Source organism: Balaenoptera musculus, chromosome 13, assembly GCF_009873245.2.
Source record: "Balaenoptera musculus isolate JJ_BM4_2016_0621 chromosome 13, mBalMus1.pri.v3, whole genome shotgun sequence".
NCBI lineage: Eukaryota > Metazoa > Chordata > Mammalia > Artiodactyla > Balaenopteridae > Balaenoptera > Balaenoptera musculus.
Window position 1 is genome coordinate 81,308,543 of NC_045797.1, and position 118,410 is coordinate 81,426,952.

General features: G+C 44.6%; 1 protein-coding gene and 1 long non-coding RNA gene across 3 annotated transcripts; one reads left to right on the forward strand and one right to left on the reverse strand.

Moving 5' to 3' along the window:
- Positions 1 to 40,791: 40,791 nt before the first annotated feature.
- On the reverse strand, positions 40,792 to 66,826 carry TRIB2 (tribbles pseudokinase 2). The gene is made up of 3 exons (XM_036873531.1): positions 65,185 to 66,826; positions 60,037 to 60,329; positions 40,792 to 43,211 (listed from the first exon to the last, which is right to left on the reverse strand). Exons 1-3 carry the CDS (start codon positions 65,452 to 65,454, stop codon positions 42,743 to 42,745), a joined length of 1,032 nt encoding a protein of 343 aa, XP_036729426.1. The 5' UTR covers positions 65,455 to 66,826; the 3' UTR covers positions 40,792 to 42,742.
- Positions 66,827 to 67,549: 723 nt separating this feature from the next.
- Positions 67,550 to 97,948, forward strand: LOC118905633. 2 transcript variants are annotated; one of them, XR_005022297.1, is made up of 5 exons: positions 67,550 to 67,692; positions 91,697 to 91,928; positions 94,845 to 95,215; positions 95,568 to 95,670; positions 96,569 to 97,948. It is a non-coding gene; the product is annotated as an uncharacterized LOC118905633 (long non-coding RNA). The 2 variants fall into 2 exon arrangements; XR_005022296.1 differs by having other exon boundaries at positions 91,745 to 91,928.
- Positions 97,949 to 118,410: the final 20,462 nt, after the last annotated feature.

Consider the following 118,410-nt stretch of genomic DNA (forward strand, 5'->3'; position numbering starts at 1 on the left):
TTACTGTAGCTTTGTAGTATGGTCTGAAGTCAGGGAGTCTGATTCCTCCAGCTCCGTTTTTTTCCCTCAAGACTGCTTTGCTATTTGGGGTCTTTTGTGTTTCCATACAAATTTTAAGATTTTTTTGCTCTAGTCCTGTAAAAAATACCATTGGTAATTTGATAGGGATAGTATTGAATCTGTAGATTGTTTTGGGTAGTATAGTCATTTTCACAATATTGATTCTTCCAATCCAAGAACATGGTATATCTCTCCACTGTTTGTATCATCTTTAATTTCTTTCATCAGTGTCTTATAGTTTTCTGCATACAGGTCTTTTGTCTCCCTAGTTAGGTTTATTCCTAGGTATTTTATTCTTTTTGTTGCAATGATCAATGGGCGTGTTTCCTTAATTTCTCTTTAACATTTTTCATCATTATTGTATAGGAATGCGGGAGATTTCTGTGCATAAATTTTGTATCCTGCGACTTTACCAGATTCATTGATTAGCTCTAGTACTTTTCTGGTGGCATCGTTAGGATTCTCTATGTATAGTATCATGGCATCTGCAAACAGTGACAATTTTACTTCTTCTTTTCCAATTTGTATTCTTTTTATTTCTTTTTCTTCTCTGATTGCTGTGGCTAGGACTTCCAAAACTATGTTGAATAAGAGTGGCGAAAGTGGACATCCTTGTCTTGTTCCTGATCATAGAGGAAATGCTTTCAGTTTTTCACCATTGAGAATGATGTTTGCTGTGGGTTTGTCGTATATGGCCTTTATTATGTTGAGGTAGGTTCCCTCTATGCCCACTTTCTGGAGAGTTTTTATCATAAATGGGTGTTGAATTTTGTCAAAAGCTCTTTCTGCATCTATTGAGATGATCATATGGTTTTTATTCCTCAGTTTGTTAATATGGTGTATCACATTGATTGATTTGCATATATTGAAGAATCCTTGCATTCCTGGGATAAATCCCACTTGATCATGGTGTATGATCCTTTTAATGTGTTGTTGAATTCTGTTTGCTAGTATTTTGTTGAGGATTTTTGCATCTATATTCATGAGTGATATTGGTCTGTAATTTTTTTGTGTGTGTAGTATCTTTGTCTGGTTTTGGTGTCAGGGTGATGGTGGCCTTGTAGAATGAGTTTGGGAGTGTCCCTTCCTCTGCAGTTTTTTGGAAGAGTTTGAAAAAGATGGGTGTTAGCCCTTCTCTAAATGTTTGATAGAATTCGCCTGTGAAGCCATCTGGTCCTGGACTTTTGTTTGTTGGAAGATTTTTAACCACAGTTTCAATTTCATTGTGATAGGTCTATTCATATTTTCTATTTCTTCCTGGTTCAGTCTTGGAAGGTTATATCTTTCTAAGAATTTGTCCATTTCTTCCAGGTTGTCCATTTTATTCGCATAGAGTTGCTTGTAGTAGTCTATAAGGATGCTTTGTATTTCTGCAGTGTCTGTTGTAACTTCTCCTTTTTCATTTCTAATTTTATTGATTTGAATCCTCTCCCTCTTTTTCTTGATGAGTCTGGCTAATGGTTTATCAATTTTGTTTATCTTCTCAAAGAACCAGTTTTTAGCTTTATTGATCTTTGCTATTGTTTTCTTTGTTTCTATTTCATTTATTTCTGCTCTGATCTTTATGAGTTCTTTCCTTCTACTAACTCTGGGTTTTGTTTGTTCTTCTTTCTCTAGTTCCTTTAGGTGTCAGGTTAGATTGTTTATCTGAGATTTTTCTTGTTTCTTGAGGGAAGATTGCATTGCTATAAACTTCCCTCTTAGAACCTCTTTTGCTGCATCCCACAGATTTTGGATCATCGTGTTTTCGTTGTCATTTGTCTCTAGGTATTTTTTGATTTCCTCTTTGATTTCTTCAGTGATCTCTTGGTTATTTAGTAATGTACTGTTTAGCCTCCATGTTTTTGTGTTTTTTATGTTTCTTTCCCTGTAATTGATTTCTAATCTCATAGCATTGTGGTCAGAAAAGATGCTTGATATGATTTCAATTTTCTTAAATTTACTGAGGCTTGATTTTGACCCAAGATGTGATCTATCCTGGAGAATGTTCCATGTGCACTTCAAAAAAAAGTGTAATCTGCTGTTTTTGGACGGAATGTCCTATAAATATCAATTAACTCTATCTGGTCTATTGTGTTATTTAAAGCTTGAGTTTCCTTATTAATTTTCTGTTGGATGATCTGTCCATTGTTGTAAGTGAGGTGTTAAAGTCCCCCACTATTATTGTGTTACTGTCTATTTCTTCTTCTATAGCTGCTAGCAGTTGCCTTATGTATTGAGGTGCTCCTATGTTGGGTGCATATATATTTAAAATTGTTATATCTTCTTCTTGGATTGATCCCTTGAGCATTATGTCATGTCCTTCCTTGTCTCTTGTAACATTCTTTATTTTAAAGCCTATTTTATCTGATATGAGTATTGCTACTCCAGCTTTCTTTTGATTTCCATTTGCTTGGAATATCTTTTTCCATCCCCTCACTTTCAGTCGGTATGTGTCCCTAGGTCTGAAGTGGATCTCTTGTAGACAGCATATATATGGGTCTTCTTTTTGTATCCATTCAGCGAGCCTGTGTCTTTTGCTTGGAGTGTTTAATCCATTCACATTTAAGATAATTATTGATATGTATGTTCCTATTACCATTTTCTTAATTGTTTTAGGTTTGTTTTTGTAGGTCCTTTTCTTCTCTTGTGTTTCCCACTTAGAGAAGTTCCTTTAGCATTTGTTGTAGAACTGGTTTGGTGGTGCTGAATTCTCTTAGCTTTTACTTGCCTGTAAAGCTTTTGATTTTTCTGTCGAATCTGAATGGGATCCTTGCTGGGTAGAGTAATCTTGGTTGTAGGTTTTTCCCTTTCATCACTTTAAATATATCATGCCACTCCCTTCTGGCTTGTAGAGTTTCTGCTCAGAAATCAGCTGTTAACCTTATGGGAGTTCCCTTGTATGTTCTTTGGCATTTCTCTCTTGTTGCTTTCAATAATTTTTCTTTGTCTTTAATTATTGTCAATTTGATTTCTATGTGTCTCAGCATGTTTCTCCTTGGGTTTATCCTGCCTGGGACTCTCTGCACTTCCTGGACTTGGGTGGCTATTTCCTTTCCCATGTTACGGAAGTTTTTGACTATAATCTCTTCAAATATTTTCTTTGATCCTTTCTCTCTCTCTTCTCCTTCTGGGACCCCTATAACGTGAATGTTGTTGCGTTTAATGTTGTCCCAGAGGTCTCTTAGGCTGTCTTCATTTCTTTTCATTCTTTTTTTTTTATTCTGTTCCACGGCAGTGAATTCCACCATACTGTCTTCTAGGTCACTTATCCGTTCTTCTGCCTCAGTTATTCTGCTATTGATTCCTTCTAGTGTATTTTTCATTTCAATTATTGTATTGTTCATCTCTGTTTGTTTGTTCTTTAATTCTTCTAGGTCTTTGTTAAACATTTCTTGCATCTTCTTGATCTTTGCCTCCATTCTTTTTCTGAGGTCCTAGATCATCTTTACTATCATTATTCTGAATTCTTTTTCTGGAAGGTTTCCTATCTCCACTTCATTAAATTGTTTTTCTGGAGTTTTATCGTGTTCCTTCATCTGGTACATAGCCCTCTGCCTTTTCATCTTGTCTATCTTTCTATGAATGTGTTTTTTGTTCCACAGTCTGCAGGATTGTAGTTCTTCTTGCTTCTGCTGTCTGCCCTCTGGTGGATGAGGCTATCTAAGAGTTTTGTGCAAGCTTCCTGATGGGAGGGACTGGTGGTGGGTAGGGCTGGGTGTTGCTCTGGTGGGCAGAGCTCAGTAAAACTTTAATATACTTGTCTGCTGATGGGTGGGGCTGGGTTCCCTCCCTGTTGGTTGTTTGGCCTGAGGTGACCCAACACTGGAGCCTACCCGGTCCTTTGGTGGGGCTAATGGTGTACCCTGGGAGGGCTCATGCCAAGGAGTACTTCCCAGAACTTCTGCTGCCAGTGTTCTTGTCCTCACGGTGAGCCACAGCCACCCCCCGCCTCTGCAGGAGACCCTCAACACCAGCAGGTAGGTCTGGTTCAGTCTCCTATGGGGTCACTGCTCCTTCCCCTGGGTCCCATTGCACACACTACTTTGCTTGTGCCCTCCAAGAGTGAAGTCTCTGTTTCCCCCAGTCCTGTCAGTCCTACAATCAAATCCCGCTAGCCTTCAAAGTCTGATTCTCTAGGAATTCCTCCTCCCATTGCCGGACCCCCAGGTTGGGAAGCGTGATGTGGGGCTCAGAACCTTCACTCCAGTGGATGGACTTCTGTGGTATAAGTGTTCTTCAGTTTGTGTGTCACCCACCCAGCAGTTATGGGATTTGATTTTATTGTGATTGCGCCCCTCCTACCATCTCATTGTGGCTTCTCCTTTGTCTTTGGATGTGGGGTATCTTTTTGGTGAGTTCCAGTGTCTTCTTGTTGATGATTGTTCAGCAGTTCATTGTGAATCTGGTGTTCTTGCAAGAGGGAGTGAGCGCATGTCCTTCTACTCTGCCATCTTGAACCAATCTCTCTATAGTTCTTATATCCTTAGGAATTAAGAAAAAGAAAATGTTCTCTACAATGTTCACTTCTTTAGTAATCCTCAGAAGAAACATAAAATGTGACCTATACTTCCTTAGCCAAAACTTAATATAAAATCTGCCACCCTGAGCTGAGTGGTCCTTATGCTAACTCTTGGAAAGGAATAAAAGATATGATTTTTGTCCATGATTACAAACTTTGAAATTCTATCCACAGACCACTTGGAGGGCTCGTATACCAAAAATTAAGAGTCCTTGGGCTTCCCTGGTGGCGCAGTGGTTGAGAATCTGCCTGCCAATGCAGGGGATACGGGTTCGAGCCCTGGTCTGGGAAGATCCCACATGCTGCGGAGCAACTGGGCCCGTGAGCCACAACTGCTGAGCCTGTGCGTCTGGAGCCTGTGCTCCCCAACAGGAGAGCCCGCGATAGTGAGAGGCCCGCGCACCGCGATGAAGAGTGGCCCCCGCTCGCCGCAACTAGAGAAAGCCCTCGCACAGAAACGAAGACCCAACACAGCCAAAAATAAATAAATTATTAATTAATTAAAAAAAAAAAAGAGTCCTTGGTCTATCCCAGCAATTTCCAGAGGCTCCTGCAGCCAGCATCTCTGGTAAGCTCCCTCTAGATGTCTGTGTGGGTACCAGATGGTCCTGGGTGCCTGGGGACCCTCTCTTTGGAGATCACTGTAACATCTCTTCACTATAGGTGGAAATCTCCATGTTTCAAGGCACGGATCAACTGAGCCTTCCTTGGGGAAGCCTTCCCAGACCACGGATCCCATGAATGTGTTTTCTCACATCATGGATCTAAAGCCTCTGCCCAGAGTTTTGTTACTCTCCCAGAAACTAGAGTCATTTGTGTTAGATGTTTACTGTTGTTCTACTCATTGCTCAAAAGTGTTTGCCTTGCCTTGCTACTATATTTTATCAACCTAAACAGCAGATATCAGTTATCATTATCACCTCAACAAAATCACTTTGCATTTTAAAAAGCTTAGAAGAGATCTCATTTGCTTCTTGTAACAAGTCTCTGTGGGTAGATACAGCACAACCATAATCTTTATCTTACATATGAGGAAAAGCCAGGTGGCTTTCCGAAGGAAGGAACTTGTAAGTGGCCATATAGAAATGGAATCCCCTTTCTCCTGTCTGTCGTCACGTCAGCATTCCCTCCAACATCACAGAGTTTGGCCATAACAGCAGGTTAGTGAATGCCAGTGGTTGATTCTTTTAAGACTTCTCTTCCTCGTAAACCTCATAAGCTGCAGTTGAAAAGATCACACTCTGTTTCTAAAAATGTTGCAAGGCCGACCCTGGGTGTCCAGTTAAGAATTGCCAAAAGTAAACAAGCAAAGCACGTAATCACTAACAAAGCATCTGGAGCCATTTCATACAACATCCTCATGTTAAAGAGGAAGAAACAGAATCCAAGAAAAGGAAATGAGCATCACCAAAGGGCAAGAGAGGACCTAGGTCACCAGTGTCCCACTGAGATTTTAGGTTTATTTGTTCCAGTAACTAGCATTACCTTCACAAATGTAATTCATTTTGAAAGATATAATCAACAGGGATATTCATGAGTGTCTACTATATACAAAGTACTTTCCTAGACAGTCTTGCAAATGAAAAAAATTATTAAACACAGTCTTGAATTTCCTCCGTAATATTCTTCTTGTATAAAAATATCCATATATATATTTTAAATCTAAGACTTGATAAAGCTACATTCAAGTGTGGGTCTATATATCTGCATATGTAGAAAAACATTTAGGCATACTTATTCATATGAATAATCAGAGGTAGCTACATCACACAAATATATACACACAATAACTGTGATATATAGCATTACACATTTATACATACAGACATTTACATGCATACTTGCATATGAATTAGACTTTCTATACTCTATATAGAAAGTTAATCAGAACTATGTATGCATACTGCAAGATTTTATGTAATATATGTCAAATATACACATAAGTATACGTTTCGAATATGTTCAGATGCATGTATATATACAGAGGTGTGCAAATATGCATGCATATACATCTACAAAGCAGAAAGACAAATACATGATTTAAATATACACTTATATGTTAAATACATAAAGTGTATGCATGCATACATATACACTATACTTAGACAATAATATGTGTGCGTAAATCTACATATAGATCTGCATGAAATATTTGAAAATTCAGTACTTGTTCATTTGGTTTCCTTCTTTGTATCCTTGACACCCTTCATTCCACCCTACTTCATCAATAAACCCTCCAAGATGGGACTATTTATTAAAATTCCTGCACACACCCTCATTCTTTAAACCTCACTCCCTGTTTGTGTGCTGGCCGTGTTCCAGAGTAGAAGGCCAATAACCAAGGGTTCAGATAGACCCAGGAATTGGGACAAACAGGATAAAGTTTGGGCTGGAAAGAATTCTAGAAACAGCTCATAAAAATGTCCCGCTGAGCTCTGGCAGAGCTTGTGGACCCGGAGCTCACATGGCTTGAGGCTGTGTTTCCTCAAATGAGGTATCTCCATTCAGCCTACAGGGCTTTTCAGCCAACCCAACATGTGTGACTGTAAAAAAAAAAAAAAAAAAAAGGCTTCTTTTACCCATGGCGTGAAGGAGCAGTTAAGAAAAATCTGAATTGCAAAAATTGCATGAGGAATCATGAAATTAAAAATTGTTTCTTTATTAAAGTCATTTCCTCAAAAAATAAATAACACTCGAAGCACATGGATGGTTTTTTTTAGGTATCTGTTTATTTGACAAATAACTCGTCTCCACCTGTTGTGACTGTGCTGGACACTGGAAACAGGGAGATGAAAGCTGTCCCCAAGGAACTCATGGTGTGGCGAGGACTTGGAGCGAGGAAAATGCAGCCCGGCGTCGGTGCTAAACCAGGTGGCATGCTCAGGAAGGGGCCCCCTCGAGAAGTGAAGGATGAGTAGGAGTTAGACAAGAAAGAAAGCAGGAAGGACACCCCAGACCAAAGGAACAGCATGTGCAGAAACACAGAGACAAGGAGAGTGAGGCAATATTGCAGGAAAACAAACCACTTAAGACTAGAGGAAGGAAGCCGGGGAGGAGAGTGGACTTGTTAGGAGACAGGATCAGAGAGAGGACAGGGCAGGATGGGGAGCGCTCCAGAGGACTAAACAGAGGACTTTGTGTGGATCCTAAACTCAGTTAGGTGCCATTGCAATGTTTCTGTGAGCTTCCAGGGCTCCGTCAGTAATCCTAAGACACAGTGACCATAGCAAAGTGTACACGTCATTGTCTTCCATTCCTCATTAGGTATCAGTTAGAGTAAGAATAAATTTGATGCGAATTTTATTATGCATCTTTCAACCGAAGTGTATGTATTACTTAAACCAAGGCAGAGACAATATTAGGGTTCTAGCTTATTTACTAAAAATAGAAGCAACGTACAAAAATCCTCAAAATTCTACATCGGTGGCACACTGGTATAGTGGAAAGATTGCAGCTTTTTGGTAAAATGATTGCATGAAGAGCCCAAGGAATGGTCTCTCGATATTCAAATAATACCTTCACAAGTATGATATTAGAGCTCCTCCTATCTACAGAGAGAATCTATTTTTCTATGCCTGAATAGTCTACCGGATTCAACACAATGTGCTGCTTTGTGTCAGCCAGTAGGACGAGGGGATGGGGCAGTAAGATAATTCAGTACCCAGGACAACATGCTCACGTTCTTGCCCCCGGACCCCTACCACACCCAGAAAACAAGCCCAGCCTGACTCCCTGAAGGCTGAGAGACCACATGGTAGAGGGCGTGGTCTCCCCAGTGGAGACCATGCAAAATAGGCCTGCCCCAGCTAACCCAGCCACCGACCCATGACCCAGGAATGAGCCCAGCCCCAGGCAGCAGAGCCTGGTCCAAATCAGCAGAACTTCCCACCTTACCCATAGACTAGGGAGCAAAATTAATTGTTGCTCGTTGTTGGTCACTGAGTCTTTGTGGTTGGTTGTCATGCATTGTCATTGTGGCACTAGATAATTAATGCAGGTCTGGAGTCCAAAAACCTGATCTAAGCCCTGGCAACTTCACTTGTGAGCTCCACTTGTGAGAAAGTCACTGCATCTTTCTGAGCCCCAATGTTACTCTCTATAAAATGGGACTAACCACACCAAGAGCAGAATTTTGTGAGGATCTGAGTGACATGTAAAGCGCCGCTATTTAATAAGCACTCAGTAACTGAAGCTTTAATTATTGTTTCCTCTGCATCCATGGCAGTCCTCATCCAATGGTTCTGACAGCACAGACCTTTAAAAGACATGCTCTCTATTGAGGCCGGCACACCAGAGTTATGAGATGAAAGTGGTTCGGGGGCTCTGAGCACCTCTTCTTTAAGCCCAACTTGTGAAACCACCATCTAATTTAAAAGAGGCTCCTGAGGACAACAGAAGTCTCCACAAACAGAGTGACCAGAGCGCTGGGAGCCCACTGCTCCATCTAAGTGGTGAGATCTTTCTCTCCCAGGCTGGGCCTGCCCTCCATGCTGCACGCCCAGAGCTCAGCAACGGGAGCAAGTGCAGAGTCCCACTCAGACCACCCAGAAGCCTTAGCTGATGCACTCGGCTGCCTAATTACAACATGAACTGATGGGAATGCGATGTTCCCGCAGCCCGCGCTTGCCGCTGCCCTGACTTTGGCTCTCTGGGTCACTCCATGGGGGAAGCAAAGCCTTTGATCTACAAAGCCCACGTCCACTTTGATCCTGGTCACCTTCGGGGTCAATCTTTCAGCAGCTGGCCCTTCCCACCATGTCAGTCACCTGTGCCCTGAGACAGACGTTTAATATTTCCAGATGGAGAGAGACTTGGAGAGATGCTGGAAGCTTCTGTGGTGAAGCCAAAAATGCAATTCAGAAGAGATCTGAGATGCTCTCTGCACTTTGTTTTGTCCTTTGGATTCCTCTTAGCCATAGGAAAGGAAGGATGCAAAGGCTCTGATGTCCTACCAGGCACTGGGCATTGTTACACTCATTATCATAACCAACTTGGAATCCAAGTTGAACCGCAACACTTGCTATCTAGGCAACTGCAGGGAAGTTTCTACACTTTTCAAATCTCAGTTTTCCCATCTAAGGAATAACAACAATCTCTTCGATAATAATGTATGTAAAATGCCTGACACTTAAATACTACTGAACATCAGTCTCATACCAACTGCACAATTGAGATACCGCCTGCCATCATTAGAGGGGGAAAAAACAGATACTCAAGGACCCAAGGTGAGTTAAGAGGTAGACATGAGAATTGAGCCCAGGTCTTCCAGGCTCCAAATACCCCATAGTCATTCTGCTGCACTGTCTACTGTGAGTTGAACTCACTCATCCATGGGTTGCTTGGCTCTCCTAGACTCTTCCTCTCTTTGGCTCAGTTGGTGAGGCCAGTTGGTGAGTGTGACAAGGGCAAAAGATGAACTGCCCGAAGGAACATAGTAGCCATGTTATATAACGGTGATCCCCTATGAAGTTCACCCATACACTGTTTTATGTGAGTTAATTTCCCAAATCATTCATTTATTTATTCTTTAGTTTTTAAAATGCAGCTTTTCCATTTTGGATGGCAATATTTCTAAAATGATTGATATACGACTATTTCTTCTTGAGAAAAATTACTGACTACAAGTTTAAACTTTTCTAGATGATGCAGTGTCATTATTATTACTATCTATCAGACTATTGTGACTATCAATTAGAAAGCTGTCTAATAAAATGATTCTGGCCACTCACTGTCTCCCCATTCACCCATCGGGCTCTCAGCTCTCGCCAGTGTTTGGCTCTTGTAGCCTTCCCCTGCTTCTATCTGCTAGCGCAGTGATTCTCAACATCAGTGTAACTATAATTATCTGGGAAGTTTGCTAGCCATACAGATATCAGGACCCCACCTGAGAGATGCTTTAGGTCTGGGGAGAGGCTCAGAACCTCCCATTTTTAACAGGCTCCCCAAGGATACGCTGATGCAGGTGGTCTGAGAATCACACTGAAAAAAAATATTAGGCTGTGGGCTGAAAACCAAGTTACTCAATCATTAATCTATTTAACACATTTTTTTTCCAGACTAGACACGAGGTTCAAGACATGGAGGTGAAATACGCTGACCTCTCTTCCATGGAAGGCTCACAGTCTAGTGAGCTAACAACCCTCACAAACAGTCATCAAGGCCGGGCCAAGGGAAGTAAGAAGTTTGCACTTGAAAGGGCTCTTAACCCATCAAAGGTGGCTTTGTTATGGCACAAACCACACAGCCCAGGTTTGAAAAGGTGAATTCCTGTTCCTGGAGTAGGAAGGTTATTCTAGACAGAGGGAACAGAATGTGCAAAGCCAGGGGTAAAAAGGGAACCTGAAGACTGGAAGGAAATGCAGGTATCAGGATATCGAGGGCCTATGAGATGAGACCAGGCTAGAACTGAACAAGAACTAGTCCTACAATTGTGGGCTCCGAGAGGAAGGTGGGAGTGTATCCTGAAGGTGAGCGGAAGTAAGGGATGCTTTCTTCAGGACACTGGCAGGATTAAAGCTCAGTTTTAGGAAAATGAAGTGTCTCAGGGTCTTCAGGCTCCTTCACCTGGCTCTGTGTCCCTGAATTCTGAGTCCCTTACTGGCACAGAACCACGTACATAGAGCATTTTTTTTTCTTTTTTTCTTTTTTTTTAAAGTTTAATTTTTTAAAATTTATTTATGGCTGTGTTGGGTCTTCGTTTCTGTGCGAGGGCTTTCTGTAGTTGCGGCAAGTTGGGTCCACTCTTCATCGCGGTGCGCGGGCCTCTCACTATCGCGGCCTCTCTTGTTGCGGAGCACAGGCTCCAGGCGCGCAGGCTCAGCAATTGTGGCTCACGGGCCCAGTTGCTCCGCGGCATGTGGGATCTTCCCAGACCAGGGCTCGAACCCGTGTCCCCTGCACTGGCAGGCAGACTCTCAACCACTGTGCCACCAGGGAAGCCCCATAGAGCATTTTTTAAAAATCAATTATTTATGTATTTATTTTTGGCTGATTTGTGTCTTCGTTGCTGCACACGGGCTTTCTCTAGTTGCGGTGAGCAGGGGCTGCTCTTCATTGTGGTGCACTGGCTTCTCATTGCGGTGGCTTTTCTTGTTGCGGAGCATGGGCTCTAGGCACACAGTCTCAGTAGTTGCGGCATGTGCGCCCTAGAGCGCATAGAGCATTTTTGACCCAAGCAGAAGTATGGTCAGGCCCATGAACTTATGGATTTAGAGTAGTCAATCAATCACATCAATGCTACCAAATAGAGCCCTTTTCTATTACAGTTTGCCAGTCATTGTCTTAAATACGTGCTAGTGTGTGTATGTGCGTGCATGAGTGTGTGTGTATAAATATACTAGGAGTGTCTCCAAAGTGTCTCCTGTGCGCTTGTTTTCTCCAGGAAATGTAGGACATCGACCCACATTACTCCTCGGAATGTCCTCCCAGGCCCCAGTTCCCATTGTCCCACAGAGTCAAGGTCACCATGACCCACACTTCCATTTGAGTAGAATTATCTATAAAATACTTCCTAGAACAGAGTTTGACACCAAATGCCAGCAAGCAGCAGACAGGGTCACATGACCAGCACTTGCCTGGCCACGTGACTGAAGCTTTCCACCCATGGATTCTGTCACCCCACGGCCTTTCAGCAGGCTTGCTTCCAGACAGGGGCTCCCCAAGGCCCAGCTGCATCCAGTGTCTTCACTGCTGCTCTCTTCTGCCACTCCATCCCCTGAGCCTGAGTTTTCTGAGCCTTCCTGGAAAACTCAGAGAACGCCAAATTGCCGGGACACCAACAACCTGGGCGCCTCAACGCCTGTCACTCATCGGCCCTTTTCCCCTCCAACGACTTACTACTCCTCCTCCTTCTCTTGCCGCAACCATGAATACTAGTATTAAATCATTAATGATCATCATTATTTATTGGGCAATGTCTGTGATGCAAGAGAAAAAGCACTCTGTGTGTTTCTCTTTTCCTCACACCCACAATACTGCAGACACCAGATGTGTGCGTCTTTTCCCACACCAAGAAGCTCTCTGAGAGGGTATCCTACATTCAAGTCAAATCCGACTCTGATGGGATCTAGTGCAGACGCCAGAGGAGAAGGGTTCCATCCCACAAGACTGCCTCCCATTTCAGACACCAACCCCAAGTAGTAGGTCCTCAGGTTACCCACAACTTCTGTCTGACTTGGCTACAAATTGGAGGTTCTTACACCCCCTGCTTGAATTTGATCATTTGTTAGAACAGCTCACGGAACTCAGGGAAAAACTGACTTACATTTACTGGTTTATTATATAATAAAGGAATGATAAAGGATACAGATGAACAGCTAGATAAAGAGGTCCGTAAGGCAAGGTCTGGAAGAATTCTGAGCACAGGGGCATCTGTTCTCATAGAATTGGGGTCCACCACCCTCCCAGCTTATGGGTATAGTCACCAACCTGCACACTTTGGAAGCTCTCCAAACTCTGCACTATGGGCATTTTTGTAGAGGCTTCATTACCTAGGCGTGATCAATTATTCACTCCATTTCCAGCCCCTCTCAACTCTCCAGAAAATGGGGGGTGAGGCTAAAAGTTCCAAGCTTCTAATCATGGCTTGGTGTTCAGCCCCTTATCCAGGAGCCTACTAAGAGTCACCTTTTTAGAACAAAAGACTTTCCTATTAACCCAGGAAAGTCCAAGGCGTTTAGGAGCTTTGGGTCAGAGTCTCCTATCATTCAGGAAATTGCAAAGGTCTTAGGAGCTCTGTGTCAGGAACTGGAGCCAAGACTAAAATGTTAGCACAAAAGATTCTTCTACCATCCTTACTTATAAGGGTTTAGAACCTCTGTGTCAGGAACCTGGGGCAGAGACCAATATAAATGTATTTCTTATTACTTCACTATGTGGGCATCATTTCAATACATGATCATTTAAATCTCAAGGCACCCTGCAAGAAAGCATATTATCCTCATTTTACAGAAGTGAAAACTGAGGCAGAAAGATGCAATTACTTGTTCAAAAATCACTCAGGTAGCCTGTAGTATAGCTGGAATTCAAATGCAAGGTTGATCACTGGCACCCATTGTACCACTGTCCCATCTCATTCAGCCTTTTTGCCAAAAGAATATTTGCACTTTTACTTTCTGTACCCCACATATTGATCTTGGAGTTTCCAATCTTTGGACTCATAGCGCTAGATGTTATTCTATCTCTAGGATAACAATTACTACCTCAGTACTTCTCAGGGACCTATAGACACTTCAACAAATATACACATTTCTGAACCCAGAGACATGTGAACCCGTTTTAGTCCCACATGTACCATACACATCATTTGTGTAATGACAAAGACAAAAACATAGCAACAATGGAAAGGATGTAGAAATGTCAAGTTCGGTTTTTGAAGTTGAAATGTTTATTAGTACCATTTGGGAACTGGCTGTTAAATATGACCATGGAGAAAGGAAAAATCCCTCTTGTCTTTCCGCCCTTCAAAGTCCCTCTGTATTGCAGCTGTGAAATGTCAAGGAGGGGGGCAGGGTTGAGAGTGCTGTACAGAAGACATTTCAAAGACGGAATCTAGTGCAGGAATGAGGCAGTGTGGTCCCAGCGGGTGATGCTGAGTTTTTCCTCCTAATTGAATCCTCCTGTTTGTCATGTTGAGCCTCTCAGCGTTGCTTTTGGACCCTCCACCAACCCACCAAGAATGCAGAAAAACATCTATAGTTCTTGATAAAATACATATTGAGGGAGATTCTTCCAGTGTTAAAGACGCTCACATTTTATCATTAAAGACTCTCTAGAAGCAGCTTTCAAATGAGCAGCCCCAGGCTCAGAAATGGTGGAGCAGAGAGGTTGTCCTGGGGGTAATTTTAAGCCAGATATTCTACCCGTTCTCTGGTGGTAAATTGCTGAAAATCACTCCACTATTCCAGGATTGTTCATGGCACATTTCACATCATCTGAAGAACCCATAACTTATTAGAATGTCAGTTGGGCTTACTTATGCTTCTTTTTAAAATACAAACTAGGAAACAGGGGAGGCTTTCATTCACCAACACTTGAACGCAGATTTATTTAGTCAGTGCGCTTCCATCCCACACCTGGCTCTGAGCAATCAGTTCAAACAATAGAGTTTAGTGAACAAGGGCTGGGTGGAGGGAGGGAGGAAGGGGAGAGGAAAAGGAGCTAAGAGCTCAGAAAGAGAAAAGTTTCCAGAGAAGAAAGGGACCCAGCCGTCTTAGAAGGTTAAGTGTTTCTGTGTCAGAAGGTAAACCCCCTAGTGTAGGAAAGGTGAGATGAGAACCCAGGAGTGGAGTCCATTGGTGGAATTGATATGCCGGACTTTTCTATTCTGGAGGCTAGGTACATACCAAGAGAAGCGGGCAGTGTGGCCTAAAGGAGTCAAACCAGGGCAGACATGGAATTAAGGACACAGAGACATGAGTAGTCCTCCATTCAAATCTAAACTCCGAGCTCTTGATTTGGGGACCAAGAAAGCTAAATTTTAATACTTGCTGGATCTTATAATAGAAATGTGATATTGAGCAAAAAATAACAACCTTGTACCTCAGTATTCTCATCTGTAAAATTGGAATAATATGATCTGCTTTGAGGATTAGGTGGTTATTCTAAGGTCACAGTGCAAGATGGTGGCAAAGGTGGAATTAGAAGTGTGGTCTCCTCGTTCCTGGTTTTTTGTATATTCTGCGTGTGTGTGTGGTGTGTCTACATCTGTGTGCACAGTTGTGTGATACCACCTTCAGACAACTCTCCTGTATGAAACAACAGCTTCACACAACAGGATGATGCGTGAGTTTTGTTCTCTGAATCTCCATTCCGGCCTACATACCTGAAGCATGTAAAGATGAACTTTCTTATCATGGAACACGCTTTTCTAATTCTTGAGGCTGTGGCCAGATGGTATGAACAGCTGAATCTCCTTAGAGAAATTGTTAAGAAAAGACAAGAAATAGAAGAATACAAAAATAAATGTCTAACTTTCAGTAGAGGAAATCAAAATTATGCTCTCAGAAGAGAGTAAAAACTATGCATTAAGAAGACAAATTATTGGAGTTCAACTTGATGGGGAAAAGTATTCAGAGAAGGCATAAGGGGCAATGCCTGAGTTACCAGAGGGAGTGACAAGCAAAACTGCAGGTGAAGGAAATGCACAAAAAGCTGGCACTCTAGGGGGACTTCCCTGGCAGTCCAGTGGTTAGGACTCTGCACTTCCAATGCAGGGGTCGCGGGTTCAAACCCTGGTCAAGGAACTAAGATTCCACATGCTGTGTGGCGTGGCCAGAAAAAAAAAAGCTGGCACTACAGCTAACACTGGCTATTGAGATAACCCTCACCTCTTAGAGCAGGGGTCCCAAACCCCCGGGCCACAGGCTGGTGGCCTGTTAGGAACCAGGCTGCAAAGCAGGCGGTGAGAAGCAGGCTAGCGATTGAAGCTTCATACTGCCGCTCCCCATCGCTCCCCACTGCTGGGCGTTACCGCCTGAACCATCCCCCCACTCCCCGTCCATGGAACAATTGTCTTCTAAGAAACCGGTCCCTGGTGCCAAAAAAAGTTGGGGACCGCTGTTAGAGAATGAATGAACATCATGGGGCCTCCTTGGTTCCTCATTATCACTATTTCCTCCTGAATATATTTGCCACATAGAATCTTCTTTTGCTTTTTAAAATCAATGATTGGTTTCTAGCAATGCCTATGCTTCGGTGTCCCTAATGGATTGGAAATATGAAGAAAGAAGTGAAATTAAATGCTTGAAGGGCATGAGAGTAAACATTGCCCAGCACCTGCTGAATGCCAGGTAACACACCGGGAAGCAACCAGAACATCTCAAATCCTTGTTCTACAAGTAGCACCTCCATTATACAGGTGGGAAGACTGAGGTTCTGAAAGGTTAAGTTGGTTGCTCAAGATGAAGGGACGAAGTAGAATTTACATCCGGGGCTGTATGATGCCAGAGCTCAGGATTCATTTATTTCAAAACAAGATGGTTGAATCGTTTTTAAAAAAATTGACAAAGATGATTCTGAAGGAACTTTGCTCAGGGCTCTGCTACCTTCCTTCTCAAAACTGTCTCTACTTCTCCATTCCTTTACTTTGCTTAGTCTCTTTGGGCTCCTTACAGCTGTGGGAAGTCTGCCTGAAGGGCGCAGTTCCAGCATCCTCCTCCCACATTACCTCCATGGTTGCTGAGAAGTTCAAATGCACAGACAAGCCCTCAGGCAGTACAAGAGGCCAAATCCATCAGCCAACAGTGTCCTCCAACAGCCCATTCCTCCAGCACAGCACTGGCACGGGAACAAGTGCTAATTACTCCACCTCCAGCATCCTTTAGAAACAGCAGGGACTGTGCTGAAAACCAGCCAGGGCAGCCTGATCTGCTCCACAGCTACAGAAGCTCCGGCTCAGAGGAAGTCGTGGGGGGCAGGGGGCAGATGCCTGTGCATGGGGGGCAGCAGGAACTGCAGCCTGGAAACGTGTCCTCAAGGAGCATGTCCATCTCCCTGGTCCTCCTTTCCTTCTCTACTCTCTTCTCTTCTTCTTTCTCTTTCTATTCTTTTTCTCTTTTCTCTTCCCCCTTTCCTCCCCTTGGCATCTTTTATGTACACCCTCCTTATATCCTTCTGTAAAGTTCTCTTTCTCCCTCCTTCGGTCCTCTATTCTCCTCCTTCCTCCCTCCTTCTTCTCCCTCCCTCCTTCCCTCCCTTCCTTCCTCTCCCTCCCTCCTTCCCTCCCTTCCTTCCTTCCTCCCTCCTTCCACTCCTCTCTCCCTCTCTTCCGTCCTTCCTTCCTTCCTCCCTTCCTCTTCCTTTTCTACTTTTTTGCTTGCTTTCTTGCCTCCTGAGGCCCTACAACTAGAGTGTTCAGCACAACACATTATATAGTTTTACAAAAAATAAAATAAGGCCTAATTATGTATATATATTTTTTATATCCTGAAGATCTTGGTTTCTTAGGAAGCCATGTCCTGCTCTCATGATTCGGAAAAGATACAGGTCTCTCAAGCTCAGAATTAGGGGGAATCTCAGAGACATCTAGTTCAATCTCAGTGGATGCAGGAGTCACGTGGGCAACATACTCAACAGGCGTTCTCCAAATAGTGGTCAGGACCTCTGATCCGGTAGAAAAGCATGGAGGAGGGGAGGGCCAGGCAGCTCAGCCCAGTGCCCAGGTCATCCTGGAAGAGTGGTGACTCTACTGAAAGCAAACCATCTCTAAGATGGACAACACTTTGTTGAAAAATGACTTGGGTCCCTAGGGAAAGCTGAGATATGAAATCATCATGGTCAAGTGAGCTGTGCACATTGAGTGGTCCTGGTTTTCTGTAGGGTGTCATGCATGGTACTTGACCAAGGTATGCCTGTGGAAGAGTGTCACTGAGGAGGCCCCTGCACAGCCCTCATCTTAGAGAAACAGAGAAAAGGAAAAGTATGCATCAGTTAGTCCAGAACTAGGACTGGAATCCAAGTCCCTTGATGATAATTACTATCTTAGTCCCCTGCACTCAGCTATCTCCCTACAAAAAAGCCAGCTGGTCTAGCTGGGAGATTTGGCCATAGGCCTACCATAAAGACACATTTTGGCAACTCTCCTCCTCTGCCACCTCGCACATCCTGTCTCCTCCTCCTTCTTCTCCATCTCTACCTGACCTCCACTCACTTACTTAGTCCCCCCCTTATCCTAGCTGATGGCTCAGATCTACCAGTGACATACGGTAGCCTTCCTGGTCTAGTGGCCAGATCCTTGTCCTGGAGAAGAAGAAGGAATACCACGCTAGAACAAAAAGACAAGAGGCATCCCCTGTCAGCACCAGCATTGAATTCCAGAGCCAACACTCCAGGGCTCCAGCTGCCCTTGCATGACATGATGAGACCTTGGACACTGCTTTTGAGAACTCTCAGTGATATAGGAGGAGGCATTGGTCTATAAAGACTACATCTCTAGACGTATAGGCCTGGATGGGAGTTAGAGATCCTCTACCCCCAACCCTTTATGAAATGGAAAACCAAAGCCCAGAGAGGGAAAATACTTGCCAAAAGTCACATATCATTTAATGATGAATCTGAACTAAAAACAAAACCCGCCTCTCATTCTGGTCTCAGAGCACCCACCATCGTGGGAGACACATAAGTGTATTCAGTAAATACTGGTTTCCTTTATTCGTTTTCCCCCTCCCCCCCGCCTTGTTCCCTCCTTTCCTTCTTTCTCATCGGATTAAAGTAATTTATAAGCACTTAGTGCTTCTTTTCCTGGCATTTTTTCCAAATTTGGTTAGATTTATAGATCTATAATTTTCTCTTTTCATTTATGTCTATAAATGCACTCAGAGGGGTTCTGAGATCCTTTCTCTGGCCCTCTTTTCTTCCCACCCCAGACGGGGTGGGGGGCGAACCTAAACAATAACTTCCTAGTGTTTCTTCAAATCCTGACAGGCTCCCCAGGGCTCCCCGCAGGCTGGAAGGAGCATGGTGAAGACAGGCGCACTCCGGGTCCTGCTCCAACTTCCGTGCTGCTGGCTGGCCTTGCCTAGATGTGCTCCTGAGAAAGAACAGGATGGGCAGAGAAAGAGCGGGGAAGTTGGGGTAGCAGGAAGGGCAGTTCCCCATCCTCAGTGTCTCAGTCGGGCTTTGTGAATACAAAATGTGCAGTTGGATTTGCCAGAGACAAAAGAGTAACATTTGCCTACAAATTCCAGAGCATTGAAGCTGTATAAAACCTCAGTGCTGGACCAAGGAGAGCAACTGTCTTCTTGTCTCCCTCTGGAGATGACTTTCAGGGGCTCTTTTCCTCTGGGGATTTGGGGGACGGGGAGCAGGAAGGAGATGGCAAGTGGGGGGCGTAGGGTGTGAAACCCAGAGCCTTGAGGTCAGAGAGACCCAATTCCCACCCTACTCTGTCACCCGTCAGCTGAGTGACTCTAGTCAACCGGCTTTAGTGCCCCAGGTCCACTACTCACAGCTGGGTGACCTTGGGTAAGTTACTTAACCTTGGCGAATCTCCTCACATATGTAATGAACATGATGACACCCACTTGGCAGAATTGTGATAAAGATTAGAAATGATTAGCACAGAGTATGGAGTAATTGTAGCTGCCCTGATTATTATTCTGATCACTATGGAGGAGAAAGGGAGGGGCATTTCAAATATCCCTTCACTTACATGGGACTCCTCTCGGTAGAATACTCTTGCATGCAGCTCAGCAATGGCAGGGTGAGCCCTTAGTTTCAGCATCAGAACTTGCTGTATCCAAGTTGTGTGTCTGGAGGGAAGCACCCAGAATGCTCACCAGATGGGTGTTGTATAAATAGCATCCTGGCCACACCGTTGTTACTGCCCAAATTTCCTTACCAAGAACTAGGTTGTGCCTGCACTTCTTGGTGCCCTCGCCTCTCCCTCTGGCTGGTGTGGCCCCTGATCACCCTTGGACATGTCCCGATCTGGGGGTCCAGGGACCCCATGAGTGGTGGGGAACTCCCTGGCTGCGGCCTCCTCGGCCATCTATTCAGTCAAAAGAGAGCAGCACCAGAGATCTGGCAACAACTGGAGCCCCATCCAAGCTTCCAGGCGCATCTCCATCTGGCAGAGCGTCTTCTGTCTGGGATGCGACCACCCACGCCATCACTTCCCATCCAACAGTCAGGCTCACGGTGATTCAGCTCCTGCTTCAGTTCTGCAGGATCCACTCTGCTCTGAGGGCTGGATGGCCTGTCTGATGAGTGAGCAGGAAATGTAGGCCGTGCTGCACCCCCACGCGAGGCTCTGGGAGAGCCTACACACATCCGAGATGTCAGGGAAACTTCTCTCCTGCCATTATTTTTAGCCTTATTAGCTTTGCATTATCTTTGAGAGACAAAGCACGGAGAGGCGTAGAAAGAGGGAGTCATCTTGGCTCCTTGTTCTGATTTTGTCACTAGCAACTGTTTGACCTCGATTCCTTTTTACCTCTCTGAGACTCAGTTTCCTCACTGGTACAGTGAAACACAGATCTCCCTCAGCTTATGATGGGGTTACTTCCTGTCCTGATAACTCTATCATAAATTGAAACTATTGTAAGTCAGAAACGCATTTCAGGGTTTCCCTGGTGGCGCAGTGGTTGAGAATCTGCCTGCTAATGCAGGGGACACGGGTTCGAGCCCTGGTCTGGGAAGATCCCACATGCCACGGACCAACTAGGCCCATGAGCCATAACTACTGAGCCTGCGCGTCTGGAGCCTGTGCTCCACACCAAGAGAGGCCATGATAGTGAGAGGCCCGCGCACCGTGATGAAGAGTGGCCCCCACTTGCCACAACTGGAGAAAGTCCTCACACAGAAACGAAGACCCAACACAGCCAAAATAAATAAATAAATAAATAAATAAATAATTAAAGGTGCTAATAATTAAATAAAAACAAAAAAACGCATTTCATACACCTGACCTAGCAAAGAACATCATAGCTTAGCCTAGCCTGCCTTAAATGTGCTCAAGCACTTACATTTGCCAGCAGTGGGGCAAAGTCCTCTAATACAAAGTCTATTTTATAATACAGTGTTGAATATCTCCTGTACCTTATTGACTACTGTACTAAACATGAAAAACGGAATGGTTGTCTGGGTCCAGATGGTTGGAAGTGTATCGGTTGTTGACCCTCGTGATGGCGCGGTGACCGGGCGCCGAGGCTCCCTGCTGCTGCCCAGCGTCATGAGAGCGTGTCGGAGCACATGGTGCTAGCCTGGGAAAGGTCAAAATTCAAAAACAGCTTCTACTGAATGCGTATCACTTTTGCACCACGTAAAACTGAAAAATAATAAGTCGAACCATCGTTAGTCAGGGACTATCTCTAATACTGTGAGCCCATCTTACCATAGAGGGTTAGAGCCAGCCTCCAAAGAGGTGATAATGCAGATGAAAGAGCACTGTCAACTGTAAGCCAACATCTAATTACTGTAAACTTACTAACCCCCCAGTGAAAAGATACTTTCTTTTTTACCCTACAACTGTTCCTTTTAGGACTTCACCTGCTTATGTGTAAGAGGCAGGCGTTGGTACAAGGTCTTGGGAGGTTGGGAGAAGAGAGAAGGCTGAAGGTCTCAGAGTAAATGGGGAACACATTCTAAATTTTTGGAGCTTGTTAGACTAAATCCCTTCTTTCTCAGCTTTCCTGCTTCCTACTCTCCCAGGATTTTTCTTTGAGGAGACTCTGAGAGTGGCTCCTTTGCCAGACACTGATGCCAGAGATACAATTAGGTGAAATCTCCAGGGATCCAAGAGAGTATAAGGGGAGACAGCAGCAAAAAAAGAAATTAGAATATGGTGTGTGGAGCTGTAACAGAACAAGTGCCAGATTCAGGGAACCCACGAAGGGCGTGAGCTAATCAGATTTAAATGAGGGACCTCCTGGCAGCCTTCTGAGAGAAGTAATCTCACCTTTATTCTACAGATGGGGAAACTGATACTCAGGAAGGCTGAATGCCCTGCCTTAGGTCAAAAATCAATAAGTGGCGTAGCCTGGGTTCAACCCAATTGTGTTTGATTCCAAAGATCATTCTTTGTTTTCATTACACCATTTAGAGCAACTTTGGCTGCACTGGAAAAGTATGATGCCATTAAAAATTTTATTTTTCTTGTATCAAGATTCTTGGAGTAAGGACGTAATGATCTTCATAACCCTCTAATTCACCATCAAAGGCCTTTTATTCTAGGACCTCCTCCCCAGACTAAATCTCTATCTTCTGACATTAAGGCTCTGTTACTGAGATGGTTTTCCTGATGCTAAGCCCTTCTCTTTCCTCTTCATATGTTCTAATGACTCTATCCGGTTAGTATCTCCAGGATGCAAGGCAAATTCTTAAGCCCCTTTTAGAACCTATCACTCTCTTTCCACTCTACCTAACCCTCCCCAACTTTCTCCCAAGTTCACCCAAGCAAACTTGAGCTCTGCTCTTATTCACTGAGGTACCAGTAGCTACGGGTGCAGGGAGCAAAAAGAACACAGCCTTTGGAGTCACAAGATCTGGGCTCAGCTCCCAACTCTGCCATGAATAGTCTGTGAACTTCAGGAAGGTCACTGAGGCCTTTGAGCCTCTGTTTCTTTGTCTCTGAAATGAGAACATTGACATTGACCCCACAGGCTTGATGGAAGCTTAAGTGATGTGATTTATTACTGAGAGCCTAGGGAAGGGAAATGCATTTGACTGTTCTCAACGTGGAGGGCAATCTGCAGATAGGCTTCTGATACAGAATTAGCTCCTTTTTTATATTGATACCCCCCAGCTTTATTGAGACATAATTGACATGTAACACGGTATAAGTTTAAGGTGTCCAACGAGATGATTTGATATACGTATATATTGCAAAGTGATTACCACAATAAGGTTAGTTGACACTTCCATCACTCACACAGTTACCATTTATGAGTGTGTAGTGAAAAACTTTAAGTCATTGCTACATTGAAGTATGCAACACAGCACTGTTAACTATAATCCCCACACTGTACATTAGATCCATACAAACTTCCAGTTGTAAGCTCTTTTACTTTAAAAAAAGGACCATTCAAATGCCTTCAAATGCCTTCTCTTCGGAAATGATCATCTTTCAGGCAGATGCTCATCGTCCCTTAAACTCTGAAAGTGTAAATCAATTCAATCTCAGACCCGTCTGCTTGCAATCAATGTATCATTTCTCTCCTCCTCCTCCTTTTTCCTGTACAATGTGTTTCTCTTTTCTAATGAAGCTTCCCTCCTGATATTAGCTGTTCAGAGCCCAAGAATACAACACTTGGAACGAGATTCTGTGAATACGTGCTGGGAAATGTGGGCCCAATGTCAAGAATGAGCGCCTCCAGCTCAGTCTAGACTGTAGACTGAGGCTCCAAGGGGAAGCGGTGGTAGAGATCCTGCCTGAGTCATTAAGCACTTGGGCCGGGACCCAGGCTTGGAGCAAGCAGCTCGTGCGTTGTCGGCGGTGCTCTCCAGCTGGCAGAGCCCGCCGTGAGATGACTGTACCAAGGCCGGCTTCTGTCTCCCGTTTCTTTGAAGTTTTCACTTGTGTGACATTGCAGGGAGCTGTGTTTTTTTCTCTGTGTAGCTCCCCTGGAAGATTTAGACAAGAGAGGGGGAAGCCATTCCTTGCCAGATGCTTCACCTCACCTGCCTAGTCTTTCAGATCTAAGTTTACAGGGAAACTTAGCAAAGAAGGAGCACACGCCTCCACGCTCCTGCTAGAAGTGGGATACCTGTGGAGTTCACTGAACCCATCCTGGCTCCATTGTGTGTCTTGGGGAGAAAGCCTGTGTCATTTCTTTTCAACACGAGGGTGGTAGGTCAGGAAGACAGGCTTAGTTACGGTGTCTGCCACCTTAGCCTAGAGACCAGACTTCCCTGAGGAAATACATAATGTTGCATCTAATTGAATCCAAGATGCCATTAGGTAAGCCCTTCTAAGAAAGAAAAAAAAAAAAAAATACTGCCAATTAGACTGACACACTATTGACAACGAAATACATTCTGCAATCAGAGATGTTAAAGTGTTAAAAAGGAAAAAAAGTGTCTTAGAACAAATGAAGTGTAGCACCTATCTCAAAAGGGTTCCTGGGAAGATTAATTAAGATCATGCATCTGCAAGTGTTTTGAAAACTGTCAGGTACCATAGATACACTGTTATATTTAACAGAGGCAGCCCGCTGCCATGGAGAAAGCCTGGGCTTTGAGGTCAGCCAGCCTGATTCAAATTCCAGCGATACCACTTCCTGGCTGTGTAATCTCTGACAATTTCTCTTACCTTTGTGGGTCTCAGTTTTCTTCTGCATAGAAATGGAAATAGTGATTCCGGCTCCGCTTCTCCTACAAGTGTAACATCACCCGTGTATACAGGACATGTTTATACTGAATTTTTTTTATTTATCTGAAATTCAAATTTAACTGGGTATCCCGTACTTTTATTTGCTAAATCTGGCAACCCTAGGGAAACTACAGGGATCAACAAATGTAAGGTGTAGGGCACTCTGGGTCAGAGGAATAAGACATGTGAATTTTCAAAGGGTCATATTAAAGGTGAATGAATGATGATCTGAGGCTAGGGATTCTCACAAGGTTCTCGTGGGGGGCTAGAGACAGCATCGGGAGGGTGGGTCTGAGAGACTGTGTGTGTGATGGGTGGCAGGGTGTCTGGGAGACAGCAGAGGCAAATAGACACTGTCTCTGAAGGCTGAAGGCTTGGGTGGAAAGAGCATACTGATGGTGCTCAGACGGTATCTTATGAAAAGCCAGGAACAAGTCACCTAAATGTCAAAAAAAGAAATGAAGTTGACTGATTAATAGCTGCAGGCAGAGAACCCAAGAGCTGCATTGAGTAAGAACATGTTCCAATGTTTTTCAATAAATGAAGGAAAAGCTGTAAATTATTCATTTGTTATTTTTGTAAGATTTTCAAATCTATGATTTTTTTTTTTCCTGTTTTGTCTCCAGTTTTTGCATCCACAAAACTGTTCCTCCTCCTTCGTAAGTAACTTCTTTTTGCAAATGGAGTCTCAAACCACACCAAAATTACAAATGTAAGGTTTGTTTCTCCCCTCTCGGGTCCCACTGGAGAGAATCCCAGGTCAGCCCTGGGCTTAATACTACTCCCTTGTTACGAGGAGAAGGCAGAGTTTGTGTGGTATTTGGTTTGTTTTGACTTTAGAAGTTGCTAAATTCAGGTCTTTGATATTTGACCATGTTTCTGAGCTATGGAAATAGACTTGGAGTTCAGTCAGTAAGAAATGAATGGCATTTGTGTTTTCTCAGAACACACGCAGACCTGTGAATTAGGTAGACTGGGGTTATGACTCCTGGTTTACCAGCCAGGAGACTGAGTCCCAGGGCTGTAAAGCAGTAGCCCAGGCTCTTGCACTGGGTTGATGAGAGCTGAACGCGGGCCCTGGTCCCCTCCTTCTCCACTAGCTGTCTTGTCACTTCAGTTAAACCATAGGTGTCTCCATTGCCTCATCTAGGAAACACAAGGAATATCGATTATTTGCAGGAGTATTTGTGAGGATCATATGAAATAATACGTATGAAAGTGTATTGTAAACCGCAAAATGGTATATCAGTATTAGCAATTCTTATATATTTAGTTTATTGGCAGAACTGGAAGAATCTCAGTCTCAGTCTTCTTAGATGGAATCTTCATTTCTATTTTCATTCCTACACACCCTCACGTAGGTAAGAAGAACCAATTTTCCAATGTTAATTCTCTCTCTTATAATAGGAATCTCCAGCCCTTTCTCTGGAGGCAGGAAAAACTAACCTTGACTTTGGGATGCCCTCTTACAAGGCAGGGTCAGTGGAACAAGTCTCTGGTAACTGACAGAGGCTAGTGTATGTCATAAAGAGAAGCAACAGAGATAAAGAGCTTCAAGGAAACTTTGAATTTTTCATTGTTTTCTGTATATTGTGGAGGAGGGTTGCTCATAAACAGAAAACTATTTTTTGTTTGTTTTTTTGTCTGAGAAAGTCTTTATTTCTCCTTCACTTTTTTTTTAATCACTGTTATTATTTTTTTTTAATTGGGGTATAGTTTTTTTACGTTGTGTTAGTTTCTACTGTACAGCAAAGTGGAGTTCCCTGTGCTATACAACAGGTTCTTATTAGTTATCTATTTTATGCATACTAGTGTATATATGTCAATCCCAATCTCCCAGTTCATCCCACACCTCCCCCGCTTTCCCCCCTTGGTGTCCATACGTTTGTTCTCTACATCTGCATCTCTATGGGAAAACTATTAAGAGCAAGAAATATTCAAAATCTTTCTCAGCAAAATATAAGTTTTGTTCAGAAACACAAGAGTGTTTTGGCAATATGAGAGTTTTCTGCCAATTAACAGGACCAATTTCCAAAAGCTACATGTGGAAAACAATATTGGCACTTAATAATCAAACAGGCATAGTTTTCTAGAATCTGTATTATTAAAAATATGATCTAGATATGGACATTTAGAGCCAGAAGAAATCTTAGTAATCACATAAACCTATTCTTGTATTTTGCAGATTTTGAAAATGAAGTCTAAATAAGAAGGGATTTTCACAGAGCCACACAGCAAATAAGGACAGAGCCAGAAACAGAATCTAGATTTCCTGGCTCTCAGGATCATTAATCTTTATGTGCACCAAGCTCTTTTTGCCTTTTTGTAGACTTTGCATGCATTCTCCTACCTGGAAAATAGAGAGATTGCTCCTTATTTTCATCACTTGTCCATATAACAATAATGCAATATTAATGCACCCAGCATTACCACTGTCGATGTCAAAATTTTCCAGAAGTGTGACTCCTTTGCAGTGCCTTTCTCAATGAAACTGTACTAATTTACAATGATTCTCATGGTTCTCATCTTCTTATTGAGACAGAAAGGAAATAATTCCCTCTGAAGAGATGATTATAGCTGGTCCTTTCTATAGCTCTAAATGGATCATTTGGTCCTGAGCAGGGCCATTCTTCCTCAACACTCTCCGGCTCTCTTAGTAGCATGGTGCTCTCATTTGAATGACATCTTCAAAAGATGCTGGCTGTATGTATTTTTCATACATAAGCTTAAAAAAGAACCATCCAGGATTGTAGAGATTGGGTAGAAGGATTATTTGCTGGCTTGAAAAAATTTTTTAAATTAAAAAAATAAATTACATGAATGTCTTATAGACTAAAGTGTCTGTGAAAAACTAAACTCAGATCTCAGTGTTAGGAAAAAGTTTGTTAGCCCCTGGCAACTAGATTCTAATATTAAACAATGAGAATTATGCACCCACTCTTCCTTTTTTTTGGAAGGAAACTAGAAACTCAAAGCTAAGATTTCTTCTTAATGTGTATGTCTTCTCCTAGCTAGGGCATCTAGAAATAGTGTTACGATCACCCCCTTTTACCTTTTACCTTGAGCTCAAGAGTTTGAGTTTGATCTTTCTTGTGCATACTTTAATTTCAGTTGCCTAGAATCATCTTTGCAATTAGTCAATATTAAAGAAAATACAATAAGTAGAATAAAGCAATAGGTTATCAAAGAATATATCTGTATCAACTTAAGAAAGGAAGGATATAATAGACTATGCTACCTTAGCCTTGGTCTTCCCACCTGCACATTCTCATCCGTTCTTTCTATAAATTAATCTGTCATTCTCTTTGATGCTGGTGGAACTGTCAATCATAGTTCCCAACCCTCTCCTCCGGGGTTGGCACCTGAGCATCTGTTGAGCAGCAAGTGTATCCTTATGCCCTTGGCTCCACTGATTTGTTGGACCCAAACAGAACCAATAATATTCTTCCTTGAGATGACTATGTGGATATAAAGAGAGGAAATGTTTCTTTCTGCTGGAAGGTTACAGATCGGGGGCTTCCAACAGCCATATCATCTGCTATTTGGAGGTAACTTATGACTAATAAAGCCAAGCAGAGATAAGCAGTGGAAAGATGGAAAGAAAGAAAGAAGAAGAGAGAGCAAAATCTGATGTTCTTATTCAAGTTCTTAGATCTGAACTGATCTGAAGCCAAACAAGAGGGGGCTAGCCCTTCCAATGTTTGAGCTTCCAGACCTGGCTGAACCTCAAATTTGATGTATCCAAAGATTTCCAATACATTCCATTGTTTCTGTTCTCGAGATACTCTGAGTTGAGTTTTTGCACTGGCAGCTGAAGATTTTCTGAATAAGAGAAGGAGGCAGCATGAATCAGCTTAGTGGATGAATCAAAGGAATCCTGTCTTCAAGTGAAATCTTACACGAAGTCCCAGTGTAGAAAGAGACAGATGGCATCTCTATAGTTGATGCGGGGATGGGGAGGAGGAGAGTGTGTGATCCTCTGTGCAGCCTCAATTAAACCTTGAGCCATCTCTGTGGCACCTGAGTGCTCCAAGTAACCAATTTTAAAACTACCTGTGTAGTACAGACTCCAGAGCTCACTAGATTATAAAGTCAGTGACGACGGGGATGGGATCTGTATTACTCTCTTCCACATCTCCGCGTTTAGCGCAATAAATGGGGAGTAAGTACACAAATATTTTCCATGTAGAATATTTTTTACATAGAATGAATGATGTAATTATTTTCTATTTGTGCCTCCTTAACTAACTGCTATAATCCTCTTCTTTTTTTTAACAGAAGAAAAAAAACAAGTTTTAATTTCATATTTATGGAGGTCTCATAGATATGAGACCTAAGAAGCGACCAAAGCAGGCAACTTTCATACCTTTTAGACAAAGAGACAATGCATTTATGAGAATTGAGAATCTAAGCAGTTTGTTTATAGAGCTTTCTTGACCCTGAATTCCCTACCTCTGGCCATGAGGATGTTTCTCTACTTCTTAATGCAGGGAGGGTACCTTTCACATGGGAGATTTATATAATCCCCTTCCTAAATATGAATTTCTTCCAGAGCTGCTGAGAGGTTTAATTGGAACACAATATGTAGAGTATTTAACATGATTCTTCTTCCACCGATTCCCTCCAAGACTCTTTAAAAGTCTGTTGCATTTAGTAGAATACATGCCAGACGTGGAATCAGGAGCCCTGTATTTTAGGTCCATTACGATGTGATTTCATGCAAACCCTTCTCCCTTTGGGGCCTTCATTTTCCCATCAGTCAAATGAGAGGGCTGAGCTAGCTGAGCCTCAACTCTGTTCCAAGTCTCCCATTCCACGGCTGAGTGTAGGGGAGGATATTGATGACTCACTTAGCAGAATAAACAAGCTCTCACAATGTGCAGTCTGCTAAAGTAATGAGCAATGTGCGGAACTCTTTCTAAACAGAAAAAAATTTTCACACCAGACAGAGTCCAAAACCTCTGAGGGTTAAATGAGGGGAACTATAATACTAAGCAGATGAATCCTCTAAAATAATATTGCAACACCTCCTGGCATTCCCACCCCTGTTTCCATAGGATGTCTCCCGAGTGATTTAGCTGCCATGCCTCAGGACACCTGAGGTCACCTCCAGCCCTGACCCTGCCCCACCCAGACCAGCCCATCCTCTGCACTGAGCTGCAGAGAGGAACACGTGGGCTCCCTTCCAGAGGTGTCCCAGGGAGCCCATGGGTGGACTCATTCACGGTCAGTTGGTTATCACACTTCCTTTCTCTCTCTAAGCAAAGGTTGATCCCGAGGTTCCTAGGGTTCACAGGAAGCAAATTAAGATAGACTGAAACTGGCCGTCTGATAATAAGAAGGCATTATTGCATCTTTCACGTGTACTATCCCTGTGACTATCATGGTAGACGTATGAAGTAGGTAATATCATCCCCAAATTACAGATGAAGAAACTGAAACACAGAAGAGTTAAGAAACTTGCCTAGTATTACTCTGCTTCAAAGAGGTGGAACCAGAATTTGGACCCAGAATTTCTTACTCCTTTTCTGTGTTTCAACCCCTACTATGTCTAGTAGGGGTTTTCCTTTAGTAAAACAAAGCTATGTTTTCCTTTAGTAAATGTGAGAAAATAAGCTTTTTGAAAAACAGGATGAAACTGTTTTCTCCAACTGGTACAGTAGTGACAGTGTAAACTGTGAGTATTGGTGAAAGCAGGTCATTTATTGGGTGAGACCTGGGATCCAGAAGGAAAAAGGCCCACGTGCATGAAGTTCTGTTTAACTCTCTAAGCAGATGGCCTGGGATGGGATTGCTGTAAACACTCCTGCATTGATTCAGCCTCATCTGGGCCGTCCTCCTGGGTTCTTCGACAACATGAGCATCGCAAAACTAGAAGCGGAGGCCCAGTTTTCAGCAAAGCCAGTGGCAAGAGTCATTCATAACCCCGTCTGGCAGAAATGTTAATCCTAGGAAATCAATCAAAGCTAGCATCTAGAGGCTTCTTTCCCGAGTCTTCCTAGACGGCCTCAGTCCCCATGGAACTCCCTCCTTTTATTATATCAATAGGCTGTGCCACCATTTCAATGTCCAGCACACGCTCCTTGGGACTTTTAGGGAATGGAAACGTAACTAGGCAAAATCTGTATCTATGTCTGTGACAAAACTGATCCAGAAAACATTGCTTACATCACTGTATGCTCTTTCTAACATGTGCGAAAAAATGTTTTTCAGAGTTTGATGGCAGGAAAAGTGTGTTTTTGCTAATTAATACATTTTATTTACTCAGACATGGTGCATTTCATAACCAGTTGTGCTTAGCTTTGGACAGTAGCAGTCAGAAATATATCAGAGTATATTTCTATATGTCTATATACAGTATATATATATATGCATATATATTTTTTTTTTTTTTTGGCTGCATTTGGTCTTCGTTGCTGCACAGGCTTTCTCTAGTTGCGGCGAGCGGGGGCTGCTCTTCGTCCCAGTGCACGGGCTTCTCATTGCAGTGGCTTCTCTTGTTGCGGAGCACGGGCTCTAGGCCCGCAGGCTTCAGTAGTTGTGGCATGTGGGCTCAGTAGTTGTGGCTCACGGGCTTAGATGCTCATGGCATGTGGGATCTTCCCGGACCAGGGCTCGAACCTGTGCCCCCTGCATTAGCAGGCGGATTCTTAACCACTGCGCCACCAGGGAAGCCCCAATATATGCATATATTATAGTATATCCTGATGGGCCTTCTGATGACTCTACCTTTTTTGCCTCACATATTCCTACTCATCCTTCAGGACTCAGACTGACCATATTCTTCCTCAGTGAATCCTTCTTTACCTCCTCCTGAGTCTGGATTAAGTGGCCTTACAACTCCTCAACTTTACCTCTATCCCAGCGGCGCTCATGGGGCATTGCAATGGCCCAGTCTTGTCAGCTACTCCATTATGCCCTGAGCCCCTTCTGGGTGGGAATTATCTGTCCTTCAAGTCTGTGTTTCCTGTACAAACAGGATGCAGAATAAGTTATCAGGAATATTTGCCGATTTAACATCTGATTGAATAAATACACCAAGGAAGGAAGGGAGGGAGAGAGAGAAAGGATAAGAGGGATTGGGAAAAGGAGATAAAAGGACAGACTAAATTGACATTCAGTGTTAAAGATGAACACCCTAGGTTTTTACTAAAAAAAGTTAAAAAGTTATTTACTTTTTCCTCCTTTATCCTTTTGTTCTTTGGTTTCTATCCTTAAAGTGTATATAATTATTTCATCAAGAAAGAAGTGAAGTGGCATAAGTAAGTTTATAACTATGTATAAGATCTCTGTGGAATGACCTAGCTGTAATAATACCAGTACAACTGACAACTTTGCAAACCCCGGAACTCCTCACAGCACCGGAATCACATACATGTGAACTGTTGGTGCATCTGTACGGTGGGAAGTAAGTGGGCCACAGGGAAACTGAGTCAGAAGCCTTCATGGATCTGAACTGCCGAAGTCTTTCTTATATGAGAGATGTAACTTCCAGGCCCTTCTTCCTGGGAAAGGCATTTGTAAGCCCGTGGGAATGTTGATGCCTTTGAGAGGGTCCCTCAGGACAATTCGTAACAAAGCAGCTCAAAGTAAAGGCAAGGCCGCCCGGCGCGTCAGCCTGGCCCTCCCCCTGCCCTTGGTGTCTGCAGTTCCCACCCCGACTCCCACCAGGCTAGCTCTGTCCACAGGGCCTTGTCGGAATCAGCAACACAGCTGTCAATATTCCGATTTTATAAATCACACTTGGGCTCGGAGTCTAAATGATCTGGCCAAATTCTCATATTGGAAGAGTAGCAGCGTTGGAATTTGAGCCACGATTTTCTCCTTTATCATTTGTCACACTGCCTTTTAATTGCCCAGGGCCACTGAAATCTTTATGGGAGTCAATGGTAGGGGTCATTGAGTCCAGTGGTCTGCCCTGGTGATCTGGTCCGTGAAGTCTCCCCCGGGGAACGTCAGAATCACATTTGGACTAGATGATATACGTGTGGCTTAAAAAAAAGCACATTTAATAACATAGTAAGTTTATATTTAGAAAATGAGAGATATGCCTTCTAAAAATATATACTAACAACAGAAAATAAAGTTTGACAAAATCAGCCTCCTCATCATGAGAATAAGCTGAAGATAAACACTTGGGGACAATATCAGAAAATCCAGCTCCATGGGTGGGGTGCAGAAATCACCAAACTTACCCCAAAAAAGCACAGACCGTCCTTTAAAAGGTTTATCTACCAGGAGCAGCCTCATATGTACATTGAACTTCCCGAGGCCATTTCTCTAAGCATCTTCATAGATTTCATACTGAAACTGGTGAACATTGTCAAAATAATATAAAAGAATTTAACTCACATTGAGATGGCTTCTAAATTACTCTTCAGAATACCATCCCTGGCACAATGATACCAAGCTGCATCGCCTTTGTGAAGATCCAGCAGTCTGTTAAACCTCTTATTCATTCTTTCTGCAAATATTTGTTGATAGCCAGTCACTTCCCAGATTCTATATGAAGGTTCAAGAATACCTGTAATAAAGAAGTGTTTAATAATATGGTACAATATTTAATAGCATGTAATAATACGTAATAAAGAAGCAGTACCTGCTCAGGAGACCTGTATTCTAGATTTCAGTCCCTTAAATGTCATAAAGAGTTTAAACATTCAATCAGATAGTGTCTGTAGGACTTTGCCCACCACCCCAGCTGCCAGCCGGATTCAATATATTAAAAAACTACAAAGCCTCCTATGCAATAAAGAAAATGGTTGGTAATTTGTAGAAAGGATGATTTCTTGAGCTCACCAGTTGTTTCTTCCTGGTCTCCTCCCTTACTATCCTTCCTGCCTTGATATAATCACCTTGGCTGTGAGATTCACACCAGACTCCTGTGCTCTGAATCACCGTGTGAGACACGTCTCTCTAGTTTAGCCATGAGGACATCTCTGGGCCATCTTCATTCATTCAACACACATTTGATGAATATTGACTCTGTGCTTGGACCCATGTGGGCCACTGGGAGTATAGAGACACATTAGACAGAACCCTGCCCTCGAGGAGACCACAGTCCAGATGTGGAGCAGGGCCCATGGGCAGGGTGGCCGCTCAAGCATGCACAGCTTTCTGGAAGAGGTGACCCCAGAGCCGTGTCTTGAAGGATGACGTTGTGAGAACAGCTATGATGTTTCTATCCCTCCCTGACCTTCAGTGTCCTTCCTCACCCATAGAAATGAGGAGCCAAACTAGATGATTCTTAAGTTTCTTTGCCAACCAAGTAGCAATATGTAAAGATAGAACCCGTATGCTGGAAGGTATGTAAAAGACTTAAGATGAGGGTTATTTTTTACAATTAATAAGGAGCTTATATTTTAAACATGCCTTTAAGGCATTACATTTTCAGAGCCAGTGGGATTCCCAGTTTTCTGATCATTAAGAAGAAATAAATTCTGACTTCCTAGTGAAATACACATCCTCCCTGGAACATCCCACCCATAGGACGGAGAAATAATGGGTTACCTCTTTAGTCCAGGTTTCCTCCTCTGGGAAGGAAGTGGAGATCTATGTGGCCTGGCAGGTTCTGAAGCTCCAGATCCCTTTCCACCCTGGCTTTGGAGGCAGAGGCTTGGGGCTCTAGAGGAATCTAGAAAGGTGGCCTGGGAGGATTTCCTGGGGTGGTGGGGGGTGCCTGGAAAGGGTGCCAGAGGAGATCCACCCACCTCATGAGTATTGCTGATACTCATCTTCTCACCCCCAGCACTACTGCTCCCATGGTGCCCTGGGAAGCAGAGGTGGGAGATGAAGAGCTTTGCTCTATGAGGCCAGCTTTGGGACACTGATTAACATCCTTGCCCAGGAAAGACAGTGGCATTGCACTGCAGTTCAAAGGGACAATGGAAAGTTGAGAGCAGTTAACAAACCATTTAAAACTGAGTGTGAAGACCAGAGGGCCTCTTTGGTAGCGTACAAAGAAGGTCTTATTTGGTTTAGTGGGAGAACAGAAAATGCTCAAACTCAGGGTGTAATACTTAGTGTAGAGCTTCAAAGGCAATTGAATATGCAGCCAAGACAGCTCTGTTATACCAAGGTCAAGGCCCTGGTTGGGAAAATCTGGATCCCTGATATATTTTAGTGGATTCCCCCAAAGATTTTGGCTCCCCAGAATCCTGATGTCTCACAGTCTGAGAGCAAGCTCTCCTGTTAAAAGCCAGCACCCCTCCTGTGTGGGAGACACTGCACGACAAGAGTCCCCTTTCAGATACCAAGTCAATAATTTGTGTTAGGTAGCTGCATGACCCAGCTACATAACCCATATAAGTATGTACTATAATGATTTCCTAGACATTTCAAGGACCTTTGGTCACATGGCAGGATTAACAGAGAAATCCAGAAACCCAAAATATCATCATGGCTCCACATAGCATCTGATAAGGGAGAAATGGTACTACATTCCAAAATAGCTCCAATAATCAGCCAGCTTGTATTGGTGGGAATGTGTATTTGCAGTCCTGGATTTTAAAGATTCTTGGTCAAGGGGATTAGAACCTGAAAGTACATCGGGAGACCATATTGACTTGGGAACACTCTCCTTGGGTATAAGGTTTACTATCTGTTGTTGGCAGAATAGTGACCCCCCAAGCCCAAGATGTCCAAGTCCTAATCCCTAGAATTTGTGAATATGTCAGTTTACATGGCAAAAGGGCATTAAGCCTGCAGATGGAATTAGAATGGTTAATCAGGCGACCTTGAAATATGGTGATAATCGTGGATTATCCAAATGGGTTCAGTGTAATTACGGAGGTCCTTAAAAGTAGAAGAGGGAGACAAGGAAGGGTCAGAGAAAGGGCTGTGATCATGGAAGCAGAGAAACCATGTGATGCTGGCCGAGGGGAGCTACTACCTGAGGAGTGCAGTTGGGCTCTAAAAGTTGGAAAAGGCAAAGAAATGGATTCTCCCCAGACTCCAGAGAAGAAAGGAACACTGCTGGTTTGGTTTTAATCTAGTGAGACCTGTGTTTGACATCTTACCCACAGAACTATGAGATAATAAATTTGTATTATTTTAGGCCTCTAAATTTATGATAATTTGTTACAGTAGCAATAGAAAACTCTGACACCACTCCAGCAAGAATCCGGGGGATGACACACACATGCTGTTAGGGGGCTTCCCAGAAAACTGGAGAAAGCAATGGCCAAAAATGAGCCAAGCTAAATGCCTGAATCAGTAGGGAAACAGCAGAGAAAGGGATTAAAGCCGCAGGGAAGACAACACGCTGGAACAGATGTATTATGTGAGGCCAGGAGACCCACCAGAGGATTATGTTTCATGACGGCTCAAAGGCCACCAAGGCCATCAGGAACGTGCTGGTGAGAGACATCACTCAGTTCAGTGGTGGCTCTTTTCAGAGGTCACAACTAAGGAAGAGGGGCTGTCATGGAGATGGCTTGCAGGTAGCAATGGGTGTGATGATACCCCAAAGCAATAAAGGTAATGTGTGGACAGCTAATGGCCAAAAATCAAAAGGCCACAATTACCATGATGTCTGCAGTGCATTAAAAAGGAAATAAGAATGATGATCACAAGATGAATGGCAATAAAATGACTCTAATAAAGTGTTATATGCTTTGTCCAGTTGCAGACAAAGTAAGGAAACTGGAAGTAAGTTTTCAGACTCAAGCCTATTGGCATTTAAGGGAGCTGGTTTCTCAGGAGAAAGGGCCCTGCAGCCGCGAAACAAGTGTATACTATACAGGCAGACCTTGTTTCTTTGCTCTTTGCTTTCTTATGCTTCACAGATACTGTTTTTTTATAAACTGAATTTTTGTGGCAGCCCTGGGTCAAGCAAGTCTATCAGAGCATTTGCTCACTTCATATCTCTGTGTCACATTTTGGTAATTCTCAAAATATTTCAATTTTTAAAAATTATTATTATATGTGTTATGGTGACTTGTGATCAGTGATCTTTGATATTACTACTACAACTCACTGAAGGCTCAGATGATCCTTAGCATATTTTAGGAATAAAGTCTTTTTTAATTAAGGTGTATACATTGTTTTTTTGACATAATGCTATTGCACACAATAGACTACAGTATAGTGTAAACATAACTTTTATATGCACTGGGAAACCAAAAAATGTGTGTGACTCAGTTTTTTTGGTGACATTTGCTTAACTGCAGTGGTCTGGAATGGAACCCATGTTATCTCCAAGAAATGCATATAATGATTCCCCTGTCCTTTCCTAAAGGGAACTAGAGCCATTTACTTGGGTGGCTATTGCTGAGGAAACAGCAATATCTAGACATTTCAAAGACCTTTGGACACAGGGTAGGATTGACCCTGATACCCAGAAATCCAAAGTGTCGTGATGGTTCCATATTAGAGTGGAGAAATGGGGGAGATAATTAGAGCCCGTGACCAACTCATATTGAGTCCACGGGGTCTGCAGACATACCCATCATTTCCCCATCCACCAAATGTATAATTGAGTTTGACATACTTAGAACATATAATAACACCCACTTCGGGTTTTTTTTTAACTTAATTTATTTTTTTTATACAGCAGGTTCTTATTAGTCATCAATTTTATACACATCAGTGCATATATGTCAATCCCAATCTCCCAGTTCATCCCACCACCACCACCACCCCCTGCCACTTTGCCCCCTTGGTGTTCATATGCTTGTTCTCTACATCCGTGTCTCTACTTCTGCCTTGCAAACCAGTTCATCTGTACCAGTTTTCTAGATTCCACATATATGCGTTAATGTACGATATTTGTTTTTCTCTTTCTGACTTACTTCACTCTGTATGACAGTCTCTAGGTCCATCCACGTCTCTGCAAATGACCCAGTTTCATTCCTTTTTATGGCTGAGTAATATTCCATTGTATGTATGTACCACTTCTTCTTTATCCATTCATCTGTAGATGGGCATTTAGGTTGCTTCCATGACCTGGCTAATGTAAATAGTGCTGAAATGAACATTGGGGTGCATGTGCCTTTTTGAATTATGGTTTTCTCAGGGTATATGCCCAATAGTGGGATTGCTGGGTCACATGGTAGTTCTATTTTTAGTTTTTTAAGGAACCTCCATACTGTCCTCCATAGTGGCTGTATCAATTTACATTCCCACCAACAGTGCAAGAGGGTTCCTTTTTTTCCACACCCTCTCCAGCATTTGTTGTTTGTAGATTTTCTTATGATGCCCATTCTAACTGGTGTGAGGTGATACCGCATAGTAGTTTTGGTTTTCATTTCTCTAATAATTAGTGATGTTGAGCAGCTTTTCATGTGCTATGCAGTAGGTCCTTGTTGTTTATCTATTTTATGCATAGTAATGTGTATCTGTTAATCCAACCTCTTACTTTATCCCTTCCCCCCACCCCCACCCCCAAAGTTTCTCTTTGAGGAAGGAAAGATATTCCTTCCCAAGGCTTCTGTCCACATCCAGTTGAATTGTGATTAAGTTCAGGAAAAGGTGAAAACTTCATTTAGCCTCAATGATACTCTCAACTCCTCTCTAGTCCCTTACCTCTGGGAGCTGCAAGAAAACATTCTCAAATGGGTGAGACAGGGGAGGGGGGGCATTGGTCACAGCTCCCAAATTTTAATATTCAGGTCTCTGAGCTGAAAGGCATCAGGATTTCCTCTGACAGCATTGAGTGGCTTTGGAGATTGTGAAACCACGGTTCAAACAGAAGATTCGACGTTAGCTGGATGCCATCCTTCAATTAATATCTTAGAGGCTCACTTTACTCATTTGTAAAACTTCTTGCCTACCTTGAAAGGCTTATCAATAGACTGAATAGGAGGTGTGGGCTCCTATTTCCTCCTTCCCCTCATCTCTCATTTCAAAGTTTGGTTTCCTGTAGTATACACACACCCAGGGACTCAAATGCACAGAAATAACACAGACACAGCAGGGATTGTCCATGGGCTCAGCAAGGGGCTCCATCTCCAAAGTTGAGTTACCTGGCCTTTATCTGTTGTTACTGGACAATTATCTGGCTTGTATAAATGGGATCATCTAAAGGCATAGATAATGAATAAGAAAACTTTGGCTTAGACATTTGATATGTTGATATATATATAATTCATAATTATTTCTGATGATCATCTGATACCCATTAAATATTGTTCACTGGGTTAGTCACAGAGGACAATGGACTGAGTCAGGGAAAAATGCCGCTGGGAAGGACCTAAGATCAAAGTGAGAGGAGATGGGTGAATAACAAATCCCCTGAGGTTTGTAAGGCACGACCCACCGACAGAGCTCGTGCACACCTTGGTCCTCCAGTTCAGGGTCCATTACTTAGTCTTGGGGTAGCCTCTGGTAATGCCCTTGACTTCTCTGGACCTTGGTTGCTTTATCAAAGCTGCTTTGTCAACTCTTAATCAGGAGTTAGACTTGATCAATAATTTTCAAGCATATCTAGCGGCCGAACCTTTATCTTCCTCCTTATATGTCTACATTTGAATTACACACGTGTAAAACTGTAAAAGAGGAGCTGCTTTGGCTGTGGCAGGGGAGAGGTCTCAGTGGGTCCCTGTTACCTCTCCTTGATGGCACTTGATAAATTCTCAACTCCAGGGCCATTCCCCAGTTGTAAGAGCTCTGCCCTATTATGCCCTCAGCTGCTATTACCAACACTCACCATGTCCGCCTGGCTCAGGACTAAGCCCTTGACACGCCCTACCTCATCTCAGTTAATCCTCACAACACCCTTGGTCCTAATAAAAATGTGATGATTTGCCTGGTCACAGCTAATATGAGGGTGACGATTCAGAGCACGAGTCCTCTACCTTCCCAGCCCCCGCCTTCACTCCCAGGGGCCCAGACCCCTGGCCCTGCCCCAGGACCGGATTAAGTAGCAACGGGGTGAAGTACCTATCCCCAAAGGCATGATCAAATCAAAGATTTCTGCTGGCTAAGCCTTGAGACATTAAGAAAAAGGGAGCTTGCTGATTCTGGGTCCCCACCAAGGTGCAAGCTTTCATATAGAAGCTGGAAGTGTGTGTGCCAGCAACTCCCTCCCCGCAGTAACCACACATGGGAAGGTTTGACAGAACACAATTCAAACAGGCACTCATTAGGCAGCAGGCCCACTTCTGCTTAATCACAGGCAGTGAAAGAGCAAAGAAATTGGATCAGCCTATCTGTGCCCTAGCAAAAGCCACTACTGGCGGGTTTCCGTCCTTGCAAAGGATGTTTTCTAATGATGCACCCCTTAGAAGGGTTGGAAGGAAATTTAGCAGTATATAGAGCCCCCAGCACAAATTAAACATCAATGAACAGTTGTTTACTGAACGCCCCCCATGAGCCAGGCATGGGGTCAGGTGCTGCTGGGGATATAGAGGTGATGTCACTGGATGATAAGCATTCTGTGAATTTAGAAGATGGGTGCAGTTGATTAGAAATCCTCCGCTTCAGCCATGTCCGCCCAAATGCCACAAACCCACTTCTTTGCAAGGACTTTGATGAGTACCATCCACAGCTTGGCACTGAGGGACGTTCACTTGGGCAAGTCTTAGATTCTTTGCTCTCACAGTTCCCTCAGCTTAGAGGACTGCTGTTTCTCTTCCTTCATTACCCAAAGCCATTTCTTTCCGGATTGATTCAGCGGCCACCCCTTCCAGGATACCACCTGACCGATTTAGACAGGTGGGGCACTCATCTATGGGCTGCCATGAACCTGTGTTTACCCACCACTGTCTTTGTCTGTTTCCATGTCTGTTTCCCCAACCTGCATTGAAATGACAGAGGAGGCACGTACCTAACGTTTCAGGATTGAATTGACCCTCTCTGGGCTGGAGGTACGTCTCTTAAATGAGGTGTACGGTAGATGGGATTGCTGACAGAGCCCACTTAGCTCTGATACTCCCTGGATCTCTGACTGAGAGAAGGGATGCTGGGTGGACATTTGTTTCTGGGAGCTGGGTGGGCTCCACCTTGGAGATTTCCAATCAGGTTTGCAGCAGATGCTCTCTGGGGAATCATGTGGAATCCTGCATTGTGTCCCAGGTAAGCCTTGCTACTGCAGAGCTATTATTACACTCGCCCTGAGAAACTCTGGGCTTTAAAATCTTAGAAAGAGTAACCGGCTTGGGATTCAATGGACCTGGGGTTCATTCTTCACTCACCTAAAGGTGGTTTCACATCGGGCAAGTTATACAACTTTCTGGGCTGATTTCCTAATCTGTAATAGGAACATAATTCACACCTCTGAAAGTGTGAATTCAGTGAGATATTACATCTAATTTGGCCAGCATATGCCCAAACATGACAGAAGGTAGTTTTGCTTTGTATAAATAGTAATAGTGGTTCCCTCGTAAAAAAGTGGCGACCTAAGAGAACGGATGAGTTCCTGGCTGGTGTGAGGTGGCCTCAGACCCCAAGTAGCAGAAAATCATCATTTGCCAGACCCCAGGAGTTTAGTTAAATACGCACAATTTTATTGATTGAAGAGATTAGGACAAAAACATGAAACCAAATACAGGACAAAGCACCAGAGGCCATAGATTCCCACCATGCATGTCACCAATCTTTCCTCCCACAGGGGACTTAAAAAATAAGGGAGAGGGAAGAAAAATAGGTCCTTCTTGACTCAGCCCCATCTTCAGAATGTAAAAAACCCTCTCTCCTTTTTATCTTCCATTACCAAAATAGAATCAAGAGCAAATCCATGGCCTCCTTGTCTCCCAACAATGAACGGATAAGCCGCCCTCCTGGGAACGTGAGGCTGGGATCCTGCTAAGTAGGAATAAAGCATCCAAGGTCTGAACATACATGCCACATACTATAATGAAGCACAGATTCAAGTAACATTTACATACTAGAGTCCACGTGTCACCTACCCAAAAACATGACCATTTCACAAAACGTATACAGGCAGTAAAATCCAAACAACTGAGGTACTGGAAACACAAATATTGATGCCAAAAGAGTTCTGTATCATACAGCAATAGAAAAGCCATAAAAAAAAATTTTTTTGCCACTCGAAATCAATAAAGCTATCTAGAAAAGCCAAATAAAAGGTTATTTCAGGGACAGAAATACTCAGAGAAAAAAATATATATAATGTTAACTACAGCATGTAACATGTTACCCAGTTAACCCGTAATTGAAGTACTGGCTTAATACATCACAATGTGACATTTTCCTTAATAAATAGAAGAGTTCTTGAAAATACAAAGGTGCGTATGGGGATAGAGAGCTTGTTTTATTTATATCATCCTAGCTTTCAGCTTATTTTCCTTCCCGCTTGTCTCGACTGAGGTTTTTTGTCCTAACCAGAGGGCCTTCCAAGCCAAAAAAGATCATACTCCGTAAAGAAAACTCAATAGCTGCCCTGTATTTTATACGTGTGGGACAACCTGCTTCGTTTCACTAGTTGCCGATAAAACAAAGACAAAATGTTGAGTTGAGATCAGAGTGTTACAAAAGCTTCAGACTCCGAGAGCATCCAGGATGTCACACTAACACTATCAATCATCTCAGCAAAGAGGCATGCCTGTAAAGCAGCCCTCGTCATTCACCGAAGAAAAAAAAAAAAGGAGTTGAATTTCTCTTTTCCTTTCGTCTTCCTTTCTTTTAAACTATGATAGCCGTAAGGCATCTGGAAGTTTGACTTCTAATAGCTTCCTGCCATAAACCAATTGACACAAAACAGAATAGTGGGTTAAAGGAGAGATTTTTTTTTTTCCCCCTTCAGGGAGCAAAGTATTAACATGTCATTTCCTGATCAGGATGTTCAATAGTTTATTTAGAAGAAATGAGTTGAAGAACGCAATTAAGAGACACAAAATGGATTTTTATTTTCTTTTAGTTTTAGCACCCAGGTTTCATGTCAGTCTGTGTGCACCGAATTTTTTTTAAATGAACCCCGTGAATTATCAGATAGGTGGTTGGCTTGTTTTAAAAAGGAAAAGAAAAAACAAAAAACAACCCTTGGCCAATGGTACCTTCCCTGAATCATGACAAGAAGTTAAATGCTAACAGTGCGATGCCAAGATGTATGTTTGAGGCAGAGAGTTTTGATTCTATCAGGATCTGCAACTATTTTGGAACAAATGGAAAGTGGGGTAGGCGGAAGCAGCCTAACTGACAGGGGTAGTCTCCGGGGGCTCCGTTAGGCAAGAGAAGCTCCAGGGGCTCCCGCCCATCCGACAGGGCCCCAGAGCCTGCCCCCATCCCGCATCTCTGGTCCCCATGCTACATGTTCAGTCAGCTCCTTGACGGTTTTCCTTCTTTGAACCAAGAAGCCTGTGAGTGTCAGTGTCTTTCTTGCTACCAAACCAGGCGATACGTGTTCCCTGGAAGAAGTCCTCTCCACTGCCCTCTCTTGCTCCTGGTACCTGCTAAGTCCACTGTGGGGCGTGAGCTCAGTTAAAGAAAGGGTCCAAGTTCTCTTCCATGTTGACATCCGGCACCAGCTGATCAGACACTTCCTTAGCACCATATCCTGAATTCGAGACGCTAAAATCTGTAGAAAACCAAGGATGGTCCAGAATTTCCTGCGAGGTCAGCCGCTCTGAGGGCTCCCGCCGCAGGATGCTTCGGATGAGGCACTTGGCCTTGGGCGACAGAGTCTCTGGAATGTTGAACTGGCCACGCCGGATCTTGCTGAAGAGGGAACTGGGCTCAATGTCATGGAAAGGGTACCGCCCGACCAACATGGTGTACAGCATCACTCCCAGGCTCCACACATCAGCTGCTTTGCCCGAGTAGCTGCCACTGGTGTTCAAGATCTCTGGGCTGACGTACGCCGGGCAGCCGTGCTTGTCGGAGACGGAGTCATCATCTCCCCGCAGAACGTAGGCATCTTCCAGGCTTTCCAGCTTGACCCGAGTCCTGCAAGAAAGGAAGGAAAACATGAGCTCATAAGGGTGCTCTGAGACCCACGGATCCCATCATTACACCTAATGTTTCCCATGACTCTTCATTCATTCATTGGCCCGGCCAAACATTACCTACTGAGCACCTTCTAGGTGCCAGACCCTATTCCGGGGCTGGGGACCCAGGAGGCAAAGACTTTGCATGAAACTTATGATCTACTGGGGGAGTGTAACCTTCAGCAAGTAAGCAAAGCACAAACAGCACTATTATCGCCCCATCTCAGTGACGAGGAAGCAAAAGATTAAGTCATCCTCTCAAAGTCACACCTGGGTCCTGATGGGGAGACACCACATTTGAACTCAGATCCAGCCAGCTGGGAAGCTCACAGAAGCTCTGTCCACAACTTCTGGCAAACTTGTGGCGAACACGATACAACACAGGAGCAGGACTTTTCACTCAACAGCATTTTGGCTTCGCAACAGCCCTTTACTTAGACGTAAAGGATTTTATTACCCCATTTTACAGAAAAGAACATGGAAGCTCAGAGAGTGTGAGTAACTTGCCCAGAGCCTTCTAGTTGGGAAATAGAGAAAACTTGACCTCACATATTCCTAAGTCAACCTTGATGCTCCTTGCACTATACCAAGCTGCCTCTCTTAGGACACAGGCAGAGCCAGGGAACATTCAATCACGAGTGCATCCCATTACCTAGTCCTTCCAAAGCCAACATCCTCATCTTCTTTCCAAGATTTCCTGCTGAAGTTACCTCCTGTCCTGCCCATCACACTCCTAGGGTCTGGTCCTTGACCTGGTACATATGTGACTCAGGTTACCTAGATAGTCCACTTGCGCCAGCACATATGTGATTCTGTCTCTCATGGGTACATGGGTGTGTGTGTGAATCTTTCCCCCACCAGTTAAGGACCACTGAGCTCGCTGATGGATGCAGGACTCTCCTGGGTACGATGGGGAAGAACAGAGGTGGAGAAATCCTGCATTAAACTCTGAGTCCCTGGAACCTACCACTCACCTTTATGCAGAAGGGCTTGATATCATCACCAAGTACAAAATAAGTATGTGTTTAGTGCCCCCAAGCACCTAGCCTCGCATCCCTTCCTTAGCCCAGGGGCCTCCCAAGAATCCCTGTGTCCCTGCCCTGCTGTTCTCTGAGTGGAAAGTTAGGCATTATTAACTTTTCAGGGCTTAAAACTGACACCCTCCTCTCACTCTCCTGGCCAGAACACCTCCACTGCCAAGTCCCCATAGTTCTCAGGCCCTGTAAACTCAGTTAATCCCATTCCATCACACTGATGATGGCCTGCCACGAAGGGGACATGGGATGGGGAAGAGGGGCTAGAGTTAGGGGTTGGGACCACATGGATAGTGCCAACGAGGTCCTACAAGGTCAGTATCATTCCTATCAGTTGGTTCCTTCATCTCAAAAGGGCCCATCAAAGCATCTACCCTGCTGCCCTGAGGAGTCAGGAGGCTCAAATGAGCAGAGAATAGGAAACTGCTTGGAGAAACCACAATAAGGCTTTATTCCTAAATCAGAGCCCGAGACTCAGGTCCATCCACTGCTACTTCTCTTTCTTTCTCCAACTGCAGGTCTTAGCCTTTCCAGGCAGTCACCACAGCTCCCCTAAGAGCCACTGAAGGGAGGTGAGGCTCAAGTTATTCCAAGGAGAACTGCTGGGCGCTCTCTAGAGCAAAAGGTCTGATGAAACCCTGGGCTGATTCTAAGATCCTATATTTGGATTACAAGAGTTTCCAAGACCAAAGGGTGACTAATTCCTCGTCCTAATTTCCATCAATGAGCAAGAAATAGTTGTGGTCACTGGAAAAGGTGCTGGGCTAGGAGGTAGGAGAGCAGATTCCAGGCCAGACCACATCTCTTATCTGCTATGTGGCTGTGGGTGAGTCACTAAACCTCTCTGTTCTCAGCCTTAAAGCAGAGTACTGAACAAGGCAGTTTTATTTTTTTAATTTTTTTTATTGTGGTACAATATACATAAGATACAATTTACCATTTTAACCATTTTTTAAGTGTACAGTTCAGTAGCATTAAGTACATGCACACAGTTGTGCATCCATCTGACAAGACAGTCTTAAAGTCTCTGCCAGTTTTAACATTCTGGCTTCTGTCATATATAGCAACACATCTTCTTTATATGCTCACCCATATTCTATTATAATCTGTAGTGCACATGCTCTTCTCCTCCCCCTTTAGTAATGATCTGTAAAAATAGGAAGGGCCTAGATGTGCTAATCTGGAATTGAGCGGATTAAAAACAAATCTCTTCTTCCTTTTCCTTTTTCTAATCTAAGGTGGCAGGTGGGGCTGACTCACACCAGCCTCACCAGATGTTCAGAAATTGGAGGTGAGTCGGTGAAACCCACGGGGCAGAGGGGAAGGGCCGCAAACCACAGGCCCCAGTGGGTTCTCTCTACAGCTTCCCCCGCCCCCCCTCACCAGCAGCAGCTCCTGCCCAGCTTCGGGACCGGCCAGGCTCCTCACCTCCAGGTTCACCGTGTTGGCAGCAGAGCAGCTATGGGAAGAATTACTGCAGTGCAAATAACAATAATAAGCCCTCTCATCTGTGTGACGAGGGGCTATCGCCCGGTGGATGAGACTTGGAACCAGGGGATTCGGTTTGGAGCCGGGTGTCTCTGCCGAAACCCTCCGCCGCTGTCTCAGCTCGTCCAAGCGGGGGCGACCATCTTCACCCACACGGCCCCCTCCCTTGCAGACCCTACAGCGTTCCTCACATACGCCGACCAAGCCCAGTCCTTCCTGGGGCCTCTGCACACGATGCTCCCCTCCCCACCCCACCCAGGCCCCTGCCCGGAATGTTCTTCCAGATACATGCACCGCTCAGCGTTTTCAGGTCTCTGGTCAAATAAATGCACTTGATTAAAGAGACCCTGACCCTTCTGCCTGACCCTTCTATACAAAGTAGCGCCCCATCCCACAATCCCGCATCCTCCTCATCACCACCGGGAATACTACGCATTTACACGTCCACGGTTCTGCACTGATACTCTGTATTACGACGCCAGTGGTCGCTTCAGGGTCATCACCTCATTCCCCACCTCCAGGGGCTCCTGGGCAGGTGGCTAAGGTCACCTTGAACGTGGAGAAAACCACCTGTGTTCCCTGCGGTATCTCCAGCCCCTAGACTAGTAGCCGGCACACAGTAGACACTCAATCCCTCGATCCAAGAGTAAAAGGGACAGTCACGCTGCTGACCCCCAGGAGCGTCCGGGAGCCCACCTTGAAAGGGACAACGGCCCCTGCTCTGAGTAAAGGAATTACACCTTCCCAGGACTAAGCGGAGGCCAGGTAAAGGCTCTAGGGGGGCGGGCTTTGTAAATTACAGCGCCTCAGGTGCGTGTCAGGGTGAGGGCAGGAGGGAGGTGTGGCGTCCAGGACCTTTCGGGGGACGGGCTTCCCCACCTCAAGCTCTTCGTGCTAAGCCGATTCCGAAGCCCTTTTTTCATTCTTATCTCCTTCTGGGTCACACCCCTAGATTCCGACTTTCTCCTGCACCCCGTTAACCCCGCCCCCTCCCTCCCGTGGGCAGCAGGGACCCCACTTTCATCCTCACCGCTCTTCCGGAACCCTCCTCCAGATCATGGACAAGGGCCTTCGAAAGCGGTTAAGGTCTCCCTCTTGTCAATTAACCCCCTCCCCGAGTTCACCTCTCTCCTCCCCCGACTCAACACGAGGACTCAGGAGCTATGCAAATACCTAAGGAATCTGAGGGCGGTAAAAAAATAAATTAATCAAAAAGCACTCCATGCGCCGCTGACTTCCGCTGCCCCTAAGCTGATCCGGCCGCCGCTGCCTCCTCCTCCCTCCAGAGGCCGAGCCTCCGGCGGGAGCATCCGGATCTGTGGTCACACGGCGTTCGGTGCGGCCGGTAGCGACACCGCCACACAGAAGCCGGGCCAGTTCCGAGTCTTGAGGTCAGAGGCCCGGGTTCAAATTCTGCCTCTGACAATTAGTAAGTGCCAAATATCAAACACCGTCTCTGCATTTAAGCATGAGTGGGTATCTACATATATTTTAGGATGTATACAATCAGCTTCCAAGGCAAGAATTATTATCCCTTTACGGGGACACCGAGTCTAATACTCAGAGAGGATAGGTCAGCCCATTTGTGGGGAAGACTAGTTAGCGGCTGAGCGCTCGCCTTTCTCCGGGGGCGGGAGCGGAGGCCAGACCCGCGCCACCGCAGCTCCGGGCGGAGGAACGCAACCCGGGCTGGCCGGGCTGCGAAGCCGCCCCATCACGAAGCGCAGCACGCATGCGCCCCAGGGTCGGGGAGCCCGCTTCTTCTGCGCAGGCGTGCAGGCATCCCCCGGGGGTGGGCTGAGAGAAGCCTAGAAGAGGACGGGGAGGAAATGCGGCACTCCAGGCATTCTTCTGACCTTGCCTCTCTGGGAACATCCTGAACTTGTTTACATCACTCCCAGGCAAGGGTCGAGGCAAGGAGTCTGGATTGCGTCTTTAAACAAGGACCTTCCGGGGTGCCCATAGGTCGCGGGCCCGAGCCGGGCTGGAGTTCCAGCTCCGGTCCCCACGGACGTGCCACACAACTGCAGGGCCCTTCAGAAGGTCTCTGGGGCTCAGCTTACCCCCGGGGATGGGGGGGCATCGTCCTCTCCTCTCAGGAGTGTTGCAGGGAGTGCCCGGCGGAGCGCCTGCACCCGCCAGAGTGGGAGGAAATGAATGCAGTCTTCCAGCTTCTGAGGGCTCCTGATGAGTCTGGGGATTAGGAATTTCCAGGCAGAGAAACCGATTTTCATAAAAATCAACGGGAGCATCGGATGGCCCTAGTCATTCAAATAAACTACTCACGGGAGACACAGACAGGACAAGTCACACCCATCGCCTCGGTTTTCGTGAAGATTAAATGAAACAATGCAAGTACAGCATCTATCAAGGAGCGTAGCATAGTAAATCGGCAAAAAGTGGTGGAAACTCTTAACTAACCTTCTTATTACGATAAGGAACCCACCTTCAGCCCCAAAGCCTAGAGGGGAAGACAGATGAACAAGCCTCAGGCAGATTGAAATGGACGTGAATTCTGTGCCCCGGTACCTTCCTGGGCCCTTTGCACTCATTTTTTTTTTTCTTCCCCTTGCCTAGAATGTTCTTCCCCCAAATATGTGCCCAGCTCACTCCTGCTCACATTATTCAGTACTAAGGTAATCAGGATGGGCTTCATGGAGGTGGTGAGACCAGAGACAGTACATGAAGAATAGAGACTCCTGAAAGTGACAAGGGAGGATGGTGGAGATTTGTGTGGCCAAAGAGCTGTAAATGACAGTGGTTATCTCCTGCCGCTTCTTGGAGGAGAGAGCCCTGAGCCCTGAGCCCCAGGCAGGGCTGATTTGGCCTGCAAGCTGCATCCCTGTGTGCGTTCCGCAACCTGTCCCTGGCACAGGCGGGGAACAGCCTGCTTTGCTTTCAACCTCTGAATGAACAAGGCTTACACGGGGGCAGCCTGTGTCCCAGGTGCAGGCCCAGCCCGGTGCCAGGCCTCCTGTCCTCGGATCCTGAGCCAGCTGAGGAAGCCAGAACCAGCAGGATACAGGTCCACTCCCCACCCGCACAGAGCATCCGCACCCGCCTTGAAAGCCCCGACCTGACGTCCTACCCACTCTCAGCAGAGGCTTGAGTGGCTCCCTGTGGGTCACGAAATCGACCTCAGCCTCAGTTTCCCTTCTGTAAAATGAGAACCAATGGTACATGGCCTGAAAAGAGCTCTTCTAGCTTCAGATTTCCCGATTTTAGCTTTCCTTTAACTCTTAAGCTATAGGAACTGCAACCCTTCCTATATAACATCCTGATGTTGATATAATAATTGTAGTAACAACAACAGGAAACCACGAATTAAACATCTATAAAATGCTGGGATTTTTTTTCAGTCTACATATCTTATTTCTCATAACAAAACTGAAAGGCAAATATTATATGTGCCACTTCCTAAAAAATAAGGAAACTGAGGCACAGAGAATGAAATGTTTTAGGTCATACATAGAGTAACTGAAAAAACTGAGCTCTAATCCACGTCAGGAGGATTCTAATGCCAGTGTCCTCTCCAAAAGACATGCTGGCACCAACATCACAGATTTACTTGGTGTCCAAGGCAGAGAAACTTCTCAAGGGAGACCCTGGGTTTATGGAGACAAATATGGCCCCGGGTTTATTCAGCACCAGAGCACCTACAAAACCATCACATACATGATCTAAGTGCTATAGTTTATGAGGTGGATGGTGGTAGCTGGACCTGCCCGTTTACTAGATGAAGAAACTGAGGTACAGAAAGCAGATGTGACTTGTCCAAGGCCACCTGGAAAGTGAGTGACAGAGCCTGGATTTCCATGTTCAATGCTCCATCCAAAATAGAAAAAAGGTATACACAAGCAAATCATCTTTTGCTTTTAAACCTCAAACCCCACCCAGGGCTCTCAGCAGGAAGAGATCAGGACGGGGTGGGCCAGGGCGGGGCCAGGCTGGGAGTTCAGCCAGACCAAGTGGGCTTGGCCTGGGCAGGAAGTCCGGAAGTCACTGAAGGCCGTTGCGTGGGGTGGGTCCAAGCAGGCAAAGGGTCGAGGGAGAAAGGTCAGCCGCAGTCAGCCACAGCCGCGACTGCAAAGCCACCCTTGGCTGCCGGTCCAGTTGTCAAGCAAGGGTCCCAGCTGGGGCTACTGCTGGGGGGCTCAAGGAAGGCCTCTGAGCACCATGGGCTGCATTATGCTAGCCTGGCAGCCACCAGTGGGACTCCCCAGGTCGCTAGACTGCCCAATAAATCATTACTCCTTTGAGCCTCTGTGTCTTGTGTGTATAGATTCTTCCAGCAGTCACCTCTGAGAGCCACCGATGCGCCAGCTCCCGTAGATTCAGTGAACAGACCTAGCACTTAGATCAAGCTGCTCACAAATTAGCAGGAGAGCAGCAGGTAAGCCAGTAAGGGAAGCACTCGGGGGCGGGGGGGGGGGGAGAAGTCTAAGGGGAGGGGGACCTAGGGAGGGCTGGTAAGTTCTAGAAGGCAGTATATCCTCTGACTGCCCTACAACACCACCCCACAATCTGGGACGTGGTGGTTCCTGCACCGCTTTGATTCAGAGAAATCTGCAGCTTGGAAAGATGAAGTCAGTTGCTGGGAAACAGCACAGTTGGGAGGAGAAACCCAAGCGGACTCAAGCACCCAGGTGTTTCCACGGCACCGGCCGCCCAGCCAGGATGTAAAAGCCTGTGTAGCTGGCGTGCAGACGCACGTTCGTGTCTAACTCGTGAGGGCCGTGGTGGGATTGGGGAAGCCATACCCCCCCCCCTCCCCATGCAGCCTGCCTGCCGTCGTCATAGGAACAGACAGGAAATCCAAGGGAGGCGACGGCAGCTCGGACTCCTCATCGATACTCCATCCACCTCTCGCTCCCCTGCATTGAGACCTGGGTCCCCGAGGGTCCCCCGACCCCAGATCAGTCGATTCAGCCTCTCAGGAAAGCTTCCCAGGCAATCATCCCTGCTCCATGCTGGACAGCGCGGCCCCAAGGGGCCACCAGCCCAGATTCTTCCAGGAAGAGGCAGGCACATCCTGAGGTGCTGTTTCGCTTGATGTGGGACCCAGAACATTCCTATCCATGCCCCACTGGTGGGGTGAGGGCAGGGCTCAGGCCAGTCCCTCCAAGTCCGCCACCCCCAGCGGCGCTGTGAGCAGCTGGTCCACACACTGGGCCGGACGGGGACGCTTCCCTTGGCAGCGTCCTAAACTGGGGCTTCCCCAGGTGGCCTGAGCAGAGACGGAACAAGTTCAGGGAGTCAGAAAACCGGGTTCTGCTCTTGGTCGTGTCACTAACGCGTTATAGGACTTTGGGGAAGGACCTTCCCTTCCTGATTTCTTTATCTGCAAAGATAAAAGGGTTGGATTTAAATCCCCCTCCCCCCCCATCCCACTGCCTGAGTCCTGGTTCAGCCTCAGCATCCTGAAGTGGATGTCCATCCACAGCCCATCCTTCACACACACTTCTGGAATCACAACGTGACCCCGTCCCAGCCCTGTCTAGAAAACAACTTCAATGGCTCCTCCTGAATTTCAGATCAAGTTCAAGGTCCCAGGCATGAAGCCAAGGCCCTAGACCTCTTCAGCCTCATCTCTACCCCCACCCCGCCCCAGAGTACCCTTCCCCAGTAGTCCCTCCCCACCTACTGCTGGCACTTTGGGGACCCCTCTCCTTCCCTCCTACATCACTCCGAACAACCCTGTGAAGGAGCCCATCTCCTCCCTGACGTAATCCTTCTCTACACCCCACTCCATTGTTGGAATATCCTCTTCCTGCTCCCAGATAGCTCTCTAAAGCACACCCTTCCTCTCTAACATGGTGTTAAAAATAACCATTGCACTGTGTCTTCCATTAGGTGAGGATTCTGGTATTGAGTCTTGTATCCCCAATACCTAGCACGGCAAGTAGTGCATAACAGGTGCTTAATAAACGTTTGCAAGATAGTGTGATTCTCGCGTCTGTGAGATGTCCCCAGCTCTAACCTGCTGTCTAGAGCTCAAGGCATCTTGGCGTGACTGCTTAAGAACTGCAATGTCTAGAATCCAAAGAAATTTCAAATAGACTGGATTCTGTCCATGGTTTAGAGAAATTCCCAAGAGGGCTGGATAAAGGACGTTTAAATTTTGTTTCCATCCACTGTCTTCTTCCATCAGTATATTTAGGGGATTTTTCTTATAATATTTATGCGTCCAGGGTATATGGGGCTATTCATACCCCCATTGAGTCAAATGTCATACATTCACTCAGCACTTGTAATGCTAAGTCCTGTGCTAGGCATGAGGATCCAAATGATAAATGGATCCCAGCTTACAGTTCTGCAGAGGAAACCAAACCCACTCCGTAAAGTGGAACAACAGGACATATTAGGACTGCCCGTGGGGTTAGTTAACTGGTGGCCGAGTCTATGTCTGCCAGGACTGCTCAGAGAAAACCGAGTCCTGAGCTTCACTTAGACACCCGCCGGCCAGGTCCTCGTGGTGTTCACTTGTTGCCTAATTGCATACGAAAATTCCTTGTACGAGTTGAACACAAGGGTAGTATTTTACGTGGCATCTATTTCTGCAGCTAACGTGGCATTTGAGGACGTAACCTTGGGAGCCAGGTCTCCTGGGTACAACCCCCAGGTCTGTGCTGACTGGCTGTACGACCCTGAGCCTCAATTTCCTCATCTGTAAAATGGTGATAACCATAGCAGGAACTCACTTATTGGGTTTAAATGGCTTGACTTAAATATAGTAATTAATTCAGATGAAATTCATTTAAGTGTTGTAGTTAGAACAGGGCCTGGTACATGGTGGACCCTAGATATTATTTCACTAAAATGTAAGTCCTGTGAGAGCGGGGCTTCTGTCTCATTCGGCATTGCAGTATCTCCAGCACCTAGAATAGTGCCAGGCACATACCACGTGCTCCATAAATATCTGTTGAACAGATAAATGAATCTCTAGGTTGCTGGGGTATGAGGGTCACAGCCATAGAGGATGACGGACAGCAGTCACGACAGGTATCTTTTTAAGTCCCTGCAGTGTACCAGGCTCTGTGCTGGATACTCTAAATTTATTATCTCCAACCCATGTCAGAGAAGGCAGGCCAAGGTCAAACGGTCAAGTGGAGGAATCAAAAATCTCACCGCTGTGCCCTCTGCTGCATTTGCCTGAGGGGTCCCAGTCAAGCCCATGAGCTAATTTATTAAGCCCCAGTAGTAAAGAGCCCAGCCAGAAATCCTGCTGGGATTTCCTACTATTTAGTCTATTTCTAAGCACAGAATCTTGAGGAAGCCCTCCCCTCTAATTGTGACCTGAAGCCCTTCATAAATAAAATGACACCCACCACAGACATGGATAATGGTATCTTAGATAAATGTCACTTTTGCATAAATCATTAAATCAAAATGGGAATGATTTGTTACTTGATGTGGAACTCTGTAAATAGTTTTCTTGAAAAAAGGTGTCTACGTGGGAGATTCCTAAGTTTTAGTCATTCTGGGCTCCCAATGACCGACATGACCATTAGATCAATACATTCCCTGCCCCTCTCACTCTGTCATTAGAATCCCATCTGAGCGGCTCCTACTCAGTAAAAGGCATTTTCATTCATTCAGTGCCCACCATGTTCCGGAACAGTGCGCACGAGACAGCCTCTGACCCCAAGGAGCTCCCAGGCCAGCAGGAGATGAGGACAGTCTGGAGATGCACACAGACAATAACAACAGAGCGGGAGACACGCTATGACAGAGGTAAGTGTGGGCGCTACCGGAGGGTGTCACTGACACATCCTGAGAAAAAGGATCTGGGGAGAGGAGCTTTCCCTAAGGATGGGCCTGATGCACATCAAAGTGGTCAACATGAAGAAGAGAATTCCAGGAGCTCTGTCTCCTTCAAAGCAAAAAGGCAAGGTGTTTCCCTAAAATCCAGTGAGCCTACAACTTAACATAAATCACTATTAATGAAAGAAAGCAGAGTCTGGTCTCCAGGGCTGCAATGCCTGCCCTCTGTACTTTGTTAGATACTGAGCCCCAAGAGAGGCGAGAAAAACCTGAAAGATCTAAAGGGAGGACTAATATAGATACTAACACCTGGGAAAGAGAGCACTGACCTCGGTTGGTGTGGGAGGGAAGAGGCCTTCACCCCACAGGGAGGTGCAGGTCCTCTGGTGCCTGGGCAGAGAGGGCTTTTGTTCTACCGAAAACCCCAGGCTGCTGGGTTCCCACAAAGAGTCCCCTCTGGCAGAAGCAGGCACTGATCGGCTTCCACAAAGCAGAGGAAATGAGACCCATGACGTCAAGAGATAACGATCTTCAAACCAAAGAAGAAACATGTACAGAAGCCGTCTTCTCCTTCACATGGGGTATTTCTGGGCAAAGAAACGGCAACACTGAACTGTGGCTGGGGGCAGGGAGCTGGGGTGAGGGGTGGCAAGGGGGAGGAGAAATCCAGCTGGCAAACGGGGATTGCTGTAGGCACAATCCCTGCCCCTGCCACTTTCTTCAGGTGGCCCCGCTGCAGCCCCAGGAGGCACCAGCTTAAAGGGCTCTTTACGTCTTGAGTCAGCAGACTGGCCCCGTGTCACCCAGAGGGCCAGACACCAAGTGCAGAAGAGGCTAAGGACCGCAGCGGGATCTCGTGCTTATGGCCAAGAATGAGGTTCGCTGCCGTTAATTCACGTAATTTCAGGAGCAAAGTCCTCTCGTTATGATGAGGCAACGGGGCAGAAGAGGTTAAGTAACTTGTCAAAGTTAAGGTTATGAATAAGTGCAAGAGGAGAGATTGGAATCCAGACAGCAACTTACTTTGCACGGGCATAACTGGCCTTGTCCCTTAGAGGCTGGGATTGAACCATGGGGCCTCAAGGAGCAGGCTGACCGAGCGGACCCCATCTAATCCCGGAGCAGGGCGAGAGGGGCTGGAGGACCCAGGCACACCCTCTGGGAATCTGAGCACAGCTCTTTCTCAGATTCAGGGCCCCAACCAACAGGGGGCCCCTCCTACTCACACAGACCATCTCGGATTTTACGACAGGAACTGGGGATGCAAAGGGTGTGTCCAGGGCGAGTTCATCAGGATAGGGGTTTAACTTCCTCCAAACACAAACAAAATGACTGAGGCTCTGCCCTGCAGAAACATCTCGGCGTGGAGGAGAGGCAGCAGCGCAGGGGCAGAAGCACAGTGGCCGGTCCAGGCCTGTTGGGGCAGGATCCCTCCTTCCCTGCCTGTGCTTCTGTCCGCCTTGCCTTCGGTACGTCTCGTCAACCTTCTAGCCCTTCTGAGCATCCGGTTCCACACCACCTGTACCTGACCTGTCAGGCGCCCTCATAATACGGATCCAGTGATTATAATTAAACAAAAGAAACAGGAGGATGTGGCTTCAGTCTGAACCCTTCCATCACAAGGGCTCCACCTTCACGGAAATGGTTACTGCGTGCTCCTTTCTCTGGGAACTGCTCCCCCATAACGGTACCATTTTATCAATGACTCTAGGAGCAGCTGTTGATTAGTAAGTGCCTGCCCTGCCCTGTGAGTCACAGAATCATCTCATTGAACTCTCACAACCACCCTACAGAGATGCAATTATTATTTCTGCTTTGAGGAAAGAAAGTGCAGCTCAGAAGCATGAAATGACTTAATCAGGTAGCTAATAAGTGGTAGAGCCAGAATTTGAATCTAGCTCAAATAAAACAGAATAAAAATAAAAATAAACAAATAAAACAGGAGCAGAAGAATCTGAGGTGCTGCTGATTCAACACAGAGGCAGAAGGCACCCTAGCATCAGGGTTAATAGAACATTGGGTGTCATTTGTATGATGATGTCTGCAAAGCCACTTGTGGGAAACTGGACTTGCGGTGATGACAGTGCCATTAAGAATGTTCCCATGGATGGCCATGGACTCAAGAGTTATAGATGGTCCAGAATGGCAAATCTGTGCATAAGAAGTCAGCCCAGAGGCAGGTCTCTTTCTGAACCACGTGGGGCAGAGCCAGTTTCACTAGGTAATTCTTTCATCTTCTATCACTTTCAAGATCATAAAGGAACAAGAAGCACATCCTTGAGAGAGAGAAGACTGATGCAAAAGAGTGCAAAAATCGGCTTCCCTGGTGGCGCAGTGGTTAAGAATCCGCCTGCCAATGCAGGGGACATGGGTTCGAGCCCTGGTCCAGGAAGATCCCACATGCCGCGGAGCAACTAAGCCTGTGCACCACAACTACTGAGCCTGAGCTCTAGAGCCCACGAGCTACAACTACTGAGCCCTTGAGCCACAACTACTGAGCCCTCAAACCACACTACTGAGCCCGCGTGCCACACTACTGAAGCCTGTGCGCCTAGAGCCTGTGCTCTGCAACAAGAGAAGCCACCGCAATGAGAAGCCCGTGCACCGCAACGAAGAGTAGCCCCCGCTCGCCGCAACTAGAGAAAGCCCACACGCAGCAACGAAGACCCAACGTGGCCAAAAATAAATAAATAAATTAATTAATTAATTAAAAAAAAAAGAGAGAGTGCAAAAGAGGTGTCTGGTGATTTGAAGCTTAATAAAGCAGTGCTTCCTAAGGTCTCTTCTATGCCCCGCTCCCCCCATCATAGGACCAATGCATTAAGGATCAGAAAACAGACACAGACGCCGTCATCTAACTTTTCAAAAGTCTTTCAAATTCAACCCATTGTTTCTAACTCTTCGATGCTGTCAAGAGAGGAAGAAGCTTGAGTCCTATTGAAATACCTATGGATTAGGTCCTATTGATTAGGACCAAAAGCGAAGGCTGCCAGCAGCATGGCCCCAAAGAGATCCCAGGGCCCCTGACTCCTGTTCTTCTCAGGAAATACAGGCGAGGTTGCCACACAGCCACCGTGCAGACCAACAAAGAGACTCTACCGTGAAACTCGGTGGCCCCTGGGAACTAGAATATGCTGAGTGACAAGACCCATCTCACAGTCCCAAGTCGAGAGGTTAAAAACCAAACAAGATGAATGAAGGCCACTAAGCATTATTCATCTTTTACAAAAAGTTGATGGTTGGGGGAAAATTAAAAAGGTCCTATCAGCTACTGATGAAAACGTTTAGAATGTCCTCGAAAAGGAAAGCAGCAACCTTCTCAGAGCTGCCCAGACAGAGATACATGTCGTGTTCGGCACAGCAAGTTCACTGGGACCTCAGCATGGTTCGGGGCAGAAAAAGAGCTCTGGAAGGAAATGATAGGATTTCTAGGCTAGCTCCATCATCGGACTGGTTGTGAGACCTTGAGCAAGGTCAGCTAGCTCCTGTGCGGCCCAGTTGCCTCGCCTGTGGCGTGGGGAGCTCTCCTTCCCCCCGATGGTCCTTCGGGAGGCTGGGCGTGGGGAGCTCTCCTTCCCCCCGATGGTCCTTCGGGAGGCTGGGCTGCTCGGGCTCAGGTGCTCAGACATGCTGGAAACAGATGAAGACCAGCTTCCTGCCTGTCCCTTAGGTTGTCTTTTTCAGAAGGAAAATGCTCTTTGGAGTTAAAAAGGATTGAGTTTTGACACGCCTGCTCCAGTGGTGTCCTGGTTTCACATTCACATGAGATGCCTCTTTCTAGTTCTTTCGAGAAAGGGTCTGCTCTTCTGCATAAGTCAAACATAACTCCAGACCGAGCATCAGAGCCCCACAGTTCTCGTGTTGGAAGCGTCTTACGCGTGGGTATTTCTTCCCCAGCCCCTGAGACATCAAAGACTCTGGCTTTGCCACAGTGCACTGATCAGCAGTCTTACACATCTTCCCGCAAAGGACAAGCAGGCCTGGGGGAGAATCCCTGCACCAGCAAACGTGAGGTCGGACTCAGCCCTTATCTGCTTCCAGACAGCTGTGGGCTCTGGGGTGAGCGCCCTCACCTCTGGGGCTCTGCTTCCTGGTGGCAAAACAAAAGGGCTGAAGCGTGGAACCTCTAGCATCTCCTTTTGCTCCCATATCCTGTGACCTGGGAACAACCAGCCTACTCTGACTCACTTCACAAATCTGTGTCTACCACGGCTGTGCTAAGCCTGGACGGGCCACCCACCTCATGTCCTTGCTGATGCCTGAAATTCCTCTCTAAAGAGACAGAATCAAAGATGGATGTTTAAAAATGCAGATCCCCACGAGAGAGAGCATTGATTGTCCTGACTCCTGGTGGCGGCCAAATGAATTTCTTGAGAGCTGACTTAACAGAGATGATATGTCCTTATTTCTGCTCTTTCAGGTTCGTAACTTTGGGACTTCGCCATGCTACACTTCAGAGCCCTCATCTACCCAGTGGACATGCTAATACTCACCTCTCCAATTTGCAGAGAGAATTAAGTGTGTGAAATGATAACCTTATGGTAGGAGCTTATAGAGGTCACCAAATATTAACTCTTATTTTTGTAGTTAGAGTTATTAGATCTTCAAGGATGGTGGAACACTGAAGGGCCAAGAGGATACCTCTCTGTCAGTATTCTGGGTCAGATGTGTATTTATCTTTCCATATGAGAATATTCAAAGCAGCACATGCCTGAGTGTTGGAACTCGGGAAGACCTTAGAGCCAGTAGAACTGAGCCAGGACAATAAAAGGATGAGGAACTTGAGGCCAAGGGGAAGGGACCAATATAAGGTCACAGAGTGGAGTAAAGGCAAAAAAAGGATAAGAACCTGGGTCTCCAAGCCTCCAAGGGCAGACACACCTGAGCTGAAAGAAAAGTAACCATCACCCCACACTCTAGACCTTCCAGTAGCGCCCCCGGCCTTCTTTAGTTTGTTAATAAAGGTAAATGCCATCCACTGTCAGAGACCGGGATATTGGCCACCACGGATTCCTATGATACTCCTTTATGGGTAAAAATATGGAACAATAATCAGCTTCTGTGGGTCCAGGAAATCCAGGGGCCCTCTGCACTTTGTATACTCAGCTGGATTATAAAAGTTCATGAAATTATTCCATTTGGGTTAAGTAACCACAGGCCCTTTGACCTGTGCTAATCCCCAAATTCTTCCCAGACATTTACTGCCCGATTAGCTCAAACCATGAAGATGGAAAAACCAAAGCACACACCACGAGGTCTCTCTCATTTGGATGCCATGAGACTTCTATAAGCCATCGCCTAATAAACCACTGGCCACTGGGATCGATGGCCAACTAAATGGAAGATGGAAAGGTTTGATAGTAAATCTGTTCCAGACAGATAAAAAGGTAGCCCCGAAATGTTCGCTGAGTGAATGAATGAATGATGTGCACTAGCCTTGTATTCAGATGGTCCTTAATAGCTTTGTGACAATGGAACCTTCACTTCACTAAACACTTTGCTCACGGGAGCTGAGGATGCCCAAGGCAGTCACGAGAATTCCATGACATCATGTATGCAGAGCCCCTGGAACAATCCTTGGAATAGTCAGCAATGGGCATAAATCAGCTGCTTCCACTCCTCTAAAAAAGCACATTATTAAAAAGAAAAAAAAAGTAACTTGAAAGAGTTTTTACAATCAAAGTCAGCTGGAGGAGAAAGCAGGGCCCCAGTGGGATCTGCTAAACAGAATGTAATGAGTTAATGGAAGAACCATGAATGAAGCCCAGATGCCTAGCATCCCGTCCGGTCGTCTCCTAAAATAACCGAGACCTTCACATTGCCAGGCATGTGCACAGGCAGGTTCCTCACCTGGAACATTGGTCCTTCCCACATTGCCTACAACATATTCATCTTTCAAGTCTTGGCTCCAAAATCACCTCTCCTATGAAAACTTTCTTGACTCTCCAATTCCTAGTTAGAACTGACATCCCAGCCCCCAGTTCCCATCTGACCCAGTACATACGTGTATGTAGGGTCTGTAACATTTCCTTTATAGGTCACTGACTAGCTAATGCAACTTGATAGTCACGGTACTGAGACTTGTAATTCATACTGAGGAACAGACTTAGGAAATATCTATTGAACGAGTGATGCATGAATGACAAACAACTGATGCCAGGCATGGAGCTTTCCGAAGGCAAGCTTTTCAAAATCTTGCCTTATTCACACTGAAAATGCCACACGGGCTGGCAGCCACCTTCAGAGTTCGAGACACCAAGACAAAAATAACTACTGGGTCACAGAATAATCTGGCACTTGTGAGCATCTGATAACATCTCTTAGAGGAGCGGCAATTTGCTTTCCAAGGGCACTTCAAACACTGCGATATCCACCTCCCTTTGTCCTTCCACGCTCCCTCCTCCTCACCTGGACGGCAGGCAGCAAAAAACCATGTCCACTCCAACCTCTCTGAGCAGCCTGTTATAGTACACGGGCCTGGACAGGAACGAGACTCACCTTTCTTCGTCCTTAAAGATAAACTTCCGCAGCTTGAGGTCCCGCAGCACCAGCCCCCCGTCGTGGCAGTGGGCCACCGCTGAGGCGATCTGGTAGAAAAGCCTGGCCGCCTCCTCCTCCTTCAGCTTCTTGCAGGTGCGAACGAAGGAATGCATGTCCCCATAGCTGCGCTCAAAGAACACATAAGCTTTCGTCTCCCCCAGGATAATTTCGGTGATTTGGTTGATGTTGCTGTGGGCAGACAGGCAAAAGCAGGGGGCCAGGGACTCCTGGTAGCAGCTGATATCAAACACCTAGGGCAGGATGAACAACAAGACCAAGAGTCAGAGTACAACCAAATCCTGTACAACCGAGTCACAGAATGTGGCTGCCTCCCATAGACATGGGCCAAACTTGGACCCAGACCACACTGGCCTTGCCTCCTACCAGCTGTGTGGCATTGAATAACTCGCTTGACCTCTCTGAGCCTCCGAGTCCTCATGCGCAAAAGGGCAAGTGATTGACTCACCGTGTCCGGGAGGATTATATGAGAAAACGAAGGTCAGAATGCTTAGCAAGATGTAATACAACACACAAATTGTGTATCACAATTTGTGTATTGTATTACACAAATTGTATACACAATTACACAAAACAAATCACAAATAAGTTTTATGATTTTTTTCTCTCTGTCCTAATCCCCTCTGTTTATAGAAAGATTAAGGCAAAATTTGAAAGTGACCCATCCCAAGCTGCACAGATAACACCTTATTTACCTTCAAAAAAAAAGTACACCAACACTATACAGCTACAGCAACTGTATACAACATATTCTGTGCTGCATAATTGGGTTGTATAGCAGTATACAACATAATAGCAATTAATAGATTAAATGCGTAGACTGAAGGTTACCTAATTCAATACCTTCATTTCACAGATGTGGAAATTGAGGCTCAGATAACAAGTCAAATCAAGCCCCCAGTGGCAGAGCTAGGAAAGGACACAGTCCTTCTTATTAAGAAAGCAGACACGCTCCTTTCTCTCTTCCCTCCACAGATATCCAGCTCAATGAATCAGTTATGCAATAATTTTCTATGAATCAGAATGAGCCTGTGAAATGCCACCTCATTGTGGGGTTATTTAGAAAGAAAATCCATCCTCAGTACCTTTTGGAGACAGATCCAAGAGGAATTAACACTACAGAGATTTTTCTGAGGTTACAAGAAAACGCCTTCATTCATTTCAAGAGCTCCACTAAATCAGGGATACAAATCTCTGGGTTTGGAATGTGGCTTTCCTACCCGCCTGGGAATGTAAGTATGATGAGTCTATCTGGCGCGGCAGAAGTGAGGGGCAGGCTCGCGGGTTCCTTGCTGGGAAGCCTGGGAGGCCAGGATTGCTCTAACAATACACTGAACGTTATCGGTTCACCATCACTTAGCTTCTTAAATTTCTTTTCCATTAGTTACAACATACTCTCCTTGATCATCATTTTGCAGCGTGTGTGGGAAACGCTGGCCTAGAAATCATCAAATTTGAGACTCTAATCCTGGCTTGGCCACCAATAACCTGCACGAGGTGGATAATGCACTCAGAATCGCTGGGCCTCCCTCCTCTTCAGAAACCGAAGACATTGATTTAGAACATGGTTGACCTTTTTTGGGTCCAGATCCCACCTGAGAATCTGATAAAAGCTCTGTCCCCTCTTAGCTGACAATGACCACTCAAAAGCATGTACAATACTGGATTTGTCTTAAGGGGATTCACAGGCTTTCCAAAACCCAGCCAGGGACACAGGCTGCTACTTAAGAATCCATGAGTTAAGTCTCTCTTAGCTGCAAAAAACAAAACCCAAAAATCTGTGAGTCAAACCGGCCTCCTAAGAACCCCGGGAGGGCTGGTGCGAACCCCGGCGAGAAAGCAAAGTAACATTGTGAATGAACCATAATAAGGCATCTCAGGAAAGTGGCACAGCTGCTGCCACTATAACCTAGAATTTAAGAATGAATATTTCAGTGTCTCCAGAGACCACAAATCACACCCTGATACTGTCAAATGATGACCTGCGCGCGGTGACCTCAGAGGTCCGTTCAATTAGGAATCTGAAATGCTTAAGTCAACTTTAACACCAAGACTGCAGGCAGCAGAAACCCAGGAAAGCCTCAAAAATTTCCCAGAGTAATAAAGGTTTTGCAGTGGCTAATGTAAACACTGCGTTATATAAGGAGGATGCAGGGATCTGAAGCGCCAGGCTATGTCGCCAGTACTCATGGAGTTATGATTATTTATAACATACTTCCTGCTTCGAGCTGCATTTTTAAAAAATAAAAGGTGATTTTTTTTTTTTGCTCAGTACCTTTAGTCTATGATCCTGTCCTGCTGCTGAAAAACTGGATGGACATTAAAATTTAAAAAAAAAAAAAATCAAATTCATGGCAGCTTCAAAATGCAGCCATACCCTTTGTAGAACAGACTAAATTAAATTCCAAGATGGTGGACAGAGTATCAAAAATAAAGCAAGTACTTATGTTTTCCCAAATGGGTAGGAACCAAACTTTTATTAGTAGTTATAACAGGCATTTATGAGCTTGGATTGGTATTTAAACCATCACCTTCAAGTGCAAAATCAAACCATAAGCCTGGCTGCCAGCTTCTTTTAAATGTTTAATTTGTAGCCTTAGTTATATAATGTGACAGTTCAGATAAGGCAGAGATTAGGCCATCATTCATAGCCTTTGCAAAAAAAAAAAAAAAGTGCCCATTTTGTCAAGATAGTAATTATGTCAATCTGCACGGTAGCTACAAGCATTTCCATGAAAACAGTAAGCTAAGAACCCCCTGAAGTCCCCTTCCTTCGTCTGCCTAGCTTAAAGTAGGCACAGGGAGACAATAAACAGGCATGATTATTTTGGTTAAATGACCCTCCAGTCTCTCTCTCCCAAATTACGTCCTACAGAATCCTATAGAGTTCTCTGTAAGTGGCATTTTACATTGGATCTGTTTTTGCAAAGACTTTTTTCTTGGGTCAACACAGAGCTAGGAGACACGAACTCTATATTCTAAGATGTCAAAAGGAACTGGAATTCAGCGTGTAGATTTCACTGAGCCTTGCAGTAAGCCAAGAGTCCACAGCGCATACGTGAGGGTAGTTCATAGAAGCAGCCTTATAAAACCACTTGGAGCTTCCCAGGATATATACAACTATGCTTGCATAAGAAGTCACCCACATCACCTCTGGTAAAAAGGCAGGCAAACAGAAGCTGCTGTGTCTTAAAGGGATGACCTCTGTCAAGCAGAACAATGGTACTGCACTTAAATCCACTGGCAGCCGCACAGTAATTGGTGAGGGGCTGATTCAGTCTTTGCAAGAACTGAACCAGCCGATTAAGTACAGTTTCAGGCCAGAGAGCAAGTCTACGAATGACACTCTAAGGTCAGCCCAAAGTGAAATATGTCTTGAAAAATCTGAAGGGAGAAAGAAACAGCAGGGGCCAGAGTCACCTCTGCCTTTAAACAAAGAAATAGCGGGCAAGATGCTTCTGCAGAATTTGGCGGCAGAGTCCCTTGACTTAAACGCGTCTCCAGCCTTTGAAAAATATTAAAATGCTCTACCGAAGTTTAGCAAAAGGAGTGAAAACACTCGCTGCTGGGTGATTGTGCATATTTCATATGAGAGTGGCAGCTCTGTGGATTTCATTCATTTCAAAGGATGACTACCCCATTGTACAACGCTGTAGGTCTTCTGAGAATTCAGTCCAGCTCTGAATAGCCTACTGAATTTTGGTTAACTGGGAATAGCTGCTCTGAGTCTCAATAGCTTGGAGAAGGTGCAAAATACCAAATGCTCAGTACAAGCAGAGAGCAATGTTTAAAGAGTCTCTGATTTTCCCCTGAGGTCTGAACTGAACAATTGCAAAACAGACTGGAGACCCTTCACAAAACCCATGTTTCACAATGAAATACTCCAGTCCCCTATGAAAGAAAGCAAGTTCACAAAGCCTGTGGTTGATGGTAAAAGTGTGATGCATTATTTGTAGCACAGCTGTGCCGAGTGCCCATTTCAAAGACATCAGGGGTCCCCACTCCTTACCTCCCTCCCCCCAAAAAACAACAGTGAGCAAATCTAAAATTAAGCGACAGTGAATTCTTGATCTATGTCCAATTCCTGGGTAGCCTGCTCTACCATCTTCATTTTTTGTTTGTTTGTTTGTTTGCAACTAGTCTCCTGCTCGTCCCCTTGTCTGGAGCCCTGTGGGCGCACACAAAGACACACAGGCACACTCAACACAGACACCAACCAGTTCAGGGTCAAAGACGAAAAGGAAAGGAAAGTGCCCATCTCTGCATTAGCACTGTGAATCCCCGAGGCTCCAAATGCTGGCCTCTCAACCATATAGGCAACGGTGTGTGCTGGGGGGGTGGAGTAGCGGGGTCGAGGGGGGCTCCGGCTCGGAGAGCTGGAGACGAGAAGGAACGGAGACAAGAGGAAAAGACCCAAAGGATTCACAATTTCCTGCACCCAAGGGTGCGCTGGCGGCTTTGATTTCCACCCCCAGCCCTCCTTTCAAGGCTCCTGGCAGAAGCAAGCTCTTTGTGAACTCCTTCCCCGCGCTGGGCCCCTGGGCTCAGCCAGAGGGGACACCTTTGTGTGTCTCTTTGAAGGGGCACCTACGGAACAAAGGTTCAACACCTGCACGCTGCTGAGAACAATGGCTGCGAAAGGAACCAAGTCATCAGCGCCTTAAAATTAGCGGGGGATTCCCTCCTCGGTGTTGGAAGGGGAGGGGGCTGGACCCAGGGAGCAATCCCCGGGCAGCGGGACCCGGCGTCGCGCGGAGGAGCTCCACGAGCCTTTGGGAGCACGCGTGGCCGTGGCCCCCGCGCAGTCCCGCCGCCCTCCCCGCCGCGGGCTCTCCCCAAAACGCCCCCGCCGCAGCCCGCCGCATTGCCCGCAACGCTCTAAAAACTTCGCAACTAGTCGAACAGGAACAAATAAATACATAACCCCATTTAACGAGACCACGGATAATTATCCCGCGAATCTCCCTCCCCCCACCCCGGACTGCAGGGCTCGGCAACCTTTCGCGCCCCCCGGCCCCCTCCAAAAGGCCGGGGGGATCTTTTTAAAAGACAAAAAAAAAAAGCAAAAGCAAACCCCGGGCTCTTTACCTTGCACACCAGCTCCTCTCCACTGTGCAGATGCACGGCACGAAAAACGTGGTCTCCCTCCAGAGGTTCCAACAATAAGTATTTCCCGATGCAAGAAACGCAATGCGACAAGTTCGGAGTCTCAGGCGGGCTCGGGGAGCCGAGGTTCGGGCTGAAACTCTGGCTGGGTTCGGCGGACCTTATAGACGACAACTCTTCGAAATCCTGGGTTTTGTTCCGCGATCTCCCATATCTTGCTATTGTGATGGGGGTAGACCTGTGTATGTTCATGAGTGTGGGGATCGCACTCGACAAACAAAAAAACCCGCTGGAGAGACGAGTCGCTGGCGAGTGCGTCTGCAGGCGCCTCGGTGCCACGGATTTTAAAAGGGAACGAGAGGGGAGGGGACGGGAAGGGGGCTACGTGGAGAAAGAGTTAGAAGCCCCCAAATGGGCGCCGCCGGGCACCTTGTCTGCTCCGAGCCCGGCTCCCGGGGGTCCTCGGTCGGCAGCAACTCGGGTCCTTTTGTTACCCCAAAGCCGCCAGCGATTTGCAGAATCTTCGCACTTTTAGTTTCTCTCTCTCTTTCTCTTCTTCCAGCGTGGATCTAGACGAGTAACCAGATTGCTAAGGTGGGGAGCTGCAGCGCCGGGTCTCCCGAAGCGATCCCCACGCAGGCTTCCGAACCGCAGACGGGGCGGAGGAGCCCGGCTGTAGTTTGTGCAATCTTCGGGGAGCGCACGGCCGCTGCTTGGTCTCAGCGCGTTAGAAACCAAACAAAAAGAAAAAGGAAATAAGCACGGGTACCGGCTCGCGCCGCACCGCAGACAGAATCCGCGCTGCACCCCCTTTTTTGGTGGAAAGGGTGGGGGGCGTGGAAGGGGGGGGGTGCCGGAGAGGGTAGTTACCTACGTTTTAACTGTAGATGGCGTCTGAGGCTTTTCCAAGACCGCAAGAGCTCTCCAAAATTTAAACAAACAGACAAAAAAAATAGCAAGGGAGCATTTAACTTAGAGCGGTCAGCGCTGCCAACAAAAGATTGCAAAAGCTGGGCACAGAGTTGTGGTCCGGGCACAGGTACCGCGGCAAAGCCCAGGGCTTGGCCCGCCGGGCGGAGGTCAGCACCGGCTCATGCTGTCGCCGCTCCCTCGCGCTCCAGATCGTCCTCCGAATAAAGCGAGAAGTGCGGGCAGGGACAAGGGTAGATCAGTGGTCTCCGAGCACGAGCTTCCGGGGGTCCTCCTGGCCCTGGAAGGGGATGCACCCCCAGCCCAGTCAACCCGCGCTGTTCCTTTCTCGTTCGGTAACTGGATCTCGCCTTGGAATAATTTGCAACCACTCCGTCTCCCCCTACCCTCAACCCAAATTGCCTGGCGGGGTTTGTTTTGTAGAAAATTGACGGCTTTTCTTCTTCTTTTATTTGTTCTTCCCCCAACCGGAGGTAAGAGGAATGTGTACTTAAAATTGAAGGGGACGGCCGACGGTGCCCGAGGCCAATCCCCGAGCTCAGCACGCCCGCATCTCTCGGCGAGGCGGTATTAATAGTTACTTACGTGGCCGGGGATCTCGGAGCGAGCGGGGCTGTGTGTGCGCGTGTGTGCGCGCGCGCGCCTCGCTCGCGCTCAGTCTCCCCATTCAATGTCACCGACACATTTCTACGGCGCCTCCGCCCCCCCCCAGCGGCACCGGCGACTGGCTCAGCCCAGAGCGGGCCCCGCCCCGTCCCCGCCCGGGCCGCCCTCATTGAGCCGGGGGCCCATCAATCAGCCTCGCCGCTGCCAGTCCCCGGGCGGCTTCCCGCGCCCGCGGCCGGCTGCCACTGCCATTGCAGCTCCCGGCCCCGGGTGCGGGCGCTTGCCTCCCAGTTGGATGACTCGGCCCGGGCGAGATAAACGAAGTGCATTATCCAACTGCGGCCCGGGGCTGGGGAGGTAGAGCACCGGACCGGGGAGGGAGGGTCCCGGCGCCTCCACAGGCTGACTACGCGCGCGGCTGGGCAGGAGTCGCCCGGTCACAAGTACCCAAGCAGCTCCAGCAGTGGCTAGTGGACTTTCTAACCCGTTCATCTTCCTGGCGCTTCTCCCCAGAAAGCAGGGCATCCTCTGAGCATCCGGACACCGCTGCTCAGATGTAGCTTTTCTCCGTGGAGAATATGCTTGCATCAGTGGTGCCGCACGGAGTTTCAAAAATTAGTTTCGTTATCTTTTTCCAACACTCTTCTCCCCATTTAAAAAGAAATCGATTGCTTACTTTTCGTTGGTGTCACCCTCCAAACCCCGCCCACCCCCCCACCAAGGCTTTGAGTATTTTCTGCAGAAGACCAGCTTGAAGGCACCTTTTAACTCAGACCAAAGGTAATCACTAATTCTTCCTCTCCCAAGACAGTGCCCAGAGGGCCTTGGCCCAGTGAAGCAATGCCCTCAATGCCCTACGCACACCTCCTGCGAGGCTCCAGGCCGCTAGCCAGAGTGGCGCCCCCTGCCCCGACGCACACGTGGACCAAAAAGGCATTCAACACTGAGAATCAGGTGAGGGCTGCCTTTTCACTCCAGCTATTCTCAACTTCTGCAGGAGGTGCCAGCCCTCTGGCTTAGGCAGACACACGTCAGGAAAGGGGCTTGAACTCAGGCAGAGGCTGGGACCTCCAGGCCTTAACCTAATGTATCCTGGTAAATCAAGCAATCTGGTCGGGGTGGGGAGGGGGGGGGGACAAACTTAAAAAATAAATAAATAAATAAAAGCCAAGGGGCTGGGAAAGGGGCGTTTACAAGACTCTTGGAGCCCTCTGAGCTTTTACATACATGTATGCATATTTTCTAGTGGGGGAGGAAAAGGGGACTATATCATGTATTGCCCACAGTAGGACACTTTTGAGCAAAAAAGAGAGCTCTGTATAATTATGCCCCCTGGAGCATATTTATAATTTATAATTATGCACAAACAAGTTACTCTGGTGATAAGCAGTTCCTGGGAGGTTGGCCAGAGAGGACACAGACTGTACGACAGGCCACCACAGGGCCGCAGGGTTTGAAAAGGTCAAGGAGTGGTCCCATGCCTCCTGGCAGGTGTCACCAAGCTACTCCTCACGAACCAGGACCCAGTCCCTGACCCTAGGGGGACTCATCTGTTCCCCCAGGCCATCACCATGAGTGGTGAACAGTATCCTTTCACCCAGTCTGGTCCCATGAAGACACCTGTGCTGGTCCCTGTCTCAGGAACAGACCTCTGTTTCTCTGCCGAGGGGTCAGAAAGAAAGGCACCAGCCTCCTCTGTTCAGTGGCCACCAACAGCGCTTTATAACTAGGGGTTTAGGAGACCCTGTTCCAGCCCTGTCTGGGCCTCTGATTTTTGAATGAAAATTGAGTCAAGACATTTTTTTTTTTCCTCCCTGGGTCCTCTTTTTTAAACTGTAAAATGAGAAGCCTAACACCCGCCCTGCTCAGCTCATGTGATTGCTTTAGAATTATATTTTTCAATTCCAGGAAATCTATGAAGGTTTACCATAAGCTGGGCCTGCGCTGGGTGTTAAGGATCCAAGTATGAGTAAGCTTTGGTCTCTGACACCCAGGAGCTCCTAGTCCGGCTTCAGACAGACATATGGAAATACATCATTTCATTGTGTAACAATGTGGCAATTAGATATCAAAGCATCCAGGAAGTGTAGAGGAAGGAACCACTTTTCCCGGGCTTCAGGGAATTTTCCAGAAAATGTGATTTTTTTCACATTTTTTTCAAGTATTTATTGAAACCTACTGTGTACCAGACACTGAGAAAAGAGATACAATGATTTAAAAAATGTACTTCCTGTACATAAATAACATAAATAAGAGATTGTCATTGGCATTTCAGGCAGAGAGAAAGAATGTGCAGAAGCAAAGGAGTGGGATGTTCTGAAATTTCTAGTAACTCCCCATGGCTCTGGTATTGGCAGCTTGGTGGCAGTGGCCAGGCACGTGGCAGGCAAAGTGAGTTGGGATTAGAATGGGGAGGGGCTGATAGACCAGCCAGGATAGAAGAGATGTAGAGTCTAGGCTACCATTAAACGGGGCAAGTAGCATGGTTGGTTGGGGTTCTAGAACGATCACGCTGGAGGTCACATGGAGTAAATATCAGTGCGCTTCCAAGGAAAGAGAAAGCACTGTCACCTGGAGAGACTGAGGAAATAACTGATAGTGATGGGTAAACGATGCTGTAAACGATTGATAGTATTGATACATTCATTACTTCTGATGAAATTATACAGTGGCCACAGTCCTGCCCATTCTTGAAGGCCAAATTCATGACCTTTGGAAATGACTGTAGTGCAGGATAAATTACGTAATTTATACCAAGTGCCTTAAACCTTTTTACCTAGATTGATAGTAATTCTTGTCAGATTGAAAAAAAAAAAACATGTAGTAGGAAGATCCGTGTGGGACTCTTCATTCATTCACTTTTTAGCTATATGACCTTAGATGAATTTAGAATACCTTAATTATAAAATAGAATGGTAATCTGAAATTTACCTAATGTGAAAATTATGGAAGATGTATATAAGGCAACTAGCACAAGGTCTTGCATGTAACATAAATAAATATTATTATTATTATGGAAATATGTCCACAGAAAGCAATCCAACTTTTAATAATAATAATAATAGACAAAATGCTTAAAGTATCAATAAAATGTAAAGGAGTTGTTAAATATACAGTCGTAGGTATGGTTAAATACAATTATGTAGCTATGATAAAAGGTGATGTGCCAATTAAAATAAGGATTATATAATTACAGGGAAATATTCACCAGTCCACTCTGTAGAATAGTCAGATCCAGTTGCCATAGGTCACTAATCTGTTCTGCATGCTTTCCAGAACATTCTCTGTCTTGAAATGTACTTAACTGCTCCTTAATTCACGTCATCACTCATTAGTTCATTTATTTAGCAAACGTACGGTAGTTTCCTGCTAAGTATGAAGCCCTAAGCTAAGTACTGTGTTCCTTGATCAAATAAGTGGTTTCTGAGAACAACTCCTAAGACTACCGTGTCACTTGAAGGCTGACATATACCACGGGTGATGACATTCATGTTTCTTAAACAACTCTCACAGCAAGCCATACCTAGGCTCAAAAATCTGTGACAAACTTCCACGACGAACTGTAGAGAATGCTGCCATGTGCTGATGTGCAGGCTGTGGACTGCACAAGTGCAGAACATTCCATTCCCCATTGAAGTCTTTGTGAATGGCACCCCTGGGGTTGTGCAAAACACAATCTTCTTGACCATACCTGGAAACTTGGGTATAGACACGGGGCTGGAACTCAAGAACTTCCCAACAACTTCATCTCCCACTTCTCTTGGTTACATGCCCACCAGCCACTCACACCATTTTGTGGACTCCAGTTTCCCACCTCTATGCCTATGACTTGAGTCATACCCTACTTGATGGTTGGTGCCTCTGTGTTTCCCTGGAATTACTCCTTTCCAAGGAGTTCCCTCTATGTTGCTCTAATCATGTTCCCTAGTTCTCTTATTTGGCTTTATGGCTGCCTGAGGTTTTAAATGGTATGTTCAAGATCAGGGAGGCATGGGTGTGCTTGGTCAATAACAAGGAGGTTGGTGGTGTTAATGCATGAGTTGCAATCTAGATATTCCTGATGATAGACTCTACAGATCTCTTAGTATCAGAATCAGTAAAAGTCGCCACGAAGATAAGTGCCCCTAATTATTCCTCCATGTTAACTCTAGGAAGAGTTTCTGTCATTCCTTTGTGTAAGGAGGAAGGGAGAGATCCAGGGAAGAGGGTACACAGCTTCCCTGCTACAGCTGTCAGAGATGCATTTGGCCAAGTTCACTATGACACTGGGGTTTGGAGACAGTCATGATGGAGAGGTACCTTTCCAGTGGTGATGAGGCCTGTGGCTTACTTCCGAGCTTCATGACATAAATTGCTCCATTACTGTGAGAGTCTTCTCTATTCCTAACTTTAATAATAATTATACTTTAATTATGCCTTTTGAGTGCTAGACTAGCCACTTTCTCTCTGGTTCTTATACAACCCATCAACATAGATATTAGTACCCCCACTTTACAGATGAAGAAACCAGGACCCAGAGAAACTCTTTAACTTTTTCCATGGTTGCCCATTACTCAGTGGCTATGCTGGTCACGTGTGTGTGTGTGTGTGTGTGTGTGTGTGTGCTGGGGAAGAAGGGGGCAGGGGAATGAATAAGGTTTACTACATCACATTGCCTGTCATCATGCTTTTTTAGATGTCTAAACCTTTGGCTTAAATGGCCCACTTATAATCCTTCCATAATAGTGATTTCTTTTCTCAATTTTTTCCAAACAGCTTGTGTTTGAAAAATAGCTGCTTATGTCCAAGGTGAATCCTAGCAGTACCTATTAAAAGGTGACTTTGTGATGGTTTGTTTTACCATGGCTAGGTAAGGGGTCTGTTTTTCTCTTTGGATAGATGGTCCACTAGGAAAAGTCCAGTGTATAAATACAGAAGAAATTGCCATTTTGGAACCCTTTTTTTCCTCAGGCCCTAGGAGAATTTTTTGTTGTTGTTGTTGCTTTTAAATTAGAGGATGCTGGGAAACCCAGCATATGGGAATTTTCTGGGTATCGCAAATTGTCTACCGTCCTGTTATGTATTGCTGAGCAGCTAATAAACAAAAGTGAAAACAGGTAAAACGATCCAGCTGGTCCAGGAAGTGCTGCAAATTTACATTTATCTAGAGTGTTAGGTTACTGTAAAAACAGATTCAGTCAGAAGGGTGTTCTGGAAAATCTAGTGTGTGTTTCCATACCTTGCACACAGACAGACCTCGAGGGAGCTGAGCGCCCACCTCTGTTTCATGAGCTTTAGGGCTCTGAGTGGCACTTCAATCCCCTGCCCATCGTGGAGTGGCGGTAACGATACTTTCCTTACCAAGGGAATAGGCTGAATCAAATGATCATTTACGTCCCTCTTCAGCTTTTAAAAGCCAACCTTCAGTTTGGGAAAATCAAGCTGGTCACCAGTAGACCAGTGTCTGAACAAGGACACATTGAGTTGATCTGGGCCCCAACTTGGCCAATTAGCAACATGGCCTTGGACGGCCCTGATTGCTCAGATTAAGGTCTATTAAGAATTAATATGTGCCACAGCCTTGACAGTTTACAAAGCACTCCTATGAATTTTGTGCCATTTAATCTTCACGATAGCTCCATAAAGGAGGTTCATTACTGGCCTCGGTAGAAGAAACTGTGTCTCAAGGAATTTAAGTCACTAGCTTGTGAGCACGAACCCAGTACTTCTGATAGCAAATCCTGCGTTCATTTTACGACACAGCTCTCCTTCCTGCCACTGCCTTCCCCCTCTGCCTTGTCCTTGCATCCCTCTTTCTCCTCTCTCTCTTCTCTTTCCTTCTGTGTCAAAATTGTTTTAAATTTAAAACAAAATTTTGAGGTCCTACATTGGGGCTCCTTGCATAGAATTTCATTTGATGGTTTCATTGGATAATTGCAAACCAGGAAAGCGTATCTAAACAAAAAGGCATTATCTATAGAATAGTGGTTTCCACCTTGTGAGCCCTGGATCCCCAGGTGGGCTTAGAGTAGAGCGTGTGCAGCATGGAGACTCAGCGCTATACAGGGCAATCTACTCAGTAGACCACAGATGGAATGAATGGTATGTCTCACCCATATCTGTGCAATTCACATCCAAATATGCATGAGTGCTTTGGGGGTTAATAAAATATAAAACTGTAAGCAAACAACTAATTTCATAGTATTGCTCCCCATTTAGGCAATTAAAAAATATATCTAGGTATAATTGCTATCCCTTGGGACCACATGAAATTTTATATTATTCAAATTGTGTCCCAGAACTCAGAAAGGTTGAGGCTTGTTCTTCACTGGATGGATAGCTCCTAGCAATGAAGCCAACACTTTAGAAAATGGGTCCTTCTGTATGTGTGGACCTGGGGGATGGTGTATGATCCTGGGGGTGTAAACTGGAGGAAGGTTGAAGAAATAATGTCCTCTGTTCTAAATATGGGGTGTGCATCAAGCCTCAGGTTTCATTGTCTTCATTTGCATAATAAGAGAGCTTGCTAACAACTATGACTTTTAGGGTATTTTGCTACAGGGAAGTAATCCTCTTTCTAAATCACACAGTTGCTCAGTGACCACAGCGCTTGACCCCTGACAGACTCTGCAACGCATCTAGAAAAGAGTTAGGTACAAAAGTCAACCAGTCGTCATTCAAGAGATCAGGAAGCTGTTACTGAGCCCTTATTCTGAAGTTCAGTAGCTCTCTGACCTTATGGCAATTACAGAATATCCCTAAACCTTAGCTTCTGCTTCTTGAAAATGGCACCATCATAACACGGACCTTGCAGGGCGCCATGAGGACTGTGGGCAGGTGGGTGAAGCTCTTTTGAGGGCCTGGAAGTAGTGTGGGTTGGCCCTGACTACAGGGCTCCTGTACAAAGTACAGTCAGCCCTCCTTAACTGCGGGTTCCACATCCATGGATTCAGTCAACTGCGGATCAAAAATATTTGAGAAAAATAATTCCAGAAAGTTCCAATAAGCAAAACATGAATTTGCCTGCATCAGCAACTATTTCCACAGCATTTACGTTGTGTTAGGTATTATAAGTAATCGAGAGATGATTTAAAGTATACGGGAAGATGTGCATAGGTTATATGCAAATTTTAAAAATTTATATAAGGGACATGAGCATCTGTGGATTTTGGCTTCTGAGGGGGAGTGGGGGAGGGGTCCTGGAGCCAATCCCCTACGGATACTGAGGACAACTGGGAGACAAGGTCACTGTCAGACCATGGGGGAATATGACTGCTGAGTTAAAATACTAGGACTTCATGCCACTGACCAGATGTTCCCCTGTCCTCCGGATGAAAGATCCTTATTAGCCAGAAATCACATGGTGTAGTAGAAAGAGGCACTAGACCAAGAGCTGAGTTAGTTAAATTTTCTTCTTCTTTTATATGCTTGTATTAGTTATCTGTTGCTGCATAACAAATTGCCCCCCAAAGCTTCAGCTTCCAAGGTCACTCATTTAGGTATTGGCAGGTTTCAAGTCCTTGAACGTTGTTGGACTGAGGATCTCATTTCCTCCCTGGCTGTTGACTGGAAACCACCCTCAGTTCTGAGTCACATGAGCCTCTCCAAATGGCAGCTGACAGCATGGCATCTTGCTTGATTAGAGCAAATACCCCAGAAGAGCCAGAGAGAAGTCAAAGTCTTTTATAGCCTAATCCCAAAAGTGACATCCCACATCATTTTGCCATAGTCTGCTTGTCAGAAGCAAGCCACCAAGGCCATCGCAAACGCAACAGGAGAGGATTACACAAGGTGTGAATACCAGGGACCGTGGGGAGCCTTTTCAGAAGTTGCCTGCCTTGGCATTCTCTAGGGTGATACATCAGAATCTTGGGGTGAAGATGATTATGTTTAACAGGAAGGGGTGGAAGCTAACAGCTGCTGACCTACACTGAGGGAATTTGTACACTTCTGATATTCTTCAAGAATTCTTCCCTCTGGCATGGTGGCTCCATGGCTGGGCAATGGGCTATCTCAGCCTCTCTACCCCCTGCCATCTTGATCTACCTTGAGATGCCCAAGCATTTCCCTGGAATCTAGGAATGGGCAGAGAATGCCCCAATCTAGAGACTTGGAGGCCCTGGAGACCTAGCGCCATGTTTTAATTTCCCTCTGTACCCTCAGTGCTAGGACAGTGATGGATGCGTGGTGGTTGCTCTCACGGTTTTCTGGGTAAATCAACTTCTTAGAAGCCTGGTGTTGTAGAATGAGCCTGGATGCGGGAGTGCAGCAGAGAGACCTGGGACTGACCCACATCTGCCTGGGCCTCTGCACTTCCGTGCCCACGCAGGACCCTCAGTCTGTGCTTGAATGAAAAGGGGCTGCGTCCTGTCATCCAGTCTTCAAATGCTTCTTGGATGTTTCTAAATGATTACTTTTTAAGTCCACATTTCACAACTAAAATGATTCCATTGTGTTCTGAAAATCTCCTTAATTGAATGTTCTCTTTGTCAACCCAATAAACTGCTAGTTTTGCAATAAGATTCCCCTGGCACATTTCCTGGGAGATTTAGTGTGAGAAATTCACTCACACAACTAGAAATATAGTAATAAATGCCTGTCAGTTAGCTCAGTTCTGTTGATGGATCCCTTTCTGTGTGTCAAGCACCATACTAGGTTCTGGGCAGAGCACAGTGGACCGTATAGGAACTCACAGTATAATGAAAGACGCCTCTCGTGCCCTACCCTATTTCCTCATCTGAGATTTTTTTCTTTTTTTTTTCCTTTTCCTATCACATTTTTGCTTGAGCCATAAATCACCAAGATTGTCTTACACACATGAAGTGACCAGAGTCGAGGGATAAATGTGCCAGGTTAAAGATGGCCACAGAGTTTTGACACTCCTCCCATTAAGAGGCGGGGTCCCGTGCCCTGACCTTGAATATAAGCTCGTGTGAGATTGTTTGGACCAATAAAAAATGGTGGATATGATGCATGGCCAGTTCTAGGTCTTGCCTTCGGGAAGACTGGAAGCTTCTTCCTTAGTCTCTTGGAGGCCTGAGCCTCCAAATAAATCCAATCAACTACCCTCCTGGAGAAACCTCACAGAAAGGCCCAAAAGATGACATGGAGAGGGAGAGGGGACCATTGGAGCCAAGCCTTCTGGCCAAACCTTGACAAAGCTCCAGGCAGGAGAATGAAAGCCATCTTGATCCTCCCAGACCAGACCAGCCCCCAACAGAATACCACCGAGTTGCCAGCTGCCCAAATACCTGCTGCACAAAATCACCGTATAATACCATGGTGGTTGTTTTCCACCATTAAGTATCAGGTCAGTTTTTCACTCAGTAATAGAAAACTGGAGCAAGGTAGTATAGTCACCTTTCTGGGTCTGCTAGGCAGTTCCTCTAGGAAGTCTTACCCAGAGGAATAAAAAGAATTCCTATCGTAAGATGATACTTAATAAACACAGGTTGAATGACTCCCAAGCCCTCCTTTTTCTGATGCGTCTGGCTTAGAGAATATCCTCTTTCCTGACGGGCATGGCATCATTGGACCATGACTATATACTGAATTCTGATTAATCTACTGTAATTATATGAGGTGAACATGACTGTCTCAATAGATCAGGAGCTCCCTGAGGGAAAGGGCCACATCTTCTCCCTTCTCCTCTGTTCTGTACTTGTCACACTGCTGGGTACACATGCATGCTGAGAAAATGCAATTCCATTCAGAAAACAATGGATTAGGCTGGTTCCTGTCTCCTAATTCTCAGAAGGTCAGCACTTTACAGCAATTTCCCATGAAGATGGGCCCAAGAGTTGCCATGGATATGGGAAGAGTATTATCATACCTTGAGGACTCACCCAGAAATCCCTTTCTTGATTTTCAAAAACCACCAACGCTCTAATAATTATAAAAAATATTTCTTAATAACTATAAATGTGGCCTTATTCCCAGCACTCTGTGCAACGCATTATATTCTCCAGTAATTGAGACTCAGGCTCTCGACTGTCTGGAATACCTTTCTCATTTCCATAAATTTTGGCAAGATTCACGTTGAGCAACAGCTTTTTCAGGAATTCTCAGGTTGAGCTAAGAGTCTCCACTGTGCGAAGCTCTATCTTAGCCAAGCCATATTTCATTGAAATGATCCCTGCATATTCCTATTTTCAGCTGGTTAGTTCATTGAAAGTATAGATTACATCTTACCTGTGGTTGTATATAGAAGACTTTTTTTTTTTTTTTTTTTTTTGCTGCTCTTTCTGATTACGTTTATTTTTATTGGAGTAGAGTTGATTTACAATGTTGTGTTAGTTTCAGGTGTACAGCAAAGTGATTCACTTTTATATATATACATATATACACACACACACATATATATATATTCTTATTCTTTTCCCTTATAGGTTATTACAAAATATTGAATATAGTTCTCTGTGCTATACAGTAGGTCCCTGTTGGTTATCTATTTTAGCACATAGAGGGCTTCAACAGTGCCTGCACATTATAAATGACTGACGTAGGCCTTGCCTACTGTCTTCCAGTTTATCAAAGGTGTTCATTATTATCCTTGTATAATTGTGGCTCAGAAAGGAAAGTGACTTTCTGAAGATCACCTAACCACAGGGGCCCCCCACAGAGGCTTGCTAAGATTCCTCCCCATATCCTGAGACTGTAGGACTTCTCCCTGGTGGGAGGGAGAGAGCTCCAGCCTTATCCTCCCCATGGATACACATCTTTTGTTTTCTGCGTCTGGGAAATGCCCCAGGAGTCCCTGCTGTGTTACCCCGGGAGACTGTTGCTCAATCCAGCAGCTGTTCTGGAGGAAAAGAAAAAGCAGAGGTTCTGAATGTATCATATACACAATGCAATATTGAATAGAAGATGGCTAAGAAGCCAGAATGCCTTGACTGTGCAGGCTTCTTCCAGTGAGGTCTAGCTCTTCATTTCCAGTGGGCGTCGCAGGAAGTACTAGTGTAAAAAATAAAACATATATATTACTAATACGGTGGCTATATAAAACAATACTTGGCCAAGAGAGTTAAGATATGATTCAGTCTTTGTTCATCAAGTTGCTAAATATTATTCAGAGAATGGAGTCACCATATGGTATAACTGAGTTTCCTTGGGAGGCTGGGTGAAATATCGTGTTGGATATAGAATGTGGAAATGTGCGTGTCTCCGGTGGTTTGAGTCTGAATCGAGCTGCAGACAGCTAATTCCATTAAGTCCTCATGCAAAGACTCCAATGCACACGGCACATGGAAAAGGCATAGCCCGGCACGGATCACTCTAGGAGGTCGATTTCTCTTCCCAAACTGATGAAGAGTGGGCAAGCCACACAGCTAGACCCAGATGCAATCTTGAAAGAAAAATGTGTGTGGGCAAGTGCAGTACCAGCTGGGAAAGTCTAAGTGGCTGAAACCTATGACTCAGAAATCTTAAATTGCCTTGAAATTAATGAAGCTCTGTGGGGATGACTCAGTTCATTCATGTCCTTAGCTTGCAGGCTTAAACGCTGGCAGAAGCGGACAGTGTCCAAAGCCTGGAAGATCAGACCCCACAAAGGAAACACGTCTCAGGCTGGGAGGTGGTCTGGGGTGCATGTCACAGGAGCAGGGGCTGGAGAGGCAGGTGAGCTGGTATTTCTTCTTCCCGTGGAGACGAAGCAACCTCATTCAAGTGCCATGCTCTCTGGACCTGATTTCTGTCCCTGTAAAACGAAAAGGAGAGATCTGATGATTTTTTCCAATGTTGTCAACTTCGGTATTCTGATTAACTAGGGTCCCAGTAAGAAACAGCATTTGCCCCAGATGGTTCAAATGAGGAGATTTTAACACAGGGACTATTTATAGATGTCTGTGCCAGGTTAAGAGAACAAATAAGAAAGAGTAAGGCACCCAGAGACCAGTAAAGGCAGGAAGCCATTGTCACTCCCACGGCCAAAAGAATGAAAGGAAAACAGTGTTACTGGAGCCCAGTGAGAGTTGGAACTCTGGAGAAACCCACCCAGGACTCTGGAGGAGGGCACCCAGTGGGAACCATAGTCCCTCCCACACACACCATGATGACACAAAGAGGGAGCAGAAAAGAAATAACTTAAACTGCATCTTATCCCCTCCCCCCTCCAGTTTCCCACTGGTGCCTCTCGTTGGCAAACCCAACTGGATGCCATCAGGCAAGGGAAGCCAGATCAAGCAGGCCACAGGGCCTGGAACAGTGTGGAGAAGGCTAGAGAATGCATCTAGAGTGGGCGAAAACACAAAAGCCAGCACATAATCTATGACTTTATACATGTGACTATGCTCCTACATTAGGGAAAAGGGCAGAACACATCTTTTTTTTTTTTTTTTTCTGGAGAGATTGAAGAATAATTCTCAAGTAACAGAGTTCCTGAGGGCAGGGACCAGGTTTTGCTGATTTCTTTAACCCATCAGAATCTATCACAATGCCTGGCACCTAGGATATAATCAGCAAATAGTTGGTGGATTAAAGGCTGATCACAAATCCACATTTATAAACATCTACAGGTGTCCAAGGCATGATGCTCTGTTAATATCTGTTGAATGAATAATGAATGTGTAGGTTCAAAACAAATTACATAATCTTTCGGATAATAGGTTCTGCAAAGCTCAGGCAAACCCTTGGTATTTTTGTTCTCGTAGTTGTTTCTTTCTTTTTTTTTTTTTTTTCCGCCCACGCCGTGTGGCTTGTGTGATCTTAGTTCCCCGAGCAGAGATTGAACTCTGGCCCTCAGCAGTGAAAGCAAAGTGTCCTAACCACTGGCATTCCCGTAGTTGTTTCTAATGTGATTGATGGTTATCATTGCACAAGCTGTATAAATGTCCTGGACTAGGAAAATGGTCCCTACATTGTGAGACCCAATGATATATTAAATGCATAAGCAAGAGGGGCTTAAAAGAGACATCTCCTGCTTTCCTCAGTGCTGAGATTCCCAGCAGGAGTGCTTACAAAAGTAGAATGTTTAGCATATTTCAATACACGTGGCATCACCTCCTGACATGTACCTGTTCTAACAGAGGGATGCTCTTTAACAGGCCATGGATGGACATCCAGCTGTACCATTACTCAGCTCTCTGACTTGAGACAAAAACTTGACCCAGTGAACCTCAGTTCCGGTTTAATGCTGCCTCCCAGGATCAGTGTAAGAACTGAATGAGAGGATGGGTGTCAAGTTCCTGGTAGAAAGCCCGGCATGGAATCGATGTTCCCTTGCTCTCAGCTCCATCTTTGTAGTGAAGGCATTGATTTCCTTAGAGTTGACATAAGGTGTAAGCCCAGCAATGAGAAAAGATGTTTTCTGCATTGCTATCTAAATCATCTTTAACAGAGAGTCACTTCTTTCATTATGGGGACAATCCTATGCATAAGAGAAGCGTAAGACATATTACAAGTTACAGAACACATCTAAATGACTATCCCTTACTGTTCATATTTAGGAAGTGATGTTCACATGTGTCATCTTAGGATATAGAGGGTCATCACAGGTACGTGTTGGCAATTCTTCTCTTTAGTGTTCACCTAGCTCATGTGCTGATCCTGCTCTCCCACACTTCTGTGATGGTCAAATCCAGTTCCTTCTAAAGAGGCTGAAATAACAGATGCTTTTTTTCTTAAGCCTTCTTTGTATCTAAGCAGGGTCATGAGATAAAATCATGACTAATGGAACGAAGGGCATTTTTTGTTAGAATATTTCTTTTGGTCCTCAGTTCCTGAAACTGAGTAATAAATGTGAAATGGATGTCTTTTGTCATGTGTAACCAGCCTCTTTCAATTACACCTGAGTTTATGATAATGAGGTGACTTTTGGAAAGTCCCTAAGGATGGGGGCTGGTTGCCAGGGGAACCAACCTTGATTAGAGGATTGGAAATTCCAACCCCACCCTCTAACCTCCAGGGAGGGGAGGGTGCCTGGAGATTGATTTCAATCACCAATGGCCAATGATTGCATCAGTCATGTCTATGTAATGAAGCCACCGTAAGAACCCAAAAGGACGGTTTCAGAGAGCTTCCAGGTTGAACCAGGAGGCACCCATGTACCTGGAAATTGAAGTACCCTGAACTTTATGAAGACAGAAGCTCCTGTGCTCAAGACCCTTTTGGACCCCACCCTACGTATCTCTTCACCTGGCTGTTTATTTGTTTATTAGTATCCTTTAATATCATTTGTAATAAAATGGTAATCTAGTAAGTAGACTGGTTTCCTGAGTTCTGTGAGTCACTAACAAGTTAATCGAACCCTAAGAGAGGGTTGTGGGAGCCTCCAGTTTATAGACTATTGGTCAGAAGCACAAGTAACAACCTGGACTTGCAATTGGCGTCTGAAGTGTGTGTGTGGGGGGGTGTAGTCTTGTGGGATGGAGCCCTTAACCTGTGGGGTCTGACACTATCTCCAGTATCTCCAGGTAGAAAGTGTCAGAATTAAGTTAAATAATATGACATCCAGGTGTCACAGAATTGTTTGATGTGTGGGTTTTCCAAACCACACATTGGAAGTGAGTAGTGTTGGAGTGGAGTAGTGTGAGAGTGAAGGAAACATACACCTGGAATGTTGTTTTTATACAAGAGAACTGGAGAGACATTGCCCAGAGGCCTGTGAAATTGAGCTGTGAAATAACCAAATTCCTGTCTTAAGCATTTGCATCCTTAGAGATTCATTTACAAGCACTTGTACAAAACACTGTTCATGCCTTGTTTTGTCATGTATTCTGTTACATGCAGGCAAAAGCATTCTAACAGAGAAGTTCTCTTTAGATTTGTTCTGGGAGAATAACCGAGTCCCTGTGTTCCTATCTCTTTTCTCCAGTGGCTAATTAAAAGCCTAGAGGTCAGAATCACGTTACACATTCTTGATTCCTCCATCCTCTTACTTATTGATCCATTCAATCAATCATTCATTATTTATTCAATCAATTCAGTATGTACTTATTCAATCTGTACCTATTCTTTATTCCAGTGGTTGACTTCTGTTGGCCTTTAGAACCTTGTTCCAGCATCATGACCTTGAGAAAATCTTCCTGACATCCCTACATTCAGCTAAATTCTCTTCCTCTGTGCATTCTAGCAGTCAGTCATTATATCCTTTTTGGCATCTATCGTATTATATTGAAATAATTTGTTTGTATATCTGTCCAACTAGAATATATGTTTTCTAATAAATGCAGGGACTAGTCAATAGTCTTCCTTCCTTCCTTCTTTCCATCTTTCCTTCCTTCCTCTCTCTCTCCCTCTCTTCCTTCTTTCCTTCCTTTTTTTCTTTCTTCCTTTTCTACTCCTGCTCCTTCTCTCCCTCCCTTTCTTCCTTCCTTCTTTTGTTTTTCTTTCTTTTTTCCTTTTCTCCTCCTCCTCCTCCTCCATCTCCTCTTTCTCCCTTTTTCCTCTTTTGTTCCTCTTCTATATGCTCAAGGTATGGTATAGTAAAGTTCTTGGCCATCAATGAATATTTCAAAATTCTTTATAGACAAGAATTAAACTGGGTACCTTGGGAAATACAGAAGCATAACATACTTGGTAATTAAGGGCAGAGATTGTGCTAATTGACTGCAATCCTAGTGCATGACCCAGAGAATGTGCTCAGTAAATGTTTGGTGAGTGAAAGAATTAGACTCAAAGAGAATCAATTTTATTGAAATGACAAAACTGACAAAAGAATCATTTTGGATATGAGTCAATGCTGCCTTGTGTAGCATTAGGTAATAGTGATGTTTCATAAATATGTATTAAATAAATAACATATACCTTTAATGAGTCCAGAATTTAAAATTTAAAATGTTGTATGTTGTGAAATATGACACTGTCCTGATGGCTAATGTCTCTGCCTCATTTTGGGCATAGTTTATTCTTTCTCTGATGATTTGAATTATTAGCTTCATCATATGCTAAGTACTCATAGATAAAATAGGTTGTTTTCTTCAATCTTTATTTTATTACCTTGCACCTTACAACAGTGTCTCACTGTTTTATTCACTGTGTGTGAATGTGTGATGTGAGTGCCCCACTTTTGTCTTCCTTTTATTCCCAATGTTCTTCAATAATTCTTAGATATTTAAGGATCCAGATAAACTTTGGCTTCAAATGTTAAGCTCCATAAACATCTCAAAATGATTCCTTAAGGTTGAGATAGTATTAAATTTAGAGACTATGATATGCAATACGGCAGAGTGAATAAAAGCACAGTTTTGGAATCAATTGCCCAGAACAAAAAGAATGGCTTCACAACTTTCTAACCTGCAGTGTTTGACAAGTCAGTGAATCAGTTTCTTCATTGGTAAAATAAGAATAATAATACTATCTATACTTAGGTTTGTCAACTAGACAAAATAAGAAAATGCATATTAAATATTTAGCCCAGTGTCTGGCACATAGAAAGTATTAACAGAGGTTAATTAGATATTTAATTTCCCAGCATTGTTCTAAAACTTCCCGTACCTCTATCCACAGCTGATGATGAAGGATAACACTCTACCCCAAGGGAACCAGTTCATGGGAAGGGTTGAGTCATCCAGATTTTCTGTGTTTTTATGAGGCCCTGAAACTACTTACCCAATGATGGTGGAGCTGTAGCTATGCAGTTGTGTCTGGGAAACTAGGGGCTGCCTGCAGTGGCAGGTCCTGGAGGAAATCAATTGAGCCAAACAGGAGATGAAGAAAAGCAGAAATAAGAAATTCAAGGTGACCTTGGTGGGGAGAGAAGACAGCCTTAGTTTCCATCTCAGTTCCTATGAAGTCTGGCAGGATGATGTTACTTGTACATCTAGGTTGGACAGGTGATCCTTACAGTAAATTTTCTTTTTAATTGACCAAGTTTGCACAATTTCATGTTCCTTTCAACTTCAACAGTCTTGGGCAGAGAAGGAATCTAATGGTTATGCTGTTTTTCCTATTAGATTGTATTCAGGATCAAATGAAGCCATGTAAAACTTGAAAAAGGAGAATGTGGCTCTTTTTCAGTTTTTCTATTTGATATATAAATCTAGGGACAATTGTAACATTGTTCTATCCTCCTCGCAGGTGACTTTGTAAATCCAATGAAATGACATATAGAGAAGTGTCATCTAAAATGAAAAGGATCACAGCCATGTGAGTATGGTGATTGCACTGCTCCCATGTGTCAAAGTTGTATCTGGAAAGTCATGTCCTGAGAATTGCATGAATGACTGCTATTGGATATTTGATCTTCAAATTGCCTTCATTTTAGCTTCAAGTCCTTGGGAGTATCTATGACCTTTGGAACATGTGTGTTTTGTACTAAGAAATAGATCTTAGCATGCAAAGACCCATATGTGGCAACTCATGCATTGTCACGTTAAATTGACCTCAGCATTCTCGTCTGAGTTATTTTCAAAAGGTATTAACCCTGAAGCATTAAGGGTTAAACCTCCAATAAAGATAGAAATGACTAATAGAAGGATACAGCAGAGAAGCACACTCTTGCACCACACATGATTCATGGTTTATAGAAAACACTTTGTAACAGGTTTGTTTGCTATGAGCCATCAGATTCACTTTGAACGATGAAAAAACCTTGGTCTTTGTGCCAGAAGCTAATCATAACTTTCTCTAAAACTCTTGGTGACCACTTCACTCTGACTTTCTATGGCTGCATTCTGTAATGCAGCAAAGACCCTGAAACCACGTTTCCCCTAGACCAATGTAATGTAATTAAGATCAGGCATGACACATGAGTTGTGACTTGAGCTATGGTTTTAACGCTTTCCACTTAGCTGGTAGCTAGCACATAGGTAATGATATGGCCTTAAAGTAAGTTTCTTAAAAACATTTTTTGGCTTGTGACAACAAAAGAGTATCTTGTTTTTAACTCACATTGTTGACATTTCTCACTACTTAATAGAGATTCTTCTAAGTAAATGTGAATCCGGATGTTTAAAGACATTTAAAAGAATGCAAGTAGTACCTCATGAGAACATCAAAGCATCATCACAAACTACCATTAAAACTATTTACACAGAACTTTCTTAACCCAAATCGTGGACTTTGAAGAGTTGCAGATTAAGGGCAAATTTCAGTATGGGGGAGCTGGGGTGAGACAAAAAGTCCAAAAAAAAAAAAAAGAGAGAGAGAGAGAAATTAGAAGCTGTTAGGAGCAGACCTCTGCTTCCTTGTCCAGGAGCATCTGTCATTTGGCGTTACTGGGCCCAGGATGACTGGACACCCAAACTCTGTTCTGTTTATTTCTGTGCAATTCAAATGGGAATTTTGAAGCACTCGTCAATTGCTATTGCTTAGAATGAAAAATAATATTGCACTGGAAGGGAACTCGAAATAGGAGTTACGTTCAAGTTTACTGTTCAACCCAGGGTGTATTTTGAGGCCAAAATCATTGAAATTTGATATTCTTTAAAAATTTATCTATTGGCTGACAAACTAATTTTATAACATTGATGGTCTATAATATAGTTCTATTCAAAACTATTTTCAAAAATAAAATTCTTTTTAAACTAAAAATAACACACCCCTGAAAACCAATATTTGTCCATGTACATTAAAGCAAATGTCAAAACATCTTTATATGGATTATCTGAAACAAAAAATAGTCTAAGCTGAATAAAAAGCTTTAGAGTATATTCCTACATTTAAACGGTTTTTAAGCTATTTATGTCTCCAAAATTATGTCAATATTTTCCTGAATTCTGTCAATAGTCTTAGTGCTTTAATTTTAATGAATTGTCTCCAATCCACCTCAAAGTTTCATTGTAAAATTCAAGAAATTTGAAATTTGACACTTTGAACTGACTCATTTATCTAGACCCTGTTTTTAATTGTGAAAACACGCTCTATGGATGCTGAAGTATTTGGTAGGACCAGACAAATTCTGTTTTTGAAGGATATCCTTAAACATTTCCTTCATACTCAAGAGTATAAGTATTTCACTCCAAATATTGTCCCAGGCCCTATTCTTACCTCATTCGAGTACCTTTCTTCCTCCAATGTATTGTTAGACAAGACTCTTCAAATAAGTTATTTCTCTTCACAATTATTTAGAATATTCTGTCAAACATATTAAGGAATTTCAGAACTCAAGCCTGTACATCATTTACACCTTCATACTTGTTCATTTCTACTGTTACTTCTCTTGGAATAAAGTTTAATGTCTTCTTATTTGTAAGCTTTGTTTTTTTATTTGTTTTTGTTTTTGTTTTTTGACAACAGTCACTAAGATTTATTGAGCCTGGCAGTTTCCATCAATGACCTTGTTGAATCCTCAAAGCAGCTCTGTGAGGGCGGCGGTACTGATATCCCCCCCATTTTACACATGTGTAAACCGAGGCCGTGGCCTCTCCTGCCTTACTCCTGGATCCGTGGGTACTTCTCACCTCTGTACGTGTTTTCCTTTCATCAAGCAGGGACAATAAATGGCACCTACGTCCTCCGGGGCCTGTAGTGACATTAGCAGACATGACTGCTGTCACCATCACAGCTCTTTAAACTAACAGAGCCTAAGCTTTGTTTTATTAATTGGAATTTGTTAAAAGTTTCAAAAGCTGCAGGAGTTATTTTGTTGTTTATTTTGGGGGTGTGTGTGTCCCATTTGGTTTTGAACAGAATATAACCAAAATTTAGAGGCCTGTTTACAAAAAGTGTAATGGCATCGCAGAGCACTTAGGCTCACTTACAGAGTAGTTCTGCAAAAATCAATCGTTTGTAAAATCTGATTAAAGAAAGGGAATAAAGACTGTCGACACACGTATGCTGATTTTTTTTTTTAATATTCAACATTTGTTTTGTTAACAGTTTTGTAGTTTAGTTACTTGGGATGTTTATTTGCATGTGTGTATTTATGTTTATATTTTGACTACTACAGCTTTTATTTTGTTTGGTAGATTACCGCAGCTCGTCTGAATGGCTTTTGTTTTTAAATTATCGAGGTATAATTGCCATACAATGTTATATTCGTTTCAGGGGTAAATGGCATTGTTAATTATGCTTGCCTCACAACCAATTCCAGTTCTGTTCCACAGGTTTTTAAATTTTATTTTTATATTACATTGTGAAAACAAATTTTTTTAATCTTTAATGTGGAACTTTTTTTTTTATATACAGCAGGTTCTTATTAGTTATCCATTTTATACGTATTAGTGCATACATGTCAATCCCAATCTCCCAATTCATCCCAGCGCCACCCCTACCCCCCCACTGCTTTCCCCCCTTGGTGTCCATACGTTTGTTCTCTGCATCTGTGTCTCTATTTCTGCCCTGCAAACCGGTTCATCTGTACCATTTAATGTGGAACTTTTAAACTGAATTTGCAGTAACATTTAAATAGCTCTACTCTGATTTCATGAATTTAAAGAAGATTCATTATTGAAATAATCTGACTTTCCATGTGAAGCATCTTTTCTATGTAAAACAGGAATCATTTAACTCTTTGTGAACTTCTTTCAATAGAGCTAACGTGTTAAAAATCATAGTTTCACATTTGGTGTGTGAGCGAGAAAACTCAGAAGCCAACAAGAGCCAACTTAATTTGAACTGTGATTTGATCTAAATTCAAAGTCATGCTCTGTAAAATAATTACAAACACACCTTCTGCCACTTTGTGTGTTGAATCATGGTTGTCAGGCCACTGTCTTCTTAAAATAATTTTGAAGTGGATACTGGTGCTTCTTCAGTACAATTGGTCTTTTCGTTTTTGTGTGGTTAGTGAGATCACAGCAGCCTCCATGGTGGAAGATAAATGTTTACTAGCATTTTGTGACATGTCATAATTAACTTTCTTCAGAAACAGAGATTTCTACTTTATATTTCATTAACCATGCACGTGCACTATTTTGAGTTTTCTGATGCCAATATTACTATCAAATAAAATCATTAAAAATAGTTGTCAGTTTAAATTAAGTAATGAATGATACCCTCTTCTCTTTCAACTCTGTAAAGCAGGATTCTCAGGCTATTTCCTGCACATACTTCATACATATCTAACCTATATTTCACTAGTTTCCTCTATAGCCCTCTGAGTTGGCCTAGGAGCACTGTGAAGCTTGCAAGCTTCACCGTGGCCCTGGCACAGCTGTGTGGTCCACCAGGTGATGGGCAGCAGCTTCAGGTCTTTCTCTCACTGCCACTCAAGGATGGAAGGAGTTAGCTGTCCTTAGCTCCTAGTGTCTGAGCACGCTTTGTCTTATTTGCAAGTCCCCTTCATGTTGTCGTTGAAAGAGAGGTTAGTTACCTTCTGTCTGGAAAGGGTCAAGAAAAGAGAGGCGTGGTGTTTTTTCTGCCATCCTTCAGATTTAATCATATGTTACCGCGGGTCTCTTTTGAGTACATTCAATGCCAGTAGATAGATCACGGCTGAGGCTTCAAGTGCAAAGTGAAGGTCTCCCAAACCCATCTGAGCTCATTTCAGTTCAATGAATAAATACAATACTGTGTTTAAAAGGAGGAAAGAGTGAAGAAAGAGAGAAGGAAGGAAGGAAGGAAGGAAGGAAAAGAAAGAAAGGGAGAAAGGAAGGAAGAAAAAGAAAAATCTAGAACATGTTAAACAGATGAGACACTGGAAAACAAGTGTAAACCAAGCCACTTCTGGGTAAACTAAGATATAAGATCATCCTATGAAAAGAGACAATAAGTTAGTTAATGTCACAAAATTACTGTCTAACAAACCAACCTCAAACTCAGTAGCCTACGACAACAACCTTTGTTCTCATGGCTCTGTGGGTCTGCTGAGGGTCTGATTTCTTCTGGGCGTCCACACACTTCTAAACGTCAACTGGGATCAGCTCACCGTGGCTTCTCTCTGATCTTTATTTCTCCTGCCCTCACCCGGGACAGGCCAGCCAGCCTGAGTGAGTTTTGCTCAAGTCAGAGGGAGGCAAGACCAACTGCTTCTCAAGCCTTTAGTCACGTCGATTAATATCTCATTGGCCAAAGCAAGCCACATGGCCAATGTCAGGTCAAGGGATGGAGAGGCGATCTGCTCTTGAAAGAAGGGAGAAAAAAGTTAATATGTTTGAATAGTAACCTAATCTCCCACCTAGAGACTCTCCAGGGAACCTCAATTAAGTGTTTTCATTTTGTGGATATTTCTTATGCACCATCTTTTTTGTGATATACTTTACCATACACATGATATATTTCTCATTCAATCATCACAATTATATAAGGTGGATATATTATTATTTCTAATTTAAAAATAAGAAAACTGAAACTTCAGGGACTTAACCTTTAGCTCATGGATGACAGGGACAAAATTCCTCAGGTCTGAGTGACCTCACAGCCTTCTTTCTTAACTTCTTTGCTAAAATGCTCTACCTAATTATTTGGCACAAAGAAATTCTTTTCCTGATGGTTGCTAGAGGTCCCACTAGCAGCTTGGAACACATTCTCTTGGAATCATTCTCATCTGAGCAGAATATTATTATTGATATAATTTTGAACTGCTGTCATTTCATCCTGCTAAAAAATCACAGCATGAATCTGAAATATTAGGAAGACTTTGGGGCTAAAGAAAATAAGATGTCTGGAAAAAAGGTGCCATATGTACAGGATTCACGTGGCATCTGTGTGTGCTCATTACAGCCTGTCACTCTCTATCTGCTCAATTTGTTCACCAGGTAACTCAGACGACTCATGGGGTTGGAACTGTGTTGTGCCCACGGTCCTCTGTTTGCTTCCAGCTTAGGCTTAACAAAGTGGTTTATTCTTTTATGTTGTATCATTCAAGGAGACAGTATTTCTCCTCTCAGCCAACCGAATAAATACCTTCCCAAGATAAATGTTCTTTCCATTGAGAGTAGCTCGTTTATTATAATCCGCATCAAGTCTCCCCACCTCATGCCTCTGAGATCAATGGGGTTAGCTAAGAAGTGGGCTCAGGGAGGGAATTTGGACAGGAGTGATAGTGAAACCAATGGCTGATGGGCAGAGGTGGTCCTGGAGGAAGAGGAGCAAATCAGGACAACCTAGAATCTGCATATTATAAACTACAGATTTTGGAGCTTGCTGGAATACTTCGGAGTCACTCCAAAGTTTTCTTTTTTATGGTTGAGGAAATGAAAGGCAGTGTGAATTAGCAGTGAGTCCAAGTAAGTTAACAGCAAAGGCAAAACTTAACCACAACTCCTAGCCCTATGTAATGGTTAATTTCATGTGACTACTTGATTAGATCTTGGTGCCAGTTGTTTGATCAAGCACTAGTCTAGATGTTGCTGTGAAGGTATTTTGAAGATGTGATTAACATCTGCAATCAGTGGACTTTAAGTAAGAAGATCCCCCTTGATAATGTGGGTGGGCCTTGTCTAATCAGTTGAAGAACTTAGGAGCAAACACTGAGGTTTCTTGGAGGAGTAGAAATTCTGCCTCAAGACCGCAGCATAGAAACCCTGCCTGAGTTTGCAGCCTGCTGGCCTGTGCTACAAACTTCAGACTTGCTAACCCCACAATTGCATGAATCAATTCCTTAAAATAAATCCTTGTCTATCTATATATCTGTTTATCTATCTGTCTATAGACACAAACACACATACATCCTATTTGTTCTCTTTCTCTCAAGAATCCTGACTGATACAGAGTTTGGTATCAAGAGTGGGGTGCTCTGTAACAAATACCTAAAAATGTGGAAGTAGCTTTGGAATAGATAATGTGTTGAAGCTAGAAGACTTTTGAGATTCATGCTAGAAAAATCCTGGGTTGCCTTAGAAACTATTTGTAGAAATAAGGATGTTAAAGGTGATTCTGGTGAGGGCTCAGAGGTACGTACATAGAGAGTGCCATATGGTAACAGAGGCAGAGATGGCAGTGACGCTGCTATATGCCAAGGAATTCCTAGGACTACTAGAAGCTGGAAGAAGCAAAGAAAGGTCCTCCTTGAGAGGCTTTGGAAAGAGCATGGCCTGCCTTACTTGAACTTCTAGCCCCCAGAACCGTGAAAGAATAAACTTCTGTGGTTTAAGCCCTTCAGTTTGGAATTCTGCCATGATTCTGGAACAGTGCTAGACTCTAGGGCTACAAAGAATAAGACATGGTCCTGCCTCTCAAAAAAACGTATTTTACACTAATCATTGTATTTAGTATAAGTAGTATGGCTGTGGGCTGTTTTAGCACCACTGTAGAATAATGGGAGATGGGGATAACACATTAGATATCAGCCTGCTGCCTTTGGATATCAGATACTTCCATTTGTCTCTAATCTTATAAATGGGGGGTTCTAATAACACGTGCAATGAATTAGAAGTGCCAGGTCTGTGTGGACTGAGAAGGGTAGGGAAGTTTCCTGGAGGAGTTTTTGCCTTAATCTGGTCTTGAAAGATAGATGGGATTTAGATAGACAGAAAAGAGACATGAACACATTCTAGAAGAGCTAACTGTACAGGCAAAGACACAGAGGCTGGGATGAATAAGCCACTATTAAGCTTCGACTGTGTATTGGAAACTGTAGGTTTTGTCTCACTTACCTCTCAAGCATCCCAGCAATGTGGCTATTATTTTCCCCATGTCAACATGAGGACACAGACATTTAAAGACTCGCCCAAACTGGCATGGCGGGGAAGAGGTGGAGCTTCTCTGGCTCAGAGCTTGTGAAATACCCATGGCATGGTGATGAAGACCAGTCTGGCAGAACCCAAGGTTCTTGTTGACAATGATTGAAAAAACTGTCTCTTTTCCTTACATTTGCACCATTTACTTCTTTGGTAGTTTAAGTTAACATGGGGGATTATCTGAAGATAGTGAGAAAAAATAGAATCAAATTCTAGGCTACCTGTACAACATTTTAATAGTCTGGTGACTCTGTCTGGAATATATGTAGCTATCACTGTGGCCAACAGGACATTTAGCCATCTATGTTGATCCATTACGCTGGCACCAGTGGGATCCTACTGGGCCCAATCTGCTGTGTGGCTTTTCTCCGTAATGGAATCATTGATTCCCTAGCACGGAGTTGAGTTGTGTGTCCCAGCTTTCTGTTGTTTTTTTGAAATAAATTTGTCCTTTGTTCATCACTATTATATGGAACGGAAAGAGCTTTCCAATCAGTGATTCACTCAAGGCCTCCCTGTGTGATCTGAAGCTGATGGAGTGAGGGCAACAGTTTGGATCTTGTAATCCCAGCATCTTCATGGCCATTACGTCACATTCTACTGCTCCATCACGTGGGGAAAGAACATCATACTGAGAGCCTGGAAACTGGAAAAGTGTAGCTGACACTTCTTCATCTTAGCTAGATGCCATGCGTTACACTGAAGGCTTCACAGGTAAGGTCTTATTTTGTCATCAGGACAACCCTCTGAAGTAAGTACAACAATCTACATTTCAGGGAGAGGAAACTATGTCTTAGGTCAGGGCTGTCTAAATCCAAAAGCCATTCTCTCAACCACATTGCTGCACCGTCCTTTGGTTATTAGTAGGTGCTCAATAAACAAATGGATTATTGAATAAAGGATGTTATCTTTGACACACAGTCACTCCTGACTTTTGAGTGAGTTTTTTCCCATCTTTAGTTTTTTTTTTTTTTTTTTTATAAATTTATTTATTTATTTATTTTTGGATGTGTTGGGTCTTCGTTTCTGTGCGAGGGCTTTCTCCAGTTGCAGCGAGCGGGGGCCACTCTTCATCGCAGTGCGCGGGCCTCTCACTGTCGCGGCCTCTCCCGTTGCGGAGCACAGGCTACAGACGCGCAGGCTCAGTAGTTGTGGCTCACGGGCCTAGCCGCTCCGCGGCATGTGGGATCTTCCCAGACCGGGGCACGAACCCGTGTCCCCTGCACTGGCAGGCGGATTCCTAACCACTGCGCCACCAGGGAAGCCCCCCATCTTTACTTTTTATATTCCCATCTTTAAAATGCAAATATTAGATTAGGAAACCTCTAAATTCCCTTCCACTGCTGCCTATCTGTGATTCCAGGATACACTTAAGTGTCTGGTTATCTGATTCATTTCAAGGTCGCCCAACTAATTCTCACCTCAGAGACCTCCTAGAAAACATAGAGAATGATCATGTTATGGCTAATCTCTATTTTATTTATTGAGTTTAATCATTTCGTTTAATTGATTTGCTCATTTTTAACCCTCCTTCTTAAGGATTTGAGAATTTCAAAATTAGAGAGGAGCAAAAAAGAACAGAGTAAGGCAAACCAAGTAAAATGAGACCAGGGTAAAGTCAGTCAGTAATCCAGACACACGAAGGCTTAACTCCTTTGCAAAGGGTGGATTCCATCTCTGGCTGTGAGCTTCTTAGTGATCAGTTTTTCTAAGAGACAAAAGAGGGGCTCCGTGGGGGCCACCCAACTTCATAGACAAGGTTGCAACTCAGCTTTGGCTGGAGCTAGGCAGTGGGCCTGGACTTGATGCCCCCTCTTGGGCTGACGACAACTTCAGAGACAGACCCATCTCCCTGCTGGACTGAGGCCTCATTGGGCTGTGATAAACTAGAAAAGACAAGACCAGGGTTCGGTGGAGCTTGGGCGGCCCCTTACCGTGGTGTCAGCACATGAAGCCACAAGGCAGAGTCTGGTGGACGTGGGTGCCCTTGGGTCTGTTGGAGGAACAGGAGGGAGGCAAGGCTGGAGGGGGCAGAGGGTGGGACGGTGGTTACTGGAGCTGAGAAGGCTAAGCTGGAATCGAGTTGTTGATTCGTGCAAGGGGATGAAGAACTGGAGCCAAAAGGGGGTTGTGAGACCTGGGAAGAAAGCAGAATATGAGCAAGAGTGAAGCAGACAGGCTGGAGATGTCCTGGAACAATTCCAGAGGAAGAATGTGGGTGACAGTAGTGTCTTTTAATGCCGTCACCACATGGGCTTGAAGGGAGGGGGCCATACGGGGTATATTTCAGGAGCTGGAGCCGGTGGGCAATGGACAGGTCCTGGGCTGGGCCCACCGTCTATCAGTCCAAGAGCATCTCTGCGGCCCCGGGCAAGGAGACCCTGCCCAGGAGCTGCCTCAAAGTCAGTTCTCCTGCTGTGTGACCCTAATTCCCTGTCCCTCACCTCTTCCAAATGGCTTCACTAGAGGTCTTGGCGAGGGACTTGACACTCAAGATGGACACTGAAACTCCCTGAGTGCTCTGGGGTTGAACAAACTGGAAAGAAACAGCCTTTTGTGTTCAGGATGTGACTGATCTGGGAGAGGAACCTGTGCTCACAGGTGGAAACACCTGTCCCTTTGCATGGCCAGAGGCACATCTGCTAATCATGCGGCTCTTTCTTTGTAAATGGCAGAATTCAGGATTTTTGCTGGGAGTAGGGAGTAGCGGGGGGTGGGGGGGTGGGGGGGGTCATGGTGTCAATCACACTGCAGTGGGATGAAGCCTGGCCCTCCTCTGCCCCAGCGTGTGTGAACTTACCCTCCATTGCCCAAGTTCAAAACCAACACCCTCTACTAACAGCCATATTTCCATTGCAGACTTTGGAGAAGAGTAACTCACTTAAAACTGAGTCAGGGTTGGCAGGAGCCCTCGCTGGAAGGGCCACTAGATCCGCATGCACTTTCTCACGCTTTTATTCATACCATTTGCCATTTGAAACACTTTGTAAACTGTAAAGCACTCATAAGTATCAATGAATGCAATTTACTCATTCATTCAACAAATATTTGCGGGGCATCTAATGTGTACCAGATGCTGGGCTAAGTGCTGGCCATGCAGACATGAATAAGACAGTCAGCGTCCTCAGGGCCACAGAGAGCTGTGGAGGGTGAGTGAATGTAAAGACATTGTCACAAGCAGGGTCTGTCAAAGTAAACCAGGAGTGCGAACGGGAGCCCTGAGGCCCCAGGCCCCCGCGGGTGTCAGGTGGGGATGGAGAGTTTTAAGGCGGGGAGGGTTCAGGGAAGGAGATTCCTGAACTAAGTGTTGAAAAAGTGGTCCAAGTTGGACCACGGGGCAGGACACAGTCCAGACAGAAGGAACAAACAGGAGCAGAAGCCCTGAGGCAGGAGAAAGCCTGCTGTAGGAGAAAGAGCTCTCCCCATATGTCAGCACATGCAGAACAGGAAGAAGGCAAAGGGTTAGCTTGTTTGCTAGTGAGGATGGCAAAGGCCATGATGGGTCACAGAACGAGTCTGAGCTTTTCAAAATAGGTGATGGAAAGATACTCAGTTGTTTTCAACAGGGAGAGGTTTTGTTTGTTTGTTTGACTCTTGATTGCTTTGTTAGTATTGTTTTTGTTATTTCAGAAAAGATACTCGGTCCACACCAGAGGGTTCTCATTCTGGAGAGGTAGGAGAATGAACTGTGGGATCGTTTTAAGTGCACTCGGCTGGGTACCACTGGAGCTGTGGTGGGTCTGACCCCAGTGTGTGGAGCTAAGTGATTTCTGATCTGCACAAGGAGTGCCCTGGAGCGGCACCGAATGTGGGTGAGAGGGATGGGAGACGGGCGGTGAGCAGTGAGGCCGCTTCCCTGATGGTTGAAGTGCTCACGACAGATGAATGGGCACCATGGGCTCTGGAGCATTGCAGTTGTGTATTTATCTGTTACCTAGGACTCAGTTCACTCGTCTCCCACCCACTGGAGCACCCACTGGTTGGCGTGCAGTGGACACCAGGTAAGGCCGCCGTGGACCTGCTCCAAGGGCCTGTGGTCTAGTGCAGCATCTTCACCCTGCCGCATATGAAAATCATCTGGAGAGCTTTTTAAAAAATGTAATGTTGTGAGCCCCACCCTAGATCATTTAAATGAGAATCTCTCCTGGGAAGGATGTAGTCCTAACTGAAGCGCAAGGTAGGAGATGAGAATGTGCCAAAGGTTACTAGGAAAAGGAGGTGACGTGTCCTGAGCGTGCAGAGGAAAGGGCTCGGGAGGGTGGGCTGGAGTAGGAGGTGGATGTGAGGGGTGTGGATAGAGACTGTGGCAACCAACACCTTCCCCGGGGACAGAAACGAGCCCTTTCATTCCAGAAAGACACTGCACAGGACTGCAACATCGTCCTGGCTCTGCCACCCCCGCTGTGCTATCGTTCCAGGCAATGGTCTAACCTCTCTGTTCTTAGTTTCGGCACAGGTGAACTCCCACAGACTGGGGGCTTGAACAACGGAAATTCATCACCTCATGGTTCTAGAGGCGGGAAGTCCAAGATCAAGGTGTCAGCAGGGTTGGTTCCTTCTGAGGCCCTGAGGGAGAATCTGTCCCACGCTCCCTCCTGGCTGCTGTGGTTTGCTCTGGCCTCTTTGGTATCATTGTCTTAAGAAGCATCACCCCAGGCTCCGCCTTCATCTTTACATGGAGTTCTCCTTGTGTCCATGACTGTGTCCAAATTTCCCCTCTTTATAAGGACTCTACTTATACTGGATTAGGGCCCACTTTAGTGACCTCATTTAATTTGATTACCTCTGTGAAGGCCCTCCAAATAAGGTCACATTCTGGGTTTAGGCCTTCAACATATGACTGGGGCGGGTAGATATAATTTGACCTATAACAACTTGGAATAGAAATTTTATTTTTATTATTATTATTATTTCTACCCCTTTTTGAACATTAGGTGCCAGACTCTATGTAACATTATCTTATTAATCCTCCCCAAGCACTGTGCAATAGATGGTACTGACCTTATCTTAGAAATGAAGAGGCTGAACTGCAGTGAAGTTTAATAGGTGGCCTGGGGCCGCAGGAAGCAAATGGCCTGGGTCACCAACAGGGAGCGAATGGTGGAGCCTTTCCTAGCCCAGACCTGGCTGCATGTTACCCATTACGTTTCCGTTAAGGATGGGGCAACCCTGACCGACCTCATAAAGCCCTCTCAGGTTTCTGAGACCTGTCTTTTTCAGTTGGGAAGAGGAAAGGCCTGTTTGGCTTTGCCATTCTCGAGAAAATGCAAGTCTGCAGGGCTCACGGGAAAGGTATGCGTGTATTGAATTTGTAACAGGATACTGGAGTCCTGGCTGTCTTTCTTTATTCATAGGGTCTCAGAGCTGGAGGTACAGTACAGGGAGGAGGACAGGCGGTTGTGTAATTCTCTCAGGAAGAAAGCCAAAACGAAAAAGAAGAATGCAAGCAGCGTCGGCACACAGGCGATTTTACAGAAAAGCGATGAATGTTCCACTGTGTCCTGAAATGGTCATGGAGCACCGCGCTGGAGGAACTGCTGCCTTTTGCAGTTTCGCGAGAGGCATGATCTAGGTTTCATAAACGATCAGCCGGTCTGCTCAGCTCAATTCAGCTGTGTTCAAGGAACAGGAACTGAGCAGCTGTTGAGGCTGCATGCTCACATCCAGAGACAGTTCATGCTCTGCAGCAGTTTGGAGTCTGCAGGTAGCTGCAGACCCGCAAAGAGATCACCTTGAAATTATGTGCAGAAGAAAGCTGGGGGGTGGCCTGAGCCAGCCTGGGGCAGGGTGTGTGTGTGTGTGTGTGTGTGTGTGTGTGTGTGTGTGTGTGTGTGTGTGTGTGTGTGTGTGTGTGTGTGTGTGTGTAATCAAGGAGGGCTTCCTGGAGGAGGCAATGGATGCATCTTAGAAAAGAGCACGTACGGAGTAATGGGGTAAAGTGAGGAAGGCAACAGCACAAGCAAAAGCACAGAGGCACAGGACAGCACGCATGGGGACCAGCAGGCAGGGGTGTTTTAATTCAGGCAAAATGTGCCTCTTTTCGGGAGATGACTGCTGCCAAGCTTCTCTTCAAGGGTTAAGACAGCACATCTGAGCCTCTTCCACTAGAATCTCACGGGGCCTGGAATCGAGTACAACCCCCAACGTTACAATTCTGTTTTGGCACAACTGGCTTAGAGATGCCAAATATACACTCAGCGGAATCTGAATCTGAAAAATCAAAGCCCTTTAAGGAAAGGATTAATTATTAAGAGCATATCTATTCAAGCTTAGCACTTAGGAACCAGACACAGATTGCTTCTGAATAGAGCAGTGAAGAGATTCTGGACGTAATATTTAGATTCTTGTGCCATGACATCTTGCAAAGTGTTAGCTGACCCAGGTAATAAAAAGAGAAGTTCATATACCCCCTGCTAGCTATTAAAATTCGTCCACTACCTTCTCCTGAGATCACCCAAAGATTAGCCAAATATTAGGGAACATATCCTGCGGCTGCAAAGTTTTATGTACTGTGTCTTCCTGCTGGTAAAATGACGCTTAGTTTGTAAAAGTAGCAAGGGGCAGAAATGCAGAAAAAGAATCTGTTGTTAGTGTAAATATACTCCCCTCTACTGTATTATGCTAACGGAGGTATCAGATAAAACCACATCACAGAGATACATTTTTCCTTGGAACAGAAGACTGTTTTCTTTGTAATGTTAATCCTAATGTGGTTTTGAGAAGAATATTAAATATTGATGAATCTTTTAGAAAAGTTGTAGATGATAATGTGTCTTAATTCATTATAAAAACTTTTTAAAGACACTGATGATTATTCTTTCAAAATTACCTTTCTGACTGTAAACACTTTGACTTCTATTCAAAGGGAATTTTTACTATTACGTTATCAATCTGCAGTGGAATTCATCCTTAAGGCAGGTACTTCAAAATCTGAGTCCTGTCTTGCACTGTCTTTAAGGTGGCACATTTGGGATTGCACGGCTCTCTGTCATATGCCTGGGTGTCATTCACGAGAAACAGAAGTTACTTTCAGTACTTAAAACAGGAGGAATTTAATCCAGGGAATTAGCTACATTGGAGAAGGAAGGTTGGAGAGGCCGAATAAATAGCAAATAGAACAAAGCAACCCAAAGATTAGCTCCAGAAGGAAAGCCAGGACCATCCCAAACTGGATAGCAGGGGGATGAGGCGATGCTGCCCACGGCCAGAGGCCAGGTCTCCAGCAGGGCTGGAAAGGCTGCAATGAAGAAGGAAAGGGTAAACACCCCAGCTCTTCCCTTCCGCTAGCATTCCCGTTTCTCATCCAAGACACTCTTTGGCCAACTGGAGCCCAAAGCCAGCTGAGAAAGGAGCCTGGAACTGCAGCTTCGGCCCTAGCACAATGCAGACTCTAGCAGAGGCAAGGCCAGGGATCTGCACAGCTTGTCAGCTTTTCACCACCTTTACTTATTGGCAAGAGAGAAGGGGCAACGACGTATGAGCCCCTCTTTGATTAAGACAGGTGAAAGGAAAAAGGGGAGGAGAGAGGAAAATGTTTCAAGTAGAGAAACAGAGAAACAAGCTGGAATCAGAACCCTGATCTTCCTTTCCATCTTTTCCTCTACCCTCTGGAGTCTGCCTGGTGTGTTTTCCCATTTCTATTTTCTATTTTCTTCTGACTTTTCATATCTTACTCCATACCTTTAAAAACTTACCCCCAAGACCTAATGGGTTCCTCCCCGAGAAGTATATTTGTTGGGGGCATCCAGGGAAATTTCTGCGGGCGGAGCACGTGCTTCAGGCACAGAAGGATGGATGCCCTTCTTCCCTCTTGTCATTTGTCTTTTTGCACACGTGGCCTCTCCCTTCTCATCTGCTGCCAGTCTGTATCTCCTGAGAGCAAGGACTCCTCCATGCCTTATAGTCTGCTGTATACAGTAGGTGCCCAATAATTAGAGTTAGGATTTGAAACTTGGCTCTGCCATGAACTAAATATGTGACATTGGGGAAGGTCTAAATTTCTCTGAGTTCTATTTTCTCACCTGAAAAATAGAACGAGGGGTTCTCTATACCTACTCTTCATAGTTTTATATGGATGACTTACAGTCTACAAGCATTTGCTTGGAACATTGTAGCTTTGGTTATTAATCATTTTTAATGCATCATTCTTGCCTCGGTCACTGCAATAACCTCCTAATGGTCTCCCCACAACTACTCTTATCTCCCATGGTTTATTCTCAACATAGCAGCCAGGGTGATCCTTCTGAAGTGTATTCTGCACATCACACCTCATTTTCGAGCCCTCCCATTGGCTCCAGTACCCTCTTCCCTTGCTGTTTACATGGCTCACCTCTCATCCCCTTCAAGCTGTGCTCAATGTCACCTTGTTACTGAGGCGTCCTCTGACTCTTCTATTTACAATTGCACCTCACCTTCTATACCTTGTCAGCATCCTGGCATTTCTGGTCCTCCTTCATCTTTTCAACTTTCCCTTTTGCCCGGAGCACTCAGCATCTTCCCATGTACTCGCTCATTCTCTCGTGGTTAGGTCTGATTCCCTTACATACATTTCAGCTGGGAGAGACCAGGGTTCTGGTTCTGCTCTTACCACACGGGTGGCAAGGCCAACCCCCACCCCCGGCCGCCCCACTGCCAGGATTTCAGTGACCTCGTTATTTCCATGAACAGGTGTCCAGATGAGCTCTAACTTGCTCTCAGAATTTAAATTCCATCCTGTTAGCCCGTGCACATGTTTTCAGAAGCCATTCTCTGCGAGTGGAGCGCACCCGTATTTCCCCTCACTTATCTGTCCCCATGTCAGGCCGGAGGCAGCAGATTAATTACATGAGAGGCTAACTCACAAATGAGTGAAAGCAAAGTGAAGAGGCTTCCAAAGAACATCTCTGGAGGGACAGGGTCTCAGAGGGCATCTGGCCTCTCGCCCCTTCGCTCAGGGCTCTTGCCTTTCTGCAGTTCCTGTGGTGGTTGCTTCATGATGGTATGCGGGGAGGGGTACAGGATGCCGAGAGCACCAGGGTCCAAGTTAACTTTGCATCTCTCTACAGAATAATGTCTGAGCTCCTCAGCCTTAGGTGCAAGTCCGTCCATCCATCTATCTGTCCACTCAATGACCTGTTTATTCCTTTCTCCAGCCTATTGTCCTTGAGGCACTAGATGCCTTTATAAGGTATCTCTACATTTATTGCAGTTCCTCTCAAATCATTAGGGTTTTTAAAATTATTATTTCATTTTTTCCCTCCTTGAGCCCTTGCTCATGCTATTTGCTTAGCCCTCCATGTCTTTGCCTATCAGAATCCTCATCACCCTTTTAAGTGCCTCTGGCAGAGATTGGCAGCACCCACTAACAACAAGGGGGCCCCCCCTCCATTCCCCAGCTGCCCTTGTACTTGGTGAGTTGTGTGACTAATTCTGGCCAAAGGACAGTGGATGAGAATGACATGCGACCCTTGCAGACAGAGGTGTCCTCTCGACATGCTCTGCTCTCCCTCTGCCAGCCAGCTGAGGCCAGAAGATGGCAGAGTCTCAAGATGGACACAGCCCAGCCCCCGGAGAGGGCCCCTGGAGGACAGCCACGCCGAGAAGGGCTGCTGAAAAGGGTTGCATGACTCCATGGTGAGTGAGAAATAACTTTGACCGTGGAAGCCACTGTCAATTTTGTGATTATTTGTAAGCAGGTCAGTCATTCAACAAATACTTATTGATGGTGATCAATATGATGATGAACTACATATAATAATGAACAGAACATACCTAGAACTTGCTCACAGGGAGCTTGTAGCTATGTGTGGGGAACAGACTTTACTCGCATATCACTGGATGTATCCAAAGCGTAGGAAGTTCTGGGAGGAGTTGGGCAGAGGAAAATGAGAGCCTGGCGTGTATATGTTGGGCATGGGGACACCACTGAAATGGAATCCAGCTTGAAGATCTGGAAAGAGTCCCCAAGTCAGTAAAATCTTAGCTAAGATCTGAAGGACGAGGGCACTGGAGGGAGGGCTTTCAGGAGAAGGTTGTTCAAGGTGTCCAGGCTGAGCTGGAGGAAGGTCAGCGGGTTATCTGAACACACAGTTAGTTTAACCCATGATAGGGATTAATACATGTTTGTTAAATGAATGACCCATCATTAACTGATAATGGGAAAAGATTGAAGGAAGTAGAAGCAAGAAGAGGAATAAAAATTGGGGCATGAAAGGTACCTCCCCAGAAAGAAAAATACCTGCATTTATAAAAACGAGGTATATGAGGTGTTGCCCTATTAAGAAATCTCCCTCAACCTCAAACCTGTTGCAATTAGAGGGAGGAATGTGAAGGGCTTTCTCAATCTGTCCTTTGTAATGGAGGGGTTTATTCTGTATTGTGTTTAGAAGATTCCTCTAAGCCTGGCTTTCTCTCCACAGGCACCCGGAAGCCACACAGGATCCATCAGACAGAGGAGAGGAGATTCTGCTTTTCATTCTACAGAATGGAAAACAAAAACCGATTAGTGGATCTTTATGGCAAATGTGGACAGAGTGTTTGGGAGAAGATGCAGAAATCTATTTCTAGTCTCCTGCAGGAACACAATAGAGTAACCCTGTGTGCTCTTCACCGGTTGATGAACAGAAAATTTATATCTTATAATCTAAACCGTCAGAGTTTCCTTTATGTAATGACAGTAGACTATACACAGCTACCTTTGTGGAACCTAAAAACATCATTGCTCAGGGCCAGATGTAATGCGCAATAAATAATTTAGCAACAAAGCTCCCCTCATTCTATTTACGGTAAGTTAGAATTCATCTCCATGGCCCATGTGAAACAGCACTTAGTGGATGGCAAAATCCAAATATATCTCCAGTGTAACCTGATTCGCACTGAAAGGGCTCCAAGAATTCCAAAGATACTGCAGAGCTTGGAATTCCTTCTGCCCTCCAAATCAACATATGTCCTTTTTTCCCTCCTGGTTGCTTTTGCTCCAAATAACTCAATGCCTGATGTGTAGGTCTATTTGTTTGAACCTTGGAATGCATTTTTCACCTCCTAAAATGCTTTGGATAGAAACTGTGGCACCTCAGTCCCTGGGTGCATGTTCATATTTTTGTGTCTAAAGAGTTTTTCGCTGCAATATGCACAGCAATCATGTGATGGCTAGGGAGATTCTTTGACGGACGTGGAAACCAAGGCTCAGAGAGCCTGGGGCTTCCCCAAAGTGGTCAAGGGGTGCTTTCTTTCATCAAAATATTTTAACGAGCACCTTTTACTGGCAAGGTGTTATAGTCACAACGGACACTGGGTTCCAGTGTTGAAAAAGACAGAGGTGATCGCTAACCTCATCCAAATTATATTCTAGTGGAGAAGACAGGCATTTACTATTTATGCAAATGATGACTGCTTTAGGGCTGTGGCAATGCCACTGCAGATGCTTGGGATGACAGCGAGCATGGGTACCTGCTCTGTCCTGGAGGCCTGGGAACGCTTCTCTGAGGAAGCAGTGTGAGCAGTTAGACTTAACTGTTTCATAGAGAGAAGGGGAGAACATTCCCAGTAGAGGGACAGACAGGCGGAAAGGACCCGAGGCAGAACTTGTCTTAACACAGGAAGAAGATCTTCAACAGGTGGCAGAGGGCTTTAAATTCACACCTTTGAAGCCAACTAACCAGGCTCCCTTGCTGTTAAAATGAAGAGACCTTGTAGCATTTGGCCTGGCTGCGGTCTGAGAAGACCACCTCTACCTCCCAGAAGAAGATTTTAACCTCAGCTTAGCATGGAGGCTGCTTTGGGACACGAGGGACAAGTGAAAACAACTCATGGCCAGAATGTATGAATTAATGGTCAATGAAAGCAATGTTTGTTTCCTGGAATGAGATGGAGGCAATCATGTAAGAATTATAATATAATAGTGTCCTAACCTTGAATGGGATAAAAACATTACTGTTGTAATGCTACCCAGTGGGTAACAGTAGCTCATGTTTTGATGGCACTTTCATATATAATGATTGTCAGCCTCTCAACAACGGTGTGAATGTGTACGATCCGATTCTTCTCATCTTACAGTTGAGGTTACTGGAGTTTAGAAGATGAGGTTACTGGAGTTTAGTTTTGCTTATGTGACTCAGTTCCTAAGAGGCAGAACTTGAATCCAAGCCCTTTGCCCTGCCTGTTGCATTTCCTCTGCTCTACCATAACCCCTGGATTCTCCACACTGCAGCTCTGTAACCTCGAGTGAATTCCTTAACCTCTCTGCACCTCAGTGTTCTGATTTGTAAAAGGGGGAAAATAATAATACTGACTCACAGGGTTAATGCGATGATTAAGTGAGTTAATATAGGTCATATGCTTGAGACAGAGCCTAGCGCATAGGAAAAGCTGTACAAGTGTTAGCTATATTATTGATTCTCTTTGTTATTATTACTAGTTTAATATTTTAATTTTATAATAATAGCATTTGACCCTTCCATCAGTTTATTCTGAAACTAATAATGAGTAGATAAGATCATCAAAAAGGATATTCTTTATTCTTTTTTGATAAATGGAATCTATTAAAATCAGTTTAATGGACCTTGACCTTCAAAGGAGTCATCAGACTTGGGCTAAAGTGATCACTCCCTTTTCTAACAAACCTGTCAGTCACAGCACAAGTAGTGAATGCCTGACATTCGTTCCTTCATTTTCAATATAACATGCACTGAGCACCTACAGTATGTCAGACACTGTTCTAAAGCAAAGTAAGCAAAATCCCTGCCTCTGTAAGGCTTACAGCCTAGTAAAAAGAAAGAAAGAAAACAAAGACTCAATACGTACTATGTTCCAAGATGATAAGCGCTTTAGAGAAAAGTACAGCAGGAAAGGGAATGGGGAGGCCAGGGTGAGGGGGGTTTAAATTCAGTGATCGGTGACCACCTCACTAAGAAGGTGACATTTGTGCCCGGACTTGTAGGGGGTAAGGGAGCCACCCCCGTGGCTTCCTAGGTTAATAGCCTCCTAGGCAGACTGTTTCCTATGTGTCCTCTAGTTGCTTCATATTGGTTTTTTTGTGAGGAAAGAACCTTACCTTTACATTTGATTAATTCAGTAATCATTTTCTTTCATTTGTTAAGCATTTTATGATTATTTGCTTTGTTCGAAGCCCTGTCCTGGGTGCTATGGCTCCAGATGAACAATGCCTCATCCTGGCAATTACTGTGTAATTCACAGTGTAACCGGGGAGACTGAAAGTCCATCCACAGTAACCATACCGTGTGATAAGGTCTGCAGCTCAGGGAACTATGGGAGCACAGGGAGATATTCCTCAACACCAAAGGTGAGAGAGAGGGGGTCAGGGTCTCAGGGCAGGTGACAGTCAAATGAGCCTTCGTAAAGGAAGGGGACTTGATTAGGAAGACCAAAGAGGAAGGGCGTTCCAGGCAGAGGACCGTGCACCGTCAGTGACAGGCACAGTGGTGTCCTCTGGTGGCTGGAGCAAAGGATGGGAAGAGGGTGTTGTAGGAGAAAGTCTGGCAGGTTTGTGAGCACAGGAGGCTCACACGCTGGGATAAGGGATGTGACCTTTTTCCTGGACCTGGTAGGGGTCAAGGAAGGATTTGGAGCAAGAGTGGGGCATTATCGTATTGGTTTGTTAGAATGACTCTATCCACGGCTGTGTGTGGGAAGGATCGGCTTTCTAACGGTACCCGATCATAGTTCTAGAGATGGAATAGCCAAAAACATGACTGATTATGAAGCCTGCCAGACAGAGGGACTTAAGAGCTGGTGCTGGATTCTAGACGTTGTAAGAAGGGCAATTCGACAGGACTTGATGATGGCGTGGCTCAGAGCCTGAGGGAGGAAGCCAGGAAGGGTCCCAGGCTTCTGACGTGGGTGACCCACAGGACCATGATGTCACTGAGTATCTACCACGTGCCCTGCCTGTGCCCATCAGAAGCAGGCAGCCTTGGCAGGTCCTGATCCAGGGTTCCATGACTGACAAAGGCCCATCGTCTTCCCACCACATGGGGACTGAGGTGGCTTGTCTTCTATGTTCAGGAGATGCGCTCACAGTAACAGTTTGGAGAGCATTAGCCACACAGCATACACTGTTTGGAGAGCTTGATAGTAACTTTCACACTGTGATCCTTAACTGCCCTCCAGATGGTTGGTACCATTTTATATTATTGATATTATTTCCTTTTTTCGTTATTTCCATTTTATAGAGGAGGAAACCAAAGCTCAGAGAAGTGAATCAACCTGCCCAAAGTCACCCAACTACTTACTAGTCGAGTCAGAACTTGAATCCAGAACAAGTAACAGGACCTGCATTCTTAATTAACACCCTTCCCACTTAGGGTTTTGTCGTTGCTTTGTGTTCTGTTTTGTTTTGTTTTGTTTGTTTTTTCAATAGCTTCACTTAAGAGAAGGGGTAGGGTGGAAACTTCAACTAAGTAAAAATAAACTCTTGTTGAGAAAATATTGACTATAGAAAGAGAGCCTTATATGTATAACTGAATGACTTTGCTATACACCTGAAACTAACAAGACATTGTAAATCAACTATACTTTAATTTAAAAAAAAAAAAAGAAAGAAAGCTTGAAGAAACATGGGTCTTACATAAAGTGGATTCAATAACAAGCTTATTGGTACAAGAAGTCACACTTTCACTTTCTTTGAGGTTCCCCAAAATATACATATATTAATCAACCATCATTTACTGAGTATCGGTCTGCACTGGGGGTGTGCTGGGAATGGAACAGTAAATAAGATAAACGCTACCTACGCCCTCAAAGAGCTTACCAAAAAGGAAACCAAAAGTGAGGCTACTGTGTGGGCCCCAAGGTGAGTCTCTTTCTACCAAATTTTAGAGACTGAAACCTCAAAAACAACTTGTCTTGACTGTGCTCGGTAACCTAACGTCCCAATGCCCTTCTCTGATCGAAGGTCACCCTCAGAATCACATGAGCCTCTGGCAGGAGGGCAGAGTTGGGAGAAAAGGAGACTGGAGTGGAAAAGACAATATTCAAATTGGTGGCCAGCACTTTTATTAACTTTTTAATAGTCACAAGCAAGGGCATTATCTCAAAGCAAGGCTGTAGGATTATTGTCACTTCCATTCCATAGAGGAAGACAGTGAGGTTCACAGATACAAAGCAGCTTGTTGCTTGGTAGCAAAACTGGGGTTTAAATGCAGGTATCCACCTGTAAGTTCCTTACCCTGTGTGGGTACCTGGCTGCCCTTCTGTTTCAAAAATCTTACTGAGATTGCCTTCTTCTGAAATGCTTCTAGCAACCTTTGTGGTGGAGGGACACTGGTGAAAAACTTTTGAAAAGTTTGCTAGGAAAACTTATCTTTATGTGTCACCATCCACGGCACCAGCTCCGGCAGCCAGTACAGAAGAGAAAGGCTGCTGTGGACCAGCTGTCTTCTCCACTGTTTCAGAGAATATCATCTCCTTGGGCTTTATAGTTTCTTTTACTTTCTGGAGAAGACCTGTTGCCTTGCTTTCTGGCAGATATTCTCCTGAAGAGGGGTGTCCCATTCCAGGAAGCTCATGGTTCAGTGTAGAAGCAGAGTGCAAGGTGAGGTATGGGATGATCCTTCCTGGATTGTCACAGCACGAGCCTGGCTTCCCCTGGAGACGCCACTACCAAGACTGTGAAACTCTGGCCAAAACCAGTCCCGTGATGTGCCACCTACAGCTGGGTCTAGGGATCGTCCTGGGCCTGGCACCTCTCCGCCCGCAGCCAAGGGGGTCGAGAAGATGGCTTTGTCCCTGCGTCTCCCTCGGCAGAGGGCCACCGTGTGGGGCAACCCACCAGCCACTGATTTCCCTGTTTCCAGATTGACAGCAAATTCACTTCACCCAGACTTGTGTTCCTGAGGACAAAGGGAAATACGAGCTGTATTTTTCCTTTAAAAATTGTAGGATTCCTTTTTGTCTTCTTCTCGCTAGTGTTCATGGATATATATGTATGTATATATATGCCGATATACATATATATGAATATATACTGAGATGGAAAAGCTGGGAAAGCTGCAAAATTATGTTACACTCCAACACATAAGCCAGGAAAATCCCTAGGGAAGCAGCGAGAGGGTTGTGAGGGATGTTGCTTCATTCAGGGAGAGCCTGGCTAGAGCAGATGAAATTCATCATTCTATTCTTTGGCTAACGATTTCATACCCAAGTACATACCAAAAAAAAGAAAAAAAGTTCTTTGGTGGTTATGTTCCAGAGTGTTCCCCCCTTCCTCCTTCCTGCACGGCCACTGAATTAACCTAGCAGTGGAGCATTATTCCCAATTGGCCAGAATTCTCCGTGCACCCTCCAGGTGCCTGGCAAAGTGGGAATTGCTGTAAGCTAGTTAAGAAATGTACAGTCCCCAGAAACAGGATTACAGCTGGTTAGAATTGTGCAATGTGCTCTTACAAAGTCATTAAACCAACTCTAAGACGCTGGAGGTCAAGACTCACATTGCATTTGTGTTTATACTCTTGACACGTAGGGAGGAGACTAGACCTTAATAAACACTCAAGGATTATTCTTGGAATAAATATGTAGTGAATGAAAACTTAGCATGTTAATATTATGTTTCATACCATTTTCTTCTAGAACATTAAAATGCTAAAATGTGTGGTCTGATTAGAGTATAGCGCACTTTAACATAAGACACATAAGAGTCTCTTGATTAGAATCTTTGTCGAGTGGTTCTCAGGGAATGGGATGTTTGAGTTGAATTCTGAAAGGTTATGCAATCTGTTCTCCTGGTACCCTGCTCCAGTTCAGGTGGATTTACGTGTGTTTGCCTGCCCCACTGAACTGTCATCTCCTGGGAGGGCAGGAATCAAATATGATTTAACTTCTTTGTTTCCAATAGCACCTTCCAGAGGCAACACGAGGAGTCAGCATGTTATATTAGAAAGAGCTGCCATTTGAATCCCACTCTTAACCAATACTTACTTGTTCTTTGAGCAATTTCTTAAAAACACTTGGAGCCTTGGTTTTCTCATCTAAAATAAGAGATCATTGCTATCTCTTATTGCGATAAGAGATATCACTTATCTATCTTATCTCTTATCTGTCTCTTATCTCACCTTCTAGAGGTTGTTATGAGAATTAAATATTGTTAGGGATGTAAAGGGTCTAGCACAGAGACTAAAATTATTGTCATGTGGTTAATGACAATATCTCCTCTCCTTCATCCTCCTTGGTAAAGAAGAGATGCTGGGTGAGTTAAAACCAAAGTCAAAGGGGACAAATGGTGGTGACAACACCGAGTATTTATGGTGGCAGGGCCGCATTCTCTAGGAAAATCCACAGAAGAGAAGATAAAAGTGTCAAGTATTGACTCATAGACAGGAAAGGATGGGCTAAGGATCGAGACTCTATCCAGGTCCTGCAGGAGTAGAGATGGCAGACCAATGTAGGATATGGGATCCTTTTCCAGAGAAATCCTGATTCCCAAAGCAGGTGGTGCTTTCATTCTCTTCCCCATTTGGAACACCAGCCCTTACTTACAAGTCGATCAAACCTCACCTCTCCTGGCCTTGCTCAAGTTTAATAATGCCTTCCAAGAGCCAACTCTTCCCAGGGGCACCTAGTATTCCTTTGGCCTTACTGATAACTTTGTTTTCTTTACCCATTTAGTATTGAACATCAGCACCAACCCAGGTCCCACCGTAGACCCACAAGATCAAGAGTGCTGAGGATGGGGTAGGACAGAGTAGAACGGAGATTTTTAGAGGGCCTATGCATTGTAAAGACTATCACGACTTCATCTGAAATTAAAAGAAAAACCAAAAACAAAGCTGTAAGATAAAAATGAATTCAACTAGGTTGAATGTTTTATAAAAACCGTCAAAAATCAAGTTCTTTATAGAAAAATTTCCTTGTGTGCAATTAGCCTGGCTAGTGCTTGGTCTGCTGGTTGGGACATTTAATACCAATGCACAGCTAGGACTGAGGTCCCACTGAGTAAGCTTTGGCTATCAATGGAGCCTTTTCCAGAGCAACTGGGGCTAAAGCCCAAAGAGTAAAGCCTGTCAGACATCAAATCGGAAGGAGAGAAGGGAGCGGGGCTGGCCTCAAGACAAACCAGTCTAACCTGGAAGAAAGCAAAGGGAGAACATAGAGTTGCAAATTTCTACTGGCCAAAGACCTAAGGGAGCATGGTTACATCTTCCAGTTGGGGAAAGGGTAATTGTAGCATGTAAGTTGGATGTCCAAGTAATTTATCATTCAACCCAGGACAATTCTGAGAGGAAAAGGGGTCAGTATTAGCAATTATGCTGAGAAAAAGCATAGGCAGAAGCTAGGAAGTATGTCTGCCTATCTAAACAGATAGCATTAGATCTGAAGGTCATATTATGGGCTCCTTGGAATAAGATAAGGAAAATAAAAACACATCTTCGTATTTGGGTATACTGATTTACTTGGTACGTGCTTGATGTAGCATTGTAAAAATTCAGCAAGTAAAATTCAATTCTTTAGCTTAGGATTCAAGGTCTTCTGCCCTCAGGCTTAGCTTATCTCCTCCCACACTCTGGCCCAAGGAAAACTAAACTTTTAGCATCTCCCTCCAAACTCTACTTTTTCTCACTTTAAAATTCTATCCATCCCTCAAGGTCCAAGTCAAGGTTAATATCCTGCACGCCTGGTCCCACTTCATGTAGATGGCTTTTAGAACTTTCCATCTTACTTTATTATAATTTAGGTTTATATTTTATTTGCCCCCTGACATTTTTTTTTTGCTCATAGTCACCTTTTCTAAAGTAGTTTGTAAATTAAAATTATATACCGGGGAAGGATTTGGAGTTAGCTTTGGAGTAGTGTAGATTTATACTTCTGTTATGCTGCACGGTCCCCTTTCTGCAGAGTCCTCAAAACCCAACCCTGAAACAGAGCAGGACCCTGTGGTGCTCCGGGGCCTGGAAGCCTTTCAAACAATTGCTAATCAGGGAAGAGAGGGGATGCAGAGACGAGGGAGAAGTAGCCCAGAAATAATATTGCAGCCTTGGGGCAGGGTCCTGGTTCCCCGTCAAAGGATACACAGAACTGTATCTTTGAGATCTTTACAGAACTAAAACCTCCAACAAATAGAAGGTGTTAGCATTCCTCATTCCAGAGCAGCCCACCTGAGGCCAGAATAAAGGAAGCAGAGAAGCTCATCAAGAGACTACCTGAGACCACAGTAAAGGAATGCAGGCCCTGTACACAACCTAATCCTTTTCAGCAACCCTGCCCTTGAACCATTGCTATAAAATTCCTAACCAAATCTCTGGGGATGGGACACACAGGTTTGAGGGGCATGAGCCCACTGCGTCCCCCTTTGCCTGGCAAGGCAATAAAGCTCTTCTTTTCTACTTCACCCAAAACTCTGTCTCTGAGATTCAATTCAGCGCCGGTGCAAAGAGGCTGAGCTTTCAGCATCAACCCCAGTGTCTCCTCCCTACTTTCCTCCCTGACTGCTCGGCCCCAACCTGGGGAAAATTTTTCTGTCCTCCTTGGCATACCTTTTACTTCCTTTACCACCAATGGCATTTATTTATTGATCTGCCTTATCCATTGCTGGGAGATCCTCAAAGGTGGGGGTGATCTCAGGCGGCCTTGGCCTGCAGCGGCTTGAAGCAGGAGTTCGGTTCCCGGCCAGAGACTGAGGTCGGGCAGCGGTGGTGAGAGCGCCGAATCCCAGCGCTAGACCATCAGGGACCAGGGGCCAGTGACAAGACCCTGACCCATCAGCTGTGTAGAAATGAATTTCCACATGGAGGTGGAAAGTAGTAAAGCAAGTAAAGGGTTTATTAGGAGGAAAAAGCTTACAGTACGTGTGATAGAAACACGGGTGTGCTCAGAGAGAGAGGCGCGCCCTCGTGGTAGTTTGAATCACTTTTATGGGGCATTTGTTCCAGGTTTCCTTTGACCAATCATCTTGCTTTGCCTGGTTCTGAGTCCGTATTTGGTATATCTCGGGGCCCTCCCATGCGTGCGTTGCACATCTCTTAGCCAAGATGGATTCTAGCGAAGAGGCTTATGGGTAGTTGACGTCACTTACTGTGGGGTGGCGCCCCCTCCCTTTTTGACCTCCAAGGAGCCCTTCTGCGCATGTGTTGTCAGGGAGGTCTCCTTGACCGCAAGAATGAGGACTACGTGGTCTTTTATCTTTTATCTGGGCAGGGCCCAGCCTCCTCCATCATCCCGCTTTTATGGAGTTGCTGCTATTATGGAGTTTCTGCCCACAGGGCAGAAACTGTTCAGCCTGGGGCCCATCTATCTCCTGCCTCAAGGAGACTAGATCTGCTTAAACTCTGCAAACTCCACCTCCCACATTGTACAGGAAAGGGCCCCCATCCAGTAAATCTGCTCATGAATTCAGTTCCTGATATCATTTACATTCTAATTTACCTACTGAAAATGATGAAAAGAGCAGCCTGTCCTCAGTTGCTTCTTCTCTCAGAAAACCAACTGTAAGGTTTTTGTGTGTAAGGGAGGGGAAGGAAAGGAGTTGGAAGGACAGTAGCTTCTTTGCTAAATTTGGAAATAGATTCCCAGACACTCTGCAGATGAATGATTTTTGGTAATAATGAAACTTCTCCACTTTTAAGTTGAATAATATATAGTTACTGACAAAGAGAGGTTAAAAATGTTAATTAAATCCACATCTAGATAGTCAATCAGATAGCTATTATGTAAGCTTAATTATTTAACTTTTTTTAGTTATCTCCTGCTGACTCATGTTCTCCAAGAGCTGCCTTTCCAATCGCAAACTATTCTTGCCTGTCAAACTTTTCAACGCCTAGAGACATTTCTATTTCGTCTGCCCTCTCTTGTCAGACTCTTTGTGGTTTCCTCTGTCTTCCAATTAAGCGTTAACACTGATTCTTAGATAATTCATTCAAATCCACAGGAACTCAGTCGTCTAGGAAGGAATTTTAATGACAAAGGAATTCAATGCTCATTTTCTTCCTTTCATCTCTGAACATTAGGATTTACCAGGTTTTCTTTGAAACTATATGTGACTTCACTCAGCACTGGAGAGTTGGTGCCTGACCACATGATTAGAAGGAAAGACAGAGATGATTTCATGGTAGTTAAAAATTCAGAGAAATATAGACTTTGAAGCAATTTTAGAGCTTCCTTTGTGTAGCCATGTCTTTTATGGGTAGAAGCCTGAGACTCCCTAGAAGGAAAGGTTGTTGGCGAGGCTCACGCAGGAGTCCTAATTCTCAGTCAGATGACCTTTCCTCTACCATCTGCTGCTTTGGGTCTACAACTTTGGAGGCCAATGTCCACTCCAAAAAGTCAAGTTCAGGCATGGTGAGGCTGTAATATTGAGCATCTTGCTTTGAGATCTTCTCTGAATTTTCTCTTCTTCCTCTTTCACTGCATCCCCTCTCTGGAGTAGTATTCTGTCTAGGGCACAGACTTTAAATCAAAGCTCAGAAGAAAATAGTTCAAATGAATCCAAAATAGCAGCAGTGTTGAGACCTTGCTTTATCTCCAGCTCTCCTGGAGCTGACAACTGAAAACTTTTCTTAAAGATAGTCTACTCTCAAGCAGCCAGCTAGCAAAACTTACTTAGAAAGGAGATACTTTCATTTAAATAGTTCGAAACCGAGTTGGCCTGGGAGAAGTGAAGCGTGTCACTCATCCACAGGTTACTGGCTATTGGCTGAGATTCCCCAAGTAGGAATTATTTAGAGAAATCCAAGTGATAATGGACATGACTCTGGCTGTGAATTGAGAATTTTTACTGGAGGCATTTTTGAGTAAGACCAGAAAAACTGCTTAGATAAAACCAAATATAAAACTACTTCAACTTACTACTAATTTTTTCAATAATTCACATTTGTTTTATAAAGACAGATCCTGGTTTAACACTTTTTAAGATCACTGAATGAATAAGAGATACTTTTTTTGATTCTCTATTTCATCTGGGTGCTCTGTTAGTGCTTCATATGAACATGAATCCTTGTATAACCTTTCAGGTAAATGTTTTCTTTCACACTTTATAGATGAAGATTTTGAGGTCTAGTAAGTCACTGTTCCAAAGTGAAGAACCTTGCTAAGTACCTTGCTAAGCTGGGGCTCAAACTCAGATCTGAGCTTTCTCCAAAGTTATCTGATGCCAGTGTTCTTTCCACTGAATAGATTTCCTCTCTTAGAGTTCATCTCAAGACAAATCCCATGCAGCTCTGAAATTTCTGTGCAGATGCTTCTTCCTTGAGAGAGCCTCAGATGCATATCTGTGCCGCTTATGTGCTACTTTACATACTCATTCACAAATCATTCATCTATTCACTATCCACAGAGTGTTTGCCTGTCCCAGGCACTGTGCTAGGTCCCAGACATTAATCAGAAATTATTTCTGTCTTTAAGGAGCTCAGTGCCTTAAGCTAGATTAGATCAAGTTTCATCCATTCATTCATTCATTTGTTTACTGCCTATGGATGTCCAATTGTTTCAGCACCATTTATTTATTGAAAATCTATCCCTACTTCATTAACTTGTTTTCACACCTTTGTCAAAAATCAGTCGATTCCATTTGTGTGAGTCTATTTCTGGGTTCTCTGTTCTGTTTCATTGATCTATGTCACTAATACTGTACTGCCTTGATTATTGTAGCTCTATAGTAACCCTGACAATTGAAAAGAGTGATTCCTCCATTTTATTGGTCTTGTTCAAGATTGCTTTAACTATTCCAGGGCTTATGCCTTTACATGTAAATTTTAGAGTAAGTTTATCTATGTCTACAAAAACCTTGCTGGAATTTTTATAGGAATTGTATTAAACTTATAGACCAATTTTTGGAAAATCAGCATTTTTATTAAGTTGACTGTTCCAACCATTTATTTGGGTCTTCTTTGATTTCTTTAATCACCAGTTTATGATTTTCAGCATACAGATCCTGTATTGTTTTAAGTACCTACTTAAATATTCTATTTCCTTTGGACGAATTGTAAATGATATAGTATTTACAATCCAGTTACCACATTTTCGTTGTTAGTATATATAATTTTCTTTTATTGTTGACCTTGTATCCTGTGACCTTGCTGAAATCACTTATTAGTTCTAGAATTTTTTTGATTTTTAGATTCCTTGGGATTTTCTACATAGAAAATCATGTTATCTGCAAATATAGAGTTTTAATTTTTCGTTTCCAATTTGTGTGCCTTTTATTTCTTCTTCTTGACTTATTGCTGTGGCTAGACCTTCCAGTACCCTCTTAAGCTGAATGTGCCCTTAAGCACCTGATAACACCAAATGCTGGTGAGGATATAGAGAAACTGGATAAGTCATACATTGTGAGGGGGAATGTAATATGGTGTAACTGCTCTGAAAAAGAGTTTGGTGGTTCCTTGAAAAATTAAACATGCAACTATCATAGGACCCAGCAATTGTTCACTAGGCATTTCTCTCAGAGAAATGAAAATTTAAGTTCACACAAAACTTGTGAATGTTCATAGCAGCTTCATTTTTAATAGCTAAAAACTGAAAATAACTCAGACGTCCTTCAATAGGTGAATGATTATACAAACTGTGGTACATGCATCCCAAAGTATACTAGTCAGCAATAAAAAAACTACTGATAAATACAACAACTTGGATGAATCTATAGAGAATTGTGTAGAGTAAAAAAGAAAAAAAAAGCCAATTCCAAAGGTTATGTACTGTATGATTCCATTCATGCAAGATTCTTGAAATGACATTTTAGAATTAGAGAACAGATTAGTGGGCCAGGGATCAAGGAGGAGATGGGTGGGATGTGGGTGTGACTATAAAGGGGCAATAGGAAGGATCCTCATGGTGATGGAAATGCTCTGTATCAGTGTTAATATCCTGGTACTATAAAACCATTGCAAAATTGTAAATCTCTGGAGGTACAGAGGTAAAAGTATTGATACATGAGATCTCGCTGAATCATTTCTTATAACTGCATGTGAATCTATTATTATCTCAAATGAAAAGTTTAATTTAGAATGTCCAGTGTATGAATGTGATACAAAATGTGCAATACAAATATTAATAGTAGTTTTTACTATTATCACTATTTCTAGTATGATTAACATTAATGAGAGGGGTTATGGAGAGATTAAACATGAAGTAAAGAATGAGAAGGAATTAAAAATAATGATCCCATCGCCAAGCCTTGGAATGACATTGTTGGTATGTGGTTGGAGATGGAGAAAGGCTGGCTAGAAAGGTCTGCTGGAGTCTGCTGTGCTCTCCTCAGGATGCTCTGGACATTCCCTTTTCATGAGGAGAGAGGCTGGTGAAAGGTGAGCTAAAGGTGCTCATCATTAATTAAGCCACATGAGAGATGCTAATGAAGCTTCCTCAGACATTTTCTCCCTGAAGTAGCAAAGGCAGGTGTGAATTCACAGAGGTGCACATGCATTCAATGGGAGAATCAACTAGGTAGTGTCCAATCATATGATGGCGGCCAAGAAGTGTGGGCTTTTGGAGATGATGAGGAAACACTGGGGCTGTTCTGCAGGGAGGGATCCAAGGAAGCTACATTTCACACTGGCTGTGCTGCGGAGAAGGGAGAAGAGGTGCAAGGAGCAGGTCTACAGGCTGGGTCATGGGCCAGAGTTTGTGCTGAAACCAGGGAAAAGATGAAAGGAGCCAGATGCAATGCAGGGGCAGGAGGTCCCTGCTGCAGAAGAACAAGGCTGATTTTTTATAGGTGTTTGTAAATGAACAAAGTAGGAAGTTCTTCTATTGCAAGCTGAAGAGATTGTCTGGGGTTTCTTACAATGTGGGAGGGAGGATTCAAGAGGAGTCAATTAAAAGGAAGATATTGGAAGATAGGTACTTAATGACTGTGTGGGATCCAAGGTTAAGAGGCCAGATTTCTTTCAGACAGAAAGAGTGCCGTCTCTTACTTTGAGATATAGAAGATGGATAAACAATGAAAGATAATCCAGAGAAAGTTTGAGGCTTGGAGAAGTAAGCATCAAATGGGATTGAGAGTCCAGAACAATGTTCTACTTCATGCATTCTTCTAATGGCAGAATCAGCTTCTTCAAAAGTTCTCCAGAATATTCCAGTCTGGGATACTCCATTCAGAGGAAGAAAAAAAAAAAAATCACAAGAGAAATGACTCCCAATGGACTAAGATAATTCATTTTTCATTTTTTATAAATTACTTTACGGTTCGTAACATTAAGAAAATCAGTGCCACTTCTCATATTTACATAGCATCTGCTTAGCCGAATAATTCTCCTCCAGGGAGTGAATTTCTTCATGATGGATTTGACAGGAGACATCATTAATTCAGAAAAGCCTCTCTCGTTACCTGTCTGATCTCCTCGAACTTATAAACTCATACAATACTGAAGCCAGAATTCAAGTTTCACCGCCTCCTTTAAGAGGTGAAGAAAATGTAGATCAAGCTGGAAGGGTTACCAAAGAAATCAGTGAGGCTAGAAACTGAATTTCTTGGTTACTGTTCTGATTCTATTTTATGAGTCTTTGAATCAGTAAAATGACTCCAATTTAATACAGCCCTGCCAGATCAGGGTTGCTGACTCCCTTCAGTAAGTCCCGGGGTTTCTGGGGTCTGGATAATAAAAAAAATTTGAACTAACGGGATCAGAGCTGGTGGACGTCAAGATCCAAAGGAAGAGAAATGGGCAGCATTGCTAAACCAGAAAAGCCATTTGGGGAGTGAGGTGGAAAATGAGGTGAGGTCAGGAGTGAGGAAGATAGAAGACGGCAGAATGGAGTAAACAGACAGGTATGGGGACTTCACATGGCTCGTGTGTACTGGCATCCTCTTTCCTTTTTATTTATTTATTTAAAAAATTATTTATTTTATTTATTTATTTTTGGCTGTGTTGCGTTTTTGTTGCTGCGTGCGGGCTTTCTCTAGCTGCGCGTGCGGGCTTCTCATTGCGGTGGCTTCTCTTGTTGCGGACCTCGGGCTCTGGGTGCGTGGGCTTCAGTAGTTGCAGCACGCAGGCTCAGTAGTTGTGGCTCACGAGCTTAGTTGCTCCACGGCATGTGGGCTCTTCCCCGACCAGGGCTCAAACCCGTGTCCCCTGCATTGGCAGGTGGATTCTTTTTTTTTTTTTTTTTTTAATTTTAACTATTTTTTTTAAATAAATTTATTTATTTATGTTTGGCTGTGTTGGGTCTTCGTTTCTATGCGAGGGCTTTCTCCAGTTGTGGCAAGCGGGGGCCACTCTCCATCGCAGTGCGGGGGCCACTCTTCATCGCGATGCACGGGCCTCTCACTGTCGTGGCCTCTCTTGTGGAGCACAGGCTCCAGACGCGCAGGCTCAGCAGTTGTGGCTCACGGGCCCAGTTGGTCCGCGGCATGTGGGATCTTCCCAGACCAGGGCTCGAACCCGTGTCCCCTGCATTGGCAGGCAGATTCTCAACCACTGCGCCACCAGGGAAGCCCCGGCAGGTGAATTCTTAACCACTGCACCACCAAGGAAGCCTTGGCATCTTCTTTTCTTATCTTTATTTTTTTTAAATCAACACGGTAGGGACTTCCCTGGTGGCGCTGTGGTTAAGAATCCACCTGACAATGCAGGGGACGTGGGTTCAATCCCTGGTCCGGGAAGATCCCACATGCCACGGAGCAACTAAGCCTGTGCGCCACAACTACTGAGCCCGCGTGCCACAGCTACTGAAGCCTGCACACCTAGAGCCCGTGCTCTGCAACCAGAGAAGCCACTGCAATGAGAAGCCTGTGCACTACAACGATGAGTAGCCCCCGCTCACTGCAACTAGAGAAAGCCTGTGCACAGCACCGAAGACCCAACTCAGCCAAAAAAGAAAAAAATCAACATGGTAGACCACGCAGACATGAATCTACATAGTATGTGCCTGCAATTTGCCAAGTTTGTTAAAGATGGAAGGAAATAGAAAGCATTGAATACTTGACTCTCTAGTCCCAGTGCCCTGTTATTGGCTTCATTTTGGCAGATTTGAATCAATCTTGAGCACTCTGGACAAATGGGACTGGACTGAACTCTGCCACAAATTCCCTGGGTGACCTTAGGTGTTACCTTTCTCCTCTCTTGGCAGAGGAAATGAAGGTATTAAATGGATCCCTGGGGACCTATTCACCTCTGGAATGCTGTCATTGTTTCTGGGCAAGATGGTCAGGCTGAGCATAGCTGGTGAATTCCATGAACCCCATTTTCTCCTTCACCCCAGCCCCCAGATATTTCAGCTCCCTTTGGGGTGAGTTCCAGGTGTCACAAAAAGATCACCTCTTCTCCCACTCTGA

What these genes read in the sequence shown, in the direction of transcription:
- TRIB2 (XM_036873531.1), bottom strand. Translation starts at nt 65,454, where the DNA reads ATGAACATACACAGGTCTACCCCCATCACAATAGCAAGATATGGGAGA. An exon ending in GAGAGGAGCTGGTGTGCAAG is followed by an intron (nt 60,330 to 65,184) that starts GTAAAGAGCCCG and finishes ATCCTGCCCTAG; the next exon opens with GTGTTTGATATCAGCTGCTA. An exon ending in ATCTTTAAGGACGAAGAAAG is followed by an intron (nt 43,212 to 60,036) that starts GTGAGTCTCGTT and finishes CCTTTCTTGCAG; the next exon opens with GACTCGGGTCAAGCTGGAAA.